Genomic DNA, 144,179 nt, shown 5'->3' with positions numbered 1-144,179 from the left:
TATTGTAGCACAATAGCAAAGATAGGGAATCGACCTAAGTGCCCATCAACTGATGAGTGGGTAAAGAAAATGTGGTATATATATACACCATGCAGTACTCCTTAGCCATAAAAAGAAATGAAATAATGTCTTGTAGCAACTTGGATGGAACTGGAGACTATTACCCTAAGTGAAGTATCTCAGGAATGGAAAAACAAATACCACATGTTCTCAATTATAAGTAGGAGCTAAATGAATGATATATATGGTCATAAAGAGCAGTAATAGACATTGGAAAGTAAGAAGGGGGGGAGGAGCGGGGGAGGAAGAAAAATCTACCTGTCAAGTATAACGTATGCTATTCTGGTGTGGGTATACTTAAAGCCCTGACTCTGACTTCAACATGATATAATTTATCCATATAGCAAACAACACTTGTATCCCCTAAATTTTTTGAAATTAAAAAATAAAGAGTATTATCTGTCCTGTAAGTTTCATGAAGGAAAGCAAGCTAGAAATGCAAACCCCCAAATGAACATTTGTTCTTTTCACAAAATACTCTTGAGCAAAGCACTATTTTATCTGTTCCTTTTCTCCCAGAGGTCAGAAATAGGTAAATTTATATTCAGTTAAAGACACCACCACTGATTATATTTCTATCCTACAACAGCTTAAGGATCTCTGGCGATTGAAACATGGAGTTATAAAATTTGGGTGCTCTATCTTCTAATCCTTTTGTGTCCCTAAAACTAAAACGGATTACAAATACAAAATATTGAAACATACACATATTATTTGAGACATCAGATGATTTTGTACCAATTATCTGGAAAATTGCCTCTTTTTCCTTTTTTACTTTCTGCTTCAGCAAACAGGGATCTAGCTAATAAATTACTTACCCCGTCCTGGTTTCCCTATTGAAAATGAGGACACTATACTTCTAGGTAATTTGAAATACACAATAAATTATTATTAAGTATGATTTTCCTACTGTATTATCAAATGCTAGAGCTTATTCCTTCTATCTAATTTAACTGTATTTTTGTAGTCATTAGCCAACTTCTCATCATCCTCTCCCTCCCGTCTTCCTTTTCTAGCCTCTGGTAACCACCGTTCTCCTCTTTACCTCCATGAGATCCACTTTGCTGGCTCCCACATATGAATGAGAGGATGTGATGTTTTTCTTTCTGTGCCTGGCTTATGTCACTTAACATAATGACTCCAGATCCATCCATGTTGCTGCAAATGACAGGATTTCATTCTTTTTCACAGCTGAATAATATTCCATTGTGTATGTCCTATGTTTTCTTTATCCATTCATTCACTGATGGACACTTAGGTTGATTCCCCATCTTGGCTATTGTGATTAGTGTTGCAGTAAACATGGGAGTGTAGATATCTCTTCAATACACTGATTTCCTTTATTTTGGAGATATATCCAGCAGTTGGATTGCTCAGTCATATGGTAGTCCTATTTTTAGTTTTTTAAGTACAAACTTCATACTATTTTCCACAATAGCTGCACTACTTTATATTCTCACCAACAGTGTATGAGCATTCCCCTTTCGCTGTATCCTTGACAGCATTTTTTATGTTTTGTCTTTTTGGTAATAGCCATTCTAACTGGGGTGAGATGATACCTCATTGTGATTTTGATTTGTATTTCTCTGATAATTACTGATGTTGAAAATTTTTTCATATACCTGTTAGCTATTTGTATGTCTTCTTTTTTTTTTTTTTTTTTTGAGACAGGGTCTCGCTCTGATGCCCAGGCTAGAGTGCCGTGGCATCATCCTAGCTCACAGCAACCTCAAACTCCTGGACTCAAGCGATCCTTCTGCCTCAGTCTCCCGAGTAGCTGGGACTACAGGCATGCACCACCATGCCTGGCTAATTTTTTCTATATATATTTTTAGCTGTCCATATAATTTCTTTCTATTTTTAGTAGAGATGGGGTCTCACTCTTGCTCAGGCTGGTCTCAAACTCCTGAGCTCAAACAATCCGCCCGCCTCGGCCTCCCAGAGTACTAGGATTATAGGCGTGAGCCACTGTGCCTGGCCTAAACTTTTAATTAAAGAATCTCAGAATAAAATCCAGCAAAGACCTGTAGCATAGTGCTTCTTAATATTTAATTTGCATATAAATCACTCAGGAGGTTATATTAATAGGCAGATTTAATTGGATAATTTAGTCCATTTACATTCATTGCTATTATTGATAAGTAAGGACTTATGACCATGACTGCCATTTGTTAATTATTTTCTAGCTGTTTTATAATTCCTCTTTTCCTTTCTTTCTTTCATACTGTCTTCCTTTTTGGTTAAGTGATTTTTCTCAGGTAGAGTGTTTTAATTTGTTTATTTTTATTTTCAGTGTATCTCTTACAGATTTTGTTTTGTAGTTACCATGAGTCTTACAAAAAACATTCTATAGGTATAAGAAGTATTTAAAACTGATACTAACTTAACTTTGATCAGGAAAAAAAAAAAGAAAAAAAACCAAGATTTAAAAAACCTGTAATATTAACTTCCTTTCTCCCCCACATTATGAATTTTGATGTCACAATTTACATTTACATATCGTAACACATTGTTGTAGCTATTATTATTATTCTTAATAGTTTTGCCTTTTCTTACTAAAGATATAAGTGGTTTTGACACCATGATTACAATATTAGCACAATAATCATGTTAGCATCTTTTTGTTTTGGTTTGAAGAACTCCTCTTATCATTTCTTGTAGGACAGATGTGGTAGCAATAAATTCCCTGAGCTTTTGTTTGGTAAAGTCTTTATCTCTCCTCATTTCTGAAGGATAGATTTTCTGGGTATGGTATTCTTGGTTGACAGTTATTTTTCGTCAGCACCCTAAATATATTGTCCCACTCCCTCCTGGCCTATAGGGTTTCTGCTGATAAGTCTGTTGCCAGTCATACTGGATCTCGCTTACATGTTATTGGCCTCTTTTCTCTCACTTTCAGGATCCTCTTTTTGTCTTTGGCTTTTCTGTATTTGATTATAATATGTTTTGGTGTATTTTATTTAGGTTGAATATGGTTGGTGATCTTTGACCTTCCTATACCTGGATATTTATATCTTTGTCCAAATTTGAATAAGTTTCTACCCCTGTGTCTTCCTCAGTTTCCTCTTTAACACCATAACCTGAATATTTGCTCTTATGATGTTGTGCCCTAGATCCCATAAGCTTTGTTTATTTCTCTTGATTGTTTTCTTTTTTATCCTCTCCCTGTATGTTTTCAAATAGTGTGTCTTTGAGCTCACTGATTCTTTCTTCTGTTCAATCAATGCTGATGTCAATGCTTTCTATTGCTTTTTCATTTCATTAATTGTATTTTTAATTCCAAAATTTGTTTAATTTTATAAATTATTTCAATCTCTCTGATAAATTTGTGAATTTATTCTATGTGTGTTCTTGAAGCTTGTCGAGCTTCCTTAATACAGCTGTTTTGAATTCCTGGTCTAAGAGGTCACACATCTCCATAATGTTAGGGTCAGTCTCTGGCACCTTATTTTGTCATATGAGGTCACATTTCCCTGAATGTTCTTGATGCTTATGGAAGTGTGACACTGTCTGCAAATTGAGGGATTAGTCTTTATGATCTAGCTTTTTTTGTGCTTTCATTCTTCAGAGGGCCTTTCAAGGATTCTAAACCAACTGACTATTGTGTTCCCTGAGCCTTTGACCACTGTTTCAGCCCCAGAGAACACTCTCAGCCCAGGCTTGACATAAGTCTCATGAGGGCTCTGAGGTTGAAGCAGCTTTCTGACACAGATGGACCTGGGGAAGACTCAAAGAAGCTACTGAGGCTGTGTGGGAATGCTGGCCAGGGACCTGAGTCTATAAGACTGTCTTAGAGACTCTGACAGGTGTGCATCACCCCACAGGGTTCAGCACAGATGGAACAATTCCCCATCTGCCCCAAGAGAGGCTGGAGCTGAGACTGGGCACCCTCTGGATCTACTGTGGGATGGAGACTGAAGGCTCAGGCTTATTGGCTCAGAAGGATGCTCATCTCCCAGGAAGTCAATGTATAGACAGGATAGGCACCCAACTGTAGTAAGAGGGGCTGGAGCTGAGACTGGGCCCCTTTGGATCTCCTGTGGGATGAAGGTTTCTCATGGGCTCAGGCAGGCACACATCTCCCAGCAGGTCTCAGCACAAATGAAATAGCTCCCCAACTGCAGTGAAAGGAGAGAGCTTAGATTGGGCTCTCCTGGGATCTACTGTGGGATGGAAGTTGGTAATCTTATCAGGGAGGCTCAGACTTCTGGGCTGTGAGATATGGGTGAGTCTCACTCCAGGTTCTTGTGTGAGCAGCTCTGAGCTGGGACCTCAGCTGAGGAAGGCTGGAGCAGCACCTCAGGACAACTTTCAGGTCCACTGCCGAGATCAATGTTGATGAGCCAATGAGCCTTCCTGCTAAAGCATTAGTATACAAGATTCCTTCTGGACTACGGGGCAGATGGTTTTGGTTGTAAGCATACACCAAAGGGAGCTGTAGCCAAGCCCCTTGGCAGACTGGGCCATTTCTGGGTTTGAACCCAGAAGCAAGCTCAGCAGGGTGGATCAGCCACCTGGGTGTCAGTCTGCACTCTTAAAACAACCTCCTAGGTCTTGGGCTCCATTGGGATTTCACAAACTCCTACTTAAATCCTGAGGCTCCTACAAAGAGACTTTTGACCATGTATGGGTACAGAATTCTGATTGTTGGGGGATATGTGAATATTACCTTCTATTCTGCCATCTTGGGGACATCATTTTGAAAAATTAATTTTTTAAGGAAGAAACTCCTTGGTTATACCCCTGAAGATGACTGTATGTCACAGCATGACAAGATCTACAACTTCTTATAGGATAGAAAAAATATATACATATGTGTGTATTTATTTATATTTTTAAACAAGGAGCTAATGGTTAAATGTTCCCTTTTAAGAGTGGTTTGATTAAATAAAGGATAGAAAAATTCTGTATTGTCATTGTGTTTTTAATTATCTTTTTATTTTCCAATTGAAAATAGAAGAGCACATATTACATCTAATGAATCAAGGAAATGAAAATATAGTGGGGTGCATGAGTGAAGAAAATGTTGATGATGTTTATGTGCTAGTAATTTCATAATGTAATGGAAAGCTTGCTGCATTGTACACATTTGGTCTGGAAAGTCTCCCAAATTCCTTTGGGGGAAAGTTGCTGTGAACAACATAAAGCAGAATTTTTTTGACATCAGTTGTGTTATGTAGTCATAAGGTGTATAAAAAGAGCAAAAGAAGAAAAATATTCTAATGAGTAACTTTCACATAGATTCAGAAGATCAGTTAATGCAAAATTCTGTATGGAAAACATGGAGGGTTCTTAAATCTGTTCTTTCCTCCATCTCTAAAAATGAGTGGGCTTGTTGTGAAAAGTACCTGAATTTTATTTTTGGTTCTAACTGCTGAGCAATATTACTGGGATTTACGTTCTAAATCTTTTGACTATTTTAAAATGCTAAGTTTAATTTAGTTTAATAACCATTTAAGTATTTACTAATTCCCTTGTTTAATGTCAGAGTATCCACTGCACTTTGATTTTAGTCTTACCTGTTGGGGATCTGTTACCCGTTAGTGCTATGGTTCCTTCTCTCTCAGATACTCATTTTATGTGTCAGAGAAAACTGGAGCTGTACATCTCCAGGTACAAAAGGAGAAGTATTTATTGTCCTCTCAGCCCTCTTTGGCTCCATTTTCTGTTATCTGAGGAGTAAGCCATCAAAAATTAATGTTGAGAGATGACAAGTATCTTGGCTGTTCAAGTCAGTAGCAAAAATAATAATTTTTCTATGGACTTCATACTTCCAAAAGTGTGAATTATTCATGAAGTGCCAGTTTGGGTAAAAGTCAGCTCAATGATAGATTTGAGCCAACATCAGAAAATTTACTAAGGAAAGCTACAATGTAATAGAGTCTCAACATTTTATTATGCAGTAAAAAAATGTCTCTGCTTCTTTACGCTAGAATTCTAGAGTTCTTAAAGTTTGTAGGTTAAAATTTCAGTGAGAACCAAATGATTTTCTAAATTTGAGTTTACCCTTCATGTTGAATTATTAAAGATAGTAGCCTTACTCACCTGCCAAGAAAGAAGAGGGGCATTTTGTTTGAGGGTTAGTTAACCTTTATTTTCCATGTCCTAAGCAGGGAAACAGACAAAAATCAGGCAGCAATCACCCACTTAGTCCTCCAAACATGCAAGTAGTCACACTCCCAGAAAACAGTGACACAGTGGGCATGTTTCTTTGGCTTCAGGGAACAAAGAGGTGACAACCATTCATGCTGTCCTCTAGAACAGTGGTCCCCAATCATTTTGGTACCAGGGACAGTTTCATGGCAGATAATTTTTCCATGGACGGGGGGGGGACGGAGGAGAGGGGTAGTTTTGGTATGATTCAAGCGCATTACATTTATTGTGCAGACAAACCTCTCTATTAATGATAATCTATATTTGCAGTTGCTCCCCAGTGCTAGCATCACCACCTCAGCTCTACCTCAGATCATTAGGTGTTAGATTTTCACAGGGAGTGCACAACCTAGATCCCTTACATGTGTAGTTTACGGCAGGGTTCACACTCCTTTGAGAATCTAATGCTGCTGCTGATCTGACAGGAGGCAGAGCCCAGGCAGTGATGTGAGTGATGGAGAGTGGCTGTAAGTACAGTGAAGCTTCGCTGGCTCACCCTCTGCTCACCTCCTGCTGTGCGGCCTGGTTCCTAACAGGCCATGGACTGGTACCGGTCTGTGGTCCGGGGCTTGGGGACTACAGCTGTAGAAAATCCCCTCCACTTAGTGTACAATCATTTGTCTCAAAGTAGCAGATACCTCACATAAACCTGACTTTGTATTTGGCCCAAGCCCCTGAAAGGAACGTACCTCAATGTCATATGTATCTGAAGAAGGGACACCTCTCAAAGTCACACAATGTGTTTATTTTTTTCAAGTCATTTCTTAGAGATAAGTTTAATCTCTTCGATCTGACCCCAGTGAAGAACCTTTCAGCAGTCCAGAATCAAAATGATCAGAAACTAGTACAAAAGAAATTCAGAAAGGCAGCTCTAAACAAGGCTTATTGAATGGTGCAAATGAGAAAGTGCAGCCAGAAACACTAAAAGGAAAATTCAAGTGGATGACAGGGGGAACTTGTGGGAGAAAGTCAGTTATAGGTTTTCAGTTCTAGAGGCATGATTGATGGACATGAAGAAACAGCCTGGAAAAGCCTGTACGGTTTAACAAATGGAGTGGGAGTGGGGATTGTCATAAAACATTTCAAAATAGAGGAATGTCTTGTACTAAATGCATTGTGCAAACCAAGTTCAGGTCACTGAGCTGGCATCTCTTTAGTCAGTGTCCCTTATCTTAGTGCTTATTTTTCCGTATTATTTTAGGGGAAAATTTCTTTGAAAGGGGATTTTCCAGATTGTCATATTATGACCTTTCTAGTCATGCCTGAGGACAAATCTCAAAGGAAAGAAAACTGAAAGTACATAAGTTATTCTGAAGTCTTGGTTTAACTTTCACTTTATTTATATCCTCTTTTAGGAGTTAACATAAGTGGCTCAATCAAGGGACTTGGCTTTTTTTTTGGGGGTGCATCAAGGAGTTTAAGACCATGTTGAGCATAACTAGAAAAGAAATGTAAATTAAACATGTTTCCACCTCTGTGATAAACCATGACTGTGCATACTTGCATGCCATGCAAGATCCAGGGGAGGCCCAGAAAAGGACAGTTACAGCAAGAGACAGGGGAAAAGCCATAATGGCCATCAACCAAACTGAAACATTTTAGTTTTGTCATATGAAGGATGTGATTGGAGTCAATACAGTCACAAATGGTGATTTGTGGGTTGGGGACAACATTCTCAGTGCTGAAGTGTGTATCAGGGAAGACCACCTCAGCGAGACCCAGCCTCTTCACATGGCTCTCCCTATCCTTTGCACCTGGTCTCTTCTTTCCTCTCCAGCCTCAACCCCTCACCTGCCATCCCCCCAACCACACCTAAGTTCTTTCAGTGATCCAAATGCTCCCTCCAGAGTTTTGATAATGTTATCTCTACCCCGTCTCAGTTAGTTGACATTTCCTCTAGAATTCTCTCCCTGAATCCCCTAATCAGCATAAGTATCCCTTGAAATACACTGAATTTGCTATGTCTTCTTAGCCCATAGGGTACCTAATGTTTAAAGTCATATTTTATTATTCATGAGGAGTCTACTCTCATGACCTAATTACCTCCCAAAGGCCCCACCTCGTAACACCATCACTTTGGGGGTTAGAATTTCAACATACAAATTTGGGGGTTGACATAAACATTCAGTCCATAGCAAAGATTGTTTCTTTTTATGGAATCATTAATTCTGTGCAAGCAACACTGTGAGGGAGATACAATTTCCATTTTATGGATGAGGTATCTCAAGCTCACAGAAGTTCAGTAATTTGGCTAAGGACAAAGCTAAAAAGTGCTGACTAAGAACTGCAGTCTTACATCATAGCCAAAAGTTCAGTAACAACACTAAGTGCTGGTTCTGTGTAAGTAAGGAGTGAAGTTTCCAGTTTCCAGGGAGAAAGCATCCTAAGTCTTTGGGAGATAGCAGGGTAATGGCAGTGAAAGCAGACAGCCTGGTTCAAACAGAGTAATTTGGCACTAACTACTGAGACATCAACTGATTTCCTCATGCTCAGAGCCTTTACAAGACCAGGACAAAGTTCAGTACCAAAAATCAGTGCAGCTTAAAGAAGTCAGGACAGTACAATAAAAGCTGTATTGTTCTGAGCACATTTTGTTTTGTATTTCAAGAGGTCATAAATAGTGCTAGGATTTTTTTTTTTAACCATAGCTTTCTTTTAGAGAGGACATTACAAATGATAGTGACTCAGTGACAGACGTTCTTTCTCCCCAAATGGTTCAGAGCATTCCAGAGGACATAAGGCTATTTTTATTCACTGGGGCTTGGGAGTTGCTTAGAAAAAAGATCCACGGTGCTGGCATCCTTCTGATAGAGGGAACAAATGTGTTCATGAACAATCTTGAAAGGATGACACAGTTATGGACAATCATGGAAATATAGACATAATTACTATACGGAGAATCACAAGACATGATCTTAGAGATAATTTGGTACAGCATGATTGAGCAGCAGAGGCATATGGAAATTTGTTACTGATGAACAGTGGGAGCTGGGAGAGATTTTGAGAGGTGGTTTAAAAGGTCTGATGGACAGATTACCTAAAAGGCATTTAGTGGAGTTTAATTCTAACACTGACTTATTATAATATTTAACTAAATGCTAATTTTGGCTCCATGCCTTATTTTATATCTCCAATCCATTGATCTTTACATTCCTGAGAAACAAATTAATTAGGCCTGTAAATGGCTTTTACACCACAAATACGAAGAACCAAATATTTGAAAGTGACTGCAAAACTATGGTTTGCAAAGAGTATATAAGTTTCTGTTTGTTGGTGTGATTACTCACGTGCAAGAGTTGCATACGCAGGACACATCTCCTAATTGATTTACTTAGAAAATAACATTGAGATCACATTACATTAGCAAGGGGAAATGGAAAGCAGAATTAATTACCTTGATCCTATAAACTATAGTAAACAAACGATGTTTCAATTATCTGATTCTTTCAGATGAGACTTTTGGGGTATGAATGCAATTGCCTTGTTACTGAATTTCACATTGCTAAACTAGACAAAGTCTGAGAGAAAACCAAAGTTTTAAATAGAGACATTTTTTGTTACTTCTATACAGCTGAATTTGTCAGTATGTGACTTATCTACTTACACACTGGCCAAGTATTTGACGAGTGTCTTAACTTTCCAGTTTCATAAAAATGAAATTAGAAATGGTCACAATACTATTTTTATAATTGTCAACTAATTCATAGTTACAGTTATAAGAAAATAGAATAGCATGTAGGCATCAGGATGAATACAATGATTATTATTAGTTGTTTTTTTTTTTTAACCACAGTGATATTTCTGGAGTTCCCAATTTCATGTGTTTGAAAAATTTAGAAACCTTTTGGTTGTAGATCAATACAACAGATTATGCAAAGGATTGGGAATACAGTTTGAGAGGAAATTCTTTTGGACCTGGGATATTCATTTTCATATTTCAAGGACTTTTGTGTTAAGGACACCTGAAAATCCTAAAATCAGATGGGATTTGAGAGTCATTGATATTGAATCTAGTGGTACCTATGCACCAGTCATTAGACCTGGGCTGAGCTGCCTCCTTATGGATTTATACCTCATTTCCATATCTTCAGACAGGGAAAATGTTTTCCAAAGAAAATACTCCTTTGGATTTTTTTAAAATACAATTTCTGGGCCCTGCCCTGGATTTTCTAACTGAGCAAACTTATGGGTAAGGAATCTGTATTTTTTAAAAAAGCCTCTCAGGTGATTTTGTGATCCAAACATTTGTGGAAACCACTAATGTTAGTCCAACCTCTTCGCTTTCCAGATGCAGAATCTGAGGCCTGCCTTGCCTCAGCTGAGCAAAGGAGGGAGGGCAATCCAAGCCCTGAGTTTTAGTTAGTTCTTTTATGCTTCTCAGTGGGCTTGGCTGCTGATCAAACCTTTTCTATCCCCCCTGAATTCAGAACAAGAAGAGGAGCACATATGTCCACAACAATTTCCTGACACTAGCGATTGTTTAGTATACGTGCTGCTGAAGCAAGCACAACACTAGCCGATTGTTGATTTGCTGGAGGAGCAAGTGGCATTTGCTTCCCTGGAAAATTTTAAAACCAAGAGAAAAAGTTTAACTGCCGATAATTTATAAAAGAAATCCTGTCTGAAGATAGGGAGATGGCTAGATAATGTCTTCTTATCTCTTCTAGATCTAACTTTCTATGCTCCTATAATTTAGTAACAAAAGGAACCTATTTGTACTGTCTCACTTTCCTGTCTTTTGTTAAGATGGTTTTCCCAGAGGCTTCCATGTATGGAAGAAATTTACTCGCCTCCTTCCCTCTACTTAGCTTTTCTTATCTGAAAGGATGATGATTCTGTAAACACTTATATATGCAAAACCCACCCCTCCCTGCCTTTGGCACATACTTAACACTTTCAGATCAAGCCTACTGATAGCCTGAGTGGCCAGGCTGGCAGCTGGCTTAGCATAAATGCAACAGCACCACCTTGTGTTGTGTTTCTGGGAGAATTTACCTCTAGCAGGACAAAAGCTTGGGCAAGGAGGGGTGGCTCAGGCTGCAGCAACCAGGCCTTTATTTTCACTACTGTGAGCAGCAAATAGTTACCTCTATCCCCTTGAAAAATGTTTCTATATGCCACCACCCTACTATTTTGTTCTATAAAGTGATGTAATTTTTTAAATCTAAAAGGTGGTTGGAAAATGGCAGAACAGAAATAAACATATATTAATAAAAGCCTGGGCAAGCACAATGATTCAGAAAATATTATATAAGTAAAAGTTAATGTCCTTTTTTTTTGGTCAGGGGACATGAAATGACTATTTGTTGATAATGGAATAATCATTTTCTAGAATGGTGGAATAATTTTTGAAACTATTAGTGTTTACTAATTGGGGGCTGTTTTAGTCTGTGTTGCAGTTCAGAATCTGAAACCCGAAAATATGGTGCTTTTTACATGCTGAACTGAAAAAGGAGCCTTGAGGTCTCTCTGACCATCCCCACAATCATCTCTCCCAAAGCACAGAAGGGAGCTGTTCTCTGAAGTTCCCTATCAAAGAAGAAAAACAATTACCTCCAGTCCTTTCCCTGAGTTTTCATTAACAGAATCCCTATCACAGGAAGGAAGACTAAAGTCTATCAACAAACCTGGTTAGAATTTTGTCACAAACCATTGTCTTCTTTGTGGGCCCAACAGACTGCCACAGACCATTGTATGTTCTTCAAGCCCATTGACTTCTCCCTAGTGGTCTTTTACTGCCCCCCAACAGACTTCCTCTTCTCCTGCCTCTTATAGCCTGTTTGGCAGGATCCAAGCCCTTGTTCTTTCTGCAACCTCAAGATGGGGTATAAGCTTCTGTACCCCACTGAGGGTTTGGGTCTTCATTCTGAAGCTTCCTATGTATACATGTTCAATAAATTTGTACACCTTCTTTCCAGTTAATATGCCTTTTGCAGGTTGATTTTTTGGCCCCTTGGCCCCTACATTTGCTTGGGCTACCATAACAAAATACTACAGATTGGGTGGCTTAAACAACAGAAATTTATTTTCTAACAGTTCTGAGGGCCGGAAATCCAAAATCAAGGTGCCGGCAGGGATGGTTTCTGGTGAGGGCTGGCTTCCTGGCTTGCAGATGGCTGTCTTCTCGCTGTGTCCTCACATGGTCTTATCTCTGCATGTGCATGGAAAGGGAGAACTCCGTATCTCTTGCTCTTCTAATAAGGGCACCAGTCTTACCAGATTAGATCCCATCCTTAAAATTTTATCTCACCTTAATTAGTTCTTTAAATGCCGTATCTCCAAATACTGTCTCATTGAGGTCAGGGCTTCAACACATGGATTTTTAGCGGGGACACAATTCAGTCCATAATAGATGGTAATGTAACTCATTTTCAAAAGTCACTGAAGCTGAATGTCCACAAAAAGGGCTTAATGACACAGCCCTGCTGTAATGTGGCTCTGATAATGTCACATGGCAAATAAGTTTTAGAGCAAGAATTACAATCTCTTGCTTCCAAATGCCTGTTTTACGTTAACTACTGTAGTCTCGTTCCCCAAATCTCAAACGTTATGCTTTTACTGACCATTTTACAACTAGATTTTTTTCCCTGTTTGTATGCTGAAGTGTTATATAAGTGATAAACAAAAAAACAAAACCACGGAATGAATTAAAATCAGAATATGATTATCCCTCTTATGCTATTATCTGTTTCCATTTTAACTTTAGACACTAGCTCCATACTTTAAGTTATTTAACTTCTCTGAGACTTGGTCTTTCTATTAAAAAGATGTGATTAATAATTCCTATCTTGAAGAGTTGATCTGAGGACTAAATGAGAATATATATATAAAAGCACTTTGGACAGTTTTTAGAACATAGACTCATAATACAAGCAATGTTACCCTTTTTCTTACTAAGTTTGATAGTAAGACATGATTTTCCATTGCTTAGAATCTTGACTTCTATAAACTATTATACCTATACTTAAAGTTAAATGTGCATTTTGATAAAGAGTTTGATGTCAGCTTGTTGACTTCTAATTTTGATAAAGAACATGCCACCCATGCTGTAGTAAGTTGATGACTTAAATAACTATTATATGGGTGTCTGATTCAACAAGTGGCTAGAATTCTAAAACTAAAACCATGCAATTCAAGGAGATAGTAGCAGAGCCTTAAATTCCCTATAGTTTGACTAGTGAATTTATATCTACAACATTCTTTGGAAAGCTCAGATAACTTCTAATTACATCAAAATCATCAGTAAGTCTGCTAGAGAAAAGCCAGCCTCCCCTTTGTTGGTCTAGAAGAGGGTTAACTTTTTTTTTTCAATATCTAAAGGTAATTTTTTTTTAGAAAATATTTTCAATGTTTTTGAAACATCAACATTTTCCGATTTAAAAAATTTTTTAATAATCTTGACCAAGTAGTAAAGTTCTGAACCTGAGCCTGAGCCTGTGTTGGTCTGGGGGCAGTGAATGGGGTTGGCATATATACATATAAAATGTATGTATCACATGCCAGAAACCATAGAAGTGGTTGGAGCTATACAGTGTGACCTTGGCAGATATAGTTCCTGCCCACATGGGAGCTTATAGGGTGGTAGAGTAGAAAAATATTAAAAACTACACAAATGGCTAAATAATTACAAATATGTTAAGAGCAATGGAGGAAAACATTGAGTTGAAGGCATTGCAATACAAGTGACTTCTGTATATGTCAAGTGCAACACAAAACATCCGCTTTGCATAAGTTTTACTACTTTACAGCACACTCTTGGAATGCTCTTACACAGGCATCAATGCTATAACGTAAGACACAGTGAAGTGAAAGGTAGGAGAAAGTAGTGATGTCCACTAATTATCCTCCAAAACTATCTCTAGCTTTTCCAGCTACTTTTGTGATCCTCTACCCTACTTTTAAGTATCACAGCCCCTTAAGCCTGGGTCAGAGGCTACCTTCTTTTTTTAAAAAAGAAATTATTTATTTCTATATGCTCTCCCTAGGAACCCTCATCTAACCTGATGGCTTTTCATAGTGTCTTTAAATTAACTGCCATCAAATTCACATTCCTGGTCCAGATCTTTCATCTGAGCCCCAGGTCAGTGCTTGACTCAGTATTGCTACCAGATACTTACCAGGTACTTCAATCTCAATAAGCCTGAAACCCATCCTCCTCCCATCCCAGCAACTCCATTTTCTTATAGTGACCACTAGTGCAGTGAATGGTGCTGCTCTCCACACAAGTGTGAAGGTCAGGAACAACCTCCCCTTCCTCCCACCACAGACAATCCTTTAGCAAAGTGTTAAATGTACCTTCTAAACATCCCTTTACTCTCAATGTAAATTGTGAAGAAAACAAAATCTTTACAAAAATTCCTATAGCCTAAACTCCACATTCAAAACAGTCTTCAGATCCATGGCATGCTTCCATAGAGCATAGATTGGAAATTCTTATGTAGATGAATAGCCTGCTTGTTTTCAGAAGAAAGGCGGGAAAAGTGCCCAGAACCACACCCAATAATGATATCAACAATTTCCAGAAGGTTTGCCCATATAATGGTGCCTACTTGGCTGGACAGAGAAAGCGTGATGTTGGCCCCACCCCTGAAGTCAGCCCTGGGCCACAAGCATGCAGAACCTTCCCACTCGATTTTCATAGGACCGATTGCAATCCTCTTTCCTCTCTCCCCACAGCCCAAACTCAACTGCTACCTTTGACCTTCCTTCCTGCCCCTGCTGTGTCGGCACAACCCAGCGCTGTGGCAAAAAATAGCTGGATCTTTTCCAGGAATAGCTTCAGTCTTGCTCAGATGAAAGGCACGATGCCAGGGTGAGGAGATCTTGTTATTAATCAACCTTGATTTGCAGAAGATGACACAGTTGCGGGGGCTGTGCTTTAAGTACCCTTTCCATAGTGATGAAAGTCAAACACTATTCAGCAAGCTCCTAAGTAGACACTTTAAATCATGCTAAAGGCTGTGCCATTTCAGTGCTAGAGGCAGGAACTGAAAACAAATAATGTGCAGTGAACTCTGTCATTTTGAAACCTGTTTGTGCTTCTAAAGCTGAGAGTTCTGTGTCCAGTAAGCTTGGAGCTATTAGAATATAGCAAGGCTGAGTCTGTCCAATTTGACTTCAAGGGCACTGAAGTGAAAATTTGCTTTAAATAGTCATGGCTGAGAAGAGAAGGGACTCTGGAAATCTATACATATAATCCCTTGGGAAACATTTCTAGTTTAACAAGTTGTAGAACACGTCTTAGATAATCAGCTGCATGAAATGTCCTGACCAATCTTCCAGGCCATGCAAGGCCCACCTCTTGGTGTGGCCTTCACCAATGCCTTTGTTTTGCGGTGGGTACTCTCTCTTTTCTGAGCACCCACTCCTGGCACTTAATGTTTGCTCAGCAGATACACACTTTGACTTTATTAATGGTTTCTACTTATTTGACATATGATAAGAGTCAAATTTACCCTTTGAGAAACTGATTTTGTTTTCTAATTAAAAGTTTTAAACAGTCTATACAAATAGAACATGAAGTTTTTTACATTGTGAAATACTGAAATGACATTTCATTTGCTTTTTGTTGCATTGAGAAGTGGAAAGATCATGGGCTTTGGTGTCAGAGGGATCAAGATTCAGACCTCAGTGTAGACACTTATAAGCTGTGTCATTCTCAGAAGTTTGCTTAAACTCTTTCAACTTCAGTTTTCCTCATTTGTAAAACTGAATTATTATAACATTACCTTGTACAAGCTAAACACTTCATGCAATCATATATGCTAGTTGCCTAGTTCAGGGTATCTAACATGCTTCATAAGTGGCAGCCAGAGGCAGAAGTAGTAGGAATAGCAGCAGCAGGAGTGTTGTGAACAGTGTGTTGTCTTCCTGAAAAAGACTCTCTTGAGAAAAAGAATCACATCATATACTTCTATGGAGCCTCTCAGCATTCCTGGCATGGGGTACAAGAAACATTCAAGCAGTGCCAGTTGAAATGTACTGATATGAATGAGTGGGGCATTAATAAATTTGCCCAGCTAGGATAAGAGGGTAGAAGCCAAGGTCACCAATGATTCTCAAGAGTGAGACATGTTACATAGAGAGAGTACTTCATTAGAAATATAAAACACTTTCCATAAAATGTTTCAGTTATTTTAGGATGAAGAGGAGAGAGGAGGGAAAGGAAAAGGGAGGGAAGGAGATGAGGCAGACCATACAACATGGGTGAAATAACAAGTCACAGGGAACAAGAGAAGAAAACTCATATTTTCTGAGCACTATATGTAAGTACTTTACATAAAACCCTCAGTCTATCCTGAAATTTAAGTCCTCTTAGGTTTAGAGAACTTAAACAAACTTGCCCAAGGTCCAAAGCCAATACAAGGTAGAAGTAAAAGTTGCACTCAGGGCTGTCTGCCTTCAATGTGATGTGGGTTTACTGCCAGCTCCATGCTGCCACTCTCTTGTAGCAGAGGGCTCAGGATTTTACTCCATGCCAGCTCCTCCTCCGCTGCCTCCCTTCCTCAGTTACGTAGGGCGTAATTTATCATTCAAACCAGGCCACATTTGTGATTAGAAGATGGAGCTATTAACAATTTCTCCAGGACAACAGGGCAATCTGGCCCTGTCTTGGGCAAAATTGGACATTTGGTTACAGCAACTCAAAAGAGTTGTCTACCCTCTGAACTTCCTCAGCTCTCAAGCACTAATAAATAACTCATGCTATTATGAAGCTATTCATTCTATTCACTCTCTGAATCTCTTGCTAAAATCACCAAAGACCTCCATGTCCCTAAATGACAAAGACCTTTTTAGTCTTCATTTCACTTGCCTTATTATGCTATTCCAGTGATTTTTCTCCTCTGTGATACTTTCTCCTTAGCTTCTGGGATACAACAATTATCCTGGAAAACCATCTCTGGTTTTCCCAACATGTGATCTTCTACCCTGCTCTTAAGCACTGGAGCCCCTTATGGCTTGGTCAGAGGTTTTCTTCTTTTTTAAAATTCTGTTTCATTCTATATATGCTCTCTCTAGGGCCCCTCATGTATCCTGATGGCTTCTCATAATATCTTTCAATTAATTACCATCAAATTTACATTCCTGGTCCAGATCTTTCATCAGGCCAGTGCTTGGCTCAACACTGCTACTGGGATACTTACCAGGTACTTCACTCTTAGTGAACCTAAAGCTCATCTCCTCCTCCCCCCAACCCAGGAACTCAATTTTCTCCTAGAGACCATAGTACAGTGAGTGGTGCTGCCCTCCACTCAATGTGTAAGTCAGGAAGAGCCACCTCTTCCTCACCCACCATAGACAACCCACCATCAGTGTTACATGTACCTTTTAAATGTCCATCTCTCTTCTTCCGCCACCATCCTAGTCTAAGACAACATCATTTCTGCCCCAATCATCATAATGGCCTCTAAACTCTCCGTCCACATCCACTCTTGCCTCATCCTAATTGTCACCCTGCAACATCTGGACCTCTCTTGCTTTAGCTTAACATTCATTCTGCCCCCTCTTCTGCCCTACTAGCCTATAGCTTCCTCATTTCATTTCCCTTCATGATTTGGAAGCTTTGAATGTTCTTCTTCTTCATACTGGATAACCTTTTCATCTTTTAGGTCTCAGATTGGATGTCCTTTCCTCAGAGAAGAATTTTTGACCTCCTAAACCAAGTTGAGTCACCTCTTCAAACACTTTCACAACTTCCTGTAATCTTCTTGTGAGGCATTTATTAAAATTGTTGTGTCAATCTTGCTTTGTAGATCAACAACAGTACTTCAGTAGTTATTGACATTTTTCTAATATAATGGTCTTGAGCAGGTTTCACAGCATGCCTTAAAGCCATCATTAACATCCAATGGCCAGGATGGACCTGTTGTCTTCCTGAAAAAGACCACTCTTGGGTCTTTTGAGAGGTCCATGACCTTGGAATTTCACTGGTTTGTTCCTTCGAACTTGATGGCAAGGCAAAGACTTGCAATGGGGCAATTTGATGAACTCACATAGGGCCAAAGCAAGAGAGAAAGGCATTGAGAAAGAGCCCCCAAATTTCAACCTTAAGCTCTTGACCTGGTCAGATAAAACAGAAGCAGATAGACATGGGTTGCCAGTAAGACAATGAAGAAATCAGAAAAAGCATGGTCTGCACTGGGTGAAGTCAAGAGATCCGTGCATGGCAATGTCTTGTACAATAATGGGCGAGGAAGTGTATGAAGAGGTGACAAAGGCAGCTGTAGATCCCAAATCTTTTCTGTCACATGCAACCACATGATCCCACACCATTTGTAATGATACCGTTAAATATAAAATGTGACAATGTGCCTATACAAGATATAACTTTAAGAAAATAAAACAGGTTTTGTGCATAGCTTATGGAATTTTGTCTTAATATTACATAGTTACTCTTTATATAATTATTGCCATTTAAATTAAGTATTAGTTTTCACAATATAATTCATCTAATCACTTGCATTTTATATTCATGATACCTCTAAGTGCTTTAAAATCTTATTTGTGGGCAATTAAAATGCACTTTTATGTTTCTAAATCACATATTCTATTAAAAAGCACTTTAATTTAAATGCAGTGATATCCCATAAAATATTGTATTTGCGTGTCAGGTTTATAGCTATTAAAAATTGCTATGGTGCATAAATTGAGCTTTACTTTGATATCAGTGTTCTTTTACCCAGAGTTTATTCTTCTGGGATCTCCAGCAATGATAGAATGTTTCCGACAAGACTGCTCTGACATCCTGTCTTAGTGAGTCCTCTGGCATTGGGGAAGGGAGTGGGATGGGAGCGGGTGTTTCCAAAGATCGAACTGCACTTCTTGGCAGATGAAGAAAAGCAAGGTTGAACCCTGGTAAAAGGAGACATGAAGATGGGTTTCAGGAAGCGGTGATCACAGATGAGTCTGAGAGATTAAGTGTGGAGATTATTCCCTGAGTTGTCTATACATGCAACCAGGTGCCCAGTGAAGGGGCAAGAGCAATTATTGAGTTTATCAGGTTTAAACCTAACTTGACAACAAACTTGTAAACTAAGGCAAAGAGACCTTGAAGAAATCTACAATTTGTTTTGTAACTGTTGAACTGGAAATCACTGTTGAGATCATTTTATTCACCCTCTCTTAGACTACATATTTAAAATCTAGAGCCAAAAAACATGGAATTATCTTGGCTGTTGCTCAAAGCGATAGAGAGATGATTTTCAGGAGATGCTCAAAGATGACTAAAACACACAGTTAAGTGAACAGATATTATTTACATAGGCAGAGACAAAGCTGAGAGATGATCTTATCATAATTAAAATAATGATTCCAGTATATAAGCCATGTTAATAATTAATGATACCTATACTATGTGACTATTTTATTGAACAAGCTAGATTTCAGAGGGTAGAAAAGCAATTTTATTCTTTATCACCATTCTCTTTTAAACTCCCTGTGTTGAATGGCTCTTTTGCTATTTGTGGATGAAATCTTAGGGAATTGCCCTAGTTCTTCTAGTACAGGGTAGTCTAGTGTAATAATCACATAATCACAAACTCTCCTCCAAGGCAAAATATCCCTCATCTTCCAGCTCATGTTGGCTCAGGCCACATCTTGTTTTTCTTTTACCACTTCCTCAGGGTCGGCAGAGGTGAGGACTGTTGACTCTTCCTCTAGAGTCTCATGCCTGCTGAAGCTCTTTACCTTCAGTCACCTGCTTCCTCTACTGGACCACCTCTTCTCCCTCTTAAAAGGTGATCTTGGACAGAGACCCTTTCATTAATAAAATGAGCCAAGACTGGTCCTCTCCCATAGGTCCACTCCTGGCCCTTGGGAAAGCCAAGGTGTCTGTCCTTGTCTTACTACACTCTGGAAGTACAGACCGTTCATATAGGTAGCTGTGGCACCTCCCTCTTCACCAGGTCATGGAAGCCTCTCATCTTTGACTTTTCTGTCCTGCTTCAGATACTTGTTTCTGCCTTCCTCAGTTCTAGGAGATGTGTGCCAACCCCTCTGAGTGGTTATTTTGAAAGCACAGTTCCTTAGCTGGAGGTAGAAGGAAGCGTGTCTCACCCCCTTCATTAGGGTTGCTGATGGGCTCAGAATGCACAGCACACTGACAACACTCTCCAGAACAAGTTCTCACTTCCAGTGAACTCTTCTCTTATAGGAATGGGTGATGGACTAAACCCATTTTGCAATTGCCTAACACATGTCCAACAACTCATGTTCTGCACCTACAATTTGGTTCTCCATCTTTGGGGCCTCTGTTGATTCTTAAAGACAGCAGAAAAGTTGGTTTGACAACCTGTTATACACAGATGGCCCAAGGCCATGCCCCCATCATGTACCTTGTGGTAGCAGAATTCTAAAGTTATTCCCGAAAGACCCTAGTTATACAATCAAATACTAACCTAGGCACTGCAGCAAAGGCACATTGCAGATATAATTAAGGTTACTAATCAACTGATCATAAGCATGCTCTGTAAGCATAAAATAGGGAGATTCTCCTGGATTATCCAGGTGGACCCAAATGTAATCACACAAACACTTAAAAGCAGAAGAGGAAAGTGGCATAGTCATCCAGGAAGATGCAGCAGAAAAGGAAAGCAAGAGACATAAGGTAGAAAAGGAGGCCAGAGAGATTGGAAGCATTGAATCTCTAACAAGGTAAAGGGACCTTAGTCCTGTAATCACACAGAATGGAGTTCTGCCAGTAACCTCTGAATGAGTCCAAAAGCAGATTCTCCCCTAGAGCCTCTCAGTAAAAGGCCAACTTGTTGACACTTTGGTTTTGGCCTTGTGAGACTCTAAGCAAAGAAACCAGCCAAATCAACCTGAATTTCTAACCCATAGGCCTATGGGCTAATAAATGTGTATTTTTTAAGCTGCTAAATTTGTGATAATTTGTTATGTCAGCAACAGGAAACTGCTGCATACCTTCACCCCAAAGTCCACAAGCTCCCAGGATCTCTGACTCTCTCCCTCCCCCATAGCTGATGAAAGTCCAGAGACAAGTGTATGATTCCTTTTATTGGATGTGTTTGGGGGGAGTGAAGAAGGGAATGGAATGTTTGACACACCTTGGAATCCACAGATTGATGCAGCAATTACGGTACCTTATCTATAGTTCTATTTAAAAGTGACTTGCTGCAGCCTCTTAAGTTCTTAAGGCAAAACAACAGTGAAACAAACACACAAACTCACGTGCTCTAAACCTTCTCTCTTCTCATTCACTTTGTTTGCTAAGGACTGTGCTTCCTGTGGCCTCCTCATGCTCTCTATCTGATGAATCGCTGTATTCAGGGGCAGAAAAAGGATGGAAAGGACTTTTTTTGCTGGACATTTGACTGAGAGGCTCAGGATTTTAAAGAAGAAAAGAGCTGGGATTTGATGGCATGGTCAGTGGATTGGGGATAGTCTTCCCAGAAACAAAAGTTATGTAAGAAATGATTTCTTGCCTCAACTGTTCTTCATACAGAGCTATGCACTTTGAGACCCTTAAACCAAGTCCTGGATGCATACTAGGTGGAAATAATCATTTAGTCCTAGAACCACAGCATGGGGCCTTTTTGGAGGTACCACACCAGACCCACGTGTCTTACGAGCCTGGTGCCTCCATTATGGACGCGGGAACAAATAAAGACGGGTCCCATTTGAGTTTGTGTGCTCTGTAAGCATCAGGCTCCCTCTGATGGGGACCAGTTTCCACACTCCCCTAGGAGCAGGTTGTTTTTGCCTAGTCAGACATCAATGGATGTTTGGCGGTGAGCCAATTTGGCTGGAAGAGGACAACCTTTTCAAAGCTTTCTCATTCTTTGCTTTGGACTAATTAGGTTGCCCTCCACTTCCAATACAGTAAGACACCTAGAAATGCAGAAATAGATTAGGAAGCAATTTAAAAGTTGCCAGGAAGCTAAAACTCATTTCTTACACACAAAATGTAGGCATTTCAAAGAAAATATGAGAGAGTAATCTTGTTGCTAATTTCCTGTTAACGGTGTGAAGTGATACTTATTAAAACACTTAATGGCACCAGGAACTGGGCAAATTTTCTTGGCAGTGTGTTTGTACCTGAAAGACTACTTTCTATAGCTACATCAAAAGAGGTGTGAACCTGGACTGTCTGTAGCTTCTGTATCTTAATTAACACTCCTGCAATTTAAGCATAAAGATAACTAAAAAAAAACAACCTCTGATAAATGGAGAGTATTGACTAAAAATGCTAAGGAGAAAGAAGTCCAGAGGAGAAGGCTGGTAAATAAAAGTTGGAAATAGGGGTAGAAAGAACAATCATGACATTTCTATTCATCTTCCACTGCATCATGTAGTGGTTATAATTTGGCCACCCATGTCGTGAAGTCTCCACAAGGAGCCTTTATAGTGACTAAGGATGGAAACAATGAAGTAATCCTGTCCTGCCTCCTCGCCTTTGTAATTTAAGATTGTTCCCCAAAGTGTATTATTGAATGTTCTGTCCAGAAAAATATCTTCTGACTCAAACTATGGTATTATTACCACATTTTCTGGGAAGCTCTTTGAACAATAATAGCCTTTACTATTAGGAATGCCTTTTTGAAGTTCAGCCAAATATTCTCATTGTCCATCTGAATCCAAGAGTTTGGCTACAGTTTTACTGACCACCCCAAACAAGTGCTTGCTTTGAATACTTCAAATTTTATCCAGCACTTGAAACAGTGTAGATACCAAAGAAATGTTGGTTGAATGAGTATTTCTAGACAAAGGGAGAGATGAATAGATGAGTTATTCTCCACTCTGTGCCTTTGATTCCTCGATCTGTCTGAAGGTCTTTGGTAGGGACAGGTTTTTGGGGGTGAAGGAGATGAAGAAAGCCATCTTTATGCCTGTCCTCTGTCCTTGAGCATAGAATCTGTGGAGAGGCATGGTTTGGGAAAATGAGAGTGTATTAGTTTTCCAGGGCTGTTGTAACAAAGTGCCACAAACCAGGTGGCTTAAACGACAGTCCTTTGTCTCATAGTTCCGGAGGCTGGAAGGCCAAGATCAAAGTGACTGCCAGTTTGCTGCCTTCTGAGGGCTGTGGGAGTCTGCTCGAGGCCTCTATCCTAGCTTCTGGGGTGTGCTGACAATATTTGGGCATTCTTTGGCTTGCAGGTACATCACCCCCACCCCTGCTTTCATCTTCATACAGCATTCTCCCAGTGGGCGTATGTTGGTGTCCAAAATTCCCCTTCATAACGACATCTATAACACTAGGTTAGCACCCCCCCCCACCAAATCCAGTGTGAGCTCATCTTAGTTTAACTAATTACATCTGCAAAAACTTTATTTCTAAAAAAGATCACACTTTGAGGGACTGTGGGTTGGAACCCTAACATATGAATTTGGGGGTGGACGCAATCCTACTCGTAACAAAGAGGAATCATTCTTAATATCTACTTCTTGCCCACTCTCCCATGTCCAGTCACCAACACAATCTATTTTACCTCCTAGTCATTTTTAGAATCTACTCAACATTTCTCCATCTGTGCTATTGACTCTCTACTCCAGGCTGTCATGATAGCTCATCTTGATTACTTCAATAGCCTCCTAATTGGTCTTCCTGCTTCCAAAACCGCCATGTTCCAATCTGCTCTCCACACTATATACAAATGGATATTTGAAAAGGTGAATATGATCATGTCACTCCTCCCTTACATCTCTCAGTGGGCTGTGTCGGTCCCACCAGTAGCTCCTCCCAGCTTCACCAGCCTCAGTTCCTGTCCTACCTGCTCTTTATCTGCATCCAGCCACATGACATCTTCTCTCAATGTCTCCAATATACTGAACTCCAAGCCACCTCAGTGCCCTTGCACATACTGCTCCCCTCCTGGAAGGCTCATCTCTTCTCCCTGACTTGGACAACCCCTTCTTACCCTTCTGGCTTCAACATAGATGTCATTTCCTCAGGGAAGCCTTTTCTCCTCCCCAGAACAGGTCGAGTTGCCATTATTTAATTTAATGACACATGGGTAAGTCACCTTTTTAGTACTTACCAAAAATTTAATCAGTTGATTTCCTAGTATTTTTTTAGTTAATGCTATAGTTTGAATATTTGACCCTCTAAACCTCGTGCTGAAATTTGATCCCTAACATTGGAGGTGGGGCCTAATGGGGGGTGTTTGGGTCATGGGAGCAGATCCCTCATGAATGGTTTGGTGCCATCCATCTGCTCAGTAGTGAGTTGAGTTCTTACTCCATTTGTTCCCCTGAGGCGGTTGTTAAAAAGAGCCTGACACCTCCCTCCCCTCTGTCTCTTGCTTCCTCCCTAGTCGTGTGACCTCTGCACACTCCAGCCCCCCTTCAGCTGCCATCATGAGGAGAAGCAGCCTGAGGCCCTTATCTGAAGCACATGTTGGTGCTGTGCTTCTCATACAGCTTGCAGAACCCAAATAAACCTCTTTTCTTTATAAATTACCCAGTCTCAGGTATTCCTTTATAGCAACACAGACTAAGATAGATAATCTCACTAGATTATCTGGTTAGTTGGAGGTAAAGTAAAATTGGCATCAGGATTAGCACAGCATATGCAATTGGATTGTTCTGCAATTGATCACATGTATGAACCCAAATCTCTCATTGGTCTTAATTTTTTAATATAGCCTCACAGAATTTCCAAGTTAGTTAATTTGTGCATTTATTGAACATGCATTTATTGATCCCCTCCTATGCACAATACTGTCCTGGGCATTGAAGATAGAACAGTGATCAAGAAGGATGGCTCTGCCCCTGGGCAGCTCACGTCCTAGTGAGTATGAAAAACAAGCAACAAACAGGCATAGAATAGAATTTCAGGTGGTGGTAAGTGCTATGAAATATGTAATGACACAGGGAAGAGGACAAAGGGGGCAGTGGGTGTTATCGTAGACTGCAGTGATCAGAGGGGACCCTGAGGAAGTGAGATCTGAATTGAGTCCTAAATCCAACCAAGGAACATGTTGCTGGGAGAAGAAACAAGAAAGAAAATGCCCGGGGTTGCTTGAAGGCAGCCAGGACCCAGAGCAGCTGAGGAGCAGTGGCAAGAGATGGGATGGAAGCTGAGGAGAGCCAAGTATTTAATAACTGAGGGCCGTGCCCTCCAGGTTAAAGCTGCGTTTTGTTCCAAGTGTGACAAGTAGCCGGTGGAAGTACTGAGAGGAGCTTGGTGCATTTTTAGGCTCCTCTGGCAAAGAGGCTGTCAGGGCATAGGAGTGGAGGCAACCCCCGGCTGGGGAGGGCGTCATGCAGTAAGTAAGTGTGGGGTGGCAGTGGTTGTAAATCTTTTTGTAGGCCAAGAAATCAGAAATCCCAGGGCTAATTCCTCTCTACAAACTCTGCTGTCCAGCATTTAGCTGATCACCCAAGCTTCACCCAGAAACACTTCCAGCACCCCATGCATGAGCTCAACCCTGGGCTGCTGGAAATGACCCTTCCCTGGTAGCTCCAGCCCTCCCAGGTGGCTCAGCCAGTAGCTCATTCGGCACACCTCTGTCCCTCTCCATGCATGTCCCATGGCCTGGGTAGAGCCGTGTCCCCCATGCACAACAAACTCAGCTTCCACCATCTCATCAGGGCGCATGCCAGACCACCTCCTTGGGTAAGGCCCCAGGATGGCTCCGCTGCACCAGAAAGAAGAAAGCTGGAGAAGGCTCTAAGTTGTGAGCTCCCAGGGAGTGGGAGGAGACTACGGAAAGGGAGAGAGAGAGAGATGGTGCTTTATTTACCTTTCTGTAAACTTAGCGTCCAGCAGAGTAAAGGCTCAATAAAAGTTTATTGAGTAGTAAAAATAAGAAATGCTGAACCTGTTTAGGGTCCAAAGCAGCCATATAGAAAATTCCAGGGTTCACTGTGAAATAGCAGGTGCTTAAAGAGGAACAAGGCTAGGAGTATATGGCACTGCTCCGGAACCTCCGCCAACACACCAAGCTCCTACATTTTGGTGACTATGCATTTGATCTTTCACAACCAACAGGCTTCCCCTCCCACCTCAACCCTGGGAACAAACTAACCTGAATCTGGAAGCTCCTTTCGTGGTAATAAGCAGGGGGGCACTTAGCAAGGCCTGTTTGTTCAAACTCATTTTGGTCTCTCTGTGTGACATTCTTTCCCTCCAGGTATAGGGTAGGACACCAGTCATACGAGGGTCTTCAGGGGTGGAGGGCAGGAGAAGGTCAGGGAGTGACCTTCCTAGGTTTTACGGCTCACTTCAGAGGAGGAAGGGACAGGGGATTTCAGTTTCTGTGGCCCCCTGCAGGGGAGCAGGAGTGAGAGAAGGTCAGTGAGAGCTTCTTGCTTCTGAGGTTTTCTCAATTTCTTTCAGCTTTAAGCAGTCACTATGCCAAAGTGCTATATTTTAGGGTATATTTTCTGCACTCCATCGTCTGTCATGGGGGCCTTTCCTCCTTGTTTATCTCCCTCAGAGGACAAATGGGTTAGTCAGTGGAGATGATGTGAACTGTCCTTATGGAGCTGCCAGCAGGAGGAAGTGGGGTGGAAGCTGGAAACCCCCCAGGCGGATTAGAGGCAGGAAGTGGGTGGGATCTGAGCAGCTGGGTAGAACAGGAAGTCCCTCGGGTGGGGGAGATGCTGCAACCTCCAGTTGGAAAGATACACTACAAACAAAATAAATTATTTCCAGATTTTGCTACTTGTAAATTGTTTTAAAAAATGAGTACAAAGTATTACGTTTCCACAAAACTCCAGTTTTCTTTAAAGAACAAATGCCTCCTGCATTCCAAATACTGATTCTTGCTTCCAAGAGGATGCTTGAAACAGAAATCTTTTCACTGGCCTGTGTGTGCACAGCCACTGCCCCTGTGGGCACGACTGCTGAGTTGAAAACCCTTAATTTTTTTTTTTTTAATTTGGACTCTGTATATTTACTGAATTACAAAAGGGTACATTCAGAACTTTTGTATCCTTTCCAAGTGGGTGTCTCAGGAGTCAGCAGCTGCACAAACACACACACAGTTCAGTTAACTGACATTGGGGATTAATGATATGTGCTACACGTGCATTTTTAATCTTGTGCAAAAAAGGCATCAGTGCAAGTATAAAGGATTGTGATGAGCCACACACCTACAGGGAACATGGTGACCCAACTTGACAAAAACGAGGCACATTTTCTCTGCTGCATAAGCACAGGCCAGCGGCCTCCAGGCGAGGGAGGGGAGCGTTGGAAGATGTGGATGGGAGAGAGCCTACTGCTATCCTATCATGTAAAGGACAGTGATAACCAAACATTAGGAAGGAAATTTACTGCCCCATTGTTCCTTTATGCAGAAATGAACAATTTGCTACAAATTTAACCAGCCTCACTGCCAGCCTGCTCAGCTGTGCCAACTAATGAGAAGAAGTAACAGAAGCCCAACGCATTCCTATAAATAAATGTGGTCCAGTGGTTGACCTAGGCAAACTCACTCACCACGAATTTTGCACTCATCCTCTTTCAAACAGCTTCTCCTTTGAGTTTTACTTCCTTCTATGCACGTTTGCTCGTCCCTTAGTTCCAGTTTAATACTGAGTACATGTGGTATTTGTTTTTGCATTCTTTGGATACTTAGGATAATGGGTTCTAGTTCCATCCAAATTGTTGCCAAACTCAATGGAAATCAAACAGGGAGTAGGGAGGAGGAGGGGACAGGTGAAAACCTACCCAACAGATACAATAAACACTATCTGTGTGACAGGCACACTTATAACCATGACTCAAGCATTATAAAAGCGATCTATGTAACCCAAAATATTTGTACCCCCTTAATACTTTAGGAAAAAAACCAGCTTCTCCTAAAACTCCCGCTAGTTCATCCTTTGGAGCCTTAATGCTTTTCACTGTCTTCTCTTGACTTAAGCTTCTTGGGGGCAGCAATCACGTTATATCCAGCCATGTAGCACAGGGTTGTCACACAGTGGGTGCTCATTCTGAGAAACAAGTACTTACTAAATATTCCGTTTGATAAGAGGACCTATAATATAAGGATGTCCTCCACTGAGTTCCTGCTATTGAATTGCCAAAGATTAAACAAAATGATAATAACCAGCATTGGCAGTATTGAAAGAAATGATAGACCTATTTAAGGGTCAAAGTAGCAATATAGAAAATATAGAGTTCATAGTAAAATAGAAAATGGTTAGAGAGAAGCAGTGATATGTGGACCACACTGCTAGGATTTTACTTTACTATTGCCTTTTCATAAAGCAACTTGGAAATAATATCAAAAGGTTTTAAATTAACATATTTTATTGGTGGGATTTTACTTCAGTATTGCCTTTCCATAAAGCAGTTTAGAAATAATATCAAAAGGTTTAAAAAAGAAGTTCAATGCAGCATTGCTTATCCTATTAGAATACTGAAAGTAAACTAAATGTCCAGCATTAGAGGATTTGTAAAATAAAAGCATACATCTTTGCAAAGGAATATTATACTGATATTAAAAATGATTTAAAGGCAGAATATTTCTATATGTGGAGAGAAATAAGAAAATCATTTTATAAAATATATACTATGGTGCACATTTCCTTTTTAGAGAAAAAAATGTAGGGCCTGGGGACTGTATACAATGGTACTTATTTGTGGGTGATAGGATTATGAATTATTTTTATTTTTCTCTTTTTGTTTATCATTATCTTATGATTATTCTGACTCTGAAGGGTTTCAGGACACATTACCCTGTTTTAATGTACATTCAGCCCTCTGCATCCATGAGTTTCACATCCAAGGAGTCAACCAACCTTGGATCAAAAAATACTCAGAAAATAAAAAAATATACAACAATAAAATATAATACATATAAAAAACTTATACAGTATAACAACTATTTACACAGCTTTTACATTGTATTAGGTACTATAAGTAACCTGGAGATGATTTAAAGTATCCAGGAGGTTAATTGCAAATATTATACCATTTTATGTATGTGACTTGAGCATCTGAGAATTTTGGTATCTGCAGGGGTCCTGGAACCAATCCCTGGGGATCCTGAGAGAGAACTGTATTGATTATTTTGAGCTGAAAGCACTTGAAAAACAGCAAAAGCGAGAGAAGCTTTCTCTGAACTCCCTTAGCTGCCTAAAGACAGATCCTTCAAAATGAACTCCCTTGTCATCAAAGATTGACGAGAAAAGCTTGACACTTATTAAAAGAGAGGACATGAGAAGTTGACACCACATCCAAACCACCACAATCATATGTCCCATCTATTCTTCTAAGAGTCCACTCGTCTTTCCAACTAATAATTCATCCTCCTCACATGGCCCACCTCCCACTCTCCTTCCCCTACTAAGATGGACTATAGACTCTCAAACCTCACCACTTTTTTTGGGTATTCACCATTTTTCCTGTGCTATTCCCATGCACATAAAATTAAAAATTAATAAATTGGCATACATTTTCTTTGTTAACCTGCCTGTTGTCAGTTTCTTTCACAGACTCAGCTATGAAGCCTAGGAAGGTAGAGGGAAAGTCTTTCCTCTCCTACTGAATTACTTGTGCAATAAGGAAAAATAGGTTTCTGTTTGTTTGCTTGATAGTGTGTTTTAAAAGGAGCCAGAGGAATAATATGTTGCTAGTAGACTTCCAGACGCTAGCATTGATCCAGACAAACATTGAAGTCTCTGAAGCAGTCCAAGTAGGTGGAACCTTCTCCCGTTACTCCAGCGGCCCTGTTCTGATTCTCTGAGATATGCTACCGTGCAGAACAAGCTGATCTAGCTTTACAGAACTCTAAGCATCAGAAGGCAAATGGTTTGGGAAAACTGGGAACTTGCTGTTGAAAGGTATGAACTTAAAGAAAAGTTGATTTGACTGAGGTTTACTTTTATGGTCTTTTATGTAGCAGTATCATTCAATTATGCACTTTCTTTCACTAGTTGGGAGATTGTTTCATCCAAGGATTTCTAAGTTTCTGAATAGCTTTAATGGTTAAGATTCTCAAATCAAAGAAAAGTTTACTTTTTGGTACCTTAGCTACTTTGTGCTTCAGTAACAAAGCCAAGGTCAAGGGAGATGATACACACACATACACACACGCACACACACACTCACACATACACAGAATATAGTTGGAGTTTAGTATATCACGGAACTGTAAGTAATATATATTATATATATAAACAGATATATATATATGTGTGTGTACATATAATATATATACATATATATGTATATATATAGAGAGAGAACAGAAAGTCAATGCTTTCTCTTAATAAGCATCTTGTATGGACACATAAATCTAATCTTTGGTGGGTTATAAATTTTTTTCTTTTTTTTTTAGCTAAAGCTGCATTGTAAGTTCACACACATATAGAGTATCCTTTTGCTTATCACTGAGAATAAGATTAAATGGTTCATAACAGACATGAAAGAAATACTTGTGGTTGACCAAGCATGTGTTTCTGGTTGGATCATAAGGAAGTCAGTGATGTGTCAATAAAATGAGATTTTGAAATAGGTTATAAATATTTTAGATGAGGCCAAATGAGTTTGAAATCTTTGCAAATAGCACTTTTACGCTGATCCCCTTTCTCACTCGAGAATGTTCTATGTTGAGAACTAACATTTTTAGTCATATTACCAGAGCAGCCCACATTTTAGGCTTTTTGCCCAGTATCTTTATTAGAAGCAACTATGCCTCACACGTCAGTGTTTTGTTGTTTTTTTGTTTGTGTGTTTGAGTTTTCCTAATGCCCTAAGTTGTTTCCAGGTAATCAATTAGGTACTCAAGCAAGTGCAGTATGAACAGCATCATCTAACCTAACTGAAGAAGACATTAGCTCAAACAGGGGCAGGACGTTGGTCTGGGTCCAAGGCACTGGAATCCAGTCCTGACTTGACCAGGGCCGCCTGGCTGTGTGGTCCTGGCCAAGGCCCATAGTTTTTCTGAGTCTCCATTTCTTTATCTATAAAATAAGAAGGTTGTCACTAGATGATCTCTAAGGCTCCTGTTAGCTTTAAAAGCCTTTGAAGTGAATGGAAACTGTCATTTGGAATAATTTAATATCATTTTTCAAAGATTCTGGGTATAGATCAAGGCCTGAAGTGACAGCAGTCTTCCAGTGGGAGAAAAGTCACTCAGTGTGCAGTGCACTGGCTAGGCCATTCTGCATCCGGATGGGAGGCAAACAGACAGGGCTCTTGCAGCTCCCCTTCACCTTCCTCAGCAGAACATGTGCTTAAATGTGACAGGCAAAGGCAGAAACTCATAAAATAAAATGCACTGGCTTTGAAATGAACACTTTCCACAAATCACAATTTATCAAACCACATAAATGAAGTGGTAGATTTTCTCTCAGCAGTTCTTTTCCACTCTTTCTTTCAGTGACTTGTAAATTCACAAAGCTTGTGCTGCTTCCACAAGGCCTGAGACATTTTCCTCCAATAACTCAGCCCCTGTGATGTATCTCTTAGGTGCAGATTTTGCAGAAATTACTTAATAAATCAATGTTTGACATACATTTTTATTCCTCCAGGTTGTACATTAAACATATTCCTCAACCCTTGGGTTTATTTCTCTTAAAGACATTGATCTTAGAAATGGGATCACTTTGAATTCAACCAGGCATCATTTTGCCTTTTATAGGTAACAATGTCATGAAACATATGCTTGTTGTATTTGGGCATTTTTAAACATGTGGCAGGACAATGCCACTTTCCTTAAAACGTACTGTCACAATCCTTTGTTCTTTTCACCACAGTCTCCAGATAAGGTCTGCATCTGTCTTCACTATATGTGCTTTAGAAGATGCCAAACTCAGTATTAGATAATTAGCACCCGTGGCTTTCCAAATCTGCCAAGTTGAACAAAGGATAAAGTATTGTCTTTATACTCTTTGAGGATTCCATCAGAAGTACTGCCCCACCTCCGTTCCTTCTGCAAAGCCCTGGACAGAAACTAAGATATTGAAAAATAATGTTTTATACCTGCAGAACACAATCTTCAAATGTTTCAATGAAAATATTATAGAATGAATCTTCATGTCAGTTTAAAGAGGGGAAGAAAGTATTAGGGTAATTATTTTATAGCCATCAACGTTGAAGAGAGGTTATAGCAGTTTTCTAGAATTTCACTGCAAGTTTAAAGGTCATCAGATAAAAAACCAAGTCCTGTTGGTTGTAGTGAATATTGTTATTCTTTTATCTTCTTTTTCCATGTGGTCTGTCTATCCAACAACACTTCCATCCAATATGTATTGAATACCTTCTAGCATAGGACACTGTAGTACTCAATTATTCATTGAGTACATGCTGTATCCAGGCACTTTTATAAACACTTTGCAAGTATTAACTGATTGAAATATCTTCACTGCAATCCTTTGAGGTAGGTACTGTTATTATTCTCATTTTAGGGATGAAGAAACTGAAACACACAGAGGTTGAGAAACTTTGAATGAATTGCTCAAGATCATCTTGCTGATAAATGATAGAGCCAGGATTTAACCCCAGGTAGTATGAGGCCAGAATCCATGCTCTTAGCCACTCACCATGGACCCTCTCAAGTAGAGTAAGTGTTCTGGGAGTGTGCAGTGAAGTGGATTGTACCTAGACATCTAAAACTCAAAACCAGATGTGAGTGATGTCAAAGGAAAGATGAAATCCAAGTTCAATGGATGTACAAAGAAGGGAAGGATGAAGGAGTGATGGTTATGGGATGATTAATGATTGTTTTATTATGGAAAATTGGTCTTTCCTGATTCTCAAAATAAACTCTTGAGTATGAACTAAATTTGTACTTTTGTGATATTTACATGTAGACACAATGAATATTATCAATATGCCAGTTAAATGGTTATCTATTCTGTCTGAAGAAACACTTTGAAAGAGTATTTTTCACAACTCCCTGAGCTTGTTAATAATAACTCATCTTGCTTCACTGCTAATTGGATTTTTTCTCCAATTGACCTAATCTTTCCATGAGTAAAATGACTATATCTACATTTTGATTTATGACTAAAAATTGTACAAGGGCTGTAGCTCCTCCTGAATCTGTTAAATCTTCCCTAGTAAAAGCAATACTAAATAACTTGTGTGCATACCTGTCAGAATTAATTGGATTGTTGGTAAAAGATTATGAAATGTCATTCACTGCCTTTTAAAATACTCATAATTTCAAGTTTACATTTTGATGAGTCTTGTCTCCTCCTTGAGTGGTTTTTTTCCCAGAGTTAATTCTCATTTCTCTGAATTCCTATGACTCTCTCAGCAAGTGCTTCTACCATTAATTATATCTTATATGTTCTCTAACTTTACATTTGGGAGTATTATGTCTTTATAATTAGCTTGTCATCATCTTGAGTGTCATTGTTTCAAGAAGTATAAGTACCTTCTATTTCCTAGTGTAGTAAATTTCTGCCCAAATTGGGCATATAGGAGTATGAATGATTAAATTCCATGGATCTGACTCAACCATGCTGGCTAATGATCTGCTGATGTTCTTAGATGTAATTAAATCTGGTGCTCAGCCCCCTGGGCTGGGAAACAGGAGACTTGGATTCTATTTCCCATTATTTGAGACTTTGGATATGGCTCACTCAAGGTCTCATTTTCTTCACATATAACTTAGGGGAAGAGTCTTTGTCTAGACCAACCAGTGCTTCTCAGCCTTGACTGCACATGGGAATCACAATGACGTGGGCTCCCACGTCCAGAGATTCTGACTTCATGTGTCTGGGCTCCAGAGTTTTAAACAGCTCCTCAGGGGATTCTGTGAGAAGCTGAGGTGCAGAAGAACTCATCTAGAGAATGTCAGAAACATTAATAAGATGCTATTAGCCCGGTATAATGCTCACCACCTGCCCCCCACAACCATTCACCTCCAAATTCTGATGATTTGCCCCATGAATCTTTCTTAAATCCACCTCCTGCACTGTATTCCTTGTGGCATCATCCAGCATTTACAAAAAATTCTGCCTTATCTTCTCATTTTCCGATCATCTATCCTCCTGCCACAAATATAGGCTTTCTAAAACAGATATATAATTGTGTCCCTTTCATGCTTAAAACTCTTGGCTGTGGAGTTGAGCGCTAGCTCCTTAGACTGTCATACTTGGCCCTACGTAAGCTGCACCCTGTCTGTGTCTCTAACCACGCAGTGCCACACCCCCCCCCATTTGTCTCCATCCATGATATTCCATGTCTCAGTGCTTGTGCACATGCTGTTCTACGTGCCCAGGATGGTTCTCTCCTCCACCTTCCCCATAATTTGTTCATTAGTCACCTACTACTCACCACTGAAGCCTCAGCTAAGATGCTGCTTCTGTCAGGGAGACTTCCAGAACAACTTTGAGTAGACTTGATCCTCATTCCTCTATGCTAAATGGATATTTCATATATACACACACACATATGCCCATACACACACATATATATGTGTGTCTGTATATATATATGTATGTGTGTATGGGTATATATATACATACACACATACATATATATATATCTCATTACTCTTCTCATGCTATTTTATCATTATTTATTTGTACACCCAATGTTTAAGAGTAGGAATTGTGTCTAATTCATATTTTCTTATCACACAGCATGGAAGCTTACACAGAGTAGGAGCTCAACAAAGTTGGTTAAATTAAATTGAATTAATGTTAATAAAGAGTTTGACTTCTTTAATAATAAGCACACAACAAAAGACTTGACTTAAGAAAAAAGAGAGTCCATGCAATGGGTGGACTCCTCAAACCAAATTTTTGTAAGAAAAGTTTAAGCACATCTGATAAGCATACTGTCAAGGAATTTGTAAAGTTAATTGACTCCATATTTTGCTTTTGAATAAATCTACATTATATGTATTTTTGATCAAATTTTATCAAAGTTATTAACTGAACAAATATTTATTGGGTTTGTTGCATGTTTAAGACACTGCTGCCATCCACACACAGACAAGTCAACAAGCAATTACAACTGTAGAGTGACCAAATGCCATGGTAGACGTGAGCACACACTCATGTCCAGGGCCAATTAACCCTCACTTGGGGATCAGAGAAAATTCTGTGATTTTAAAAATATTTAAGAATGCATAATTATTTGACAGAATTCATTTCAATTTCTTATTCCACCTTGATGCACATGAGCCTTGGCATCCACATACCCAGCATACCCCCATGAGTAGACCTAGATCTTGAAAAAGCCAAAAACAATTTTATGGGGATTGTGAAACACCACAACCACCTAAATATTACACCATAACTATAAACAACACACTAACAAATCAACCACTTGAACCTTGGCAAAGTAGGCTATGGATTAAGACAATTGCCAATAAGTGGCTGAAATTTCACTCTTTTAGAAAAGGATGACATTTTCAGGAAAGGGCGTCCCACTTAAGGAAGCACTGTCAAATGCAGATTAATTGAAGTGATTTTATTATAGGGAAAATACTGCATACACACAAGTTTTTTTTTAAGTAAATAATTCACAAACCTTGATACTTTAGCCGTTAGTAGTAACAAATTCCTTGTGACATACTATAGAAAAAATTGCAAGACCCAAGTGACACAAGAATATCACATTATTTTGGGAAGGATGGGAGACCTACTTCCTTAGTGTATTTATGATACATTTAAGTATTGTACAAATTTAGATTATACAGCATATAGGTTCTTAGGAATACATCCATGCATATTGTAACCAAGAGAAAGCCTGGACCTTTAGGGAATTGGCAAGAACTCAAATTTAACTTGTATCACCAGTATAGGGTGAATAGTTATAATTTTTCTTTTTTGATGTCAATTCTATAATATCTTCTCCCCTCAGTTATTTTTGTCAATCTGACTTTCTGAAACAGAAATCTGTTTACAATTACATTTGTGAGACCCTTAATTTCAGTCCTCTTTTATCAACATTGACTCTTAACATATTTCCTTTTATTTCCCTAAGACAGCACCAGTGATTGATGCACCAAGATGTGGTGATAATGAAATATATACATAAAACATAAATGAAAATAACTACATTACTCAGAACATGCCAGAGAAGAATGACCTAAAGTCATTATTTTGACATGATTTCACTTAATCTGTAAAGCACATCAGTCATATAATTAGTACCATTAATCTCAAAGTGCAGATCGTACAGATATGTAGCTTAGCAAACACTTTTTACAAGGAGGTTTTAAATCCTAGCTGTATCTAAAAAAGCCATCATATCATAAAGTTTTTAAAGAATCTAGTTACAAAAACAAGAAATAAAATGCATACTATTGAGATGTCACAATAATCTTAGAACTCATATGTAAGATGTGAGATTCATAGAATGCTAGACCTCAGTGAACAGATTCTGATTTATTGAACTCTCATTTCTGTGTATGTTCTAGAGGAGAATGCATTGAAAAAGAACATGAGTGATTACATGGATCTAATCTTTTAGAAACCAACATATAATGGGGCTTGGTGAAGTATAAGGTCCTGTGTTGATTACTGAGCAATAGATATTTCTTTTATAAAATTCCTAAGCCTATATAGATCGTGTTTGTTGGAGCCTATTTGGAACTGTTTTGGACATTACTTACTAGTTATGGCTGCCAGAGTGTTTAAAGCTAATTTCCAACCAAGATTATGACAACTAGACTATCATTGTACTCCTTAAATTGAACAAAATCTATGAAACTATTGCTGTCAGATGTTTAATTGCCCCCTTAATTTTATCTGACTCCATTATAAGTATTTCATGAGGTGTACGGAAGTAGAGTTTTTTAAATTCCATAACCCACTATAGCTCTCAAAAATACACTATAATACACCATTGTATGTTAAAAAGAATATATGTGTATATATGTATATATTTTCCATGTCCCTCTTGACCCACTTATGAGAGCAGATTAAATTAATTCTTTTAACCAAAAATATTCTGAAAATAAAACGTTATTTTATTTTTATAGAGTAAGAGGTCAATTTCCTTTTTTTTACAATAACAAATGCAACATACTACTTATGGAAATAGAGTGTAATCTCCTTGAGAAAAGGACCATTTCTTTGATTTCTCCACTCCATATTATCATGCTAAAAATACCTGGTGAATTTGGGGCAATATAGATAAGAATAGCAGAGGCCTAATGTTATTGTTTCGAATCGAAAGAATGAGGCTACAACTGAAATTCTGTCATACACAATCTTGAAGCAAATAGATATTTTGTTGAGGGTTATTTTTTGAATTTCTTTGTTGCTTTTTATAGTTTTTGTTCATTTTCCCATTTCCCTCTACCAATGCAGCAAAACCTGACTTCTGCATATGTTGAGTGCTGACCTGAAAGCAGTTTGTTCTGCATTAAGCATTATCTTAGTATCAGACCTATAAAATGGTATTTAATTAAATTTCAGAGGGAAAATAGACTTGTCAGTGAATATATTTCCCTGTCTTACCAAGCTTATCTTTTTGTTTAATTTGAAAACTCTAAAAATCAAGCTATTTGACTTTGCATTTTCTGAGGTTGTTTCATATAATTACATAGAAATACACATCTTGCTCTTTTTCCTAAACCAGATAAGAAGTTTCATTTCAATTCAAATTCATGTGTAAGATGACTTTTCAGGACCATGATTATGTATAAGAAGTAGAGATGTAGTAGGAAGTGGCAAAATCATTTTATCCTTCTTCTAAAGCTTCTATATCAACCGATTCATACCACAAATATAAAATTGAATTGTGGCCATTTAAATTCAATTCAGAGTTTACTTTTGGAGGAGAATTAAGTCTTCGTCTTGGACATAAACCCTAAATGTAGCCTGGTTTAGAGAGAAAGAGGAGTGAGGTATTACTTTCCCTCTTCTGACAAAATGAATTTTGTCCCTCTTCTGGCACCGTAGTTCCAGCTTTTCTCCCAAGGAGGACCCTTGATCTCTCTGCAAGATAGTGGTTTTTTTAACTAGTGTGCATATGGACAGTGAATGGGTTCTAAGGTCTTTTACCACAGCTCACATCCATTTCTGTTCAGTGATTGATGTAGCTCTGGGGAACACTTATTACCAGCAATGAATGATCTGGCTTTCCTCATTTACTCGGCACCTGCATGGTGCTGGGCCTGTGCTGAGTGTGGACATGCAAGTTTAGGCAAAAGCCTTTGTTAGACCGAGCCCTGCTCTCATAGCGCTTACTGCGGTCAAGTGGGAAAAAGAGACATAAATCAAATGATCAGTCACATAAAAGTAATGTAATGTGATAAGTGCTATGAAAGTGAGAGCCTGGTTCAATGAGAACAATGCTGAAAAATCTGACTTCATTAAGGTCGGCTGAGGCTTCTTGAAGACGTTGAGGATGGGACCCAGATTTGGAGACCAGGGTCCAGACTGAAAGGTCAAGCAGAAAGTAGAAATAGAAACCTAGGCAACTGAGGCCTGACTTCCGTCTTAATCTCTACTCTCAGACGTTTTACTGGCATTACCTGGGTAATTGAAGCAGATGATTCTGAAGAGTCCTCATTAAACTGGGAAATTTTCTCAATATCTAAAGCCTGAGAAATACTTTACCCAAAGTTGCTTGCCTGCAAAAAGCAGCAGAACTGTGAAAACATTACAGGTGATACTCAGGCACAGGATGCAAAGGTCACCCTTTATCACCTTTCTGTGTTTGCTCTTTAGATGAGGTCCAACCTGCTCAGTTTGTTTTAGGGCGATTTCTGTTCTAGTCCAGGAACACACGAATGCCACTGGGAGCCGGTGGTCACAGCAGGACCAAGTGCACTGCTGCTTCGCCGAGATAATTCCTCGTCCCCTTGGCCCCCAGCCACACGTGATCTGCTGCTTAATTGCCATGGCTCTTCCTTGGCTGTCTTAACTGCCCTCCACCCCAAACTGATCTGACCATACTATGGGTTTGCACAGTAATGCCCTAGCTAATTCATGTGCTGTGCTGTTTTATTGATTTTTTGTTATTATTCACGTTGATTTTGCTTAAGGAAACACTGTGTCCACGGTTGAGTCAACATGAACAGTTAGGAGAGAAGCAAACGGCTTGTTAGAACCTGAGTACGCACAGGGCTGCTGCTTCTCCCGTGTTTTCCCTGCCTTTGTTACCAGCTCCCTGAGCCCGTGGCAGGCGGCGGAGGCCAGCAGTGCCGGATCTTTTCAAAGCGCACCTTCACAGGACTGAGCTGAGCCTGCCTCACCAAGGCAGAAACAATGAAAGGTCGTAGAACTAACTAGCTTCTGAAACAGAGGGAGGAGGCGTAGATGTGTCGCTAGATGGCAGTGTTTCTGAAGTTCGTTTGGAAGACACCATATTTGCATTTACAACTGCTGTTTTGTTGAAAAGTCAGGCCAATAAATTATGGCTACTATTTATTGGGGGTTTATAATGTACCAAGCAATGTGGTGTTTTATCTCCTCTAATGTTCACATCAATATGGTAAGTCAGTCAAAATAATCATTCTCTTTTTTACAGATGAGAGAATGGAGGATTAAAATAGTTAAACAATATCAGTTAGGAACAGGAAACTAGCTAAGCATTTTTTGGAGTATTATATTGTTTAGTCCCAATTGGCCTATACTGTAGGAATTAGTAAAGTCTTCATTTTAAAGATGAGGAAACTGAGGCAGAAAGAGGTTAGGTTACTTGCTCAGGGTCACACAGCTAGTAAGCTATGGAACTGTGATCTGAACCAAGTCAGTCTAACTCCAGAGCCTATCTTCTTAAACACTCCTTCCTCCGTTTTGCTAGAAAGGAAAAAGGTTAAATATATAATTGTTTTTTTCTGCTCTTCAGTGGCGTTAGTAAGTCTTTGAGTGTAAACTTAATCTCTCAATACAAATTATTTTTAGTGATAGTAGTGGAAGAATAAAAAGTTATCAAGAGGAGAATGCTATTGTCCTAAAAATTGACCAATAATATTCCTTGCAGATTCAAGACAATTTCTCAAGAATTTGGTTTTTTATTATTTTTTTTACAGAGACCAACAGAATAGGCTACCATTTATTTTGTTTAACTTGTATTTTATGAAAAGTGGTCAGAGTTTAATTGTCAAAAATCCACTATTACTATTTTTTATATTGTATTATTATATAACATATAATATTAATATATACTAATATTATATTATTATAATTTATATTATATTATTATTATTCCTCTTACAGCCTCTTTCTGTCTGTGACAGTTTCCAGCTTCTCAAAATGTCAAAGTTTGATCTCTAATTTCTTCATATGAGTCTCAACCAGGAGGGTTCCCAGGGATTCGGTTTTTCTCTCTTCCACGGCAGCCAGGTGCTCCTTTATGGAGTATTAACACTTCAGGGAGTTATTTTATTTGGGAAACAAAGAACTCCAAACCTTGGAAACTTGGGAATTATAAGAATATTGCCATTATTTGAAAGGTGAAAAGAAATTGGACTATAAGCTATGATTGGAAATTTTTATGAGCATCAATTTGCTGATGGGCTAATAAGCATTTACGTTTGCTGATCTTGTAGTTAGCTGCCTAATTACTCAATTTGTGCATGCAAATGGAATCGTTTGCTTGTAAATGGATGCAGGTGCAAATGTGCCTGATGGAACTTGGTCATGATCCTTCATTTCTCTATACAGTGCTTGAAAAATCAGCCTGGGTTTTCAAAACAAAAAATTTGTTCCTGAGACAAAAAGTGAAGTCCATATGGGCAAGATCATGTTTGTACTGTGATTGCTCTCCCTAGATTTCTGGTGTTGGATCTTCCAAGCCATTGCCTTATGATGATGTTCATAGCTAATTTACAATAGTTTTACAAAACTAGTGTGTTACATTTAGGTTTAACAAATTCTCAAGAATATTTTGGGTCTTAGAGACTCAAAATCAAAATCATAAGAATATGATCAAATACAGTGAGGAATCCAATTCAGTGATGCAAGTATTTGCACATTCTAGATTTCAGAGATTTTTGCTGCATTACTCAGCCATCATATGTTGTAGTGTGATATATTGTTAAGCTAGAGATATTACGAATCTCTCAGTGGCCACCATGTTAGAAAAACTTAAAGGGGAATATAAAGTGTATACTGTAGAATTTGGTATATATAATATCTAATTGTTGTGGTGCTTTGAAGCTTACAATATACTTTTCCACATATGTTATCTTGATCTTACAATTGTCACATGAGCTTAACCCCCATTTTAGAGCTGAGGAAACTGAGGCTTAGCAAAATAAAATTAACAGCTGTGATTTTACAAGTACTAAATTCCATAGTAGGATACTCTGTTTTAAATTTCTGGCTATTTCAATGACACTACATTGCTTTGATTCTATTGTTTGCACTTGGTTTGGCATGCTAATTTCTGTGACCTTCCCTTCCCCAATAACACTACATGATTCTTAATCTCAAAGAGCATAGTTTCCTTTGGCATTCTGCACAGTACTTGGAACAATTCTGTGTACAAATAAGACACCCCCAAAATACTTGTTGATTGTTTATGACTAGGGAGGCAGAGATCTAGTGGCTAAGCAATGAAGTATAACTCAGAAATTATTTTTAATGATGTTTGGGGTTGGAGCTTGGTTCTCTCCAGTGACCTCATGCTTCCAGCCTGCAAGGACAGTAGGAGAACATTGTCCCAGAACGTAGTGAGAAAGAGCTAGCGGGGGTGGCTTGAGATATATATACATTTCGGCAATGCAGAATGCACTCCAAAAATGATAAAGGCATTTTCATCTCTGACAGATATCCAGGTATCCTCTAGTTCATAAGACTGACATGCTTTTCAAAATAGAAATTATGGAAGTTAGCACTGTAAAAACTCCAGAGAAATTTCATAGAAAACGGATTCTCATCCACAAACATATGATTCTCATATTGGAACAGAGGCCTGAGGCATTTCCATTTCTCTACTTGGATGAAATCCTTCATTCTTGGGAAATCAGCTCTGATAGTCCCATTAGGATACTTTCACTTCAATATCTAATTTGCTTCTAAGATGCAATACTGAATAAATAGCTCAGGTTGTTTAAGAAACTATTTCTGGAGGGAATAAATATTCTCAGTCCTTGCTAATAAAGCTATTTTCATGGTATTCTGGAGTTTGGGCTCAAGGCTTTACCAAATGCCTCGGCAGAGGGCAGTATGAGGTAGCCGACCTAACAACTCTGGCTTCCTGTTCCCAAGGCAAGCATGCCTCTAAGTCAGGAGAGGCCACAATTCCCATATGCACAGTCAGGAGTTTATGAGAACAGTTGTCTAACCTCTGGGCTGTGTCACTTAATCTTTGAGGGACCTGAGAGAGTTGCCACTGGAGGCAGGTGATGGAGGAAGTTGAGAGTCGAGCCGTCCCTCCCTTCAGGACCCTGTGTCTTTTCATAATTCATCCCAGGGTTCCCAGGGGTGCTGCTTGCTCATGGATATCCAACCTACTTGACATTGGGTTTAGTTGGGAGGATTTATAATGAGATGGTTCATTTATTGACACTAAAGCAATATATGCTAAGAAATTGCCAATAAAAATAATAACTGTAGCAGTGGTTATTGTATTCTGATGTTACACTCCAGACACTGTGGTAACTACATGTTATTTAATCTCCATAGCAACCATTGTACAGGTAGAAAAATGAAAACAAAGGTTTAAGTAACTAGCCAGGATTCACAGGGTAGAAGCAGATATTACACTCAGACCTGCCTGAAGTACTCTATCCCTAGGCCACACCAACCTCCAGTTTGGTAGGCAGTCTTCAAAGATGGAATATAAAAATATATTTAATTGGGAAAAACAATTTTGTCTTTATTATTTGATCGTTTTTCCTATTTGGTAGGCATAGCCCCAAAGGGTAAATATCAGGGAGATTGTCAAAAGGAAGATGGAAAGTCTGGCTCCTTTTTGGAAGATCTGAATAAACAAAGGTCTCAGTCCTGCCATTTTTAAAATGCTCCTTTCTGTTTCACCTCCCACTTCATCAGGACTGATCTCCTGCATCTTCTTCCTTTAGATCCCAGCAACCTCCAGTAGCTTCTGGCCATGGTGCTGCACATGTGGGGGTTGCTTCCTCTGCCCAGACCGTCTGCAGCCAGATTCTTAATCATGAGAAGTACTGATTCTTCGAAGTCCAATTCTGCCATTGGGGCCGTCTCCTCTGAGCTCTCCAAACAGGTAATGACCACCACCACCCCACCTCCCGGGACCTCTTTGTCTCTTGTATGCACTTGTTCTTGCATTTATAACACTGTGTTGTCATTTCTTCCTTATCTATCTCTCATATCTCCCCAACTGTAAAATAAAATGCACAGGCTCTGTGTTAAGTTTTATTCATCTCTGTGTCTCTGTTGCACAATCTGGAAATATGCGTCCTTAATGAATGTGTATGAAACTGACTTGAAAAGTCTTCTGTACGAGGTGGTAAAGTCATGATCTTCGATAGCATTTCAAGACAAATGATGCGAGTATCTTGATAGCAGTGCATTGTGCTTTTTTCATCTTCAGTTGTAAGTGTATTAAGGATGAAAGATGTGTTTGTACTACTGCAAATGTTGCTGGAGTAGTCCAAAAAGGAGAAATGAGATATCCAGCCCACAGCTCACCATTACAGAAGCCTTTGCTTTGGGAATTGCTTCTAAGAAAAAACAAAAATATCAGTGTTTGATTGATTTAAAAATCACCTGTTTTCCTCTGTGTTGTCATTAAGAATTGTGAGTGTGTGGCTTTTTATTTTTTATTTATTTTATTTTACTTTCGCAACAGGCAAAGGATTTAATGTTACAAAATGATACATGATTTGTAGTTGGTTCAGCCGGGTAAGTGTTGTTTTTCCTCAACCACTATGAACTTATTTGTTTAATCAATCATTTTAACACTGTGCTACAAACCAGGAAATAGGTAGTTTTAAAAGAATAATACCTTGACAGCATCTATTCAGAGCCCTCTGATGTTTATAAAACTGTGGCTACCTACTTTGCAGATAGTCTTAAAGAAAGAGTTTATAGAATTTGAAATTCCAGAATTTGATCATTTTATTCAAGACAAGGGCTAGATATTTCTAAATTTGAGGAAATTCTCACTTGTAATTGAAAATTTTTCCCCTGCAATCTTTCTCTATTTGTCCTTATCCTTGCAACCCCTTCTCCTGGGAGAGACAAGAGGAGCCACAGGAAACAAGTTTGAGTTCAAAAATACAGGGAAAACAGACAACATAACCAGCAAGTCTAAGTTGAGTTTGGGCACTTTACCTACCTCAGTGGCATTGAGCAAGCACTGTCACCTCTTGTAGTCTGTATCTACAGTTGTAATTTGGGGATACAATGTGTCCTGATTATATTTCAAAGAAAAAAAGAGTTTCCAAAGAATGTGACCTTGAGGTCCTAGGCAGGTGGCAAATTTAGTTTTTAACACTTCAAATCTGAGACCTTTACTTTCAGGCTGTTTGGAATGAACCTGGGGAGAGTTTGTCTCTTGCTGAGTTTAAGTAGAAATGTGTGTAATGTATGTAGAAACTCATTTGCAACTCACACATATTTAAAAAAGCATGGAACTAAACCACATGGCAGAATGATTATGGAAAAATTCTTAAAAACTATCTTCAAGTTAACTGGCTTCTTTTTTGTTATTCAATATTTTCAGATTAGCAAGGACTTGATTACTGCTATTACTTGACATCTCCAAATCAAAGGCTGCCAAAGGCCACAGACTTAAGTCATATGGTATCTTAATGTGTAGTGATCAAGTTTGAATTGCCCAGTAAGGACCTACGACTTGGGACTACAGCCTTCATTATTGTGACAATACAATACACTGATGAAATATCAGTGTAGTGTCCTGTGCTGACTCCTCAACCCTTTCGTTTTTGGGCTTTTCAATCTTCTGAAAGAGCACCCGCTCAGAGGCTACGCAGGTTGTTGGCCCAATTCCCCACACAGCTGGGTTGTACTCAGTGCTATGCTGTGGTCACTAGCTCCCATGGGGCCACGGACCACTGCTGGTCCATTAGAAACCAGGCTACAGCCGCTCCCCCTGGCTCGCATCACCACCTGGGCTTCCCTGCACCTCCCTTACCCCCAACACCCCCCAACCCCATCCGTGGAAAAATCATCTTCTGTGAAACTGGTCCCTGGTGACAAAAAGGTTGGGGACCATTGCTATTGCAAAAACTACCTTTCAAGATTGCTTTGGGATATTTCTTTCTCCTGCCTTCTGTTCCATTCACTCATGGACAGCTTCTCTCTCAACTTTCTTCCAAAGCTTTAGAGAATGAAAAAGTAAGGAAGAAAAGGAAAAGTGATTAGCATAGGCTGGGCAGGAAAGCAACACTAGAAATAACATACCGGGATCATATTTCCTGAAACAAAAATTATAATTTGAAATCTGACAATAGGTTAGAAAATTTAAAGTCAAGACTAGCTTGGAAGACCAGGAAACAGGGTCTTCTTATGAGCTACAATTACAGTAAGATATCAAAATAGTTTTCAAAGGTAACAAAAACTAGGAAGGTTTAAAAAAAGTTGGATGCTTCTTTGTCAGAGAGGATTAATGCAATAGGTAGGAAGTTGAACTTGCTGAATTTTAGTTTTGCTCTAAAAAATTCATTCATTCATTCATTCATATACTCATTCAGTGAACAGTTACTGAGTACTTACCACATGCTGGGAACTGATGGAATGGAGGTTAAAAATTAAGGTAAATTTTAGAAAATAAATGATTATATCTTTTGTACCCTGAACCTATAAACTGGGATATATATTTATTACCTGCCATTGTAACCAGCTCTACGAACAAATTTCAATGATCCCCATATGTATTTTATAATCCCTTCCCTTAACTAACTACTTGAACTTTTTGAGTTACTTCCCAGAAATGGCAGAACTTTTACAAGACAAAGGAGTTGAGATTCCCGAGGCCCCTGAGCAAGATTCCTGATGGCAAGAATCACCATCCCCCACAACTCGCACCAATGCACGTGGGCCCTCCTTAAAAAGCCCGTGATCTCTGTAGGTCAGGGAGACAGATTTGAGACTATTTCTCCTGTTCTCCTGACAGATGTCTTTCACACTAAAATCTTTCTTCCTTGGCAATCCTCGTTGTCTCAATAATTGGGTGGTTGTGGAGCAAGCAACTGGATCTAGGCTGAAACCCCCTTGCAGTTTCGATAGCACCATGGCTAGGACCAGCCATTTATTATAGTCTGCTTCTAGGGAATATTGTATCTGTAACGGAGTAGTCACCCCTCTTCGCATAGATATGGAAGTGTAAAATTGAGAGTGGGGAATATATAGCAGAGGGAATGGTCTGAAAGAACAGCAAAAATATTTTCTGTCTCTTTAAAACATCCTCCACTCCTTTTTGAGAGCTAAAACCTGCATCCCTGCCTCAGGACAGTGGTTAGGAGGAGCAGGGAGAAGGCCTTATGTTCTTATCCCAGGCCTGCACCAGCCCCCCATGGGGGCCCAGGGGAGCTTTTTCTTTGGCAGAGATAGGAAGATTAGAATAGTTAGCCACAATAGTCTAGAACTAAGGGCATGCCCTTTAAAAGCTCTGTATTTCTGCAAAGGTTCAGGAAATTTGGATTTTGAGACAAGGTATACCATTTTTTTCTCCTTTGCTGGTAAAACAATAAACTTCTCTTTCCTTCTCCTTAAACCACTTATTCTCCTTTTTCTTACGCAGCCTTGAGGATAAGTGCCAACTTTCGGTAACATGTCCAGTTTGGTTTATAAATTTTAAATCAGATATTTTGGAAATGATGACAAATTTTCTATAACAAGACAAGAATGATAATTGCAGGAATGTGGGATCTATGGGACTATAATCGTCTTCCCTTATCTGTAGGGGATATGATCCAAGACCCCCAGGGGATGCCTGAAACCTAGGATAGTTCTAAACCCTATATATACTATTTTTTTCCCTATACATACATACCCATGATAAAGTTTAACTTAACAAATTAGGCAAAAAAGAAATAGATCAACAACAATAATTAATAATTAAATAAAGCAATTATAACAATATACTGTAATAAAACGTATGTGAATGTTATCACTCTGTCTCTGTCTCTGTCAAAATATCTTAATATTTTCAGATGGCAATTGACAGCAGGTGACTGAAACCATGGAAAGCAAAACTGTGAATAAGGGAGGACTACTATAGCTTGAAGACAGTGGAAATGCTTCACCAAGGCATTAATTACAGAAATAATGTTGAAAGAAGCTACCACTTACTGAGCACCTGCCAGGTGTCTATCACAGACCACACTCTTCAAGGATATGATGTCTAACCCCTATTCCAAAGCCTCCAGAGAGCACAGTTAAAAGCCAATATTAGCCATGCCACATTTCTTAAAACTCCCTAAAGGCATATTGTCATGAGAAAAGAGTCCTTCTACCCTTTTTTAAAGCTAGATACCTAAGCTTAGTAGATCCAACTGAAAACTAATAGAATGGTATGTAAAGTCCTATGCCTGTTTTAGTGTCGGGTGTGCGCGCGAGCGCGCGCGCACACACACACACACACACACACACACACACGCAAAGATCAGTTGGCAACTATATTTGTGTGGGTCTATTTCTGGGATCTCTATTCTGATTCACTGGTCTATTTATGTGAGTGGGTACATGTGTTCACATGTGCATGTCTCCTCTGACATTCTCTCCTTCAACCCGTCGTGTGTTCCGCTACCAGGCAATTGGCCCAGCTGTTGTTCTGATAGAGGCCTTTCCTTATACAACAACCTTCAGTTACTTCTCATGGGTCGCAGAAAATCCAGGCCCAGGCCCATGGCTTGATGTTTAAGGTTCCTCACAACAAGTCCTTGGGTGGACAGACACACAGCGCACCTGCCTCCACTTCCCTTTTCCCCTTTGCCCCAGGGCCTATTACAGAAATTCAAGAATGATCTTCATACTCTTTTCCACTGACCTAGGACACAGCATCAGAGTTTTTCTCTGTACATTGTGTCAGAGACAATTCCAAGACTTTAATTAGAGTAGACACTAGATACGAAAACTCTTTGCCTCCTACTTCTAGAAACAAACAGCTTTTCCAAACTTGACTTCCCCCTGCTCCCCATCACTGACCCTAAGCTTTTGTAAAGCTGAGTTAGCAGCTGCTCAATTTCCCCACTTTCAAGCTTCTGTGACTTACTTACTTATCTTCCTCCCTCAGCTGCAAATCCTTTTTATTACTTAGCTCAATGTTGTCTCCTTTGAGACGTCTCTTTGGTTCCTACAACTATAGACAGTCTCTTTCCTTAGTTCCATAGCACTTTACTTGTCCCTCTCTCGTGACAGTGACCTCATTCCCTTTGAAGTTTTATTATGCTGTACCTGACTTCTTCATTTTCAGGACCATTGTTAGCTATAATTAAGTAACTAAATTTGTGCTTCTGCGAGTCCAAGTGAGAAGTTCTGTCACAAACCAATGACTGCAATTTGGACTGTCTGTCCTGAAGACTTATGCTTTGGGACTCATATTTGAAACTTCTATATATCAATGTTTTTGGCATTTCTCTTCCCACTAGCAACCACATGGACCTCTAGCTGCCCTTGGAAGATACCTGTGGTATCATTTGGGATTCTTTGGTTGGGAGCAACAGAAACTGACTCTGACTGAATTTTTTAAGGGTAATTTGTTAGGAGATTACAGAGAAGCTTACAGAATCCCAGGGAATGATGAAGAATCAGACAGAAATTAGTAACAACAGATCTCACCACCCACACAAATATCTATTAAGAGAAATATAGTCATATACACTTAAGTTTCAGAGTTGAATATATCTATACGTATAATTAATACATGAATGAATGGTGTCTTCCTATGTGGTAAATATTGTGTGTATAATCATGCAAGTAGGGCTTGGTTTATAGTTACCAGGCTCCTTCTGTTAATGATGATAGGGAAAAGATTATGTCATTAGCTACTATTTCCAGGCTTTTATTAAATGGTGATGAAAGTAAACCAAATTATTTTTTCCATGTCTCATGCCCACTCTCTAAACGCTCTTTAGCTCTCAGAGATTATTTGATTCTTTCCCATCCTCAATTTTTTACTGAAGGAACCATGTCTTATTCATATTGAATTCCCTACCCTAGGAGGCACTTGATCATGCCTAGTGAATAAATTATAGCAGTTTAATGTTTGCCCTGGTAGTGAGGCCTGAAACTCCTTGTTGAGTGTTAGGCTAGAGTGATTATATGCTAGTGAGAAACTGGTTTTGGTGAGAGGTGATTGTGCATCCTGGGCAGAAGGGTAGGTGGGCCCATAGACTGGATTTTTCCACCAGCACTTGTTGGCTGCTGAGAAGACAACAGGTGGAGGATGGAGCCAGGGGATGGAGCAGACGTGACCCACGAGGGGCAGAGAAGGGCCTGACCTCTGTAGAGGAACATCATCCCTCCTTGCCTAGTGAGAAGTGTCTGACTAGCAGGTAGGTGCTGAAACAGTTAGCGAGTTCTGTTCTTACACACTGATGTTTCCATGAGTGAAATATTTATGCAGGTGTTTTTTCTAAATTCTGTCACCATCACCATTTTCACTGCCCTCTCCTCACTTAATATCTTAGCAATGTTACACCTGACTACAGTGAACAGCTATCACAGGCAATAAGTTCTCAACTTTTATTAAAATTTTTGCTTATCAAAAGCTGATATCTGACTGGCTCTGATTTATTCCAGGTAGCAAGTGCTCATTTTCATGGCTGTCTTGGAGCATTTTTCTTGAATGATATAACTATACAGTGATACTAGAATTATTTTTCTCTGAGCATCTGGAGGGCAGGGCATGTGCTTTATTTATCTATGTCCAAGACCTAGGACAGCTACCTGGAACTATAAACTTTCAATAAATATTTATTATTTAACACATTGATTGCCATACAAAAAAATCAGAAACTTTTCCTTGGGGCCACAGTGTTTTATTATGAAAATAGAGTAAAAACTTCAAGTGTAATTTAAAGGTAAACATAAATAGAAAAATGAAATTTATTGACTTTTACTCATTTAACCCACATTTTTAGAATTAAATTGTCAATATTAATTGTAACAATATCAACAAGATTTTACATATGCTTCATGCGGCCCTGGGGTCAAAACTAGAGTGAGTTAAATACAACTCTCCTGACAGTTAATGTGTTAATAAATAGAACAAAATAGATGAGTAAAAAAAGAGAAGGGAATGTTGACATTGTGACAGAACTTTATGAATGCCACCCATTGGTGGCTCCCGTCTACTGAGGGCTGCTACTGTATTTAATGCTTGCGGGAGTCCTAAAAACAAGTTGACCCCATTGTTGCTCACCCGAGATACAAATCCCTTGAAACACCCTTCCAGGCAAAATTACTAACTCCTTCCAGAGAGGCCTGTGCCTTCCTTAGACTGGACCTGCTGGGACAAGTTCTTCTGGCAGTCTCGAAGCTGGAAAATCCCACCATGCTTTACAGTTCCATCTGAAGCATTACAAGCCTTTTGGGCTTCCCTGCTTTCTCACAATCTCACTGCACATGCTGCCCTGTAAACACTTTCACCTGGCTCAAAAATGTTATTGCTTTTGTCTTTCCTTTACCTTCTCTTCCCTTCCCTTTCATCTCCCCTTTTCCCTTTGAAACCTTTCTGTTGTGCCTTGGAGTGTTTAATGTGGTAAAAGAAATCTTTGACATTCTTCACTTCATTACTGGAAACCCCTTGTGTCTTTTGCCTTAACTGAAACTGACTTCCCCTTGAAGATACTGAATCTTAACAGGCCTTTGAAAATGGCTTGGGGCTATTATTCCAACCTGCAGAGATTCAGGTGAAGATTTAATCTCAGCAAACTTTTTAACCTCCATGCCACCTTTCAACCATTTGTCCTTCCTCATGGAAAACTATGTCTCCTTAAAATTGGTAGCTCTTCTGATAGCTATAAACACTTAACTTCTGTCTACACTGGCCACTGTTGTGACATCAGTTACTCTCAGTATACCAAAATTTGTACTTCCTGTTCAGATCTCCTTTGGGAAGTTCGGATGATAATATTCAAGTTCTTCCCCTGCATTTGCATTTGGATGGCACATAGACATCTTAGACTCAAGGCAACCAGGACTTAACTCATCTTAAACCACCCTAACACCCACCCCCAAGCCTGTTATTGTCTGGACTGATCCATGTTGTTACCAAGAGAAGCTACCTGGTAAACTCATTCTCTCACTTTCATTTGAGCTGTAGGGAATTGTTTGAGCACAGGGAGCAGGGGAGCAATGTTTAATAATGTTATTGAGCAAATGGGCTTGCTGCCTGACATGCACAGAAGCCAATACTATGTGGTACCGGCTTTTGAGAAAAGAAAGTCTTTATTGCAAAAGTAATCAATAAGGAGACAGGAGCAGACTCAAATATGTCATCCTGATTTGGGGTCTGGGGCAAATTTATGGACTTGAAGGACAAGGGAAAGGACTTAGGAATGTTGATTTGGCAGGATCTGATTTAAAGGCTTTAAATTTGGCCATTTATGGTAAGGTACGTTGAGGTAGATTTTAACCCTGGATCTTCCAGGCCGGGTTCAGGCTCTAGTCCTGTCCTCCTCTTCTTGGTTCTAAGGGAAGGAATTGTTGGTTCCAGGTGTCGTTAGAGGTCAAAGCTTTTTCTATTTGCACATGGCCTGGACTACATGACTTACAGTTCTTGGCTTTGTTGTAACTATAAGGAAACTCAACATTTTGTTATCAACAGAGCAGACCCAGTTTTGGCTGGTCCTGCAGTTACAATAACAAGGAATCCTACTTTCTAATTGTGCTTTCCTGGTCTCCCTTACTAGTCCTCTGCTTATGAATAACATTTCTCCTGCCCTGGTGCTGAAGTAAATAGATTTCTCAGTCAATAGAGAAAATTTGCATGGAATCAGGGAACTATTGATCACCATTCTTATGTTTATAAAGCATTATAAATACCGTATTTTTTGGCCTAAGACAGATAGATTCCCAGTAGCAAAGAATAATACAGGGACTTTTTACAAAATAATTTCTACCGGGAAGCAATTTATTCTTTCTTTGAATCTTCATGATACTTTTAATCTGATTCCTCCGGTATGTATTTCTCTGTGTGGAGGACAGGGATGTTTTCATTTATGTTTGGACCACTTGGTGGTAGCACGCTGCTTTGTGAGTGATGGCTTCACCATGCATGTTTGGTAGTGGTGTTGTGATCACTTTAAAAGCCATTCCCAAGGAAATGCTTTCTCATCCACCAAATAATGTTAGCAATTTATGCCAAGTACTCTGTGCCTCGACCCCACATACGCAAGCACAAATCCGCTAAGGCATTTTTGGAGAAATGTATTATCATCAGGGTGTGGCAAATGTTTAATCACTGTGATAGTTTTACCGGTGTCACTGTCATCACTGGCCCAAGATGCATATTCTAGGACGGTTCTATCTTTGCACAAATTTGCCCACATTTCTCAACTAATCTCCCTTATGACATTTGCACTGTACCTGGCAGCACTTGTATCATGAAAAAGAATACAAACAAATACACGTATACCAAATTGCAATTTGTTATTATGACATCAATCACCACACATAGTGGTACTTTGTTGAGGCAGCAGCCTTCTATGATGCTGGTAAAATCAAGATGAGAGGTTGCTTCATAACCTGATTGTACTGAAAACAAATTCCCTGGATAGCTGGGAAGAGGAGTTGGGATTTAATACGTAGCTGAGGGAACTACCAAAGGCTGCAGCCCTACAGGAGTTCTTTCTTCTTGGAACCCTCTCATTTTAGCAAGTCCACCAAAGTGGCCATAAGTGTCCTCTCCCAACCCAGCCTTTGAAGAGAGCTCCTGTGGGTCTCATTGCTTCCCTGTGTATAGCTTGTCACATTCTCTCCTTTTGCAGATGGCCGACTCTGAAAGGTTTTACATTTTAGTAGTCCTTAACGGCATTTTATGGGTACAAATGATTATAATTTTTAACTTAGTAACGAAAGAAATACAGATAGACAAAATGCCCTTTATTTTAATCTTACCACTCTCAGACACTTGTGATCATGAAATATTCTAATTAAACTTTCATTATCTTTGTGCTTAAAGGAAAAGTCCTGTTCCTAATGCAGGCAGTTTGCATTTATAAGTTCTGACAAGCTGCTTGGTATCAGACAGCCAAACTGATGAATGGTCTCGGCAGATTAAAATGTAAATTTGATTGAAGTAAACAACCTACAAAAATTTATGCTTCTGTATAATCTATGTGATTAAATGTTACTTGTTTCAAAGCTAATATTTCTGACACTTTCAATTACAGCTTTTGGAAATTTTATTCCACATCATTTAATCTGTTTTAAATAACTCTCCCTTTTAGGCTTTGAACATTGTGATGCATGTTTAGCATCAATCTTCAATGCAAATTTGGAAATAATCTATGTTCAATCTACAACAAAACTTACTGTATACAGAGATAACAAGTTTTAAAAGTTAAACCTACAATAATTCTCTTTCTTATAACTATGAAAGTATTGGGTCTCAGCATAACTACTGTTGTCCTATTTTTTTTAAGTGTGGCAAAAAACACATAACATAACATTTCCCATCTTAACCATTTTTAAATGTGCAGTTCAGTAGGATTATTTCATTTAGGATAATGTCCTTAACATTCATCCATGTTGCAGTGTGTGACAGGATATCCTTTTCTAAGGCTGAATAATATTATGTTATATGGATATACCACATTTTTGTTGTTTGTCTTTTGATGGACATTTGAGTTGCTTCTATCTCTTGGCTATTGTGAATAGTGCTGCAATGGACATGGGTATACAAGTATGTCTTTGAGATCCTGCTTTCAAATCCTTTGGATATATGCCTAGAAGTGAGATTGCTAGATCATATGGTAACTCTATTTTTTTATTTTCAAAGGAAGCTCCATACTATTTTCTATAGCAGCTGCACCATTTTACGTTCTGACCAAGCTATTGTCCTTTTCATGACAGATTTTAGTAACTAAATATTGAATGATACTAGTAACTATTAAATAATAATAAAATACCAATAATATAAGATTATTAGACTGTTACATAGCTGAGCTTTCAGTAGCTTGCATTAGTTTGAAACAGTAAATTTAGTACTGTGCTGTTTTGCCACTGCCCAAGTTTTGTTTTGTTTTGTTTTAATTCATGGATTTGGAGGGTCAGAGCACTGCTCTACCATAATCTGATTTAAGTGAAATTTTCATGTAATGCAACGACAATTCTAAGCCAGGGAAAAGAAAGAAAATTGCCATTTCTAAATGATTTTCTCAGTCTGAGGAAAATTAGATGTGAACTTGTAGGGCTGAGGTTGACTGATACTGCCCCATGGAGTGAGCCATGCCACCTTGAGGTCAGCTGTAACCTCCTGCCAAGATAAGAAGCTCCTTATGTTGACACCCTACCCAGGATGTGGCATCGCATCCCATTATAATACTTTGTTTCTTACTCCATTTCTGATATGAACCGTGGCTCTGGGTCACCCTTGTTTCAAAGGGTTTTTGTAGACTTCTCTGCTTTACTTGGTAAAGAAACCTGCCCAGCTCTTATTGAATGTGTGTGTGTGTGTGTGTGTGTATGTGTGTTTTATCAGTATGGGAACTTTACCATGGGTTTCCAGAAGATAAAATTATTTCATACATATAAAAGCATTTTAGCTTCAAATTGATCTATGGATTTAATGCAATTCCTATTAAAATCCAGCAAGGTTTCTAAAGACAAAGGCAAGCTTTTCTAAAATTTATACGAAAAGGCACAAACCCTAGAATAGATAAAATCATTTGGAAAAAGAAGAATAAAGTAAAGGAATCACTTTACCTGATGGTGAGACTATATGGCAGTATCAAGACAGTAAGGTATCCGTAGAGGGATAAATGCGTAGATCAGTGGAACAGAACAGAGAATTTAGAAATAAAGCACACAAATATGCCCAACTGATTATCGAAAGTACGTTATGCCTCATATTAGAACAAAATCATATTTTCATTGATTTCAGCCTCTTTGCCTCTGGATTTTTGTTTGCATCATCTGCCCTGATTTGCAGTTCCATCTCCGCAAATGGCACAATTTTCCTTTCTTCAGAGAAACCTTCGCTGACCCTTGCAGCCTGAAATAGTACCTCGACTTCTAATCTTAGGAGGAAACATTTAGTATTTTGGTTTCTCATTTCAGGCCAGAGGTCTATAATGGGAAATCAAGAGTGTTTAGCATTCAAGATGAAAGCAAAAGGCTACAAGAAACGAAAAGCTAGAACTGCAGAGATTGTTGTGGCCTGATTTTCTCTGTTGAGCCTCAAAACTTTTCTGAGAAAGTTCAGTAAAATAGGCTGTCATCTTGTTGAGGGTAAGAACTGCTTCCATCTTATTTATTGCTGAGTGTGTGCATTTATTTGGCACATGAATTGAGTGCTGACCTTACCACAAAGGCCAAACAAACATAATCTTTGAACCTTTGTGTCCGTATCCCACCAGCTAGCATATGGTAGACCCTCAAGTCATATCCACAGGAAGTATTTGTTGACAGATTGACTGGATGACTACACTAATAGTGTCAAACAAGGGAAACCAAGAAGAACCCCATGATAGAAACTAAAAGCGATTCCACCACAATAGAATATTCTCCACCCCACATTTGTCTGGACTAGTTTTCCAAACCTGACATTCATCTTTCAATTGAAGCTTCAATTTGACATAAAAAACCTGGTCTCTGGCTACTTAACAGTCCCAGCTTGAGAGCTCAGGTCTCCAGTACCATGGTGATGTGAATAAAACAGAGTGATCTCTTTCCTTTGTGACTTCCACGTGGTTTGACAGTCACTAGTCCCTGTTCAGATTCCCCATTGAGTGAAGGTCACACCTTCACTAGATGTGGCAAGTATACAATGTACTGCAGCTAATTCTAAAATGCGCAATGCCTAAAGAATGCCAAAGGTGGAAATGTACTGCCTCAGGGCACAGCTGATAGAATCATAAACAGTTGCAACATCCCACAATATCACCCTGCCTGGCCTCCAGCCTGAAGTCCTCTGGTAACCCTCTCACATCTAAAAATGATGTGAGGATTAGTTTCATTAGAAATATTTGCTCTTAGAACTTCTTGGTTGTCTTAATGGTGGCTTATGTAGCAAAAATTGTAAAAACGTAAGTCACTGGTCAGCCATCTTATAAAAGCATATTTTTGGTTGCTAATAAAGAGATTGTGCATAAGTATGTATAAATTCATAAACAATACTTTAAAAATAAATTTCATGCTTTTTATCTGGATGGCCAGATAAAAAAGAGGATGTCTGGTTAAATTTGAGCCTCAGATAATGAAAAATGTTTTAGTACGAGTATGTCCCAGGCAATATCTGGGACATACTTATACTAAAAACTTATTTGTTGTTTTTATGTTTTGAGAACTGGAGGTAGGAATGAAGAGTACAAGTATGTCCCAGGCAATATCTGGGACATACTTATACTAAAAACTTATTTGTTGTTTTTATGTTTTGAGAACTGGAGGTAGGAATGAAGAGTGGCTGCAAGCGGAAAAGAGATCTTTTCAGGGAGATAAAAATATTCTAAAATTGGATTGTGGTGGTTCTGAAGCTATAAATTTACTAAAAACCATTGATTTTGTGCTTAAAATGAGTGAATGATGTGGTATGCAAATTATACTTAAATAAACCTTAGAAAATGCCCATGTTTTATTTTAGATAACTCAAGGCTAAAATATTTTTCTTTGATGGATGAGTTACATTTTCCTTATAGTATTATCAGTAAATGAGGTGGTAAAAAGTGGATGGATTTTGTAAATGCTAGAGTACTGTACAAATACAATGTAGTCTAATAACTTTCTCTTATTAATTGCAGTATATGTATTTCATGATTGTATTTTGCTTTTAAAGTTACTTCATCTGCAATAAACTCTTGCTAGATGTTATTCTCTTCATTTTTGCCAGTGAGACAACTGGATTTCATATATTGACGAGTTCAAGGTCACATTATGACAAGGATAGGGCCATCCCATTGTAAGTTTTCTGACTCTTAGCACAATGTTGTTCCAAAATACCATGTGTAATTAATAGAGAAAACAGTTATATTCATCATTTTTAAACCCATCTTTTCATTTTTTACTATAATAAAAATGTGCAGATGGAAATAAAAGCATCAAGGTAAGATTGTGTCAAAATGACTATGGAAATATCTTTTAGGATAATTATCGTGCCTTTCCTTCAATCATTCAATAGTCATTTATTGCATGCTGAGTGCATATCAAACACTGTGTCAGGAGACAGTGTATATTACTTCTTGCTTCTACACAGCTATTCATTGGCTTAAAGGGTAGAAGAGATTTTTTAAAATTACAACAATAATTTATCCATTCCCTATGAATCCTGTCAACTGATGAAGATTTAATTCTCAATTATATAAGAATCATCAGTTATTGTTAAATAGGAAACCCATTATATATAGACTCCTCCAATCTCTTGCATTTACGTATATAGTTTTTACTAGTTCATTGCTATTGTAAAAGTTAATATCTTTTCAATGTATCTGATTAGAAATAACCCCAGTGCCTTTTGGGACTGGAGGAGTGCTGTGTCAAGGGAACACTGAATTTTATTTTCCATGACTGAATGGAAGGAATCAGAAAGCACCAGCTCCCTGCAGGGCCCTAAACAGTTAATTAACATTATCTGAGTGGCAGTTAGACTTGGAATCTCTAAGCTGATGTGGTATGAAGTTAAAAGAGCTCCAGTAGCAACTGAAAAAAAATTATTATAATTTGCCTCCATGAGACAAAGAAGAAATCAAACTTCTGAAGGAACTGAAAATTTCCCCCAAGCAGGCATTTATTATTATTTTTATTGCTACTCTTGGTATTTCTAATAATTAATACTGTTACCGTGGAGTTTAAAATCAACTGGTGGCATTGACTGGCATGAAGATGAATATGCCTAATAAAGAACACACACTGAAAGAGAGCTTCCCTTGGAGACATCTGACTGGGGCAGAAGTTATTGCTTTTATGTTCTAATGCACTTTTAAGTATTGTGCTTCCAACTGCTCTATAAAGTCAAAGACTTTCCAAAAAGTAATTGCATTCTTCCAGACTACGCATACTTTTCTTTCTTTTTTAAATTTGAAATTAGTATTAATGCATGATATTTAGTTTTGGTATCTTCCAAATAATGTTCAGGATAGTATTGATCCTATAGGAATCCAGCATTGTTTGATCAAAGTAATTTAGAAAACTATCTCACAGATTGTCACAATATCCCTTTCTTGGTATGATTTGAGCAGAGTCTCACCACCCATGTTTACTGGCATTTAGGGCTTAGCTCTTTAATTGCAGTAGCCCATAGGCATTTATGGGTTTACCATTTACCATTGTAGTTTTGACCTCAAAAGTTGACGTGACTATATTTGGAGATAGGACCTTTAAATAGGTAAAGATGATTAGGTGAGGTCAAAAGGTTGGGTCTTTAACCCAATAGGACTGGTGTGTGATTATAAGGGGATGAGACACGAGAGAGACCTGTCTCCACACCCTCACAGAGAAAAGGCCATGTGAGAACACCGCAAGAAGCCTTCATCTACAAACTAGTAAGAGAGGCCTCACCATAAACCAATATCCCTGGCACCTTGATCTTGGACTTCCAGCTCCCATAACTGTGAAATAATATTAATACATTTCTGTTGTTTAAGCCACCCAGTCCTGTGGTATTTTGTTTTGGCAGCCTTAGCAGACTAATACAGCAACTTAACAATTAAAACATCATATATATTTTCTTGCACTTTTCACATATACTACATTACTCCACAAATAGATGAAAGGCTATAAAATACGGAGAAAGGATAAAAGAGGGGAATCAATTTGCAGTCTTTTAATAGTTGTTGCTGTTATAATTTCTTTATATTACTACTGTTGGCAATTTCTCAACAAATATCTTAGATTCATTAGGCCTATTTATTTGCAGACAAAAATTATTAACAAATAGTTGTTTAGAGTACTCATCAAATCAATTGCTAAGTAAAGGGGAAAAAAGCAAATTAAAAAAATTTCCTTACTTACACCCAATATGATAGCAATTAGAAGTAAAAAGTGACAATTTAATAAGATATCTATGCAGAATGTCTGTAACTTTTACCTTCCCCACAGTCTTTAAGTTATAAGCTAATATTTAATGCTAGTGTGATTATTTATGATAGGACTGGTGTCCTCATTCCTATCATAAACATCCTCTTGGGATTCCTAGTTCCAAACTGTTGTGGAATCTAACTTTTTCTCTCCACATAGTATAGACATTGTTTTGGTAATGTGGTTGGTAGAATTCTACAGATGTTCTCTTTAGAGACTTGGAGACCTTGACGAAGATGCAACTAGCATTGTAAGATTGGAAGGAGGTCATGCTCCAGGGAATGTGGGCATACCCTAGAAAGTGAGAATGACCCCAAGACAATAGACAGCAAGGTACCAGGGACCTGAGTCCTACTGCGGCACTGAACTGTATTCTGCTAACAACCTGTGTGAACTTGAAGATGGATTCATCCCCAGAATCTCAGAAAGGAATGCAGCCTTGCTAACACTTTGACCTTGGCCTTATGATATTGGGATCAGAGAACCACCTGAACCATGCTGCAATAACAATTTTGATCTACAGAACTATTAAATAAGAAATGTGCCATCTTAAGTTGCTCAGTTTGTGGTCATTTGTTACAGAAGCTACAGAAAACTAACAAACAGGCAGTTATTATTGAACATTGCTTCAATGCTATAATTTTTTTCACCATTTAATATTTAGCACATTTATTATTGCAAATTATGTTTTTTAGTTTCTCAATATATACAAATTAGGGATATGACAAGAAAAAAGTGAAAAACCAGCAATATAATAGAAAAAAATAAACTCTTTTGCTTTTCATTACTGGTCTTATAGAGTGAATTGGGGAGAGTCCCTCCTCCTCAATTTTTTGGAAAAATTTCAGAAGCATTGGTATTAGTTCTTCTTTGTATGTTTGGTAGACTTTGGCTGTGAATTCATCTGGTCCTGGGCTTTTTTTTTTGGCAGGAAGGGTTTTATTATTATTATTATTATTATTACTGATTAAATCTTGCTACTCATTATTGGTCTGTTGAGGAGTTCTGTTTCATCCTGGTTCAATCTCAGGAGGTTGTATGTTTCCAGGCATTTTTCCATTTCCTCTAGGTTTTCTAGTTTGTGAGGGTATAGTTGTTTATAATATCTCTGATGATCTTTTGTATTTCTGTGGTATTAGTTATCATGTATCCTCTTTTTTCTGATTCCTCTTATTTCTGATTCTGTTTATTTGGATCTTCGCTTCTTTGTTAGTCTAGCTAGTAATTTATCAATTTTGTTTATCTTTTTGAAGAACCAACTTTTCATTTTGTTGATCTTTTGTATTGGTTTTTTAGTCTCTCTTTTAGTTTTGCTCTGATCTTTTTTATTTTTTTTTCTTCTGCTAACTTTGGGTTTGGTTTGTTCTTGGTTTTCTATTAAGAGTTCTTTGAGGTGCAATGTAGGTTGTTAATTTGTGATCTTTCTACTTTTTGATGTAGGTATTTAACCCTATAAATTTCCCTCTTAGCACTGATTTTACTGTAGCCCACAGGTTTTGGTATATTGTGTTTTCATTTTCTGCCTTAATTTCTTTGTTGACCCAGTAATTATTCGGGGGCATGTTATTTAATTTCTGTGTATTTGCATGTTTTCTGAAGTTCCTCTTCATATTGATTTCTAGCATTATTCCACTATGGCCTGAAAAGATACTTGATATGATTTCTAAAAAGAAAAAGCAGGCCACATTTTGGGAGGCCATATGCACAAAGGACTATATCCACAATACTTAAAGAATTCTTATAATTCAATAAAAGGAATTAACCCAAAGAAATGGACAAAAGATTTGATTAGAATGGTCACAAAGGAAGATAGGAATTGTCAATAATCACATAAAAATGCTTAATATCATTAGTCATCAGGGAAATGAGAATGCAAATCACAGTAAGATATCACTACACACCCAAATGGCTATATGCACATACATATATACACACATGCACATATAGTGCCAAATGTTGGTTAAGACAGGAGCACCTGGAACACTCACACATTGCTGGTGAGAATGTAGAATGGTACAACCACTTTGGAAAAGTATTTTTCATTTTCTTGTAAAATTGAATATATACACTGAATCTTACAACCCGGCAATTCTACTCAGACATTTACTCAAGAAAAATGAAAACAATATGTCAACAGAAGTCCTGTAACTGAATGTTAATGGCATCTTTATTCATATTAGCAAAAAATTGGAAACAACCCCAGTGTCCATCAAAAGACAAATGGATAAATTGTGGTATATCTATACAATGGAATATTTCTCAGCTACTGAAAAGTAAGGACTACTGAAACACGGAACAACACTGATAAATCTTCAGGTATCACATTAAGAGGAAAAATCCAGGCACAAAAGACCACATACTATATTATTCAATTTATATGAACCTGTAGGAAAGAAAAATTTATGTAATGGGAAGTAGATCAGTGTTTTTGGCACGGAAGATGAGGGACAGGAATGGGATGGAAAGAAGCACAAGATAACCCCTAAAGTGGTGGCAACAGGTTGTATCTTCATTGTGTGGCATTTATATAGAAGCTTACATGTGTCAACACTGAACTCCCTGCATACATTTTATGGCATGTAAATTATAGCTAAGTATTTGATTTTAAAAAGGGAGAAGAAAAGGAACTAAAAAATAATAGTAATCTTGTTCTCTAAGACAAGCTACAAACCTGGCAATAACTTCAAGTTAAGTATTCTGCTGGATTGGTCTATCCAGCCTACCTTTTTCCAGAACTGCAAGATGAGGTGATGAACTGGAATGCCTCTCTCTGCTTCTCTACCAAAAATGTGGCTCTATCTTAAATCCCCCCTCCCTCCAAGCTTTTCTAAATCAATCCTTCCAAATTTCAGGAACCACAAAAAGACTTGGTAACATGAGAAACTATGTACAGGTTGTAAGTTAGAAAAAGGGAACAAAGGCAGATTTGAGAAAGGCTTCCCCAGGATTTTAATTAAAATTATTATTAATACTTCCAAATATTTGCTGCTGAGATGTTGTTTCTCTTACAGCCAGAATTGATGGGATAAAATAGCCTTGGGAAAAGGACTGGCGTCCTGGGGCTGGAATGCTCCCGTTTGGTTTCTGACCATACAAATAAAATGAAGTTAGGACTATGATGAGTCATCAGCTCAGAAATAAATTTTCTGGCTTCAAATCTTGTCCTGAAACCATTCAACATAATTTCTTCTTCTTTTAGATTGCTTGTGCTTAGTATGACAATGAAAGAATTTGGCTTCACTAAGGACAATATGCATGATTTTAGCAGTATTAAAAGTACCTTTTTATCCTTCAGTCTTGGTTCTAGCAAAATCTCCCAAGGTGGGCTTCTGTGACTACTTTAGCTGAAGCAGACATCTCTCACCCCACACCCGTGTCACAATCAATGGCATTACTTTATATTGCTTTTATTGCACTCATCGATAAGTCAAGTTACCCTGGTGCTTATATATTGTGTGTCTTGTCCCACTAGAATAACATCCTCATGGATAAAAGGAACTTACCTGCCTGTTCACAGTATCCTGAAAATAGTACTCAGCTTAAGTGGGGACTTGAGGAATATGCTGGAGTAAAATTAACTATACAATATAGGAAGAAATTTTTTAAAAACAGTTATGCTGAATTTACATTTAAATTCTTTCAAATATCTCTCTATTTACACTGTTGATCAGTGATAATCATTTATAATATAAAATTGTGTTGTATGTTATTGTCAGCTGCTGAGAGATCTGTAGACAAAAGTTACCAACATGCAAATTTTTTTACTTTAATTCCTTTAGAAAGAATTTTTAAATTTTTATTGTAAGACTGAAGTTTAGTCTTAGTGGTATGTTTAACATGATTAAGCTGTCAAGCAGATCTACATGTTTGCTTTATAGAGTCTTCAAAGAACTTTAGTTGATTTTTGCCCTTGCCATGGTTCAGAGGTTTCTATCTTAAAACTGTAAATAAAATTTAATTGAAAATATGGAATAGTTCAGGGTAAAGTCGCCTAGTGAATAAAATTGCAATGAAGAGAGAAAAAGTGGGCAAGCAAGGTGGGCAATATTTTTTTCTTTCTTTGATTTATTGCTGTAAGGGTAAGAAAAAAGTAATGATAATTCAACAATTCCAAAAACCTTCATACATTTTAAACCATTTAATAAAAAATTTTTTTGGTAGAAAAATGCAGCATGTAGAAAAAAATATAAAAACAAATCCACCTTTGAAAAAAGATGTCTGAATAGGATACTCTGAGAGCATTCATTTTCAATAGAGGTCTGTTACTTCTCCTAGGTTCATGATTAGATCAATCAGTTCAAGTTTGGGTCTTACTGACTTGGGCCCCTGTGGCATCACAAAAGCTTGCTTTTATACCTCCGTTGCTTTCTGTAATGGGTTGCAGGTGTCTCTCCTCAGATTATGTCCATGTTCTAATGCCTGGCACCTGTGAATGTGACCTTATTTGGAAATAGGGTCTTTGCAGAAATAATTAGTGAAAGATCGCAAGATGAGGTGATCTTGGATTTTGGTTGGGCCCTAAATCCAATGACTAGTGTCCTTATAAGAAAAAAGAGAGGGAGATTTGAGACATAATAGAAGACTCTGAGGATAAGGCCATCTGAAGACTGAGGCAGAGATTCGAGTGACGCCTCTAGAAACCAAGGAAAACTAAGGATTGCCAGCAACCACCAGAAGCTGGGAGAGAGGCAGGGAAAGGAGTTTGCCTCTGAAACTCCAGAAAAAAAAAAATCCAGCCCTGCATTTCGGACTTTTGGCCTCCATAAAAAACTATGAGAAAATACTTTTCTGTTGTTTAAAGATACCACATTTGTGGTAATTTGTTATGGCAGTCCTAGGAAAAAAAATAAAGTTGTGTAGTGTTATAAACGGGCTTTCTTTTGTTGTGTCTAAAAGTTTGCACAGCAAGACCTCTAGTTACTTTGCAGACCACTGTGGGGCACTATAATCTGTATCTTTAGGAAGTAGCCTTTGAATGATGCTTAATAAAAGGTTCTGTCATCTCTGCTGCAGTAGAGCTTTTAGTTCGGGGAATAACAGTGACAGCCATGGAAAACTCTGCTTTCCCATTTAATAAACCTAACATTCTTGGGGAAAAATTATCATTTAGTAACTGCTTTGGGGAGTAAAAGCAAATTTTCTTTGGCATAGCTGTTCTACATTTAATGGTGCTGTAATATTTTGATTTTAATGTGTCATATGAAAATGAACGTCAAATTACCAATAGGTGAAAGTAGAGCCAGGCACAGTAGTGTGCACCTGTAGTGCCAGCTACATGGGAGGTCCACTTGAGCTCAGGAGTTCCAGACCAGGTGGGAAGCAAGACCCCATCTCTTAAAAAAAAAAAAAAAAACCTAAATGAAAGTAGGAAAGGGATGAAGGTGATAATTCATGTTCTTCAGTGTTTATAACCTCCACTAAAGGCCTAGGCTATATTATTAAATTTATGATACACAAGGTAAAAATTTAGGAGCAATTCTATCTGTTTAAAATGGATTTGACCATTTGCAGCTTGGTAAATAACTTTACTATTACTTAGTCATTTAAACAAGAAATCGTAGAAAAATTCCTGACAATTACTTTTCTCCACCCCCCCATACATAAACGTTCTGCACTTCCCATCTAAGTATTTCATAAATATCTCCCCTCAATTCCACTGTCATAGAAAAGGCTTGTGTCATCTTATGACTAGATGTCCATAATATGTAACTGGTCTCCCAGCTTCATTGTCTACTTGTTCCAATCTGTCATCTATCCACGTTGCTTCTAGGTTATGTTTTTTTCTAAAACAAATCACATCATATGAATATAAATTCTCAGGCATGTTACAAAAGACCTTTTGTTGCAGTACCTGTCTAGTTTTCCACCCCACCCCCTTCACACTCACTCTGTATCTGGGCAGATGTTGATAGTTGCCTACTGGATATTTCCTCTCTCCTTTGTCCTTATTCTTAGAACTCAAATTTATTTTGGGACATCATCATTCTTACTTCTGTGTTTATAGCCTTATTGTGCAGGGTTAACATAAACATATATCATTTTGGACCCAACTCAAATGGTACCACTTCATAGATACATTTCACAACTTCTTCCATCTCAATGATTATTCTATCCCAGTGCCCCTACTGGTAGGGGGTGTAACCTAAAATGAATAGTCAATGTTCAGGCTTCATTCTGTGAAAAATGCCGCTTCTCTCAAAGGACTATCTGGAATCCAAACCTTAACTGAAATTGTCAGTGGGTCCACCTGATTTAGGTGCTTTTCCCTTAGGAAAGTCTGAAAATAATTTTAACTCATAATCTAATGAAGTCAAAGAAAGAAAATAATATTTAAAGGAATTTTTACACCAACAAATAATATATATGATTATAGTTAGCCTAAGCATATGTATATGTACATGTATGTATATGCACATGTATTTACACAAAAAGGAAAGGAGGCAGTAGATGTAAGAAAACAAAAATCTTCATGCACATCAGATCAGCATTGGTGGGTAGATATGGTCAGAAAGTGTGCCCAGAGGAAGTAGAAGGAGCTGCAAAGCAAGAAGCAATTTGTGGGAATTTGTCTCCTGCAAAGCCCTGTAGGCTGCCCTTTTGTCCCTCTTACTGGGTTGGACCCAGTAGTAGCATTTAGAACAGAGTAACTTTTTTTTTTTTTTTAAAAAAAGGCTCAGCCTCTTACAGGAGTTAGACTTTAAAAATGTTTATATTCTACTTTGCCTCAAAGAAATTGGGAGTATTTTTCTGAAAGAAAAGACAGAGGACCAAATTCTATCTTAGGACCCATGAAGGTGAAACAAGAAGGGGAAATGAGTAGCAAGAGAGGGAGGGCACAGTTAGTGTCTCGGCCAGGTATTGGAGAGTGGGTGTCAGGCCCCACCTTGATGTGGCCCTCATCTAGTGTTGTTTGGCCTGAGAGGGACACCCAAGGAAGCCACTCTGGAGAAAAGCATACCTTTGGATAAGATGAACACTGTGGGTCTCCCATGCACAGTTTTTCCTCCTTTCAGCTATGTCTATTTCTTGCATAATGAGCTTCCGAGTTCCACCTGGCCTTGGTACCTTCTACCCTACTGATATGATACCTTGGCAGGAATGTTTCCAACTGGGTTACCCTAAAATTCAGGGCCAATGTTAACCCCCAAAATTCAGGTTAACATATACGAAGATATGAATTATCAAGAAAATAAAGCAATGTAATGTCTCTGGAGCCTCTAAAAAACAAGATGCCTGTATAGAATATTTGTGCATATGAGTGAACACATGTTGAGTTGAATTCCCAGGATAATATGTAGTGGTTAAGCACCTGAGTTGTACAGGCAGATGTACCTCGGTTTGAAACCAAGTTCTGCCCACCATTAGTTACGTGACCTTAATTGACATCTTGAAACCTTAGTTGCTTCATCTGTAAAATGTGGGTAAAAATGGTACCTACCCACAATGGAAGTAAAATGTTTAGCACAGTGCCTGGCACAGTAAAAATGCAATTAATGGTAAAAATTTTTTTCTCTCACACACAAATTCTTAGTGTTCTCATACGTAGTTGTCTGCTAGTTCATTTACAGAGTGCAGGAGTCCTTAAGAAAAGCTGGGTTTGACCTAAAATTCAAGCCTTTCTTTTAGAAATGGTCTCTAGGCACACAGACATACTTTTATATCTGACTAAGGGGTATTTACTGATGATCTACTAAGGTCATTCTAAGGTTAACTAAAAATTGGTGCTTATGTATTAAAATTAGCACATTCTTGCTTGAATTTTCTGATGATAAATCTAATATTTTATCAGATGTCTTATTTCTCATAGAGCATTAAACAGATCTTTGCAAAGATCACGCCTTCTATGCACAGTCACAAACATTTGGTGTGGCAGAGGTTGACTATCTGCTCTCTAAGCCATTTTTCTCTTCTTCTGGAACATATAGGTACACTATGTTCTCCAGCTTCCATTTGAAAGGAAGGTTTGGCTGTGTCACTAAATCTAGCCAAGGGGACATGATATATGCTCCTGCCAGTCCTCACTCAAACTTTCCATAAGTGATCTTCTGTGCTCATGCCCTTTCCATTGGCTTGATGTAAATATACAGAAGAAAAAAAAATCTTCTCCTTCTGCCAATTTTAGGTCCATTGACTGTCACTAAAACTGATGAATACAGATTGATAGGATAAACGCACATACATTTATTCAGTATACATTGTATGTCATGTGGGAGCCTTTGTAAAGAAATGAAGACCCAAAGAAAAGATTTTAAACCTAAGCATTTTTATACTAGATTTGATGAAAAGGGGAAACTTGTGTGAAAAATGTGATATTTTAAAAGGAGGATGAACTAAGAGTAGTAATCTGGGGAAACTTGGCAAGACCTGTTCACTCAGATTCCTCTCAGCATCCCTCCCTCTTTGGAGATTCGGACGCTCCTTTTCTCTGGGTACGGAGAGGGCCCCTCTCACATGAGGGGCTTATGACCTGCTCCAGGGGAAAAGCAAAGAGTTCTTCCTGCACCTGCCATTTCTCAAATTCCTTCAGCTAAAAATATTCAATATGCCAAGGTGCCATATTTTGGGGTAGCATGTTCTGAACCCCATCACAGACAAACATGCAGGTGACCTTGGAAACTGGAAGGAGCCTCTGTATTGCTTGTATGAGAGCCATCTGCTATTCGGAATGAATCATTTTTGCCTTATATAAGTGAAAAATAAAATTCTATTACTTTTGAGCCATTATACCTTGTGGGGGTCTGTTTTTATAGCAGATTGCCTAACCTACTTAAAGCTGTTGGAATTTCGTAATTTTGGGGAAGGGTAACATGGTATCAGTGCATGATCAATATTGTTTTAAACTGGCTATACTGGCTATGGTTTTCAATGGTTTTAAATAAAACAGTTTATAAAAATGTATGTTTATAAATGTAAATTACTGTTAAATTAGCTTTCTTTTTTTATATACATATTCAAAGGTAGATGAACAAGGCTAATTGTACACCATAAAATCCATGTTCAGAATTGAATAGTTGCTGTTTTATTCAGAATAAAGAACATTATTTAGAATATATGTACTTTCACCAACGAAATGCAACATAGAAATTGTAGGAACATTTTTTTTGTTATAAAAATTAATAGCAATATAAGTAAATTTCAAGATACTAAGGGTTCTTAGGAAAATATCTAAAAATGCCCTCGAATTGCTGAATAAACTGGCTGCTTTTTGAAACTAAATTTTTAATGATTAATATTTAAAAGCACCATAGGAAACAATATGACAATTCAAAATTCCCTCTACAGGTAAGTGGTTTCTACAAAATGAAATCATTGCTAAATTGGGAGATAAGAGGGATAATGAACTCAGCAGAATATTTGGAAAGTATCAGAGTGATAAAGGAAGACTATAAAGAATACAAGGAAAAGTAATAGATTCTGTTAGAAGTCATTACTAATCCTTGTACTTTCACTTGTATAATCACATTGTTTACAATAAAAGCCTTTCATATTTCATAGGATTATAACTATTGGCTGCAAAATATACTGTCTACCTCTTAAAATGAATAAAACTAAAGGGATTTCTGAGCCTTTACATTCAGAAATGGAAAAGAGAATTAATTTCCATATAGCAGATTATTGTGGAAATAAATTATTAAATGGTCAGATGTGCTCTATTTTCTATCTTTGAATATCATTTGTGGATAAGGTATTATTTATGGAAAAACTTGATTAATCTTCAAATGTGTAAAACATAGATAAACACATTTTCTCATATTACACATTTTTTGTAAAACTAAAACAAGCAAAACCCTACTAACCTTTTAAACCAGAGTGACAGACTTTTAGATACATAGTTTATCAATTATTGGGAATCCACAGTACTAAAATGCAGGGAACATTTGCATTAATGACATTCAAAATGAATTTCTCAGCCTTCTGTTAGTCAATCGTTGCAGCTTTCACCTGCACCAAAGATTTCCCTTAAGTATCAAGCAAGGGGGTAACAAGCTGTAACAGTGCATGACTTGAATTTTGACTTTGTTTCTTCTCAAAATGTTATAAGGTCTGGCAGAGTCAGTAAGTCAAGGAGTTCGGGCTGAATCTAGCCTGCAGATGTGTTCTATTGGCCTGCATGGTGTCATTGCTTTTCTCAGGAAATTACATATAAAAATCCAGACTGCAGCTTTTCTCAAAACACATGAAATTCTATCACTGGTGGGCCAGAGTTCTGCTTGGGGGTCACCCCCATTGGGTGAGGAGAAACTTCGTGTGTTTTCTTCCTGTTTTACTCTCCCAAAGCTTAAATCCTGTACTCTCCTGCCCGGCCCCTGTTGGCATTTCAGTTGGTAACTGCTGTATGGGGGAAGGTGGAGGATGCGTCATAGGTAATAGTGACAAGGAGAAACAAAAAATTTTAAAAAATCTACAACTTGTATGTTCACTCCAGAGAAAAATGAGAATTGATGGCACCAGGACCACTTCAAAACAAATGCACCTTTTATTATAACAGTTTTGATCATTCACAGTAGATTAAATGAATACAAAAAATAATAAAAAATATTCTTTGGTTTGCAAAGAGACCATAAAATACCTCAAGTCTTTGTTGGGTTGCCTTTTTAATGAGCTGGACAAGAGATACTGAGACATAGAAATAACAACTGTTAATTTAGCACAAATGTGTTTACCTTTTATTCCATCTACCCCATTTGTCAGGGTCTTTCTGTCTTGTTCAGTTAAAAATGTACAAATTGAAAAAAATACACTTTCATCTTTAAATCAATGACTTTGTAGTTTTCACCATGGATCTCTAAATTCCAAATCAGGAGGAAGTGCTAATCCTAAGTAGAAAATTAATGTCAGCAGATTTACAATCTCTTTAAATACTTTGTAATCCTTAATGTCTAAATAGCTACATTTATATTTACATTGTTCCCGTTACCAGCATGCTCATTGCTGGGTTTCTGAAAAGGGATGATTTGATTTGAGGAAATTTCAGACTATTATGGCCTTAAAAACTCCACATCAGAAGAATGGCCTCTCCTGTCAAATGTAGTGATCCCTTCTCATTTTCAAAAGAGATCATTACCAAGATGGTACCTGAGCCATATCCTTGGCCTTTCCACGTTTTTCTTCCAGTTATTTGCTGTCTTCTTTTTGAACTGACAATTTATTGATTATGTGTGTATTTACTTATGCATACCCTGTCAAATACAAAAAGAGTTAAGGTGGTTAGACACTTAACATTTAGCAAAAGGAATTTTGAAATGGTTGAAATATGAGGTGGCAAATGTAGGAATGTAAGGATGGAGATCATTTACTACATCATGCCACATACTTCCATGGACTACGGAGAGGCGGGCTCCTCCTTGCTCTCCAGCACCTACAGGAAGAAAGGAATGCAAATGGCTGTAGAACTCACCTGGTCACTGTTGCTACAACCAGATGTATGTCAGGAGGCAGGAGAGGGAACAAAATGCTAATGATGTAAACGTTACTACTTTTAAGAAGGAGGCTGAAACAAGTGATTGAAAAGGAGCCCCTGGATTATTTCTGCCTTTCAATTATTCATGCTGGCTCTGCTCTGCAGAAGCCATGGATAACTAAAAACAAGCTCTACCTTGACTCCACTAGAGCTGACAAATGACCAAAGGTTGGGGCAGCCAGCCCTGGGATGTTTAAACTTAAAAAGCAAACCAATTTTGCTCAACCTAGCAGTTTGAGAGTCTAGGGCCAGGTCTTTTTCAGCCTGAATAAAACTTGTATTTCATTCATGGAGGCTACAGAAGACCCAGGAATGAGGCCTTTTTCCTCTATAGGATCGGAGATGCATTGTACTGGAGAGCCTCCCAGTCCAAGGTAACAGTGGGACACAACATATCACCCTGTTGACATTGACACATTAATGACACTATACCCAGAATATCCAAATGCCACTTGCTTAACTCCAGGAAGTCCAGTGTTTTTGCAGAGCCCCTTTTCTACATTCTTATAAGCTGGAACTCTGCTCTCCTTGCTGCATCATAGCTGCTTGGAGTGTGCAATGAATAATACCTCGTGTGGGGCCAAGTTACTGGCAAGACTGAGCTGAACTGGAGAGGGCTGAGCTGCCTGTGGAGAGTTGTTGATTAGAATAGTAAGCCAAAAGGAAAGTCTCTTCAAAGTTCTTTCCCTCCCACCCATCAGGGAGGTCTCAGTGGAGGAGGGCCATGACTGAAGGCCCCCAAAAGAAGCCACTGAATGGAGGTGCCTAAGCTAGCAAAGCAGACAGGTGTAAGCACATGGGCAGCCAGATGAGCTTGCGTCCTTGACCTTAACTCCCTTCAGAGACCGTGACGCACTGCCTGCACACCGAGTCTGGTGTGGGGAGGGTGGCTGCCCCTGTGCTGCCTGCCAGCAGAAGCTTTGTCATTGCCTATGGCTGGGTCTGAACAATCACAGAGGTTTTCGGCCATGAGTTGGACTCCTCAGTTATATGACCTACACCAGGTTTTGCTGCTCTATGGAAAATGGCTTTTTGGCTCCTAGCCCTGATTTGTAATGCTGGGTTCTTGCTTCCTTTCAGTAGAGCTTTCTCTTTGAGCTCTTGTTGCTCCTCTCTGTAGTATATCCTATACTTTTATTCCTCTCTCCAAGTTCTTGGGAGACCACCTTTTTCTATGCAAAACATAGATAGAAACTGCAAATTAATTTGTGGGAGAGGGTTAGCACAGAGTCTAGAGGCCACTCAGCCAAGACACAGGGTTTTCTGCTCCATCACATTCCTGAAACTGGTCCCTTGAAGTTTGTCAAATCTAGCATCTTCTCAGCCTTTCCACCATGTGTGAGCTGTATGAATTTGGGCATGTTGATTAACTTCTCTGAAGCTCAGTTTTCCATCTGCAAAGTGAAAATAAAAATAACCCACCTTCTCGGCTTTTTATGAAATTTTAATGTGCATACACAGAGTATTTGACAAGAAGACTGGCAAAAAATAGGGACTCCATAAAGGTATTAATTTTTAGGCTTGCTATTACTATTATGATCGTTGCTATTAGTTGCTGTATTATTTTCTTCCATCCTTCACACTGGCTAAGGATGAGGATTCCCCAGGTTCAACTATTAGTCTGATTCTGTTTTTTCTCTACAGTCACAGTTTGGGAAATTTCTTCAGCTTCCTAGGCTTCATCCATTTGCTTGATGTGCATGGATATGAACCTACATGTCCCAAGCAGTATTTCTACAGTCACAGCTTCCTGCTGATGATCTCCACCTAGTAAGTCTAAAGCCAGATTCATTATTTTTCTCATGCCCCAATAAATTCCTTTTTTGGTTTGCTCTATTCCTGTTAATCAAAATATTATTATTCCTATAATCCAATTAAGCCCAACATTGATTCAGCCACTTAAACATAAATTGAGTCCTGACAGTACCAGGCACTGTGATAGATGTTAGGGTTATAAAGATGAACTTCAGGGAACTTGACAACATAACACAGTGATGCTCCAACTTTGCTGACAGATCAGAAAGGCTGTGGTGATTTTAAAAGAGACACACACCTGCAGCCTCACTCCAGACATACTGAATTAGAGCCATTGGGAGCAAGAACTGGGAATCTGTATTTCTAAAAAGCAATTCAGACATTTTCATATTCAATAAGGCATGGAAACCACTGATTTTCTAAAGGAGCTAGACATAAAAGTAATTGATTGCAAATCTGTGTAGAAATGACAATAGTAAGTATTTGTAGAAGGTACAAGAAGCTTAAGAAAGAACATCTGAGCCTTCCTGGGGGCATGAGGGAGATTTCATGGAGGAACTACTATCCAGGATGGGCAGAGAGTAGAAAGGAAATCAAGAAAGAGGAAAGAAATATCATATACTAAGGCATGGGAATACAAACAGGTTGGAGAAAGGAACTTGCCCAAAGTCAAACAAGGAGACAGGGACAAAGCCTGGGCTAGGGTGGAGGCTTCGCCTGACTCCTGGCAGAGAGCTGTCTATTATGAAATTCCATGTGAAATCCCTAGGAAAAATGATCAAGGTTTTAGAATTATAGAATGTTGAAGCTGGGAAAAACTAGCTGACTCCTATGATGTGCAATAACCTGTGCAGTAACAAGAGGAAACCCAGGAGACAGATGGAAAAATCCTTACTAAAAGCTAGGAGAGTCGCCCAACACAATCTTTTCATTGGCCTGTCCAGCCCATCTCCTTTCTCTTCTGTGTTTGCTGCTCTCAGGTTTAACAAACCTTTCAGCACAAGCCCAGCAACTTCCCTATTCAGGCCTGTGCGATTTTTGATTTTTAGGATAAACCTAAAATACACTGCTATTCTCCCTATCTGGTCCATTTCACTGCTGTAGCCCATACTAAGTGTTACTAACTGAAAAAAATCTTTCCTGACCTACCTGATTACGTGGGGCTCTCTACAAGTCTTATTTTAAACCTCTTATTGAAATAAATAACTTTAATACATGTGGCAGCAGAGGCTGATACATTCCTTGGGTTCACTTTGAATTAATCTTTTTCAATTTTTTACTTAACTTTAACTTTTACCAAGGTAAAAAGAGTCAAAAGGCTCCACAAGGCTTCTTGTTAACAAATGACATCCCCTTCGCCTGGTCTCTGGCCACTTTATCTTTGCTTCCCAGAGAAAACAGTTTCAACTCTTTCAGTGTGTGAGAGTGTGTGTGTGTGTGTGTATGTGTATGTTGGTGTCAATTCCATATTTTCTTAATATTTCGACTCCATAATAACATACTAATACTGCTTTGTTTTGATTTGAAAACTTAGCCTTTGATTTCCTACTATGAAGAAGAGGCCTCACCTCTCCCACATCACTCCCCTCTCACAACCATACACACTTCCCCTCCTCTCATCTTTCCAGTGCATTTATGTCATCATTTCTGATTAGGTAAATATTAATATATGATGTTTAATTATGTAAACATTGTTCACAGTTGAGCCACATGATACAATGTTATAACATTTCCTTTCTTATGTATTATATATTCCATAGACAGTCAGCCCCCTGTATCCCCTGGTTCCACATCTGCAGATTCAACCAACCATGGATCAAAAATATTTGAAAAAATAAAAAAATAACAAAACAACAATAAATAATACAAGTAAAAATACAACAACTGTTTACATAGAATTTACATTTTGTTAGGTATTATAAGCAATCTATAGATGATTTGAAGTATACAGTAGGATGTGCATAGATTATATACAAATGAGATGCCATTTTATATAAAGGACTTGAACATCCATAAATTTTGGTATCTGTGGGGGTCCTGGAACCAATTCTTCATGAATACAGAGGGACAACTCTATATACCTTTTATGTTACCTGCTGTTAGTAATTGTCTTGTTTTCTCTTTGGCTTAGTGTTTAACATACTTATTGCTAATTTATTTCCAAACTCTCTTCTACAGAACTAAATCTCATCTCAGTATGTGCAAGCACATCAGGTAGTAATTTCATCTTCTTGGGGGCAGTTGTCCTCCTGCTTATGCATGGATGGGTTGTTTTCCAAGATTGCTCTGTCACTCATGCCTGGGACTATTTTGTCACCATTGCTCTGGGGCATCCTCTTGCTTTGCTCCAATGTGGGATCCCCTGTGTTCAAGGTCCATCTCTCAGATGCTACAGATTAGTCATTTTTCAAACATCAAGATGATAGTAATATCAGTAACAAGTGTCACAGAGTCCCAAGGGGATAAAGGGCCAGTCTTTTGCTCCTATAGAATATTTAATCACATTTTACATTTCTAAAGTTGTGATTGGTTTTTGGTGCCATTTCGCTTACAATAAATTTTCATTTTTAACATTTATGGTGAATATTTTCAGTTTTAACGTATTACCTTTCAGGAAGGCAGCAAGGGCAACTGAAGATGTGTTAAATATATATCATAGTTAAATCATGCAGAAAAGAAGTACTTTTTTTTGCTTTTAGAATTTCAGCTGCATATATAAAGGCTTGAGCAAAATAGGTGATAGGTTTGTAATGTGCTCAAGTGGAACAATTTATGATTTTGAAGACCAACAAGGTGAAATCCACAATGTTCAAATATGGAATTACATGCTTCTAACTAGCCATCCCAAACAGAATCTCAGACAAGATTTTTGCAAAATTGGCAAGCTGATCCAAACATTTATATGGAAATTCGGAGGACAAAAACTGGCAAAGGTAGTCTTGAGTATGAAGAATAAAATAAGTCAAACGGCCAGAAACCAAGGCCTATTATAAAGCTATACTGATCAAGACAGTGTTGTATCTGTGCATTGATGCACAAACTGACAGATGGAGCAGAATAGGAAGTTCAGCAACAAATCCACACATGTATGGTCACCTGATTTATGACAAGGTGACCTGACCATACGTGCAGTGGAGAAAGGTCTTTTAATAAATAGTGCTGGTGTAACTGGATTTCCATATGGGAAAAAATGTGTCTTGACCTTTTATGCAATACACCATACAAAAAAATAAATTCCAGTGGATTTAAAATTTAAATGTAAGAGCAAAACAATAAAGGTTAAAGAAAAATCCACAGAAGAACATTCTCATGACTTTGGAGTAGGCACAGATTTTTAAAAACAGTATAAGCTGGACTACGTTAAAATTAAGAACTTCTGTTCATCAAAAGACACCATTAAAAGAGTTCAAAACCAAGCCACATATAGAAAAAAGATATTTACAATACATATTTTTGAAAAAGGAACAAATAAGTAAGAAAAAGACAAGAAATCTAATAAAAAATTGGCAAAGGTCTTGAATAGACACTTTACAAGAGAATATTCTGATCACTAATAAGAACATGATAAGATGCTCAACGTCATTAATCACTAGGAAAATTAAAGCCATAGTAAGAATCTTCTATTAACCCACCAGAATGACTAAAATGTAAAAGTTTGTTGGTCGGTGAGGATGCAGAAAAATTGGAAGTTTGTGCATTGCTGTTGAGAATGTAAAACGGTGCAGCTACTGTGGAAAACAGTATGGCAGTTACTAAAAAAATTAAATATAGAATTACTACACAATCTTGCGTTTCCACTTCTGGGTATATACACAGAGTAGTTGAAGTCAGGAATTTGAACAGATATTTGTATTTCAATGTTCATAGCAGCATTATTCACAACAGTGAAAAGATGGAAACAACCCAAATGTCCATTAACAGATAAATGGAAAAACAAATTGTGGTATATCCATACAATGGAATATTATTCAGCCTTAACAATAATACAATTCTGATACATGGATGAACCTTGAAGACATTATATTAAGTGAAATAAGCCAACACAAAAGACATATTCCATATGATTCTACTTATGTGAGTTACCTAGAATAGTCAAATTGGTAGAGAATAGAAAGCAGAACAGTGGTTACCCAGGTACTGGGGGTTGCCAACATGGGGGGGGTCACTGGCCCTGCCTAGAATGAGGGAATGGAATCATGATTGAATGCTGTCATTGCCAATCACAGAATAAATTATAAGGAAAAAGAGCAAGAACACCTTCTTTGAAATAGAGGCTATGAGGCCAGCAATATTTTCTGGGTCTGCTCCCTAATAAGGAGGTCCAAATCTGCTCAGATATGAAAAAATCAATTCCTGCCCTTATAAGACCTTGCAATAAAATGACAGGATTTAGGGTTCTGAAGAACACATAAAAGCATCAATTAAATAAGGAATTAATATTATGTATAAATAGTAAAGTGCATTTTGAGAAGTGCAATTTGAAGGGCATTATAAAAATTGTGTATGAGCTTAATATGCAGAATATTAAGGATATTAAACCCCTGAGAGTTTTACAGTTTTCTCATTTTAATCAGAGGGATTTTGAATATTCTGGACTTAGAATAGCATGTTAACCTCATGTCTTCTACCCTACATCCACGTTTCTGTAGTTTTTCATGCTGTTTTTATTCTTTTGCTTTCAATCTTTTGCTTTTCAATCTAGAATCTTGAGAAATGGAAGTAACAAAAGATAATGAAGGTCAGATCTTATTTTTTAGCAACTTATTCAATAAGTTTTATTGAGAGAAACTCCGACCTGGATATAAAGGCAGAGCTTGATACCTAGTAGATATTTAGTAAATTTCTGTTGAACCAATTGAGTGAATGAATGAATGAATAAAATGCATCGAGGAAGGTGGTTTCTCTGAGGTATCTGGATTTGACGTCAAGAGGATTAGAACCATATTTTCAATTCTGCTTGACAGTTTCTGGAATATCACAGAGGGTAAGAACAAAGAGAAAATAATTGAATAAAACAATGAACATTACGCCTGGACAGCGCCAACGCGGCGGCTAATTCTGTCCCCACTCGGTTTCCGTAGTCCTTCCGCTTAAGTTCCCGCAGCCGGTAGTAACGTCACGAGATTTGGCGCTCGCCGGAAACTTGTCTCCGCGTCCGGGAGTAGGGCGCGCGCGCGGGATTTTCAAGTATTTGATCCCGGGAGCTCCAGCGGCATGAGTCTCTGGGTGGACAAGTACCGGCCCTGCTCCTTGGGACGGCTGGACTACCACAAGGAGCAGGCGGCCCAGTTGCGCAACCTGGTGAGTCGGCAGGGACCGGGGGATAGGGGAGAGGGAGGCGCTCGCTCGGGGGTTTCGGGCTCTGAAAACAGTGCAGCGCCTGTCCGCCCGCATTTGAAGGTGTTAAATGCTACCCGGAAAGGTCAAACAGAAAAGGGGGAAAGAGTGGGAGGGGCGGGGTTGTCCTTTTAAACAAAGGAAGCTTCCCTGAGAAGTGTCATCTGAGCCAAAACTTGAAGGAAGTTAGAAAGTCATTAAATACAGATATCTGAGCAAAGAGTGGAACTGGTAGTGGGGACAGCAAATGCAAAATCCCTGGGGCAGCAGTGTGCACGGCAGGTTCTAGGAGCCTCAGGAAGTCCAGTGTGGCCGGATAATAGCCAGCGGGAAGAGTAATAGGAAATGGGATTGTGTGTTGAGATGGGAGTGGGGGTGCAGATCCAGTAAATCCTGATAGAGTGAGATGGGAAACCATTGGGGGATTTTGAGCAGAGAGCAACATCTGAGGTCCTATTAAACAGGCTTACCTAAAATTTCTTGGTATCAGTGTCCTCATTTACAGGGAAGGTGTTGTAAATGTTTGTTAATTGCCAAGGTCATTTTTAATTCTCAAATGTGTTGTATTAGGACGTCCTTGAGTTTAATACTTTATGGAAGGTTTCCCCCCCACCCCCTTTCTGATGCCTGTTTTTATGTTGTAGTGGATAAAAGTATCTAATGGCAGTGTTTTGTGAAAAGCAAACTGAATCTTATAGGCAACGGAGAGGAAAGAAGGATCCTGAGAATAAGTTAGTAACATTTAGTGCTGTGGGAGCCGTCTAGCCGCTCCTTTTGCACATCTAAAAGTAATATGCTGATGAAAATATTTTTGCTCACCGCTGTGGTCTTGCCATGCCGACCTTTTTCAGAATTACAGAAATTGTTAAGTCCTTTTTAAAAATGAGAAATAATAAAAGACTATATGAAAGTCATTACAAAAGTTGATAGTGTTGTGAGATTGAAGGATTTTTGGGGAGGGGTCTCTCTTTAAATTATTGATATTACACCTGTACTTATTTAAAATAAATGTTTTACAGCAGTATACCTCAAAACTTCTTTTATAGACAAATTGCATTTTATAACAAAAGCTTTGACTTCAATTTTCCTAGCCAAAGAATAAGTTTTATTTTCTATGGCCACTTTTTGTTATATAGAATTTGGAATGTATATTTTGGACAACAATTTAATATACTGGTCTTATATGTTAGTAAATTTGCTCTTAAAAATATTCACCTCTTCACTGTTTAATCTCCAACTTAATACAACTATGAAACATTTAGAGCATAACTTATTTTATTGGTTAGATCAAATTTTAAGAACAAAGACAGCAAGTATTTGTGAAGCACCTACTATTTTCTGGGCACTATATTAGGTGAATCATTCCTTTCCTTGAGATTTTTCTTTTTCAGTGCCAGTGATGGATGAGTTTACAAGGTATTAAAATTCACTGTAATAAGTGCCTGTATTAAGATATTTATTTAGTCTGTAATGGTTATTTACAAAATTTTTGCCTCACAAGATTTATATCCTTCATAGCACTGCTTCCCAAACCTGACATCATCAGAATCACCTGGGAAGTTTTTGAAAAACACATTGTCTTGTACTGTAATGTGGCAGGTTCTGTCAGTACCCTTAACTCTTAATTGCATTCAGACTAACTTCCAACTTGCTACATCTGTGCTTTGCCTGAGTGCTTTTTCTCTTGCTGATACTCCCTAAGTAAACCTGAAACACCTGGGAATTAATGGCCTCTCTTCCCCCATCCACTTTCCTAAGCAGGCTTCAAAGGACTGATGGGAGAGTATCATATTCCAGCTTCCCCGCCCCTTGGGTGAGTTAACACTATGGTGTGTGTTTATGCTGACTTTAAGAGTTTCTCCAGCAGAGTTAAGCCCGATGCCTAGAGTGGTGTTTAACTGGCTAACACACTCCTATTGGCTGCCTTCCTTTCCTTGTTTCATATGCTGTGAAGTTTTCCTTTACCTCCCAAGTAAAACAAATGCACACAATTCTTATCAGAGGCGCAGTTTCTAGGAGTCCAAACTAAGAAAGGCATCAATTTTAGAATTATAGAATCCTAATCTCATGCTTAATAGGGTCCGGTAATCAATCAGTCCTTTGTTTTAAAAAGTTCTCTTGGAGATTCTGATAGCCAGGTTTGGGATTTCCTGTTTTTTAGCATTTAGTGTTGTATTTTATATGTACTATGTTATGTATGTAAGTTATATAAAATTAGTACTGGGGAATAATCAACATTTCAGAGTTTATTAAAAAATATAGATATATTTGAGTTTGCAGTTTCATATGTAGATACACAAAATATTTGATACTTACCTAAGTTCAGTTTGACTATGGGAAGATGCCTTGTTCCTTTTTTTCCAGGTGCAATGTGGTGACTTTCCTCATCTGTTAGTGTATGGACCGTCAGGTGCTGGAAAAAAGACAAGAATTATGTGTATTCTACGTGAACTTTATGGTGTTGGAGTGGAAAAATTGAGAATCGAACATGAGACCATCACAGTAAGCATTTCACTTTGAGGTCTTCCAAATATCTATAGCGGGGATTTTCAATTATGGTTATATATGCATCCCCTACCCCCCAGTTGCTGCTTAGTGTATGATTTAAATAAGAATTTCACAAGTAATCCTGATGCACAGGATTGAGAGCTACTGATTCATAGACCTAACTGTTACAACCAGACCAAAGCCGTTTATGTTACAGATGAAATATGAGCAACAGGAGGTTTTGGGTAAAATATAGAGGGTGAGATTCATTTCAGATTATCTAGTAAGATGATGTCTTAGCTGGAATTAGAACTCAAGTTTCTAAAGTTCATTGTTCTGAGAGTGATAGTGGAGATGGAAAGAAAGGGAATGAATGAGTTTGAGAAAAATTTTAAACATGGAATCAAGTGACTTGGTAAAGATTGGGCAACTGACTGGGAAAGGAAGCATGAGGCTCCATGAGGGATGTGAAGAAGCTTTCCGTGATCTTGTGCAGTCCGACCTTTCCAGCCTCGTACCATGCCGTACATTTGTACGTTCTTTCTGAATGGATGATGTTTAAGATCTAGCTGAAATGTCTCCTTCCTTCCGCTACCACATTAGAATTAATTTTTTTTCTACAACCTCTAGTTTATATAATACTTTTTCTAATATGTGTTTTGTTTTGCCTTTATTATAGTTGTTTATACATCTTTTACTTTGGATTGTGTTTGTTTTGAACATATGTAGGAAACATGTCATATTCATTTTCATATACTTCATAGCCCCTGGTAGAATGTCTTCTACATATTAGTCATTAAAAAAACATATGCTAAGTGGATATTAGTGCTATTAAGAGAATCTTCAGGGGGATAACTGGGTTTTAGGCTGATGTTGATTAACTTATGTTTAGATATATTGAGTTTAAGGTGCCAGTTGTACATCTTGGTGGAAATTCTTGTAGGGACAAACTTAACAAGAAAGGTATGGGATCTGTGGGAAAAAAACTTATAAACGGACAAAAAACAGCTGATCAAATGGAAAGATGCAATATGTTCTCAGTAGGAGGCTTAATATTTAAAATTGCCTGTTTGCTGTAAGTTACAGTATAAATTTCAGTGACATTTCTAATTAAAATCCAAATGGTTTTTATAATTGTATGAAATGATCATACAGTCCATATGGATGAATACATTTCTGAGACTAGCTAAAGTAATTATGAAAAGGAAGTTTAGTGAAATGGTGCTTGTAGTAAATCATATTCTGATGCTGTTGTAATCAAAACAATATTATATTGGCATGGGAATAGAGAATTAGACCAGGGGAACTGAATAGAGAGCCCAGAAATGTGATGGAGGGTTTATTTCAAATTAGTAGAAAAGGATAAGCCAGCAAAATGTGCCAGTATAACTAGTTATCTATTGGGAGGAGAAGAAAGTTGAATCCCTGTGACATACGATTTATAAAGACAAATTCCAGATTAATGAAAGACTGAAACATTAAATAGAGTAGAATTTCTTAGACTATGTGAGCTGCCTATGAGTTAAGAATATTTGATAGGAATTTTGGAAAAAATTGAATGGCATCATTAAACCTACTATAGATGGGGAAGATTGGGAACAGTATTTGTTGCTAGTGGAAAAGTGAATTGTTAGACTTCTTTGGAAAGCAGACTGGTCTATACATACACATATACACACATATACATATTATATTAAAGTTTAGAAAACATACCCTTCAGTCCAGCAAATCTTTACTTCGAACCTTTTCCATAGAAATGAAAGCAGTACATGAAATGTTAATTGTGGAATTGTTTAAATAGCGAAAACCAAAATGTCCATGAGTGTGACTAACTTTGGAACATCCATGCTATAGGTTGATAAACAACTATAACACTACACCATTTGTCTGAGAGGGATTGTGAAGATGTATTGTTAAGAAGGAACAGCAAAACAGAAATGTATATGGTTTCTTTTTTTATTTTTTTATAAGAAACGTTGATACTCTGTATAAATATATTTATTTTTGTGTTAACATGGAAAAGGCTGTGAAAGGATATGTGCAGATTGTCTACAATGATGATCTGGTGACAACTGGGGATGATTTGGGGATTTCTGGATGTAAGGAAAAGAAAAAAGTAATCACAATAAAAACAGGATCTGTGATATGAACCAGTTTATATAAAATCATATTTATCTGCACACTAAGAAAAGAATGGGATTAAGAAGTTAAAACATTAATGGTGGTTATCTCATTTTATTTTTTTAGCAAGTGTAAATCGGGTATATAATAAAAGAAAACAATGAAAATACAAAAAAGGGAATAAAAGTTTAAAAAATCCTTTTCTCTCCTACAGACTCCATCTAAAAAAAAAATTGAAATCAGCACCATTGCAAGTAATTACCACCTTGAAGTTAATCCCAGGTAAACAGTTACTGTATAGAAATTAGCATTTTTAGAAAAATGGTTTTCAGACTTTTTTTTTTTAAAAAACAGATTAGAATCCTTTCTTGAAATAAAATCATATATATGGAAGCACAGTATGTAAAACAGATAAAAGTAGAGCTGCCCTGATTGAAATAGGGAGCCTAGAGCCTTCACACTTTGCCTTCTTTGTCAAATAATTTCAAAAATAGGTTTAAGTTTTCTTGCTCTACAGAGGTCATTCTTTTACACAAAGTACATTGAATTGTTAATAAGTTATTGTTAAATGATATTGACTCATTCAGTATTGATGAGCAAAGTGTGTTTAAAAAGTTTATAATGTCTGTAGTGAATTTTTAGAAACTGAATTTGGGTTGCCAAATCTTTCTTTGCCACACTCTTTGTTTCAATTTCTTGATTAGAAGGTGTTATAATCCACCAAACAATGTCTCTTTTATGTATTTGATATAATAAGATCTTGTTGGGAGGCATTGAAAGTTTGTGTGACAACAGTTAAGTATTACGTGGTACAGAAATTATTCTGGGAGCTAAGTTAGATAAATCTTCAAGGTTCTATAGGGCTAGATGTATTTTTGAAGGAGAACCGAATCGAGAACAGTTTCAGGCAAAGGCAGCATTGTGGGCAGTGGCACAGAGGCAAGAATGAACATCCATTTCCAGTAGAGAGAGAAGACTGAATGGAGCAGAGGGAACAGTTATTTTATAAACTGATGTGTATGTGGTCATCAGTAGTGGGCACTGTGTGAGAAACTTTACATGGATTATTTTACTATTATATTTAGTCCTTAAAACAACTGTTAACAGATATTATTTTTCCTAGATATGTCGAAGAAAATTAAGAGAAATAAGTTGGTGGGAATGGGTCTAATCATAAAAGTAGAAGGAGTGTTAATTCTGTAAATAAATGGAAAATGTTTTGGATTCTTGACTAGGAAAATGGTCATAAAAGAGACACACTAGGTATCTTGAGCTAATAATAGTGACTTGTTAAAAACTTAATGGTTGTTTGGGAAAATAAAGTTGGTTGCTTTGCCCTCTTTTTCTCGTTGAGTTCCTCTGAAGTGAATAGCCAATTGGAGCATAAGCTCATTGTTTTTTGATTGTTTGAAATTAACTTCTATTCAACCTAAATTGACCAGGTGACTTCTCTTGGTTTGAGAGATACTTCACTTAAGTGCCGGAGCAGTAATATTGGTCTAAATCAGCGGTCCACAACCTTTTTGTCCAGGGACCAGTTTATTGGAAGACAGTTTTTCCACGGGGTGGGCTAGGGGGGCAGGAGACGGAGCTCAAGTGGTGATGCAAGCGATGGGGAGCAGCTGTAAAGTACAGATGCTATAATAAGTCAACAGTTTACAGAGTTCTGACTTTGTATCTTGAGCAGTTTGCTTATCCCATCGCCTAGCTAAGTCCCTGAGTCAACTCCATGACAGTGCTGGGAACAGACTTCTCTAGATTTGTTCTCTCTCAGACCTTTGCTATTTTGGGGATAGGGAAAAGGAATAGGGATTGAATTTCTGTTTCAAAGAGTTATTCTTGTATTTTGATAATTACAGTTAATTGAGAAATTAACTGTAATTAGATATTAACTTTCTCTAGTGGGTACAGAAGTGTTAAGATATTTGCCAAACTGTTAGCTAATTATTAGTGTTCTTTTTATGGCAGCAGTAAATGTAAGAACATGTTTAGTGTTTTCAATGATATTAATCCAATTGGAATATTGTTAGTATTTTTAATGACCCTAAAATATTTCACTTTTAAAGGTTTATATTTGTAATTAATGATGTTACTTTTGATTAAGGTTTTAACTACTTAAAATCTTCAGCATTTTTCTTGTAATAGTAGATTAGCAGTAAGAGCATAGTACTTTCTAAATATTTACATATATACACCATTATTTTTGTTTTGTGTAGTGATGCTGGAAATAGTGACCGGGTAGTAATTCAGGAGATGTTGAAAACAGTGGCACAATCACAGCAACTTGAAACAAACTCTCAAAGAGATTTTAAAGGTATGTGATAAAAAGATTTCTTTTTATGAGTCTGCCAAACATTAGTGCTGTTTTTTTTTTCCTTTTAGTTAATGAAAGTGAACAAGAAATGCATGATCTCTGTGCTCATGGGAGTTTAATAGTCTAGTAGAATTGAATTTTGTGGAAAAGAGGACTATTTTTGCCACCCATTTGCTATTTTAGAACAAGATGAATAATGAAAAATACTTTATTTAAAATAAGAATATACATGATTTTAAAATTATTGTTCTGATGACCCTTATAAGTTATACTGTCCAGAAATTATCCAGCCGTCGTTAATATAACAAGAACCGTTTGCACGACATGGATGTAACCTGGCAACCAAGGAGAGTGGACTGGGATATGCGTGCATGAACAGTGACAACACTGTTAATTCACTCATTCACCGTATTAGTCAGTGGGGTGCTAGATGCCATTGAGTGAACATGTGTACTGTGTGGCCATTGCATTCAAAATGACTGGGCAGAGCAACGAATCTTCATCACATTTTGTGGTAAGCTTGAACATTGCTCCACAGAAACTATTCGGATGATTCAGAAGGTTTTCAGGGATGATGCAGTGAGTCCAACACAAATAAAAGTGTGGCACAAACACTTCAAAGATGGTCTAGAATCTGTTGCAAGTGATCCACATTCTGGAAGGCCTGCAACAAGCAGAGCACCTGAGAATGTTGAATGTGTCTGAGTTAGGTTTAGAGACACTGGAAGAACTGTATGAGGTCCCAAGGTGCCTACTTTGAAGGGGATGGAGGTCTCATTGTCCTATGTACAGTGTTTCTTGTATCTTCTTCAGTAAATGTCTCTTTTTCATATTGCATGGCTAGATACTTTCCAGACAGCCCTCATATGTTTGTTATCAAATATTTACTACACAAAACAAAAATAATGGTATATATGTAAGTATTTAGAAAGTATTGTGCCCTTATTCTTAATCTGTTATTATAAGAAAAATTTTGAAGATCTGTTATAATAATTGTGGTTAAAATTTAAAATTTTAATTAAAATTAATACCACCTAATTATAATTATAAACTTTTAAAAATCAAATGTTTTTAGGGTCATTGAAAATGGACAGTATTTGAGCACTCAGGTACAATCAGATTAACATGGAAAAAACTAAGTATTCTTATGTTAAGTTTACTGTTACTTAAAAAGACCAATGACAAATAACAGTTTAGGAAATACTTGGACTCTTCTGTACTCATAAAAATGTTATTCTATTCCTCTGCTTCTATTTCTATAACTCTGTTTCAATTCAGCCATGTTCCTTTTCTGTTAATCACGTTTTTTAAAAGTTAGTGAGTTTTCCTATAATCTTAGAAAGGGGAAGGCCAGAGAGTTTTTCTAGGTCCAAGGCTCTAGAGCTGCCGCTTGTTTTATTTTTACAAAGTGATAAAATATAGGACTTTGTGTTCTGAGGTCTGTCCCCCATCTTCTTTCCTGCTGCTTACATTAGGATTCTTTCCTTTGTCTCTCTTTTTCCTATTCTCCTCAATTTGAATTCAGTTTCTAGAATTTCTTCTCATTGTGGAGCATCATCTTAAAAGGGAGCTTCATTGGGTTATTTTCAGTCTATTGCTCTTTCAAACCATACTGCATCAGGGTTCCATTGCTCTTACCCATGAATTAAACTGTTTGCAATCTCCCTCCTGATTTTAAGACTGTTGCTTTCAAATTGGCCCCATGATGCTTTCCATTGTGTTCCTGTGGGCAGTTTATGGGTTCTCCTTTCCTAAAGGTTGTCAAAAACCTAGTGGATTTCTGCTGCTTCCCACGCTGATGCTGTATATGGGCCTTTTCAGTTTTAGCTGCTCACTCTCACTTGCTCATGTTTGGGATTCTTAGGTAAAGCTTGTCACTTAGTTTTGATATAGATGTTCATGGGTCTTTGGTCTTGAAATCTTCATTTTGTTTGTTTTTATGGGGGAGATTCAAATGCTACACTCTGCCACTACTATCTTCTAGAAAACATTGTTAATATAATGAAAAATACAACAGTTGGATTTAGTCCCCACCTACGTATTATTACTGAACCACTTTAAGGCCAATCCTTGACTGGCCAGGCAGAATCTTACGTACAAGTGGCCATATGTCTTTATGCCTGGTTGACCTACATCTTTTCTACCACTGTTTTCCAGATTATATTCCTTGACATTTAAGATTTGAGATTTAAAAATGTCCTATATAAATGTGCTTCTGAGATAAAGTATTTTGGGGAAATGTAGCATTGTACATCCTTGTCTTGGTAATTTTGTGCACATAATAATAAATGCCTGCAGTGAATTCTACAACAAAGTAACTTGTTTAACTTCATTTAACCTAGTGTTTCTTAGTCTTGTTTGATTATAGAATTTTTAAAAATAAAAATACATTAATTTTACTATATGTAACTTTAATTTGTCCTTTCCAAAGGGAAGAATATAGTAGGCTTATTATTTAGAATTGTACTCTGAATAATGAGGAGCAGGAAAAAGAGACAAGTTAAAGTTTGAACTCAAGTTAAAATTTATTTTGTTTCCCTTTGACTCAGTGGTATTATTGACAGAAGTAGACAAACTCACCAAAGATGCTCAACATGCCTTGCGTAGAACCATGGAAAAGTATATGTCCACCTGCAGGTTGATCTTGTGCTGCAATTCTACATCTAAAGTGATACCACCCATTCGTAGTAGGTGCCTGGCAGTTCGTGTGCCTGCTCCCAGCATTGAAGATGTAAGTCAAGTTCAACTTTTCAGAAAAAATTCAGTTCAGATTCTTGAATATTGTATGTGCATTGCTGTCATGTTTATTCTTGTAAAAACATAGTGAAGTACATAAGTAATTCAGGATCATCTGTGGAACTGGATGCAAACCATTAGTAGATGCACAAACTAATTTATATAGTAGTAAATACCATATACCAATGTATAGAAAGTGTTCTTTTCTTTAAATCATCTTTTACCTTAAACAAGTAGGTATTATGAATTCTACTAAACTAAGGGCTAGTTATTTAGTGTCTTCTTCCTCAAGCTGACTTAATTGGCTGGAGGAGGAGACTGGAATATGGAGGAAATAGATTTTGCAAGGAGATGATATACGAATACTTTGTCCCTAGGAAGGGAATCAAAGTCCGAAACATTTATATGTATATTTTTTCTTTATCATTTTTAACACTTATCAGTAAAAATTCTAATTTCTCACATTAAAAAGGTTTCCTGCTATTAGTACGTTTTGGGAGATTTTTTGCGAAGTAGGAATGATATGTGACATTGTGTCAGATGAAGAATGGTCAGGTACATAAGTTTCACTTGTAAAAATTCTGAGAGTAATAGTTATATGGGTTTATAAAGATGTTATCAACAGAAATTACCTCAGTATGCTTTTCGACAGATTGCCCATTGCTGTTATTTTATTTGTAGATTTGTCATGTGTTATCTACTGTGTGCAAGAAGGAAGGTCTGACTCTTCCTTCACAACTGGCTCGTAGACTTGCGGAGAAGTCCTGTAGAAATCTCAGAAAAGCTCTACTAATGTGTGAAGCCTGCAGAGTGCAACAGTGAGTGGAAGGGGCAGGTACCACAAGAAACATTCTGGGTCATAAGCATGCTTCTGTTTAATTTCTTGTGTCTTCTTTTTGTCATGTAGATATCCTTTTACTGCAGATCAAGAAATCCCTGAGACAGATTGGGAGGTGTATCTGAGGGAGACTGCAAATGCTATTGTCAGTCAGCAGACTCCACAAAGGTAACCAGTACAAAATGATGCTGATAAAGGTTTGATCAAGATAGTACACACGTTAGCTGTTTTATGTTGGCACCAGGCCATTTACAATCATAATTAAATCCTAAATCTAAGTATTAAACTTTTAAGGAAAAGGTAGAATTTGATTTCAGAAATTCTGTGGTTCAGAATAGTTGGTATGTGGTATTATGGCTTTTATTAAGCTGTTAGCATGAGTGGAATTTGTATATAAATTAAAACAAATCTTGGAATTTTTATTTTTCCTTTCAGGATCTCAGATGACTTAATATTAACACATAGCATAATATGTCTAGCTTTCTAATATAGGAAAGAACAATATATAATTTGTAATTGATGCATCATGTGCTAGAAAGATACCAGACTGTGAGTCCAGCTTCTCGTTCTTGTCCTAATTTTTAGCTGAGTGTCCTTGATCAGGTAACTTCATTTCAGAGTTTCATCTTCTGCATTTGTATATTGAAGATATTATTATTACCCTCCTAAGAATACTTGTGCCTTTGTTGTGAAGAGCAAAAGAGATTGTGTGATAATAGTTTGAAAACTAGAAAACCCTGAGATTTGTGGATGATGATAGGTTCTATTAAGGATAGTATTGTGTATTTGCCATTGGTACTTAGGAAGTATTTTTTGGCACATTTGCTACAAAGTTGTTTCCATTACTTCTGTGGCTCTGTTATTCAGTGGTGGACCGTACTGAAAATACCTCAACCACTAGTTGATTTATGGCAGTTTTGATTAAGAAGGACAGTCTGCTTTCTTCCAAACCAAGAATGACAGTGTTACGCCCCACTACCTTTGGAAAGTATGGAGAGAGGGTGCCTCAGGCTTGCTGAAGCACAATCTCATATCCTTGTTGCCTGTCGGAACTGAGCAACCATCTTTGGACCTTAGCATAGTTGATCATTTTAGGTTATATTAGTAGACTGAGTGCAGCCACTGAAATTTAAGCTTCCCTGGTTCAGGTGAAAATAATGAGAGGAATATACCATGTTTCTCTTCTTGGGTAATAGATCTGATGAATTCTGATTTTTATAAGAGATTCTTTGAAAAGATTATAGCCTGTTCTTTGGCTACTATATAGATTGGTAGAGGTCATAATGAATCAGACATAATGTGTACTTAAAATTTCATTAAGGTTTCCTTTGAATTCTCATAATTAGTTTAGTTGAAGAAATTGATGGTTTTCTAAAAAGTGCCAAACATAAGTAGTCTCATCAGAAAATAAATCTTATTTTTAGGAAAAGTTGTGCATTCCATTTTGTTAAGTGTTAATAATCAGTGAAGAAATCTCACTGTTTAAAGAGAGAAAATTCAAACAAAGCATGTCCTAGGAGCCTTTTACTTTTATGAAATATTTCTGTGCTAAAGATGACTTTCTTTTTGTTATGACTTTAAAGAAGAAAACTTGGTAGTAGAACTTTCCTACTTTTAAGGGATTTAAGTACTTGATGTAATATTTGATAATTATCACATGCATTTTTAAAACTTGATTATTGCTTTAGTTAATTCTTCTAGCTGCTGCTTACCAATGTCTTCCAATTTTCTAACATTTTGTCAGTTTATAATTGAACTTGTGCAACAAGAGGTGCTGCTGTTCCCTGTTCAAACTAACAATTGTGGGAATTGATTCCATTATGTGACATAAAAACAAAGTTTGCTCAATACCAGCCTTGGGGCTGGCTTAGAAATACTGGAAGTCTGGTATCTTTCTGATTATTGGCCCATACAGTGCCAAATGACTGCTGATTTTTGACCAGATAGTGTTGCTCTGATACTTTCAGTCTTGATTCTTGTTTGATCTTAGAGCCGTCGTAATTTTCTAATTTGACTATCAGCTAGTATTTAATGATTATATCAGCTGTTACACGGTGTTATTTCATTTACTTCATATAACAGTCCTATGAAGAAATATTACTATCTATACTTTGTAGATTTAAAAGAACCCCGAGGTTTAGGGATATTAAGGGACATTCAGTTAGTAAGAGACAGAGTAGTTCTAGAATACTCATGTTTCTCTGACAGAAGAGTTTGTACTCTCAATCACAAGCTTATTAAGAAATAATGACAGATATACTAAATGTAGAACATATAATTTTTTTGAAACTAATAGAAGAAATTAACTCAGACTGACATGAGATACATGTTAACATGTATCAGATGTACACAGTGTAGTTACATCACAGTTGTATAGGTAAATAGATCCTGAATCACCTTTTCAGAAATAAGCTGTATGCATATATTAAAATAATTTCATACTATACTATATATCTTTTGTTTTTATTACTATATACTTTAATAGTTTTTATTTTTGAGATGTCAGAAATGATGAGCTTTTGAGTCAGATTTGAATTAAAATGCTGGCTCAACTGCGTGAGTCTTGATGGAAACCTAACCTTGCTGAACTTCAGGTTTTTTCAGTAAAACAGTATAGTTGTGAGGAATTAATAGTGTATAACAGTGAACCTAGTACAAAGTAAGATATTAAATGTCTTGGCAGACATAGGAAAGGGTGTAGACTTTGCAGTAAGACAAATAGATCTGTGTTTAAATCATGCTTTGCTGTGGTCAGTTTTTTCAAGTTACTTAAACTATCTAAGCCTTAGTTTTTTCATCTAAAAAAATGGAGATAATCCTCCTTCACAGAGCTTGTATGAGGACTGAGTTAAATTATTTCTTATAGCATCTTGCACATAGCAGGTGCTCACGTTTATTTAATTTTAATGTGGCAGGGCTTCATTTTCCAGGAATCTCAGGAGTCTGAACTTCTACTTTTAAGAAATCTTTTATAAATCTGATTTATCTGAAGTATGAAATATCTGTAGTATTACTGTAGTAAAAATTCAGAAGAGTTTTTTTCCTTTGGGGTAGGTAAAGATACAGTGAGATGTAAAGATACTTGTTTAACTTGTATTTGGAATTTGAATTGCCTATATTTTTTGCTGATTTAAAATGTCGTGTGTCTGTTTTCCTCCTTTACCCTTTTCCTTCCCAAAAATAATGATGAGAAGGGCCTAGAGTTAAGGGTCAGGAGTTTGAATGTTCATATTCACTTAGCCTGGTTCTGTGCTTACCTGTAACCACTTGTCCCGTCCCTTTTATGACAGGACAGCTTTGTGTCCCTGCCATACTGCTTTTATTGTGCAGTCTAAGCAGTGGCATTATATTGTGTTTCATGCCTGTATTATCTTTTGTCACTTGTGTAATTGACTAGTGATTGTTTAATCTTTTCATGACCATTTCCTAGATGTTTTAGGTATTACCTATCTGGAGAAAAAGTAAATTACTTTATATGTTTTTAAAGTCTGTTAAATTCCATGTTGTGAATAAGCTCAACTCTATTTCATGAAGTCTTAATTTCTATCTGCTGTTTTCATGGTATTTTGATATAATTAATAACCCTGAATATAAATGTCTCACTTTAAAAGAATTCTGAAAATTGTCTTTTTGAAAAATGAACTGAATTTAAGAGAAGCTTTTATATGTGTGTCCTAAGTATGACAAACTAAGAAAATGTGCGTGTATTGGATTGTTCATTTAATTCATATAGTAAAGCGGCATGGTAGGTACTTGGAAAAATATCCCTTTTTTCATCGTAAAATATCAATCATTTTGTTTTATATAGGCTCCTTGAAGTTCGTGGAAGGCTCTATGAGCTTCTAACTCATTGTATTCCTCCTGAGATTATAATGAAGGTAATCCAGTTTCAGGTCTTGACCTGTTTATGACCATAGTATTTGGACTTGGGCTGTGTGATCACAGGACTTTTACAGTACTGAGATACATTGGCACCTCTCTGTTTAGCTCATTGATTCCTCAGGTATTTATTGAGCCTCTCCTGTGTGCTAGGCATCATTAGGGGAGTGCTGAAGAAGCGGGGCTGCCTTCGGGGAGTTATATGCTAGTGGGGTGGAATGGGAAAAAAGTAAAGAAGTAAGAGGATTTCAGAATGTTGTAAATGCTATAAAGGAAATATTAAGGCAAAATGATAATAATGGAGGGCAGGGCTATGCAAGGCCATTGTTGGCTTCTCTGAAAAAGGTATGTTTAAGCTGAGACTCAGCTTAAAAGGAGAGAACCATGTAAATAGCTGGGGAGCACGCATTTCAGACTGAGACTATGTACTTGGGGAAAAGGGGTTAAAGTGATAGGCAGAGTCCAGACTATATAGGATATTTTAAGCTGTTGCTTAAGGTTTGATATGTCAGCTACCCAGCTAGCACGATTTATTTGTTTAGGGAATCATGGGTTTTTTTGTTTTTATTAAAATTATATATGGTAATACATGAAAAAGTTTAATTGATACAAATATACAAAGAAACGAGTGAAGGTTCACCCTTCCATTTCTATAGGGGTAACTACTTTTAACAAACACACTTCTGTTCACATAGAAACAAGTATGTAAGTGTGGTTTCACAAAACTTCAAAGTGTTCTTCACCATGGTTTTCATTCAACATTATAGCATGGATGTTGTTTCATGACTGTACAGATTTTACAGATTTCTTTTTAGTGGATGAATGGTATTCCATTGTATGACTATTGTAGTGTTTTGAATGTGACCTCTCTTGGTGGAACTTTAGGCTTGTCTACAGATTATTATTATTACTATAAATAGTGCTGTGGTAAGCATCTTTGTATCCCTTGCACTTGGAATTTGGAATGTCGTAGACAGCCACCACATGTTCACATTAAGGAAAAAGTACCTTTTTTGCTTTTGGATGAAGACTACTAGTTCACATACAATAATTAAAGATCTCATGTATATGAAAATGATTTTAACTTAAGTTTTACTTTTTGTGAATGAGAAATCATGTTTAGCTAATTTTTTAAAAAATGAGTACTCTTTTTCTTTAGGGACTTCTCTTTGAACTGTTACATAATTGTGATGGACAACTGAAAGGAGAGGTGGCCCAGATGGCAGCTTATTATGAACATCGTCTACAGCTGGGTAGCAAAGCCATTTATCACTTGGAAGCATTTGTGGCCAAATTTATGGCACTTTATAAGAAGTTCATGGAGGATGGATTGGAAGGCATGATGTTCTGACTTATCTCAGTAATTCTTCCAAATATTTCTCAGTATCAGTATTTACATACGGCTTATATTAGAAGAACTGTGAGTAAAATAAACTAACTTTACTTAACAGGTCTTATTTGTGTTTTTTTAATTTTTTTATTTCAGCATATTATAAGGGTACAATTGTTTAGGTTATAGATAATGCCTTTGCCCCACCCAAGTCAGAGCTTCAAGCGTGTCCATCCCCCAGATGGTGCACACCGTACCCATTAGGTATGAGTATACCCATCCCCTCCTCCACCCTCCCACCTGCCCGACACCCGATGAATGTTACTACTATATGTGCACATTTAAGTGTTGATTAGTTAATACCAGTTTGATGGTGAGTACATGTGGTGCTTGTTTTCCATTCTTGGGATACTTCACTTAGTAGAATGGGCTCCAGCTCTATACAGGATAATACAAGAGGTGTTAGGTCACCATTGTTTTTTGTGGCTAAGTAGAACTCCATGGTATACATATACCACATTTTATTAATGCACTCATGTATTGATGGGCACTTGGGTTGTTTCCACATCTTTGCAATTGTGAATTGTGCTGCTATAAACATTCTAGTGCAGATGTCTTTTTTTCCTTTGGGTAGATGCCCAGTAATAGGCTGGATCAAATAGTAGTACTACTTGTAGCTCTATGAGGTATCTCCATATGACTTTCCACAGAGGTTGTACTAGTTTGCAGTCCCACCAGCAGTGTATGAATGTTCCTATCTCTCTGCATCCACAACAGCATTTATTGTTTTGGGACTTTGATAAAAGCCATTCTCACTGGAGATAAGTGATGTCTCACTGTGGTTTTGATTTGTATTTCCTTGATTGATTAGAGATGTTGAACATTTTTTCAAATGTTCTTTGGCCATTAGTCTATCTTCTTTTGAAAAGTTTCTGTTCATGTCCTTTTCCCACTTTTTGATAGGGTTGTTTGATTTTTTTCATGCTGATTTTCCTGAGTTCTCTATATATTCTAGTTATCAGTCCTTTATTGGATGTGTAGCATGCAGGTATTTTCTCCCATTCTGTACAATGTCTGTTTGCTTTTGTGGTAGTTTCCTTGGCTGTGCAGAATCTTTTTAATTTGATCAGGTCCCAGTTATTTTTGTTGTTGCTGTGATTGCCTTTGGGGTCCTCTTTATAAATTCTTTGCTTAGGCCAATGTCTGTAAGAGTTTTTCCAACATTCTCTTCTAGAATTCTTATAGTTCTATGCCCTAGGTTTAAGTGTCATCCACTGTGAGTTGATTTTCGTGAGAGGTGAAAGGTGCGGATCCTGTTTCAGTCTTCTCCATGTGGCTATCCAATTTTACCAGCACCATTTATTGAATAGGGCTTCTTTTCCGCACTGTATATTGCTGTCTGCTTTGTCAAAGATTGGTTGGCCGTATGTTGATGGTTTTATATCTGGGCTCTGTTCTGTTCCATTTGTCTATGTCTCTATTTTTGTGCTAATACCATGCTGTTTTGGTTACTATAGGCTTGTAGTACTATAGGCTTGTAGTTTGAAGGCTGGTAATGTTATACCTCCAATTTTGTTCTTTTTGCTTAAAATTGCTTTGACTATTTGGGCTCTTTTGTAGTTCCGAACCAATTGTAGAATTACATATTCTAGATCTGTGAAATATGACATTGGTATTGTGATGGGATTGCATTGAAACTGTAATCACTTTGGGTAATATGGACATTTCAACAATATTGATTCTACTGAACCATGAGCATATGTTTTTCTGTTTGTTTCTGTCACCTGCCGTTTCTTTCCCCAGTTTCATAATTCTCTTTGTAGAGATTTTTCACCTACTTGGTTAAGTATATTCCTAGGAATTTATTTTCTTTGTAGCAATTGTGAATGGTATTGAGTCCTTGATGTGACTCTCAGCTTGACTGTTATTGGTGTATAGTAATGCTAATGATTTATGTACATTAATTTTGTCTGAGACATTACTGAATTTATTTATCAATTTCAGGACTCTCTTGGTGGAATCTTTGGGGTTTTCACAATATAAGATCATATCATCAGCAAAAAGTGATAATTTGACTTCCTCTTTCCCAATTTCGATACCTCTTATTTCTTTCTCTTGGCTGATTGCTCTGGCTAGGGCTTCCAGCACTATTTTGAATAGAAGTGGTGAAAGTGGGCCCTTGTCTTGTGCAGTTGTTAGGGGGATTGCATTCAGCTTTTCTCTATTCAGTATGATATTGGCTGTGGCTTTGTCATATACAGCTTTTATAATTTTGAGATGTGTTCCTTCTATGCTGAGTTTTTGAGTGTTTTTCTCATGAAAGTGTGCTGGATTTTGTCAGATGATTTTTTTGCCTCTATTGAAATAATCATGTGATCTTTGTTTTTGCTTCTAATATGTGGTTAGTCACATTTATTGATTTACGTATGTTGAACCATCATTGCATCCCTGAGATGAAGCCCACTTGGTCATGAGGGATTTTTTTTTTTTTTTTTGATGTGCTGTTGAATTCAGTTTATTAGCATTTTATTGAGGATTATTGCATCTATATTTATTTATGAGGTATATTGGTCTGTAATTTTGGTTTTTTGTTGTGTTCTTTCCTGGCTTTGGTACCAAGGTGAAGGTATCAAGGCTGTGTAGAATGAGTGGTAGAGGATTTCCTTCTCAATGTTGTGAAATACTTTGTATAGTATGGATACCATCTCTTCTTTGTAGGTCTGGTAAAATCAACTGTCAATCCATCTGCTCTAGGACTTTTTTTTGGTCATTGTGGGAAAGTTTTTTGTTACTGCTTCAATCTCGTTGTTATTGGTGTGTTAAGGAGTTCAATTTCTTCCTGATTGAGTCTTGGGAGGTTGTGTGTTTCCAGGTCTTTATCCATTTCCTCTACTTTTTTGAGTTTATGTGCATAGCGATTTTCATAGTATTCACAGATGGTATTTTTTATTTCTGTGGTACCAGTTGTAACATCTCCTTTTTCAATTCTGATTGAACTTATTTGGGTCCTGTCTCTTCTATTCTTGGTTAATCTAGCAAGAGGTCTATCAATTTTGTTTATCTTTCAAAGAACCAACTTTTTGTTTCATTGATTATTTGTATTCTATGGTTTTCCAGTTTGTTTAGTTCTCCTCTGACTTTAGTTATTTATTTTCTTCTTGCTTTGGGTTTGGTTTGCTTTTCCTTTTCTCGTTCCTTGAGATGTGGTATTAGATTAATTTGTGATTTTTTTCTGTCTTTTTGATGGAAGTGTGTAAGGCTATGAATTTTCTTTTTAGGACTGCTTTTGCTGATTCCCATGAATTTTGATAGATTGTGTCCTCTTTGTCCTTCAGTTCGAGGAATCTTTTGCTTTCTACCTTACTTTCATTATTAACCCAATAATTGTTCAGCAGCATGTTGTTTAAATTTCCATGACTTTGTGTAGATTTGAGTGTTTCTCTTGGAGTTGATTTCTAGTTTTATTCCACTGTGTTCTGAGAAGATACATGATATGATTTCTGTTGGGTTTTTTTGTGTGTGTTTTTTTTAATGAGACATGTTTGGTGGCTTAAGATATGATCAATCTTGGAGAATGTTCCATGTACTGATGAGAAGAATGTACATTCAGTAGTTTTTTGCAACAAAATGTTCTGTAGATTTCTGTTAGGCCCATTTGTTCTAGAGTCCCATTTATTCCAGTGTTTATTTTCTGCTTGGATGATCTCTCCAGCTCTGTCATTGGAGTGTTGAAGTCCCCGGCAATTAAGATGCTGCAGTTTATTCTTTGCTTAGATTTAAGAGGGTTTGCTTTATGAATCTGGGTGCTCTTGTGTTAGGTGCGTAAATATCATATTTAGGATTGTTATCTCTTCTGTTGAATTGCTCCCTTTACCTTTATATAATAACCATCTTTGCCTTTTTTTACTATTGTTGATTTATGATCAATTTTATCTGATATGAGAATTGCTACACCTGCTTTCTTTTGGTTTCCATTGCATGGAATATTTTTTTCGTCCCTTCACCTTGAGTCTCTATGAGGCCTTGTGGATTAGATGTGTTTCCTGAAGACAGCAGATACTTGGGTAGTATTTTCTCATCCTTTCAACCAGCCTGTGTCTTTTGAGTGGGGCATTCAGACCATTCTTGTTGATTGATAGAATTACTACTATGTGGGATGCTGTTTTGTTCATCCTGTTGGGCAGTACCTTATTGCTTTGTTTTACCTATTATGCTATTGTTTTATGTGTGCTCTGAGCTTTAGCTTTCGGGTGGTTTTACACTGGTGGGTATCTATTGTGCTGATCCATGTATAATGCAGTTCTGTGTATTTCCTACAAGGCAAGTCTGGTCTTGACAAATTTCCTGTGTTAGCTTGTCCAGAGAAGTCTTTATTTCTCCTTCATATATGAAACTTAGTTTTGCAGCATATAAAATTCTAGGCTAGCAGTTGTTCTGTTTATGCCAACTGAAGATGAAGCCCAAATCCTTCTGGCTTGTAAGGTCTCAGGTGAGAAGTCTGTGGTTAGCCTGAAGCATTTTCATTTGTAAGTTACTTGATATTTTTGCCTCACGGCTCACAGGGCTTCCTCCTTCATGTTGAGTTTGGCCAGTCTGATGACTGTGTGTCTTGGTGATTGCCTCCTTGCAATGAATCTCCCGGGTGTTCGTTGAGTTTCTTATACCTGTGTGTGTAAAGGGGGAGAGAGAAAGAGAGAGAGAGAAAGGAAACCAGTAGAAGGTATTAGAGTGATAATGTGATCAGTTTTATGTTTTAACAGAATTTAGCTAGCTCCTGGATGGAGAATATTAATTACTATTCATATAAACATTTGGCTGCAAACTCAAGGCTTATAAAGTATTTTATTTGATTTACAGTGTTACCTTGTACATTGCTTTAAATTATTTCATTAGCTACAAATATTTAAAAATTTAGAGACATCCCACAAAAACATGAATTTCTTGGTTTTCTCAAAAAATCAGATTTGGCATTTTCTCTTGCTGTTAATTAGGTTTGAACTGAGAAGTGGCTGTCCTTTTTAAATAGGGTATGCATTTTCCATTTCTCACTACTCCCTTTATAGTCCTATAGATGAGTTTCAAGTATCAGCCTATTCAGTTTTTTGTTTGTTTGTTTTTAAATTGTGGAGCTAAGAAAAATGAACGCTTTCTTATAACCAATTTTTTTATAAAAAGTGGTGGCAAAGTGAGAAGTCAGAGAGGACTATATGATTCAAGAAAAACTGAGCAAACATATTTCTTTACAGGTGTGAAGAATATTCCTATATATAATGTGTCTGTTTTTTAAGGAATATAACAATGCATCATTTGGAAATAAATTATACAACAAACTGACTAGGAATGGAAAAACAAATGTCTTTAATTGATTATTTACAAAACATCAAAATATGATCAGGCTTTGATTTGAAATTGAATATATCTATAAAATTAATCACTAGGTAAAAAATTGTCAGAATATCAAAATAATTTACAAATGTCAATTTAATTCATGAATGAGTACAATAGAAATTGACTTACAGAGAAAAAAAATATTATCCAAAGTATATCTAGATATAAATCTTGTTTCAAAAATACAGTTAATTTACAGAACAAATTGTATCATTTTTTATGATTGATGATTAAAGCACAGATATATCACTGAATCAGGTTATATGTAATCATATCAATAAGAATTTTATAAAACAATTTGAAAACATGCTGACGAGTCACAACATAAAAAAATTTATTTTTGTATTTTGAAAAGAAATTTTGAAAAATTTAATATACATTGATCAAAATTAGAAAACATGACTAAGATAATTCTTCTGTGGTACCTGATGTTAATTTTGGATTTTGTTTCCCACAAAACATATCCAGTTGCAAGGATATAAAACTTAAATGCACTCATTGTCTCCTTCAGCATGAAAAACAAACATCTTCTGGCTTAAACCATAGATAGTATAATGCTGGTTATCCTGCTAAGTTGGGTACATAACGCAGCTGTCTGCTATATTTACATAGAGATTAAGTGAAAATGAGTTTTGAATTGTTCATGTCATCCAAGAGAAAATCTAATTTTTCTCTACCCCCAATTTCCTACCTTGAAAAGATCGTATTCCTTAGTTGATAATACTTTTGAACAACTTGGGGGTTAGGAGTGCCGATCCCCCTCCCAGCTGAAAATCTGCATCAAATTTTTGACTCCTCTGAAACTTAACTAGTGATAGCCCACTCTTGACCAGAAGCCTTACTGATAACATAAACTATTGATTAAAACTTATTTTGTATGTTATATATGTGTGTGTGTGTATATATATTCTTACCATAAAGTAAGCTGGAGAAAAAAAATGTTATTACGAAAATCATAAGGAAGAGAAAATATATTTATTCATTGAATGGTAGTGAATCATCTTAAAGGTCTTCATCCTCATTGTTTTCACATTGAGTAGACTGAGGAGGAGGAGTTGGAGGAGGAGTGGTTTGTTCTTGCTGTCTAAGAGGTAGCAGAGGCAGAAGAAAATCTCTATATAGTTGGACCTCACAGTTCAAACCCATGTTCAAAGGTCAACTTTATAATCCATCTAAAGAGTAAATAATGTCTATGGCCATACCACCCTGAATGTGCCCAGTCTCATCGAAAGAGTGAATATTTTCTGTGTAAGGTCATTCTTAAAGCATTGAACACACATGATCCATTTCTCTTATACCAGTTGCAGTTGGGTCTTAGGGAAACTATTTGGCTGGGAACAATCTGGCCTACAATCTTACGGAAAAACAATTTTCAGACATTTATATAACAGACCTAACTATGAATATATTTCCCAAATTGTGGAGTTGAAGATTGAATTTTAGAATTGGCTTTTTGATGTCAAATTTCATAAAAATGAATTGACATTGATATTGTGGAACATTGATATTCTACAAATGGGATTTATTAAATTGCAGTGCCACATGGTACTGAAAACTAAATATGAGAATATTGCACTATCAGAATTGCACAATTATCTTGAGAAAGGTTACTCTCAATACAAAAACCAGTAAACAAAGATTTTAACTGTGTTTGCAAGTATTGTTAGCCAGGAACTTCTTTCCCATTTCTGATCTTTGATGTGAGCTCCAACAGTGTAACTCCAGGCCTCTCTATTTTTTGTCCTGCTCCTAGAGAGATATAGTATCTTATTTAATTGCCAACTTTAAGAATAAGTGAACCTGCTTGACTTAGCTCCAACCTTTTTTCTTGGGAATGAGCCTGTGTGTTCTAAGTTATCATTGTTAACTAGTCAGGCTTCACACGCAGGATTGGGGGACCTACCCAAGTCTAGCACTGCCCCACAAAAGAAACCTCATCTTCTGGCCTGACCTCTATCAGTAATGGGTAATATTTTGGCTTCCTACTTTTCTATTTGGTAGTACTTCTCAACTTGCTCTAAGCTGAGTGTATAACAGGGGTGCCATTTATTGAGGAGTAACCCTCAGAGACTCTAAAATTTGGTATATTCACCAGGAACATGGAGAAATAAAAATAAAAGAATTTTTCAGGGAGAAGATTTTTGTTCATCCAAGGCCCACAAGTGTGGGTCTTTGACTTTAGGAAAAATGTATTGATCTTAATAGTTTTTAGAGGCTTATTTTAGGTCAAACAGCTTTTTACAGTTTTACACTTGGCTTTGAACTTCTGTAGTCTGGAAGAGAAGCTCTGGCTGTCATCAAGTTTTTTTGGGCTTGGTAGGTGACTGCAACTTACGACTTATGTAACTCATGTGAGAAAATAAGACAAAGCTCTTTAGCTGTGTTGAGGGCTTTAAGCAGAGACTGCTTTAGCTTACCGCACAGGACAAGCTTTTCCTAAATTGAGACAGATTCCTGTGGTGTTACGATATACGTGCTGGTTTTCGTCCACAGTTCTTGGCTCCTAACTCCCATATCTCTTGTCACAGCCTTTTGTTGTTGTAATGTTGGGTGTGTTTCTCGGGAAACAAAATCTCTCTGGCTTCCCCCACCTTTCTGATTGTGGGTCATAAGATGCTCATTCTAGAGAGGGTCCTGCTCTGTCCCCTGAAGGATAATCACATTTCCCATGGTTGTCCATGAAAACCCAAGAGGACTGGGTTTGGGGGACTTCCCGATAGCTGGACATGAAAAGCTTCCTGGACGGTGGTGTCCAGGGAGGGCATGGAAGCTTCTCACCCTTTCCCCCATACCTCACCCTATGAATCTCTTCATTTATATCTTTTGTAATATCCTTTATAATACACCAGTAAACGTAAGTAAGTATTTACCTGAGTTCTGTGAGCTGCTACAGCAAATTAATTGAACCCAAAGAGAAAGGTTGTCATGGGAACCCCAACTTGAAGCTGGTCAGTCAGAAGAGCCGGACTGCTGTCGGGGGCTGAGGAGGGAGGGAGGGAATTTTGGAGACTGAGCCCTCAACTTGTGGGATCTGACAGTATCTCAGGTAGATGGTGTCAGACTTGAATTAGAGGACACCGCTGGTGTCCACTGCTAAATGTTTGGGGGAAAAAACCTCACATTTGATCACAGAAGTCTTCTGTGTTGATTATTGTGGAGTTTAGAGGAAAGCACAGTTTGAGTGTTTCCCCAAAGCAATTCCACTGTAGAGAAGATTTTTACAAGCGTTGTAAACATTAGTGGTCAGAAGAATATTTGCCACGTTTAAACTGCAAGGCAGCTGAGTTCTGCATGTATAACAGAGCACTAGAGGATCTGCATGGTTAGTTAGATCTAGTTAGGTAATCTAGATTGGGCATTTCAGATTCTCTTTCTTTTTCATGACCGAGGAGGGCACTGTGGAGGGAGTTCATGTGGCATTTCCACAGACTTTTAAGACTCCCCCTCCCATCACACACTCTCAAATTGGCTCTGAATATATTAATATCATAAGTTCTAACCCTGACTTGGTATCTGAAATCCAAATTGTGACCTTACCATCAATGTGTTAGATTTAATTAGGAAGTAAAAGATGTGGGCTCTTGTTAGAAAATGCCATCTTCTTAAGATAGAAAATCTAAAGGACATTATTACAAACCTAAAAACTTACAAAGAAACAGAAATGTTCTGTGACCAGAGCTGGTTGCCGCTAATAATCCCATTTGCTCAGGAAGACAAAGAAAAACTAGAGTGGTTTGAAAAGGGTACTTCAGTCATTCTATAAAATTCATAAACAGTGGAAGATTGGTAAAGGAAATAAGGGCAGGGTAAGCTGAAGGAAGATATTATTTATTTATTTTAAGAAACAGTGTAAAGGAAAATCATATCTCTTGAAGACAGAGATCAACGTACAAGGGAAACAAAAGAAATGCTCGGGTTCTAACTTCTCTTAAGGAGGGAAAGATACCATATTTTTGTTGTTACTAGATTAGAAGTGGTGAATGGAACTCAGAGAATTCAGAAAGCTAGAATGGTTCCCCCAAGAAAGCCCAAGTCACCGAGAGGCAACTCTACACCCGTAGGACCTCCCTTGAAGCAACTGGAGAACCACTCCTTAAAGTGGACGGCAGGACCGGTGGTTACAAAGAACCTGGACAGACTTGATAGAGGTAATGCACAAAAAGTATTCAAAGCATTTCTTACATGAGCTTCCATGTGACAAAATCACTGCAGATGGAGATACAGGCATTGCCTTTGCCCTGAGAGAACTTATTGACCTTAGTTGATAAATTTATGAAATTAGCACCCTAAAGGAAGATAATGGAAAGATGTGAAGAAGTCTAGATGTGACAATCAGAGACCAAGTCCAGGCTTTCCTTAAATATTGTCTGGTGAGAGAATCTCTCCTGGGGAGATTACCCATGTCCTTGAGAGTACCGTAGACAGAACCTCTCTCTTACTATGGTAGATCTCATCAGATAAATCCGGAGGAGTTATAAAAATAATTGTCTGAGGCAGAAAGCAAAGATACGGCAAATGGAAGGGAGCCACTCAGTTCCAACAGGCAGCATTTGCCCTTCTATGGATTAGAAAAGGAAAGGGACCAATTTAAAAAGTAGACTAAATTATTGAGAAACTCGAGTAGCCTTTCTGAAAGGAGCTGGGGAATAGCAGAGGGAAATTAAATACTATCACGTTAAAAATACAATTGAGAAGCATGGAAATTGCTTTAGTGCTGTAATCTGTTAAGGGTGATTCTTCACCTAAAACAAATTGTGAATGAAGAACTTTCACTTAGCAGATGGGTTTCATGTTCCAAGTAATTCTGCAGCTGAGGCAGAGGAGAGAACCACTGTGACACAGGCCCAAACATGGTTGTTCCTGAGAGATGGGGCAGGTGTGTCATGGGATAGAGCCTGTCCTCAGGGCAGTGTTCAGGGCCCAAAGCCCAGTACTCTCAGGGAAAATGGAAATAAGAGGTTCTGGATGTACTGGATGGGAAGAAAGGGGCCCACAGTGAGCCTGGAGACTGGGTGCCCCATTGCAGGTGTCTTAAGTTTGCAAGGAGGCAGAAATGCCTCGAATGATACTGTTAAAGGAAAAAAAGAGTGATGGCCACAGTTTAGATATACTCAAGTCCATCTGCTTTTGTAGCCACATAGCCAAAACTTAAGTCATCCTGATTTCCCCCAAACGCCAGCTCTAATGACCAAAGCACAAAACATATGCTTTATGTTTTTGTCAGCATGGTTCAGTTGAAGTTAAAACAATCAGCTATAGACAAATCAGCTTACACAGCTCTAGTTGACCTTAAAAGGAATGGTAATGTGTAATAGCCAGTCACAAAAAGGTCACAATACTCCTCCTTTGTGTTTTATAATCTGTGCCGTAGCTTCTGTAAACCAAGCTTCTTACCACTTTCAGTTTCAGGTCTTCCAGATCAAGAACTGTTCTTAGCAATAAACTTTTAAAATTTTTCTAATTTGATCTGACTTTATTTTTCATAACACTCTGAGCGAGGATGCAGGAAGCATAGATGGATTTTTTCCCCACAAAAATGGAAATGTAAAGAAATGTAAATGTAATTGAAAATGCTAAATGTGTAGTCCCAAAATAAACTTCTTGCTGCTAGAATTTTCCCAGTTGAGCTTAAGTAAACAGGTCATTGAATTAAGACAATTGTTCTTGAATAAGAGACATCCTGTTGAGGTTGACTCCAAGAAGATTTTCCTTTTTTCTCAGATTTCACTGGGTTTCCATAGAGGTCTTGGTAGCCCTCGTTCTGACAATGTCATTTTTGCCTGAAATAATTGATCTAAGAGCTAAAGGCTGGTTTTTGAAATTCGGTGGATATGACAAAGGATTGTGGTAATTCTGTGGGTCCTGCTGACTCTTTATGTTCTTTAAAAGTGAGGCTCCTGAGAGATTGGCCATTGAATTATTGTGACTTCTGAGGCTTTGGAAGCTCCAAACCCACTCGAGAGAGAGACTGGTGGAGTTGCTGAAGGAATCCCAACTCTACCTACACAGAAAATCCTGCTACCTGAGCCTAAGGACAATAAAACACAAAGGTAGGGAGGGTTTTTATTTTGTAATTCAACTTTGTACTTTGAACTTATATACACAGAGCAAGAGAATTTTATTTCAAACTTTAGTTTCCTTGGATTTTTAATGTCTTTTAAGTTCAGTTTGTAAAAGGATTTAATCTATGGGCTTAAATTTCTTTCTTGGTATTTAATAATGGAAAGGAAATTGTGTTCAAATAGAGGCATCTCTTTATAGGCATTTTATTATTGAAGTATCTTCAAGATAGCATCTAATCTCATTGCGAAATCTCTGTCATGCTGTGTTGGACAGCATGCCTGGACATAATTTTGGACAGAAAATAGAATAGGGGATACATTTTCAGCACTTCCTATGGAGTGGACTCAAAGCTGACATATTGAATGTATATGGTTCTGACTCAATTGCAGTTTCTTCCAGGGATGACATTTAAGCAGCCTGTCATTGGATCCTAGAGGAAACCCAAACCAGCAGAGATTGGTTAGGACATGGCTTCATGGAGGTGGGGGCAGAGCTGTCCCCAGGCAGTCAGCCACATGTCTGGCAGCCCATGGGCTTTGTGCTTACACCCAATGAGTTAAGAGAAGGAAAAGCTGGGGAACATTGTAATATGAAAAATAGTATTAACAATGGCTGGATACTTTCCAAACAACCCTTGTATACTTGCAGTTTGAAATAAAAAATAAAGTTTCCTGTTGACAGGCCAAACAGTATCCCTCACATAATGGTGGATGAATAAGACAGTTCTTTCTCGGTATGTTATGGACTGAATTGTGTCTCCCTTAGATTCTTATGTTGAAGCCCTAACCTCTGATATGACTGTATTTGGAGACAGGGCCTTTAACAAGGTAATTGAGGTTAAGGGTGGGGCCTAAATCCACTGGGACTGGAGTCCTTATAAAAAGAGGAATGGACACGGGTGTGGGGAGGGGGCATGCAAAGAGGAAAGGCCACGTGGTCACGCAGGGAGAAGGTAGCTGTTTGCCAGCCCAGAAGAGAGGCCTCAGGTGGGGGCTCGGGGCCATCAGACATTTGCTCTCTGCTACCGCACAAACACACTTGAAGACATCATCTACATTAGAGTGCTGCAAATGTTTGAATCAGGGACTATATTTTGCCTTAATTGTTCCCTCTGCAGACTAGGCATTCCCAGGTGCCTCCAACATTCATCCTGCCCCCTGGTCTCTAAACTGCGCGTCTGTCCTGCTGGTTGCCTGTCTCTGGATATGCTTGTGTGCATCTGTCAGCTTTTAAAAGTGACATTCAACTTTGTGTGTGTTCCAGGCAGCTGTGAGGAGGGAGAAACTCCTTGTTCTTTCCCTGCAGGCCAAAGCAAGGGAAGAAGAAAGGAAAACGAGATGTGTTATATTTCTGTCTGCAGCCTGAGTCCCCTGTCATGGTTTTCCTCCAATCAAGGGAGGTTACTTTGGTAACAGCCATTTTGTGTCCCTTTAAATAACTTCCTCCTGGTTAGCAATACTTCATTTTCATAAAACCAACAAGTCGTGCAGAGACTTCTCAAAGTAGCCAAATCCTTTTTTTCCTCTCTCTCATTGTTTAAAAAAGATATTTGAACAGATTACATAATATTTAAAAACATATTGGCGAAAAAGAGAAATGTACCAGTTAAAGGCTGCATATCATTGCCCTTAAAAAAGTAATAGGGAAAAATATAAAAATAAAAATGAATGCTGCTTGTCAATTTCAAGATTTGTTACAGTAGTGATGATAAACTTGATTTTAATGTGGCATTGAGTTAATAATGTCTGTAAAGTGATCCCGACTTTTGACAGGTGTACTAATTATTGCTGATTGCAGGATGACTTTGAAAAGGGAAGAATAATCACATTTTCATGTTTGGAATAACATGTAGAATCACTGCAGTTCACTGCTATGGAGGTAATTTAACTTGTGAGAACCAACCCGACTCCACATAGAAGCTCCCCAAATGATTTTTCACTAAACAATTTCTTACTGATACTGTGTCATACCGAAGTACGGCAACAAATTGCAACCGATAACCCTTACGGTACAACCCTGAAAATGTAAGAGATTGTTTTTATGAGCAATAGAAATGCCTATTCTAGAAGCTCTAAAAAACATTAAATTTTACTTCAGGTGTAGGAAGTCGCCTGCAAAAATATACCTCTTGCAATTTCATACGATACAGTATGAAAAGGATTATTGGGAAAGTGCCATTGAACAGCCTTATAGAATTATTTAGTTCTACATCACCTTTAGACATTTTAAGATGAAGTGTTTGTCCTTTCAGTTAATCAAAAATGTTTTCCCTTCCGCTTAGCTGGGTCACTCCATTCTCTGTCCCAGTCAGCATTTTCACCCAGTTATTTGGCTGATTTCCACTACTGAAGAATTAGGTCTGGTGATTAAATCCAATCTCAGCAAAGGTTTCCCTCCACGTCCCCCAGCCAGTGTGTTTAGATTCTATGCAAAATGGAATCCCTTAGGGACAGAGAATGAACATGTTGTGAGGTATAATTGTAATGAAACATATTTAACAGTTATTTTTGACAGAAGAGCTTAGAGATTTCCCTTAACTCTCCTTCAATGTCTTTATGCAACTTTTCCCATTTACATTTCCCATCCTTTATATATGTTCATATATTTTCTGCAGGTTTTCTACATAGATAAGCTGCTTTTGTCAATGATTTTTATGTAAATCAGTATGTCTCCTACTGATTCATGCACATTAAATATGAGGCACATTATATAAATATAATACTTATGTATTATATATTTATGTATTTTTTAACATTCTGTTATTTTGATATATACATATATTATGCTGTACATATTTTGAAACATGTCTTCTATAGTGGTGTCTTAAATATTTCAAGTATTTTGATCTGATCTCTTCCTGCAACTGGCAATTTAAATGTTCTGACATTATACAAGGAGAAGGAAAATTGGGCTCTAAAAATATAATGAGGGTTGCTGTGTTGCAGTCACCTTTAAGGCCATCTTATTTAGTCCATTCCCCAAGTTTCAGCCCTACTATTTCATCATAGAGTGGAATTTACAAATTGCCTCCCAGTGCTGTCAGATCCTATTATTTATAATAAATTCTTATATGAGTTTCTGTGAAAGGTTGTGAAAATAGTTTCCTGGAGGTCCTTATGGATAGTGTTTCCTACAGAGAACACGGGTTTGTTGTGTCCCTTCATTGGTTTGCACGATTTTATGTTTAGGAGTACAGTTTTCGTGATGCTCCTTCCAATCACAAACTCCTTTTAACTGGGAGACTATTTTTCATCACAATATGTATAACCACATCAATAATTTAGTGACTGAAAAAATATATACCTACATATATAAATAATACACATATGCAGATGTGAATCTCAAGCACAAAATCAGGTGGTTAAGAAATGGCTATTTCTATTTTTTTGTCTCTGAGCTTAATTTCTGTTTGGAGTCCTTGCTCTGCTAGGTATAGATGGTCCATCCTCATCCACGTAGCACTCTTCCCTGCCCTGCCCAGGCTGTGTTTATGGGGAAGGCAGCATGGCTTTGCGATATCTGAGCACTGAGTGGAGTCATATGTGCTGTGGGTCTCTGTTATAGCTACACCTGCGTCAGCTGAGACATTCTCATTCCATCAGTCTTGGGTCATTTTACTCAGGTAATTGTAGTGTCTTCCTGGTTCTTACAGTAAGAACTCTCTTAGCACAAAGGGGCTGTCAGTGCGTCTATGCTGTTGGCCACTCTGTGGTGTGCTGATATCGTTTTCTTGGCTGACATCGCACAGACATACGGGCCCTCCGTGAGACCACTGAGGCTCTCACTCTAGATTGGCCGCTCCACTGCCATGTCTGCCGTCTTTGCTTCTGTGTATGCCAGGTTGAGGACACTGGGATCTTGCCAGGTCTCAGGGTTCTCCTGGGCACAGGGCACAGATTCCCTCTACCCCAAGTCTCAAACATCTGTCCAGGGTTTTTGGTCATTTTATCCCCTCCCTTCCATGACTTGGCCAGGAAAGGGGGAGCTAGACCTCCAGGATACCCTCTAAAGGACACGACTGGCATGTCATCGTTGTATCCTCTTCTTCCTGTTCTCTCATCTGTTCCCCACTTCTTGGATTCTTTACCTAGTGCAGCTGAGAGGGGAGGGTTGGGAGTTGGAAGACAGAGGGACTAGCATGACGAATGATGCTGAAGTGGACACGTGAGGGGTGAATATGAGAGAGCAGCAATTTGCAAGTACATCAGGGAGTGTGATTGGCAGTCAAGGGGTGGATCTGGAGACCTGTTGGAGAGTGATCAGCCTGGGAAAAGTTGAGAAGATCACTAAAAGTCTTAAGTTTTAAACTTTAGAAGTTTTTTTCTTCAAGGCAATGGGAAGCCTTTCACAATTATTGAGTAAAAAGTGATATAACCCAAGAAATGGGATGGATTTCAGATACTTTCTGGAGGTGTTTAATAGGAACTGGAAAAGAACAGATGGGGTTTATGAGGGAGTACAACTCAAGTAGGATTCCAAGAACCTAATTCCAAGAACCTGAGCAACAGTGAGCTCACTGTGCAGGAAGAAGCGAAGTCCTGGCTTGGAGGCGTTATGTTGCAGCAGCAACTTTGAGATGTGTGGCACATGGTTGGAAATCTGAGACTGGAATTCAGAAGAGATTGCCTAGGGATATGTTGATGAAAAACATATCAATGATTGATTATAGTTGAAACGGGGGGAAGAGAAGAAAGAAGAAGATAGAGAAGAAAAGATCATTTTGGAATAGTGAAGAACAATCAGAAGCCAGGCAAGAGATGCAAATGTAGGAAAATGAAAAGACATCGAAGCATAAAAGGTGGAGGATTTCCAAAATAGGAGAGTGATCGCTGATATCAAATGATGCTGGAGAGGCTTCCAGGAATGTAGTAGTTTCACAGTCCAGAGTAATCCTCCCAATTCAAAAGACCCGAAAGTTCTGTAAAAAATATGTGAAAATATTTCTACAAGTATTGTTGAACTTTGGAAAGTAAGGGGCATTTATTTTGTGGTACCTTTGCCTAAGGGAGTTGCCTCGTAAGAAGCATTTATCCTTCTTGCACTTGTCCCCACTAGTGACAGCTCTGGGCCTGGAACAGCATGTGTGTCTTGAGTGTGTGTGATGGGGGAGTGGGTGCTTGAGACGTTACAAAGCAAACCTAGGAGGAGAAGGCTGACATACGAAAAGAATAACAAGACTTTGCTAATTCATATCAGCAAAATCTGCAGGGGAATGAATTCTGAGGAAGCTCTACCAAGGACGGGAAAGTGTAATTTCAGATCAGACTGAATTTATCCATGTAGCTCACATCCCAGGATTCTGGATCCCATGTGCTAGACCAGGCAGCTGGAAATAGTTCTAATTGTTGACTTGGCCAGTTGAATGAAAACTGGGCTCCACAGAGGTCTAGAGTAAATAAACTTAATCTATCAGAAATTCCTTGTTGTAATGTAGACCATGTCTACCAGAGACAGCAGTGCTTGAGTGGATTAATCGAGTGTGTCTCCCATAACTATGCCCTTCAAGAGGTCTCAGAAGAAACTGCCTTCACCAAGGCCTTGAGAAATGTATTGATGAGGTGAGCATCTTTGAGATGTGGGTCAGGTGTTCTTTCTGACAGGCTGAGATATCAGTGGAAAGTGCTGCAGGGAAAATGGTCTCATAAACTCAGCAGCGATGGAAAACACCCAGATACCTGAGCCAAGTAACAGGACTTGATTGGAAGAGGTAAAATGGTATGGCTACATTCGTGAGTGCCTGGGATAAAGGTCCTTTGGAAGAGTAGGATCCATACAAAGTTTGGAGATAGATCATTGATCATGGGATCCTTGATTGGAAGCTCACTATGATATTTCTTGATGCATTCAAATAAAAAATAAAACTATCTCTAGGTGTGGTGAAGAGTCCTGACTTGAGCTGTTATGATGGAGAGTCATAGCTCCTCATCCAATTCCCATTCTTGAGCCACATCACAGAGCTGGAGCCCCTTGAATGAAGGCAGTTCTGGGACCCCTCAGCAAGGACCTGCTGGCAAGTTGCAAGCGGGTACTCTTTACAGTCTTCCTAGTTATTCCTTGAAAGCCTGCTTGGTAGCCATTTACCTGGGCCCTAGGGAACAGGAAATATCCAGATATTTCAAGGGAAGATTTCACAATGGCTCTAACTCAGACTCATTTCTGGCAACCCCAAGTTTCACTACGGTCCACCAAGAAGAACAGGTGTTTAAAAAAGTCAGATTATAATTGTGGTCCAGTAGGGCTTTGAACATGGTTATTTACCTAGTTCTTGTAAATTCATATATATATATATATATATATATATATATATATATATATATATATATATGAGTGTATATAAATACATGTAAACATAGTATGCATATTAGATACAGTTGAGATAGACATTCTTTGTAATTGGCAGATATCTACATTAGTTTCCTGATTTAGGAAGTAAAGACTATTGGAGTCAGAAGGGCCAACTGGAAGATAAGTTACAGTAACAGAAACAAGGCAATGCTTGATGCTCCTGGAATTCCCTGCTCTCATCCCATGCCCATCACTAGAAGCAGTTAGCTTTATAGAACGGTGTAATGAACTACAGAATATTCAATTATAGTGCCAATACCTTGTAATAATGGAAACTGTCTTATAAAATGCAGGATATGCTCCACACTGCAAATGGAACATAGTGCCCTTTCTTCCATGCCCGGAAGGCACAGGTCCAGGAATGAGGAATTGGAAGTAGGGGTGGGTCCCCTGCCTGGTACAGCTTGTGGCCCACTCATAAGTTTGCTTTCTCTCACTGTGACCCTGGATTCTGTTAGCGTAGTCATGTTAGTACCTTAGGAAGAAGACATAACAACAACTTTAAGATGAATTTGAAGCTAAGCATGGCTATTTTATGCTACTCATGCTGCCAGGAGAACAGGGGAGAGGAGGATCATATTGTTTGCTGGGGGGATTGATCCTGACGAGAGAGAGGGAATCGGGCTGCATGACCCAACAGAGATGGTTGTTGGTAACTTCCTAGGCAGCATTCTGTTATCACTTTATCCAGTGGTCAAAGTCAATGAAAAGCTACGGCTGCCCCTTATACACCAGACCCACAAGGGCTGGGATTCCCCCAGGTGGGAAAGAAGGTTTGTGTCATCCAGGTTCTGAGGACCCCACACTAGTTCCAACGCTGGCTGAAGACAAAAGGAAGATGAACAGCAGAGGGGAGAAATCCTAACAGTTGACCACATCCCCGTGACTAGTATTTCCTTCCTGACCATGTCATGTATACACTGGTGTATTTTGACTAATTTTCTTTCCATACTCTTTCCCACACCATTTTAAAAATAGGTTTTGTTGGTTAACTTTACCTTTCAGGCCATTGGCTACAGATACTACGATGAAATTCAACAGAATTAGAAAGGAAATGAACATCACTCAGCACTCTTAGACTCTGAGCTGGAAGCGGTAACTGGCAAGGCTTAGGGTGGCCTTCCTTTGTCGGGAGGCATGGAAAATGTTTGTTTGAGGGACACTGCATTGTACAGGGCAGGAGTGTTTTCAATGAAGAATATATGTGGATATCAGGTAGGAAGACGACTGAGGCTGTTGTGTGGCCATCCTGCATCAACACCCTTCTATTTGTGCAAAGTCCTCTGGAGTGCGAGTCTTGGTGGAAAGGAGTCTCACCTCCTATTATAGAAGCTGAAATGGCCAGAAATGCCTTCTCCGTGGCCCCCGTGGCTGGGGTATGTGTCCAGTGTGTAGGCTTGAACGTAAGGATGTTCCTGGGAGAACGGCATCAAGATGCAAAGTGAGCTGAGAAATGCTGCTAGGTGCTGGTTTGCTGATACTGCTGAATCCAGCAGTGGCAGTACCTAGTGTCAAAATTCTAGAGGCAAGAACAATGAAGTGTCTGGTGGTGGCAACATTGAGTTGTTACTGTGGGGGGTGGTGGCTGCCTGCCGTGGCCTCTTGACAGAATGTGCCTGGTTCCCTGCTGCTCACCCTACATTGATCCTGCCCATTTTCTCAGCCTGGGTTCTGTGGCCTTGTTGATTGAGTTAGCAACACAATATCCTTTCAGTAAATGCCTTTTCTGCTTCATTAAGTTAGTGATATTTGGCCTCCACTGCTTGTAACCAAGAGCCTTGACCTTTATGAGAAGTATTCAAGGATAGCATTTGGTTTCTATCGAGGGACAGTGAGCCACAAGAAAACTGAGGGATATATAAAACACAGTGCAGATTTTTTTTCGGGGAGGGAGGTATGATTGTTGTTTTCTTTACTCATCTGCTTTTTCACAGGAAAAAGCTAAAAAGTATCAAAATAGAATTACTTTCACTGGTGGAAAATTCAGCCCTTCTTGGGGAGATACGTGTTTACCCACAAAGGAGGATATGCTTGAATTTGTGCCTCCTGCTCCCAAAGTTCTGCCTTTGGTCTCTGGCCTCAGTGTGAGTTCTTTGCCCTTGTTTTCTTTGTCTAGTTGGTTGCGCTGCTGGCTGCGGCTGGCCTGTGGGTGTTGGGACAGGGAGAGTGACAAGGACTTCACTATCCTCTGACCTTCAGAAGTATCACAAACGTCAGGCCTTTTTCCAAGGGGAGGATCAGTCCTTTCCTAGCATATCTCTTGTGTCTTAATATGCTAAGATGGTTTCCATCACCTTCTCAATGTCAAGCCACATTTTAGAAGGCCCCCATTTTATTATTCAAGTTTTCAGAGACTCTAGGCTCAGCATGATGGTCTGTATAGGAAACCTGTCACTCCACGATTCTATGAGAACGGAGTGTAAAATCTAATCTCTCATCCCTCTGCTGGTTTCACAAAAGGAAGGAGCAATCCTTTGTCAAGTTGAAAAAATACAGCAAGTGTGCACCTGTCAGAATTGTTAAGTACCTAAAATCTGGCTTTTAAATGTGTACTCAGAATATTTTGGCTTCTAATTGGATTTCGGTGAAAATCCTCACAAAATCTGGCAGGTTGAAAACAACGAATGGCTCAGTTTCAGATAAAAAACCTTTTGCACAGGGCTGGTGAAGGGCAGAGCATGGCCTGGTTGTCCTCAGCTCCTTCCAGCGCCAGGTGCCTGGGTGGGATTGTTTATTCTGAGGAAAATGAAATGTCAAATAGTGGGATCCCTTTAATCCATTTAAGTTTCTCTTGTGTATACAGAGTGAAGAGTGGTGCAAAGAGAGATCTATTTTGTTGGAAAAGTCAAGTCACGTGACACCTCAAAGATGGCAAAATAAGAAATAGCTGACATAATGTTTCTAAATATACAACATTGTGCAACAGCTACCTGGAGCAAAAGCAGAAAGGTTGAGAAGGCAAAATAATGACTTTTAGCTGCTGGAAGGCGTCCACATTCAACAGCCTGTCAGGAAGGGAGACAGGTGGGGCTGGCTTACCTCCTGGGTGAGGGTGGCTGCAGGGCTTTTATTAAAATTACTGTACAGGAGTGGAGATGATAAACACCCCGTGGGTGCAGTGGAACAGCTGGGCCTCTGTCTGGCCAGAACTAAGAGGCTCTTTCTCTAAAATAAACCTACCTAAGGTAGCACCATTTTTTTTTTTTTAAAGACTCTTGTATACTAGAAAAACAGATCCCAGGATTTATAAACGCATTTTATATGCCTCCGTGTCTTCAGTGCCAATATCTGGGATTTATGATCTGGCTTTATAGTTGCTTGAGATATGGGAGGGCAAGGAGAATATAAATTGAAATTTAGAATATCATCAGGAGGACAAGCAGGACATTGATATAAGTGGCTCTGTATACCCAGCACTGTGTCTGTCATAGACTCTCAGAGTTAGAAGGACTAAGAGTTAACCAGTCAAGCCCTCTGGTATATGGGTGAATTAAGATCCAGGGAGGTAGAGTGACTTGTTTTAAGGCCACACGGCTAGTAGTGGCAGAGATCAAACTGGAACCAGTCTTCTGATTCTCAGGCCTTTGTTGTTTGTAACTAGAGAACATAACTTTTCACTTGTATTAGTTTTATGTAGCTGCTGTAACAAATGACTACAAACTTAGTGGCTTAAAACAACACACATTTATCATCTTGCTGTTCTGAAGCTCAGAGGTTCAAAATCAGTCTCACTGGGCTACAGTCAAGGTGTTGGCAAGGCTGATTCCTTCTGGAGGCCCTAGGGGAGCATCTGTTTCTGTGCCTTTTCCAGCTTCTAGAGGCCACCTGCAATCCTTGTCATCCTTGTCACATGACCCCTTCCTTGTATCACTCCAACTTCTTGCATTTGTTATCCCATTTTCTACTACTGACTCTGGCCCTCCTGCCTCCTAATTTTAAGTCCCCTTGTGATTACATTGGCCCCATCCAGCTAGTCCAGGATAATGTCCCATCTCCAGATGCTTTGCTTAATCACATCTGCAAAGTCCCTCTCACCAGGTAAGGTGCCACATTCGCAGGTTCCAGGGAGTATGGCGTGGGTGTCTTTGGGGCCATTATTGTGCTTATTGCATCACTGTGCCTTTTGTTATCCCCTCCCCAGTCCTCCGAAACCAAACAGAAGGCAGAGGAGGTTTCTGGAGTCAAACGCACGTGGGAGTACACAAGCAACATCGGGGTGGCTCTCTTCACTTGACACAGAACATTTGGCTCTGACAGCTCCCCCGGCCCTGAGGTGAGATGAAGGGCCAGTGTCACTGTTATTTTACAGAGTAATAAAAGGGAAATACTTTTCATCAGAAATCCAGCAGGTGCGGGGGAGGAGGGGATGGGTAAATTCACACCTAACGGGTATAACACACACTGTCTGGTGATGGGCACACATAACTTTGACTCAAATGGTACTAAAGCAATTTGTGTAACCAAAACATTTGTACCCCTGCAATATTCCTGAAATAAAAATATATATAAAAACACAAAAAACCCAAATGTGTTGAATTAAAAAAAAGAGAGAAAGATTTAAGAGTTTTGTTCGGTTAGAGATTGCTTCCTAAGGCATACTTGCTCATACCAGGAAATATTTGTTGGTAGTCAGTGTTTACAACAGTCAAAGTCCTTTGGTTTCTAATTTTTTTTTTTTGTTGTTAACATTCAGAACAGGTGACTTCATTTGTTCTTTCATTTAATTTTTTTCTGTGATCTCTGTGGCAAGAAAAAGAGAACATTTATAATACCTAATACCTGCTTATTTATTCAACTTTATGTCCCTGGGCTGTGCCTATCTTAAACAGATTCTGTAAGTGGCTGAATCGGAAAGGGAGGTGCTGCTACTACAGGCAATGAAGAGGAGGAGCCCTCATTAGTGCAGGAAGGTCGTCACCTTGGAGAGTTCAGTCATCTCTGCTTGTCACAAAGTAAGCTTGTCACTCTCTGAATTTCATTCCTGGGGAATGATTGAAAGAGGGAGTAAAAATATTTACAACTTACATGAACTTTACCAATCTCCAAATATTCTGAACACCTGGTATTATATTTTATTAAAAACAAATATAGTAGGCACTCAATAAATGTTTGCAGAGTGTTGAATGAATGAATGAATCATTGGTGATTGCTTTCACCTGAAAAATAAATGAAGGAATGTTTTCATTTGGGCTTGTTTGCTTTCTCTCTCATTTGCCAACAAATGTTCAAACCAATTAACTTTTAAAGTGGGGCTTAACAAACTTTGACCAGAAAGGGCTAGATTTGGTTTTCTTAGGAGACAGAATTAAGAGAAAATATTATTCTGGACTCAGTAGGTCTTTCAAGAATGTTTAAAAATAGTAGCAAAGAGTTTTTTTTCTATGAATACAACATCTCAGTGACCAACTGCATAACTTTATAGTCTTTTTACATGTTGAGGTGGTGTCCTCTGCGGATTTTAGAGGGGGTTGTAGAACCCAAGGACAATGATCAAGTCAGAGGCAACAAATGTTCAAATGTTTGAACACCCAACATGTCCCAGGCCTTTTCAAAACTATTATTTCATGAAATTTTCTCAACAACTTTGGGAAATAGGTGTTGCTCCCATTTTACAAACTTTGAGGAAGATTAAGTGACCTGATAAAGCAGAAGATCTAAGTATTCCGAAGCCCTTGTTTTCAACTCCCAATACACTCCTGTTTTGCTTCACTGTGGCTTGGTATTATACCTTAAATTTCCATTAGGTGAAAGGACGAGAAAACATTCATGGTGTGTCTGAGAAGAGGTGAGGGCATAAGTTTAACTCAATTAAAAAGAAGGTCCTAGGGTAGCAAACAGACGAGAGCAAGGGTTTGACTTTTGGGTTTGCCAGGAGACATGAAAGCAGCTCTGGTGTCTTGAATCTCAGACCCAGCATTTACTCACAAGGAGACTTTGAACAAGACCCTCACTCAGCCTTCCTTTGCTCCCTCTCCTCAAGATGCAACACCTACTTATAAAGCTGCTGTTGCTAGTCCACGTGATGTGCTCAGCACAGTTCATGGCACATAGGAGGTGCTCCAATAAACGCTAGCAGTAATTACTTTGGGGATGTGAAGAAAGCCTCATTAATTTTTTTCATTTTAATCAGAGTTAGTCTTCCTTTAAACATCTTCCCCCTTTAAATAGTCTAAGATTCTCAAGTTGTAGATTATTATTTTTGGGATGAATAGACTTGTGTGTCAAAATGTAATACTTATATATATAAAAATCTCTACTCTAATTCTAATCTTTCTGTAAAACTTTAATGTTGTGGCTGGCTCTTTCTCTACAACATTTTCAAAGCATCCCATTTAGGGAATAACTTTAATTTATGTGCCATCATCCTCTTCTGGACCACTCATAAAGAGAGAAGTTGCATGCTAATTATGACGAGTCCGTAACAAAATGAGCTAAAACAACACGCCATCATTCCATTCCACCGCACACTAATCATTGCCCAATTATTAGCAAACCCAACTGTGACTTAGCAGGGATGGCGTGATGGTGACACTGGGCCAGCAGCCAGCTGGTTTGGGTTCTGGGGCCAGCAGTGCCACTCACTAGCTAGGCGCTTCCTCTCTGAAATATCTGCTTTCTTTCTCTCCACCTGAGGCTCTGTGGTTGGAGGAAGGCTGGAACTCTGACTATGACTAAATCCATGAGGAAATATGTGCCTGGAAAATGTCCTTCCAGATGGTAAGCCTAAATATAACCCTTTGCTTCAGAACGGAAGTGGGTAAGGCAACTGGTTTGTCGGTTCGAGTCCCACTTCTGTTTACAAGCATATATTCAGGTTTAATCCCTTCCAACTATTTCTCCTGCTTTGTGTCAACTAACAGTAGGAAATACTGAACTTGCAGATGGGTTCTCGTTTTTGTTTTAATTTCATCCAGCACATGGAGTAAGAATCTTGGGAGCCCACCTGTGCTTTTACAAACACAGCAGGGGATTATAGCTTTACCCGGGCATCTTCTAAAAGGCCACAAGATGGGGATGTTACTCCATAAACTTGGATCTTTTCATTCATTCTGTGAATAACTATTGAGTGCCTACTATGTGCCTGGCATTGTGCCAGGCTCTGGGATTGCAGTGATGAATAAAACAGACCTTAATAAGTGGAGCTTGTGGAGTCTAATGGAGAAGGCAGATGTTTGAACGTGGATTTAGTAGGGCACTTAGTGCCGCGATGACTGAAATAGAGGGGGCCATCGGAATGCACGGTAGGGACCCTAAACCCCATTTGGGGAGGGCCTGGATGGAGCTCACAGAAGGCTTCCTGGAGGAAGCAGTATCTAAACTGTGACCTGCAGAATGACTAAGCAGCGCTCTAATCTAGGCAGAAGAATGGCATGCCCAGAGGTGTGGTGGTTTAACTTGGTGGTTTGAAGCAACTGAAAAATGTTAACTTTTTCATTTAATATTTAAGAAGCATAGAGTGGAGAGTGGTGAGAGAGGAGGCTGGGCTATACCAAGAAGAGACTTGAAGGTCACATGCCATCCTTGGGACAGCAGGAAGGTGGTTCCTTGGAAGGGATGTCTTATTTTTCTTTAACTGGCACAATCCCAATGCACTTCTCAGGTCTGAATGCACATGGGTCCTCTAGGAAATGGGCAGTGATCCACCAAGGCTGGATTAGGAGCCTCCCTGTGGGTGCCGTTGCCCATTGTATGTTCCCTGTCAGTCACCCCTGGAGCAGTTGTCCTTAACAGACAGGACTTGGACTCAGCAGACTGGGTTTGAGTCCTGCTTTCAAGTTCAGTGACACTTGAGCAACTTCCTCCCTCGGTTTCCTGAGGCTAATAGTAATAGCATCCCTCTCAGAGGGTTATGAGAAATAATGCGAAAGGGCTTAGCATATTGCCTGACACATAGCATGTATTTAATAAATATTAGCTATTGATTTTCATTATACTGAGTTTCAGTTATTGATATTCATTATCCTGGATTGTAGTTTCTTAATCATTTGTATGCTTCTCCTGTTGTACCCAAAGATTCTTCAGGACACGACAGTATCTTTTCTCCTCATTAGGGCTCCAGCTGCTACCACCATGCCTGGAGCAAAGGAGGTGCTCAATGCATCCTTATCTAATGAATGCACACATTCATTGTATTAATCAAGATGAAACTTTGTCACATTTAAAACTATTAGCTCCAAGGTGATGCAGTTGAAGACTGTGTTGGCGAAGCTCTTCTGTGACTGTGCGGTCAGGGAATTGGTGGATGGGATCTCACTGAGGGCAGAAAGCAGGCCTGATTCAGGCGCTTAAAATCCTTACTTTATTTTTCAAAGTTTTTGTTGACAATCTTTATTTTAATTAGTGTTTATTGCTTTCCAAATTTGTTGAGCAGTTTTATAAAACTCATTTAAACTTAAAAAGTTTAACTCAATGAGAGTATTCATATTTTTATCATAACCCATTTTAAGCAATTTAGACATATGTGTTTAGTAGTATATAAATTCCCTTTACTTGAATTTTAAACTTTGCTATAGATAGATGTACCTAAATTAATATAATCAGTTAAACATTTTGGAACAAGTGACTAGTGACTTATTTTAGAATTTCTACCATATGAGATGGTGTTGAACTGACCTCCAAAAAGGTGTACATTTTTTCATAGTTGAAAGAGCATAGAATTGTAAACCTACAGATTAGAGTCTCCTCTTGGATTTGCCTTAAACAAGCTTTGCAACATTGGGAAGTCAGTTTTCCTTTTATGAACCTCTATTTCATCTCTGAATTTGGCCAGATTAAGCTAGATTTCAGCTAAGGTTGTCTCTGAGCTCCCAAATCCCATGATCTGCTTTCTTTCTGTTCAGATAATGAACTAGTGAGCTCTGGCAAAAAGAGACTGGTGCGTATATAAATACAGTGGATGAAAATCAGGCATTGGTTTCTCTTTTCACTGTAATACTTTTATTGTAACTCTGGTTTTCTGGGGAGGAAGTGAGATAATGGCTGAAAGCTAATATTCATTGAGTGCTTAGTAAATTAGGCTAAAAGTTTGACATGTGTTATCCAATCAGATTCACAGGAGCCCCATGATACAGGTATTGTTATTATTAGCCACATTTTACCTGTAAGGAGGCCAAGGTTCAGAGAGGTTGAGTGACTTAGCCAAAGTCCCACAGCATTAAGTAGTAGAGGCAGGCTGATTCTAGAGCCCACTTTCCTAGCCATTATGCTGTATTGACTGCTTCTTATAGAGGGTCTACTATTTGTCAGGGTCTGTGGTAAGTAACCCGCAGGCATTGAGTAATTCTCATTAAGTTCATGTATTTTCTTTGTAAGAGGAGCTAAAATTGATAGGGCCAAGGTATATTAAAAAGAAAGAGAGCTCACAAACATAAATAGGAGAAACAGGAAAGTTTGATATGGAAGCTGTTTAGGAATAGAAATGTCATTGTACACACTATGCTTTCCTCTGACTTAGACTTTCATCATTATCTATAAAACCAGCCACTACTTTGAAGTTTTTTTTCTGGTATTAATAAAAAATAAAGTTTTTATTATACTAATATATAATAAACATTTTTATGTTATGTATGTATAAATATATTTATAATTATACTGTATAATATAGGGTATTATATTATTGTTAGCCTCTGCTGTCAAGAATCTCAGGTTTATACTCTGTTCAGGACTTTGAGATCTTGGCAAGTTAGTAAATTCTCTGAGCCTCAGTTTTCTGATCTATGAAATGAGCATAATTTCTACCTTGTAGGGCTGTTAGGATTATTAGGAACGATATATGCAAAGCATCTGGAACAATGCCTAGAATACAGAAGATGCTCAATAAATAGGAACTGCAGTTACAAGCATGCAAAAATATTTCTAAATGGAAGGGTTCAAGCAATGTCCTGTGGTTATAAATCTTTTTCACTGACTAGATTGGTTAGGAGAGACCAGTTAGAGTTTTGATGAGAACCCATGAGATTAATGGAGGCTCTAACAATTGTAGTATTGCTATTATGAATGGAATTAAAGATTATATCACTTCCTTGTCCTTTTCCTGAAGCAAACTAAGTTAGCTAATTTTAATGTCAGTCGTTTTCAGGCAAACAGCAGCCTACCTTCTCGACTCTATGCACGGAGACTGGCTCCAGCCCTGCCCTGCTCCTCTGCACACCTTCCTTCCATTCACTGCCACCTCAAAGCCACCAATTATGAAGCTTCAAAGTCTTAGGAGGGGGGAAAAAAACCAAAAAAAATCCTACAAAACTTCTGAGAGTTAAAGTATCACTAATCCTTTTATAATCTGCTTCCCCACAACTGCTAAAATAAAATATAATAAAATAAAATAAAATAAAAATAAATAACTAAATGAAAGTTGCATCAATTATATTGAATTTTAAGAAGCCATCACTAATCCTTTTACAATCTGCTTCCCCACAACTGCTAAGATAAAATAAAATAAAAATAAATAACTAAATGAAAGCTGCATCAATTATATTGAATTTTAAGAAGCTTCCCTATTAGACTCCTATGGCTGCTAGAACAAATTACCAATAAACTTAGTGGTTTCAAACAACATATTTATTATCTTACAGTTCTGGAGTTTAGAAGTCTAAGCTCACTTTGAGCAGGCTAAAATCAAGATGTTGGCTGGGTTGCATTGTTCTTGGGAGGTTCTAGGAGTCAGTTGTTTTGCCTTTCCCAACTTCTAGAGACAGCTCGAATTCCTGGGCTTGTGGCTGCTTCCGTCTTCAGGGCCAGCGAAGGCTTGAGTCCTTTCCACATTGCATTGCTCCGACACTGATTTCTTCCTTTCTCTTTCTCTCCCACTTTTAAAGATCCTTGTGATTACACTGGACTGCCTGGATAATCCAGAATAATCTTCTCAACTTAAAATCGCTTGATTAGCAAACCTGATTCTGTCAGCTGCCTTCATCCTCCTTTATCCTGTAATACACAGGTATTTACAGGTTCTGGGGATTAGGATGTAGACATCTTTGGAGAGGTTACTATTGTGTCTACCACACTTTTTACCATATTAAACACATATTATGGTATATTAATAGTATAATCATAAAATTTGAAATGTTAAAAAAACCAAAAGGATTCTAATGTAGTCAGAATTTACATAATTATTCTTCTCTGCAAACTGGAGCAAGTAATTTTTAGTTTTGTTTTCATTTTTTTTATTTTGAAATAATTTTAGACTCTGAAGAATTTGTGAAATCAGAAAAGGAAGTTTCTGCACATCCTTCTCTCAGCTTCCCCCAATGTTAGCATCTCATATAACCATAGTGCGTTATCAAAATCACAAACTGACATGGGTATAATACTATTAACTGAACTACATACCTAATTCCGATTTCACCCATTTTTTACATGCAAACGCGTTTTGGGGGTGCATAGTTCTCTGAAACTTTATCACATACGTAGATTCATGTAACTTGCACAACAATCAGGATGCACAACTGTTATGGACTAAGCGTTGGTGCCCCCCAGCAAATTCGTATGTTGAAACCCTAATCCCCAATGTGATGGTATTTGGATGTGAGGTCTTTAGGCGGTGATTAGATCATGAGGGTGGGGCCCCTGTGATGGGATTAGTGTCCCCATAAGAAGACATGGAAGAGGTATTGCTTCCTTTCTGTGCCTGCCACATGAGGATTCAAGGAGAAGACGCTGTCTGCAAAATAGGAAGCTGGACCTCACTGGACACCGAACCTGCTGGTGCCTAGATCTTGGACTTTCCAGCCTCCAGAACTGTGAGAAATGTTTGTTGTATAAGCCACTCAGTCTCTGGTGTTTTTGAAATAGCAGCCCTCACTGACTAAGACAGTCACTGTTCTATCGCCACAAAGAAACTCCACTGGGCTCTTCCTTTGTGGTCACACCTTCTTCCCAATCCTAACCTCTGGCGATGATTCATCTATTTTTCATGAATATCATTTTGTCATTTTAAGAATATTTTATAAGTGGGATCATATAGGATGTATTTTGGTTGACTTTTTTCACTCACCATACTTTCCTTGAGATCCATCCAAGTTGTTGTGTGTATCAACATTTATTCCATTTATTGCTAAGAAGTACTGCATTGTATGAATGTACCACAGTTTGTTTATACATTCACACACTAAAGGACTTTTGAGTTGTTTTTAACTTTTGACTATTACATAAAAAGCTCCTATGAGTATTGTGTATAGGTTTATGGGCAAACATAATTTTTCATTTCTCTAGGGTAAACACCCAGGCATGCAATTGATGGGTCATGTGTTTTATAATGGAAATAACTGATTAATGACTATGTATATACATTAAAATGGTGTGAAAATATTGGAAATGTATAAGATCATATTAATTATATTTTTAAGCAATTCAGGAGAAAATATAGACATAGGAGCAAATGAAAGCAACTTGCAAATGAGTGTTTAAAAATGCATAGTTTTTGTTTGTTCAACTTAAATAATGAAATAGTTTTCACCTTTCCTTCATGGGTCATGAAAACAATACATCAAGGGAATACATCATGACAGAACCTTGAGGTGATGGATCTATTTTGTTTCTTGACTGTGGTGATGGACACACGAACCTGTATCTAACTAAAATTCCATAGAACTACATGCACATATGCATGCACTGCACACACACACACACAGGAGTACATGTAAAACAACTGGGGAAATCTGAACAAGGCTGAAGGATCATACCTCTGTCAATATCTTGCTTGTGATATTGTACTATAGTTACACAAGATGTTACCATTGAGGGACACTCGGTAAATGGTACACGGATCCCTCTGTATTATTTTTTACAGCTGCATGAGAATTTACAATTATTTCAAAAATAAAAAGTTTGATTAAAAAAGCCACATCAACCATTTGCGCTATTTCTGGGGTTTGTCATCAATCAGACTGTAGCGTTTGTATAGTCTTTGAATAGTCAGAATATCTATGGCTCAGTCAAAAAGCTCAATTGCCTATCTTGAAACACTTTTTTTGAGCAACTACACAAATTGAAAATTTGCATGATCAAAATATACTGAATAAACTATAACTCAGAAATATGACTGTCCACCACCTTCTCTGTTTCACTCTTCCTAAAGGTACATGATAGCATCTTAGATAAACTGGACTTTTGACCTCTCCCATTCTTTAGGTGCATGCTACAGGATTCTGCTTCATTTGGTTCTACCCTGACCAAAGTGTGCTTGGTTTGGGGAAATTCTATTTTTACTTGTCTAATAGTTAATTCTTCATTTTGGGAAATGAGGTCAGGTGAACACCCAGCCACAGTCCTGAATTACAGCTACGGACACTGGGGGCTGTTTAGAATCTAGCCTGATTTAGAAGAGCAGTCTTTGAAAGCCCCAGAATGAAATGACCCAGTTACTCTCATTTCTACTATATCTTCAAAGACACCGTCTTCTGAATTGTCTGTGACTGTCAGAAATATGCTGGAGATGAGCCCTGTAAGAGTGCCAGCCCTGTTTTGTTTCTAAAGAATTTCTCCCTGCAATCCATCCAGCTGAACCTTGTAATTACATCCAGAGCCTGCTCACCATGGTGACCGTGGCTGCTCTAGTGAATATTAAATCTATTGATCTTGAGCATAGTCCATCTCAGCTTTCAAACGGCCCATGTAGTCTTTTCCCCCAGGGCTGGAGGTTCTTGTGGGTTTCTAAAGGCTCATCTTATCTCTTGGCACAATGTGTTCTTTTGATTTGCTGGTGATTTTGTTTTCCTTGTGGAAGGGTGCAAACCAGAAGAAAAAAGAAGGGAAGGGAATTTAAGGAATGTAGAGTTCTTGCTTTACAAGATCACCTTTCATATGCTCCCTAGCCCTCATACCCAGTCATTTCCTGAACTCCTGGACCTCTCAGTGTGATAGCCAACTCCCTTACTTCTCTTACGCACTGCCCCTTGGTGGGAAGATGCACAGTGGGCTCCTGGAACAAAGAGTGTCCCATTGAACATAGCTACCTTTGAGCCTATAACAAATAATCCCTACAGAGTTGATTAGTCAACCTTGGGCTACACATGTCAGTTTGAAATATGGAAGGGATTAACTATTACATTATGTTGTAGTATCAAACTCTACTATAGTGTATACAATTATCATAATATATCACAGTATCACATTATATTATATCATACCATGAAAATATATATTTTATCATGCTATGAAAATATAAAAATTTGAGACATTATAGGAAAATCCTTGATCTAACAGTCAGAAGACCTGAGACCAGTTTCAGGTTTGATTATTTAATTATTTGCTGGCTGTGTTGTTTAACCTCATCTTGCCCCAATTTTCTCCTCTACAAATAGAAATTAACTATAATAATACCTATCTCATAGGTGTCTTGATAGAATAAAAACAGGATGTTTAGCAGAAGCTCACTATTCTTGAGAAAGGAATAGGAAAATAAAATACTATAAATTATTAAAACCCAAGTACAGTTTTAGAAGACAGACCAAAAAAGAAAAAATCTTAGTATTTGTCAGAATATTTGGTTCTGAAGACCAATAGTCTTAATCCTTTTTTTGAACTTCAGATAGTCTGGAGACACTGTGAGTTGTCTATCCAGAAGCTTCCCACCACCATCTTTTTCCTCCTAGTGTCAGGTTTCAGTCTGAAATGTAGGTTCTTGGTGTGCTCATGGCTGAAGAATGACCAGATACACCAAAGTAAGGCAAGCACGAAAATGAAGTTTTTCGAGGAGAGAAAGATAGGATCATAGAGCAAGAGCAAGATACAGGTTTACAGAACATGATGACAACTGGACCCATTGTCACAGCAAAGAGAGAGCAAAAGGAAGGAAGCGGCAAAAAGGGGTTGGTTATGTTCTCAGTCTTGTTTTATAGTGCCTGGATTGGGACCTCCCTGTGGCTCAGACATTTCCATGGAACCACTTTGATTGGACAGTTGGGAGTTGCATGACCTGAGTCTTACTATGCATGTGGGTTGTTCTAGGTCAATTTCTGGACTCTGTGGTACCTATGCTTCTTGGCCCATGGGTTACGGAGTCCTCTGCATTCTTTTGCAGCTGGCATGCTAAGTTATGATTGGCAGATTCGTAGGGCATTCCCTCTCCCCCAGGTATGGCAGTAGCTCAGGGCAGGATTAAGGTGGGGCAGGACCAAGATGGGGGCCTGGGGCCCACCCTTGTCCTTCTTCCCAGGTGGGGCAATTGCACAAAGGCAAACTATCGTCCCTAGAAGACCTGGAATCCCTTGCTAACTACCTAATACTAGTAGAGACTTATTCCCACAGTTGAGGTTAAAAATATCACTACTTGCTTTCCCAGTCTCCCTTGCAGGCAGTAATGGTTGTATGATGAATTCTGGCCAAAGAGACGTACAGGTAAACTTTCTGGGTGACTTCTGTGGAGGACTTTCCTTCCCTCTTAAATAAAACAACAATGACAACACAAGAAGACATTCAACAAGAATCTTCTCATCTGCTTGACTTCCTTTCTGTATTTGGATGTGGTAAAACCTGAAACTTTGGAAACTTTTTTTTTTTGACAGAATCATCCTGTATTTTTTATTTGTCAAATCTAGCAGCTCTACTTCCCACAGTAGGCTACCTTGTGACAAATGAAAAACTGGTTTTATCAGCTAATCTACCAGATAGTTCACTTAACAATAACTCCAGACTCACGTTTCCAAAGACCTCAATCAGTCAGTCATTTGAGAAATCATCCAGCCACGCCACGCCAGTGACTAAAACCGTTCTAGGCACCGTGGCCACCGCACTGACACCGGCCAGAGCACGCCCTCTCACAGCCTTCATAATGGTCACAGAATCACATATCTTTTCCCCATCCCATAACGAAATCTATTCAAAATATGATTAAATATAATTCTAAAACTGAACTTTACTAGAATTCTAAAGCTGAAACTTATTCTCAATCGATTATCTCGTTGCCTAACGTACAAGTAACCTGTCCCACGCCTCCGCTGCCCAGTCACAGGCCGTCTGCACGGCGGGGTCGCCCAGGTTCCCCGCAGCTCTCCGACTGCTTCCGGGTCGCCCAGGTTCCCCGCAGCTCTCCGACTGCTTCCGGGTCGGCGGTGCGCGCCCTGAGGGCAGGGCCCCGGGCAGTCCCCGGCGTGCCTCGGCGCACCTGCCTACCGCGCAAGGCCCCGCGGACCAGCAAGAGCCCATTTGTGGGTCTCGCCCGAGTCTTCCTCCGTGAGTCAGGTAGGACTTGAGAGACCTTGAGCCTCTCAGAACGCGGTAGATGGATGGCGGCCATGGCTCTACGGACTGCCCTCTGCAGAGGAGCCGGCCACTAGCGGACGAGGGTGGGCGGATGCGGGAACTCGATGCCGCGGCTTGGGCCTACCTCGGAGGGTGGGGCCGGGGGCCGTCGTGGCCGGTCGCGGGAAGGGCCCTTGGTGTGGTCCTGGGTCTGCGGGGTTTGTGGGCGCGCGCAGTGGGGGTCTTCGGCATGTGGGCGTTTCCCCGCTGTGGGAGACACCTGCGACGTCCTCAGGTGGCAGCCCGGGTCCCCGTCCGCCCCAGGGTGCAGGCCTCGCGTGGGCAGGCATTCCTTGGGGACGGCCCAACCTCGGGTCCCCTCGCTCGCCGGACTTGGTTTCTTCTTGGCTGGGGCCCTGCCGAAAAGCTGGAAACTATCTTTTGACCACAGGGTGATAAACCCAAGAGTAGAAGCTACTTGCTGAGGAAAGAAAGAGTGAAATGATGGAAAAAGCCAGGTACACGTAGCCACATGCCTAGACCACTCTAGGGCCACTTTCCGCTAGATTTTAAGAAAGTAAACGCCTGTGTTACTTAAGCTGCTTTCTGCAGTATTCTGTTTTTTTGCATCTGAAAGCGTCCTAACTGATGTACAAAAAGTGTTGTGCAGGATGACAAGTTGAGGGAGCAGCATTTATATACAATGTGAATGGTGCTCCTTGGAGTCTTACATGACAGTGACCTTGGTCTTGGTGAACTCTTACTCTTCCTTCATGACATCTCACATGGTGCCTCTTCTGGGAAGTCCTCCTAAACAGGGAATCACTTGTAGTCAACCGCAGTTTCTAATTACATGTTATAGAAATGGTAATTTTTATAATATATTGAATTGCAGTTAAGTATCTATGAATCTATTTCTTAAGTACAGAAGCCATGTTATCTATACATGTTATCTATTCCTAGGGTCTAGCACATGTTGTCCTGTAGTATACAATGGGTGTTCACAAACAGTTTCTGGAATAAAGAAGCTATTTAGTGATAATAAACTTTTATTATAGTAAAAATTATCTGGGTTCCCAGTAGATTCCTAGAAAATATCGGTGTTTTTCTCTATATAGATTTTAGGAAAAAGATCTGTGATGAAAATGTTCATTGATAGTAGATATTTATTTTAAAGAAAATCTTAAATTTATATCACAAGGCCATGCATGCTTTCTTGATGCCAACTCTTACTCTTCCTGTACCCTTATCTGCAGTTGAAAGATGAGACTGGATTTAGCATGATAATCCTGAAGATTCAATGACCCATCACACAATTGAAAGATGCAGTTATATCCGCTAGACTGTGCTTAGTAAGGCAACAAATAATATACAGACATTTTGAGGAACATTTACAAACCATAAGAGTTGAGGCCTGGTCCCTCCTGGGTGATATTGGGGGCGGGCCTAACCCTTGGCACCAGGAGAGGCCACGGCCACATGGAGTGTGCTGGTTGGCTGTGGATACCGTCCCAAGAAGAGAAGTTGAGGTACTTTGAAATTTGTTTTTTAACATTGTTTATAATTAATACACAATAATTGTACATGTTTATTGGATACAATGTGATGTTTAAATACACGTATATATTTTGCAATGATCAAATGAGTGTAGATGGCTTGTCCATCACCTCAAAACTTTATTATTTCTCTTTGGCAATAACTTTCAAGATCCTGTTTTCTATCTATCTTGAAATATAAAATACATTGTTATTGGCTATAGTCACCCTCTTATGTAATAGAATATCAGGAATTATTTTTCCTATGTAACTGTAACTTTGTACCCATTGGTCAACATCTCCCTTCCCTCTCCATCTCCCTTCCCCAGGTTCTGGTAACCACTGTTTTACTCTGTACTTCTGATATCAACTCCTTTAGATCCCACATTTGAGTGAGATCATGTGGTATTTGTCTTTCTGTGCCTGGCTTATTTAAAATGCAGTATATATATATATACACAATGGAATATTATACAGCTTTGAAAAAGAACAAAATTTGTGATGTGACAACATGGATAGATCTGGACAACAAAGACCTTTTGATAGCCTACTGTGTATTAGATTTTTTTTTTCTGAGTGCTAGGGACATGTTGGTAATTACTACCAATACAATATAATAATATGTTCAAGTACCATGTCTTCATGGACTTTATGTATTTATTTCTGTCTATATATTTATTCATATGTTGATGATAAGGTAGATAATAGCCATCTTTAGGGTTAGGAGCAGGCTTACAACCTCCTGACCAAGTCCCAGAGAGCATTGAGGATCAGTATTTAAGCTGTGTGGGGTGGGTAGGGTCCCAGCTTTGACTTGAGGCTTATATAACTCTTGGCAATGTGTCACTTAAACAGAACTTCCATATAGTGAATAATGCTAATTTATGAATTCAGTCATTTGGCTAGGGCCACCTATTTGTGCCAGTGATCTAAAATACTGTTCCATCCATGTCCAGAATTAATCTCAGAGCTCATGTATGTACTATTTCTACCCTATATGGGTAGTTCTGCCTTATCTGATAACACTAATAATATAATATTAATCTGACTTCATCAAACTAGAAGTGATTATATCCTAGATAACAAACAATGGTGATTTGGATGCCGTTGCCCTGACCCATTGTGATGGAATGAGCAAAACAATTGCCACAAAATGGTTTAGCAGATTTTCCTACCTCTTTTCAGAAAATCTATAAATCTTTGGACCCTAATATTTATTTATCAGTTACTATGTGTCAGACATTATGCTGAGCTTAATTATATCATCTCTTTTAAGCCTAGTACAAACTGGTGAGATAGGTAATCTCACTGATGATGAAACTGAGATGATTTCACCATCTCACTGATGATGAACATTGGCTCCAAAAACTTAGGTTACTTGTCCAAGGTCACAAAACTTGTAGGTGAGCCAGCTGAGAGTCAAACTTGGTCAATAGACTCCTAAATCCATTCCTTTTATACCGTGCTTTCTTCTAGATATATTACTATGTAAAATTAACTTAATTTTTTAAAATGCAGACTCTTAGCCACAAGACAGCAAATTATTGGGTATCAATCATGTAATTCATGAAATAACATGGACTTTGTGTTACCCATAATTCATACACAAAGTGAAAAATTTAGAATTTTTAATAATTTTCATCTTTTTAGTCTTTTTTTTTTTATTTCAGCTCATCATGGGGGTACATAAGTTCAGGTTATATACATTGTCCATGTCTCGCCCATCCCCCTGAGTCAGAGCCTCAAGCGTGTCCATTCTCCAGACAGTGCGCCTGGCACTCACCATGTATTTAGTCTTTATAGGTCTTGGTCACTTAAAAGAACTGAAGAGTCCACCACATTTAGTGGCTATAAAAATAATAAACTAAAGCTCTTTCACAATCTTGCTTGCTAAATCTGATATTAAATACACAACTAAGAATGGCAATGGTATTTTTAAGCATTCATTATGCATTCAAAATACTGGCAGAAAATCAGTAGAAACTCTAATAATGGAAACAGCTCCACCAACCTTGGTTTTAATGCTATCTTTTTATTTAGATGCCAGGTTCCCTAAAGGTTTTATGTTGAGGTGTTAAGAGGGAAATCTATCACCGGTAAAGGACTAAATGAAGTCATGAGTCATATAACACGCGGAACAGACAAGTAACCTTCACTTGGATACTTAAGAAAACACTGGCAGAAACCCTGATACAATTAATTTACAAATAACTTGAAGACAAGAGGGTACTTAGTGGATAATGACTAATATGTCCTACTTAAAACCAAATCCTTTTAAGTTAATCTAATATGGTAGATCAAGGAGAAATGATAGATGTACTTTATCTTGACTGAAACAAATCTTTTCATGATCTGCATATTATACCCATCAATGAACAACAACAAAAAAGATGACCTAAGCACAAAGCTGATTGGATTACAGAGACTATATAGTGTCAAACATCTGGATGAAAATACCCGGTGCTCTATTTCTACAATGTCAAACATATACATACAAACACACCATATTTAACACACGCACACATACACATAGAGAGAATATATACATATATATGGATATGGATATATTTGAATTTTTGGCCTTTGTATTATATCAGAATTTTTGCATCATATAAATTTGCTTAAAGTCCTGTGTCACATATATGAAGAATATGAATAGTTGTGAGAATTTTCACAGTAATGCAAGGAAAATCAGTATGGCATCAGAAAATAATTTCTAGGCACAGAAGTTCAAGATATCAGGAAAATTAAATCTGGAAAAAAAAGCAGATAAGAGATAAATCAATAATATTATTTGACTCTGTCTACATGATACCAAAACAACAAATTTTGTCAGGTAACTATCCAAGCAAGTCAAATGAATTTTTGAAAAAAAATCAATAACAACATCTTAATAGTAATCGATATCCTATAAATGTATTGATCGAGCCTTTACAAATAGCTAAGACATCTGAAATATGGAAATTTTTTAGTCCTTGGGGATGTTGCCTTGAAGGGAATTTTTGTATCTAAGACAAAAATCAGGGGAAAGTTGAAGAAATGATCAAAGAAAGAACATGAAAGCCAGAGCTCCAGCAACCAGAAAAAGGAATGTGGGTCCTCTGTATGTTAGTAGAAGGTCCTACACACCTGAAACCAGAGGGCTTAAGACGTAAAGAAAGGCTGTTTTTGCCTAAAAGCATCTTATATTCTTTATGCCTCAAGTGAAACCATAAGGTTTGCAAAGTTGGCTATTGGTGGCACCTCATTTCTGTTTTCCTATCCATTCCATCTCCCTTTTCCCTTCAGTATCCCCATCAGTGATTCCTCCTGAGGTGTGGGCCTCACCTCATTCAATCATTTGAGACTTATAATCCTCGAGATAGTGCTTTTGTATCTTCCAACTCCCAATAGTTACCACAGATCACACTTTCATTCATGAACATATTTCCTTTCACTTTAAAACCTCAGGTGGTTCTAAAATGGTGGCATTAAAGTAAGCTGGCTTCACTCACCCTCCTCCGCCAAAAAAACAAAACCAAATATACGGTGCTAAGATTATCACCAATAATATCCCAGAACTCAAATATAAAGATGAGACAGTTCTCAGGGCCACAGATAAGTGAACAAACTCAAAGCAGATGGTAAGAGAATTGAACTTCCACATCCACAACACCCCTTGCCCCATTCTTCCTGGCACCAAGTGTGTGGAAAATTTTCCCCCATCTCATAGTTTCTACACTGAAAAATGTAAGATTGAGGTAGACAGCCAGCTTCCCCACCATCTTGAGTTTCCTGCAAGAGGCTTGTCTCCAACTTAACCTAATGGGAGAATCTTGAGTGCTGGAAAGAGAAATATCCCTGAGGACAGTCAGAGAAAAGGAGATGAGGTAGAACTGCCATCCCCAGCGCTGGAAACTCTGCACTGTAACTTGCTAAAGGAGGTGCCAAATCAGAGTGGCTGTTCAGCAGCACCACACTATAGGAGGTACATTCCATAGGTCCCCTGGACATGAGCCCCAAGCCAGCCTTACTACACTGCCAGGATATCCCTTTTGAGATCTCTGCCACTTATAATGGGCAACACTCCAATTGTTTACCAGAGTCAAGGGGAATCTGCACTTAAGGCACCACCTAAAGCTGAAAAGGAGGCAGTATCTGAGAGGTAAATAATCTTTAAACAAATATATTCAATAAAAACCAAAACAAGCCAGACAGAGATGACTGGAGTAAATAATTCTTCAATCCAAAGACACAGACATACATCCACAAGAAACAACAGCAAACTTGGAACCATGACTTCCCCAAATGGACAAATTAAATCTCAGACCTGAAACTATGAAACTACTAAAAGAAAACATTAGGGAAACACTCCAGGATATTGCTGTGGGCAAAGAATTTTGTGTTAAGATGTCAAAAGCACAGGCAACCGAAGCAAAAATAGACAAATGGGGTCACATCAAGCTAAAAAGGTTCTGCAAAGCTAAGGAAACAATTAACAAAGTGAAGAGACAACCCACGGAATAGGAGGAAATATTAGCAAACTATCCATCTGACAGGATTATTAACCAGAATATACAAGGAGTTAAACAACAGCAAAAAAAATTATAATAACAATCTGATTAAGAAATGAGCAAAAGATCTGAATACATATTTCTCAAAAAAGACATACAAATGGACAACAGGTATATGAAAAAATGCTGAACATAACTAAGCATCATAAAAAATGTAAATCAAAACTACAATGAGATATCATCTCACTCTAGTTAAAATGGCTTTTATCAAAAAGAGGCAATAATGAATGCTGGTGAGGATGTGGAGAAAGGGGAACCCTCGTACACTGCTGGGAAGAATGTAAAGTAGCACAGCCACTGTGGAGAACAGTATGGGGGTTTCTCAGAAAACTAAAAATAGAACTACTACATGATCCAGTAATTTCATTACTGGGTGTATGTCCAAAAGAAAGGAAATCAATATACTAAAAAGATACCTGCACTCCCATGTTTATTGCAGCATTATTCATAATAGCCCAAATATGGAATCAATCTAAATGCCCATCAATGGATGAATGGATAAAGAAAGTGTGGTATGTATACACAATGGAATATTATTAATCCATAAAAAAGAATGAAATCCTGTCATTTGCAACAACATGGATGAAACTGGAGGCTATTACGTTAAGCAAAATAAGCCAAGCATGGAAAGACAAGTATCACATGTTCTCACTCATATGTGGAACCTAAAAAAGTGTACCTCATGAAGATTGAGAGTACACTGGTGGTTACCAGAGACTGAGAAGAGTAGGGTGGAGGGGGAAAATGAAGAGAAGTTGATTAATGGATACAAACATACAGTTTGATAGAAGAAATAACACCTAGTATTTGATAGATCATCAGGGTGACTATAGTTGACAATAATTCATTGTACATTTCAACATAGCTAAAAGAGAATAATTCATATATTTATGTAAGGCAATAAATAAAAGACAGCTATTTAAGGTTTTGGGTATCCCATGTACACTGATTTCATCTTTGCTAATTATATAAATATATTAAATTATCATATGTAGCCCTAAACTATGTACATCTGTTGTGCATCCATGAAAAAATTACATTAAATAAACCAAAAAACAAACAATCAAAAATAAAACCTCAGGATCAGACTCTACAACTTCTAAAAATGTAAGTGATAAATTGATTTATTTGAAGCTGCTTAGTTGAAGAAGGCCTGATGAGACTACTTCCCTAGCAGAGAAATGTCTACCCATACCCTAGATCCTGATCTCTACCCTGTTATGGGTACATTTTTAAAACAGGTATCCTGCCACCCCAAATATAAGGCAAAAGGAGTTACAGTGGGGTAACACTGATGGCAGAATATCAGGCCAGGTAAAGAATGGTGAATATATAGGCAGGAGACAGGGTGAATGTGGGGATATATTTGGAGGCTGATAGAACATGGTGAAATTCTTAGGTCCCGTTAGATTTAGCTGCCTTCCTTGCTCAAGCATAAGGCTGACCCTGTCGTGAGCCAGTGTGAATCTATCAGAAGCAAGTGTCTACCTGCCATAGGTTGAGAAGGAACCAACAATGTGAAAAGGCAGCTTGAATGTGGACGGAGAAACACAGGGCTATACTCAGAGGTGACAGACCATGATGGAATTCTCAGGTCGCATTAGGATTAGCATCCAAGGAACACGTGAAATAGGTAGCGGATCGCTGTTTTCACATTTCACTTCTTATTAATGAAATGTGAATCAGGGGTTAACAAAAAAGGGTTGCACCTGGCAGTAAAACCTATTGACATTTGTACCTTAAAGTTTTATACAATGACATTTAAAGATTATAGTTTAAAGATTTTTATACTGTGTGTGCCTCAGTTAGTTTACTTGTATATAACTTCAAGGGTGCCAGTAATACTTCCAAAATTTATCTCATGCCCATCACTTTTTTTCTTCACTGTTGACAATCTCCCCAGTCCAAGCCACCATTATCTTGTACCTGAATGATGGCAATAGCCCATCTACATCTGCCCTTGCATCCTGACAGTCCATTATCCACAGAGCCACCAGAAGGAGGTTTAAAACATGTAAATTAGATCCTGTCATTCCTCTGCTTTAAACTTTCCTGTGGCTCCGTTTCCACTAAGAATAAAATCCAAATTCCTTTCTATGGCCTGAAAAGCTCCACATAATCAAACCCCTGCCAAGCTCTTGACCAAACCCCAGGTTGGTCTCTCTCTCTCTCTTTTTCCCAGCCCACTACACTTTCTCTGTCACTTTCTTAGGTCTAGGCAATTAAGAAAACAATAAATGAAACCCTGATTTGCAGCATTTGGCAATTTCTGTGGTGTAAATACTCCTAGCTACCAACATGATGTCCCTGATGTGGTGTTGGGTAGAAATGTGCACAGCACTCCATTATAAGTATTTCCACATACAGAAACAATAAGGGATAAAAAAAAAATCTCAGAGGCATAGATAATAGTAAAATGTATAACATAAATAGAAAGTGATAAGTTTTGAGTATTTATTGCCTTTTCTTTTAAATAAAATGTATTTACTTGTGAGTTTGTGTAACTTTATTTTTAAATAACATCAGTGTTTCATAACTGGCTCATAAAACTTCTGAAAATTTAACAATAGGCTCTCACAAGCTGGTGCATGCTGGCATATCCCAGATGTTCTCAAATACTTTTGCTTGGATTCGCATATTTATATAAAACCAAAAATATCCCTCTGTTTTGTTCTGCACTTGCAGCCCGGACCTCTCCTGGGTTATCACTACTTTCCCTGAAGCCTTATTAAGTGGGCTTATTTATTATGTTACCTTTATCATGTGGGAAGTGGTTTGGGTCTTAAGTCCCCTTACTTGGCCCCTGTGCCAAGTCATCCTTAGTGATAACCCTGATGCTAACTGGTTATCTTTCAAGAGTGAAAGCAGAAACTCAGTATCTCATTTTGTCTTCTAATTATGCATCTGTGTTCAAAATTATGCAAAGAAACAGGTATTTACTCCTTGTTGTACCTTGTAGACATCATGTTTATTACATTAACTTATCTTTTCCTTCTCTGACTTTACATTTGTGTCTGTGCATGTGTGTGTGTGTGTGTGTGTGCCTGCTTTCATCACTTTGTTAAAAATACTTATTTCCAGAATATTATTTGAACTTGAACATATTAAAATCATTTATGGTGGGTTTTATTTCATTCATTTACTCAACCACAGGGACTTTGTCTTTTTCATATTATATGCCCAGCCCCTAGTACATTACCTGGCATGTAGTAGACACTTAAAAAGTATTGAATGAATGGAGATTGTGTTTTATTCTATGGTCAAAACTAAACACTATTTTCCCCTAAAGAGTCAGTTCTTCCTGACTTTCCTATTTTTTCTAACGGTACTGCTAGGTTTTTGGTCATCTGAGCTCAAACCCTCAGAGTTCTTTTCTGACATCCTTCTTTTGCTGCTGTTCCTCACCACTTTTTGGTCAGCACAACTGACATGTATCCCCTCTCGACTTCCTTAAATTCTTTCTCACTGCTGCCATTGGCCCACTCAGAGCCTTATCACTGTTCACTGGGCTTCTGTTAATTATCTTCTAATTAGTTTTCCTACCTCCAGTCTTTTCCCACCTTAATCCATCTTTCTGGTGTCAGAGGAACCTCCTGGAGCACAGGCCAGATCATCATGTCACATCTTTTAAAACAGACCAGATGGCTTTGACAGCATCAGGATAAAATCCAAATTCCCTCTTGTGCCATTTAGGCCCTTCCACAATCTGGCCTCAATCTGCCTGCCCACCCTTCTCTTGCAGCAATTCCTTCCACATTTAACTCACCGATGACTCCTCAGAACACTGTTTCCTCAGATAGTAATGGATGCTGCACTGAACATAGTTTCCATGGACAAGTGAGCTGGGTGGCAGTGCTGGCCTAAGCAGAGCTGTTGGGACTTCTCTGAGCCTATGTGTGTTGAAAAATAAGACCCAACAATTTGTTGTCTGGGGTACACTTTTGGCAACACTGTAGAGAAAAACAAGGGAACGATAAATTCAAGGTAATAGTTATCTTGGGTGGAAAGGAGGGAGCTGTGACCAGGGAGGTGTATAGCAGGGGCTTGAATGATGTTAGAAATTGTTGTATATCTTCAGCAAGGTCGTGTGGGCATGCTATTTCTTATTGTTTACGTTGTTTTTCACATTTAACATCTCTGAAATCAGGATGGTCTTACAATTACTGATAGCCAGGTGACAATTATGATGTAGTTGTTTTTACCTTAAAAATATCTTAGCCAATTTTTTCACTCATGTTTTTCTTTTTTTTGTATGTGTAAGAGTGATGTGACAAAACTCTAAGTCTGAAAGACCTATTTCATTAAGCATAAAATAAACTTCTAAATGGCAAGAAAAAAATCATTTATGAGTTTGTAACAATATCTGGATTCATGTTTGGTGGTAACTATAGGGTCTTCCTGGTGGAAGCAGCTTTCCCATGGCTGGTTCTTCCACTGTAGTCAATGTAGATTGTAAACATGAGTGTAACAATAGCAAGCTTAGTGTCTTGTACCTAGTAGGTACACACCAGATAGCATTGATTAGATTTCCAGTGACTCTATTTAACTCAAATGATCCACGAACATTCTCCGCAAAATCTAGCCTTTCCGAAAACAAATAAACAAAAAACCCCAAACAAACAAAAACAGTATAATAATAATGATCGAAAAGCCCACTTTGATAAATATATGACACAATAGCATAGTCTATATTTATATGCTAATGGGAAGAGGCTATGAGGAATCTTAAACCCATGTTTCTCTGAATTGCTGCTGTGCTTAGTTGTAATATGATATACTACATAGTAAATTTTGTCTTCACTAATTACTTCTGGACTCAACATCAAAATCATAATGTCCTTGAGGGACTGTGCATTATCAAGTGTTTTGGTGTCACTTGCAATGCTATGTATGTAATCTTAACTTAATCTGTTGTTTGATTGATTAAGGGTCCTGTTCGTATAAATGGCACATTGATCACATCCTCAAAATATAAGGCTTGGGTGCCACAGCATCTCAAAATTCTATCTGTGAATTGAAATTAGAAGCCATTCTATAATGTATAATTCTTATTTATTTGGCTCGGGTCAGTAAATCAAGAGAAACTGGTAGTTGGATAAACCGATTTATAAGAAAATCCCAAGTCTCTGTGTTTACTGACCTTCAAAGTAAGAGTGTAGGTTTGACTACTAGTAGGTCCAAAAACAGCTGTCTGTTGGAGAGGCCAGACCTCTAGGAGGTGACCAGATTCTCTGTATGACCACATCTGGCCTTCTCAGATTCGTGTGGACACTACCCCGCCTGATCATTACTTTCTATGAAAATGTTAGTCTCAAATTATATAGTCAGTCATAATCCTGAAGTTTGTTTTAGTATTGACTTCCATTTTCATTTGCACATTTTTACTTTTCTGAAAGGGCTACTTATTTCATTTGCGATCTCTAACTTTCTGTTGTTCAAATACCACTGCAGTGCTGAGCCCTTGCTAACTTGAACTCTAGTTCTAATCACTTGTGAGACAGAGACTTTGGGTCGTATATTCTATCCCTAGACCCTTGCTTTTGCATCATGAAAATGGAAGACGATTTAGAATCAGACTCTACTCAATTCTAATATTTTTAATATCCTTAAACCTGGGCCAAAAACCCTGGATTGCTGGATTTGTTCTTAAGAAATGATATATCCTGGAACATATTTCACTACCCCAAGTTATTAAATATCAAAAATTAAATCTCCCTAAGACAAATAAAACAGATGAAAAGTTAATTGTGAATGTAGCTCATTTCAAAAATTATACTTCAATCTACAGCTGAAAGTACTGTTTAGGGAAGAAGATATTATCTAATTGTTATGTAAAATTTTAGAATGAAAAAAATCTTATAGATTTAATTCATTCTTGTTTTCTGAGAACAGAATTAATTGCTTCCTGGGTTAATTTAAATGTTGTTAATAATCATCCTAATAGATATTATTTAGAACAAAAAGACAATGAAGAACAAGCTTTAATATCATTTTGCTGTCTCTACAGACCACAGTTAAAAGCATTAACTGTAATCTTTTAACTTTTTGTAAAGTAATTTTCAAAATGAATATTTTAGATCAGTGATCCAATTTAAACCTTGTTAAATAGCAAGAAAAGCATGTAATCATAAATAATTCTGCCACATTCCAATATTAAAGTCAAGGCCTTTTACAAACCTTTGAAAAGTATTTGGGAATCAGTGTATCACTATTTAAAGAAATACTTTTTCTTCATCATGGCATATACATGTTATATGTCACTTTCTCCCTAACAGCTTCTGTGATAGAAAGAAGTCTTCAGTGTGTTTGGAATAAAGAATTCTAGGTAATGAAATTTCATTCTCTTTCCAAGGATATGCTGAAAGTCAGAAAAGATAAGTATTAAAGTATTAAACTACTCAAAGAACTCCCCAAATATTTCCATTAAGAAGATCAATAAATTGCACTGAAAACCAATGGTAAATTAATCAGTTTGTGAGTTTTATAAGAAGGATAAGTGTCTTCTGAACAGCCTAATAGACGCACAGACTCGGAGGTTCAGCATTTGGAAACCTCAGAGCATTGAGGAGCCACAGAATAGGCTTTTGTGGCTTAGAGCTCTGGGATTTTGGGAAATGCTACCTTTAGTGCCAGGAGATCTGTGGTTATCTGTGATTTCAGAGACAGCTCACTGAGTGCTCCACAATCTGGAAAGCTTTTTGTGACTTGAATTCTAGTTCTCATGGAGATTGTCAGCTTCACAGAATTGGCTGGTTAAATTATTATGGTTCCACAGAAGAAAGAAAATTGTCAGGGTTTGCTGATCCCTATTGTATAACAATCTGTGTATGCATCAGAATTCTCCAGAGAATTGGAACACACACACACACACACACACACACACACACACACACACACACATATAATTTGCTATGAGGGATTGGCTCTTGAAATATGGAGACTGAGAAGTCTCAAAAATCTCCAGTGGCAGATGGATATCCAGGAGAACCAGTGGTTTAGTTCTAGTTCAAGTCCAAAGGCCTGAGAACCAGGAGAGCCCAAGGTATAAGTTCCTGTCTGAAAGCTGTCAGTCTCAAGACCCAAGAAGAGCCAATGTTTTAGTTCGTGTCAGAAGACAGAGAAACACCAATGTCCCAGCTCAAGCAGCCAGGAAGGAATTCCCTCTTACTTGGGAAACGTCAGCATTTTTTGTTCTTTCCATTTCTTCAACTGATTGAATGAGGCCCACCCACACTGGGGAAGGCAATTAGCTTAACTTAGTCTACTTATTCAAATGTTAATCTTATCCAGACACTGCTCTGCTTTCACAGACACACCCAGAATAATGTTTTCCAAAATGTCTCTGTACCCCATGGGCCCAGTCAAGTTGACACATAAAATTAACCATCATAATCTGATAGCTTTTCTCATATTGCCTAAAAGATGTTGAAAACACCTGCAATATACATTCTTCGGGCAGGATTTAAAAGAATTGAAAGCAGGGCTATATGTAAAATAATTTTTTTTTTTTTTTGAGACAGAGTCTCACTCTGTTGCCCAGGCTAGAGTGCCATGGTGTCAGCCTCGCTCACAGCAACCTCAAACTCCTGGGCTCAAGCAATCCTCCCACCTCAGCCTCCCAAGTAGGTGGGACTACAGGCATGCGCCACCATGCCCGGCTAATTTTTTTTATATATATATTTTTAGTTGTCCCTATAATTTCTTTCTATTTTTAGTAGAGACGGGATCTCGCTCTTGTTCAGGCTGGTCTCGATATGTAAAATAATTAATGTTTCAGACCTGGAAGAAATCTTAAGTTCAACTCCTTCATTTTATCTTCATAAAGATGACTCTCTTGGGTTCTCCGAGGCAAGCTGATTTCTGGCCTCCTGTTCTCAGAGGAGGGCTTCTACAGTCTACACCACCCCTGTCAAGGTCTAGGAGGGTGTCACCTGGGGGATGGCTTATCTCCTTCACTGCTTCTGCTGTTCATTCTCCTCTTCCTCATCTACCCCTGGCTCTTCCTTCAGTTCTTCCTTCTGCTTTTCTTGTTCCTTCTCCAGTCTTCCTGTTTCTCCTCTCCATCCTCTCTTCCTTTTTTTTTTTACATCCTCCTCTTTCTATTCTTCCTCTTTCTCCTCTTCCTGCTCTGTCTCCTTTTTCTCTGGTGCGGTAAAATTTAATAAATACAAAACAAAGCACACATTCTTGCCTTAGGTTGTTCTGTCTTCAGTCCAGAAATAAAGACATAGTCTCCCTGTGATGGCTCCTCTTTTGAGCTAAACTCTTGAAGTTGTAATCAAATTATGATTGTGCACGAGGGCTTAGAAATTGCATATGTCATACTCCTTTGAGGGGCACCTGACATCTCACAGGAATGATTGTTGGGGCATGTGTTCACATTTAATTAGCTCATGCTATATGTTGGGCACTATGTTAGGTAATTCAGTTCAGGTAGGAGAAGGAGAGCTCTGGGAAATTCTGTCATAAAAATATAGCAAACTTTTACTCACCTTTTCAGCAAAGCACATAAAAATTATGGACCGCAAATCATGGCTTATATAATATTTTTCAAGCTTTTTATTATTTCCATGTTTGGTAGTATTCACTTTTATTTTTTATTATTGCATTTATTTTGTTATTGTTGCTTCCTTTGATATATTCATTAATTCACTTGCTTATTCATTCAGCTACTTACCCGACTATCCGACATTTATTTTGCTCCTACTCTGTTCTGGGCATGTATTAATAAACAAAATTTTTCTCTCTAGAAGAGTTAATGTAGCATAAGAACTAAGGATTTGAACTCTGAAACTGGATGGATGTTGTTTGAGGGCCAGTTTTTGTCACTCATTGAGATGTTATCTTTGCTAAGCCTTGGTTTGCTCGTGTGTGCAGTAGGGATTCATAGAACTATGTAGAGATGAAATGCATGTAAGGAGGGTTTGGCACATAGTAAGGGCCCATGCGTATTTGCTGTTATCCCTGACAGCTGGCTCACAGACTTATGGAAGTAAACAAACAATATAGAACAATGTGACAAAGGTCAGTGCAGGAAGAACTTGACCCTAGCTAGAGAGATCAAGTACCATGTCTTCTGCAAGACATGCTACTTGAGTCAAGTCCATAGGAAGAATTGGAGCTTCCTGAGAAGAAGGAGAATAGAAGAGGGTATTCCAGCAAAGCAGAACAGCAGTTACAAAAACAATACAGGCTGTGGGAGCTCAAGGCAGGGCTTGGAGAAGAGCACTTAAGGAGAAGAAATTATTGAAACTGGCAGCAGCAGATCTTGTAGGGGCCAATTTAAGGTAGGACAGTCTGATCACCCATTTCATAGATGAGAAGACTGAGGCCCAGCTGCCTTCACTGGAATGAATTGCCTAAGGTCAAACAGCTGGCTAGTGAAAGACCTTGTTTACACCACAGCTTCCCGTCACCCAATACAGTACTGACGTGGGAGGACATCCTGTGGCCGGGGTGCGTGCAGGGGGCAAGCGTCTATTGAGAAGTTCATTTCAGCAGCTAAGTCTCTCTATCACTTATAATCTGTTTCTTAACTAGCTATGTTTTCAGAATCTCTTCTTCACGTTTATCAGAATAATAGGAAATTGTTCATAAAATACCAAGTTGCCCAAGTAGTAAATGAACTAATTTTGTGATCAGCTTAAAGAACACAGAAGTTAAGAACATGGGCCTTTGAGCAGATAACTCTGATTTAGAATCCCATTCCTGTCCCTTCCTACAGACTTTAGGGAAATTGCTTACTGTCTCTAAGCCTCAGTTTCTTTATCTTGAAATGGGATAGTTAGGTATAAAAATACCTGGTTGATTGGATTTCTATAAAGATTAAGTGAAATATTATATATGAAGTTTTGGCAAGTTGCAGTGTCTGGTCAATAGTAAGCCCTGGATCTCAGTAGCTCCTGTTGCTGCTGTTATTGCTGTTATGAGACATCTAGGGAAGGGAAATATCCTCTTTCTCATATTTACTGCAGCAACCACGGATGAAACGAGCACACAGCCACACCCGTCCTCATACATGTGCACAGAGCATGTCACTATACATGTATTTGTAATAAAAAACTTCATTGTTGTTTTAAAACGATAACCATGTAGTTCTATAAAAATATGGAAGAAGAGTGCATCCCGTTGCTAAGTGATGTGCTCGTGTAATTACTGGGGAAACAGATGGCCAATCAATAGTAGACAGGTAATTGCCTTACAAATGGATTTAGTCAAAGATTGAAAATGATGATAAAGTGTATTGTCCTTATGATAGCGGTATTAAGGCAGTTCATGGTCAATTATAATACAATAAATCACATTGATATGAGCATCTTATTTCTACTGTTAAGCTAATAGGAAGCCACGGGTTTGCTCTATTGTTGAGCCAAGCTTTGGAAGATTCACTGTGCTAGACAAATGCTTTATTCTAGGCTACTTTTTCTTCCAGGGAAAAAGATGAACATTTGAAAAATAATTATCCATTCATTCATCCATTCAACCAACTAAGTTTAATGAACATCCACTATTATTCTTTCACGAACCTCCCTTCTTCCATACTCTGTATCTTCTGCCTCTACTTTGCTTCCGAATACTCCAAAGTACCACAAAAATTTAGAAATAGGACCCTGAACACAAACATGGCTGATGGCGAGGTAAATGCAAACAAGCTTTTAAGGAAGCAAAGTGCCTCTATCAGTT

General features: G+C 38.3%; 1 protein-coding gene and 2 long non-coding RNA genes across 6 annotated transcripts; all 3 read left to right on the top strand.

Annotated features, from left to right (window-relative positions):
• The first annotated feature begins 29,949 nt into the window (after window positions 1-29,949).
• LOC123648990 lies at window positions 29,950-72,365 on the top strand. Its single transcript, XR_006738854.1, has 3 exons — window positions 29,950-29,967; window positions 43,074-43,234; window positions 72,281-72,365. It is a non-coding gene; the product is annotated as an uncharacterized LOC123648990 (long non-coding RNA).
• Window positions 72,366-77,495: 5,130 nt separating this feature from the next.
• On the top strand, window positions 77,496-93,551 carry RFC3 (replication factor C subunit 3). The gene is made up of 9 exons (XM_045566837.1): window positions 77,496-77,692; window positions 80,093-80,230; window positions 82,551-82,618; window positions 84,553-84,650; window positions 87,200-87,381; window positions 88,068-88,204; window positions 88,294-88,392; window positions 92,033-92,102; window positions 93,263-93,551. The coding sequence occupies exons 1-9, from the start codon at window positions 77,606-77,608 to the stop codon at window positions 93,452-93,454; spliced, it is 1,071 nt and encodes a 356-aa protein (XP_045422793.1). The 5' UTR covers window positions 77,496-77,605; the 3' UTR covers window positions 93,455-93,551.
• Window positions 93,552-102,281: 8,730 nt separating this feature from the next.
• On the top strand, window positions 102,282-123,216 carry LOC123649226. Of its 4 annotated transcripts, none has more exons than XR_006738926.1 (7): window positions 102,282-102,969; window positions 104,711-104,871; window positions 114,033-114,253; window positions 115,371-115,502; window positions 116,059-116,181; window positions 117,863-117,946; window positions 122,044-122,354. It is a non-coding gene; the product is annotated as an uncharacterized LOC123649226 (long non-coding RNA). The 4 variants fall into 4 exon arrangements; XR_006738927.1 differs by lacking the exon at window positions 122,044-122,354 and adding an exon at window positions 121,298-121,578; XR_006738928.1 differs by lacking the exons at window positions 117,863-117,946; window positions 122,044-122,354 and adding an exon at window positions 122,412-123,216.
• Window positions 123,217-144,179: the final 20,963 nt, after the last annotated feature.

The sequence above is a fragment of the Lemur catta genome, chromosome 13 (genome assembly GCF_020740605.2).
Source record: "Lemur catta isolate mLemCat1 chromosome 13, mLemCat1.pri, whole genome shotgun sequence".
Lineage (NCBI taxonomy): Eukaryota > Metazoa > Chordata > Mammalia > Primates > Lemuridae > Lemur > Lemur catta.
Note: the sequence above shows the minus strand (reverse complement) of the source record. Positions and strands in the feature narration are given on the sequence as shown.

Bases quoted from the DNA above. Each gene is read 5' to 3' on its own strand.
- RFC3 (XM_045566837.1), top strand. From the start codon at position 77,606: ATGAGTCTCTGGGTGGACAAGTACCGGCCCTGCTCCTTGGGACGGCTG. The intron at 84,651-87,199 runs GTATGTGATAAA...CCTTTGACTCAG, and splicing joins CTCTCAAAGAGATTTTAAAG to TGGTATTATTGACAGAAGTA. The intron at 92,103-93,262 runs GTAATCCAGTTT...CTTTTTCTTTAG, and splicing joins CTCCTGAGATTATAATGAAG to GGACTTCTCTTTGAACTGTT.